The following is a 144,179-nucleotide window of genomic DNA, read 5'->3' as shown; positions in this document are numbered from 1 at the left end:
CTGAAAATGGTACCTAAAGAAATATGTACTGAACATAAAGATGTCTGGAATATAGCAATTTTGAAAACAAAAAAAATCAGATGTTTTTCCGGTTCTAAAATAGTTATGTTCAGGATGAGATTTTTCAGTGGTTTTTTTTTTTTTTTACCAAAATGTCTATAATCGGATTTGGATGTCATATCGAAAAATACCCTTCCATGTGTACTACTTTTGCTAAAGATAATACAAATTTGCTTTTAAAATGTGAGAATTTAGAAAATTCTGTTAGACGTGGAAATTTGCATCTGATTTAACTTTCCAAAGAAACCTGGAGTATCACCTCAGGAAATATTTAAGAGTTGGATGCCTGAACACCTACATTTCCTCCTCAATCGGTTCTGCCTTCAATAATTTCTTAAGATAGTTTAGACATAACAGCCTTCCTGGAATCATCTAATGAAGAGCTTATTATTCCCTCCACAGTATTAGTTATGTTGACATTGGATCCTCCAACCTCTCAGTAGTTCAGGTAGGCCCCCCCTGGGCCTACCTTGATCCCTGGTGGCAGGAGTGCAGCCCCCTCGTGGCGCCTTCCCAAAATGGTTGCTGCAACCTCTTGTGGCAGCTCATGGTACTATCTGAAGCACCATGAGCTGCTGCAAGAGGTCGTGGCAGCCATTTTGCAAAGGTGCCGCAAAGGGGAATAAGTGAAGGGGCTCTGTTCTTGCCCTCTACGACCACCACTGGACCATCAGGGATCAAGGTAGGCCTGGAGGGGGGCCTACCTGAACTGCTGAGGGGTTGAGAGTAGGGGGTATTTCCGGGAGAGGGGGAGTGGCTTGTGGCTATGGGCTGGGGGGGGGGAGTGGGATGTGTCTGGGGCTCAGAGAGGGGCTCAAATTTTAATTAAAAAAAAAGCTTAAGCGGGTCCCAGCTCAATATTCAACTGGGGCCCACATAAGATAAGAGGGAATTTGTGGTGGTGGAGGGAGTAGCACCTTCCCCTCTCTTCAGCACTGCCTTCAAAATGGTGGCACCCAGCCCTGCCCAGTACATCCTGGGATGCACGAGGTGGGGTTTCCCAACCATAAAAGGGAGAAACTCCTGAGGTCTGCGCTGAGCATGCGTGAAGAGTGTAGACCTTGGCAGCTGGAAAGGAGGCCTCTGACTTCTTCCTGCTTGGATAGTTTGGGCAGTGGATCTCATCCGCTGGCAGGGATTGGGTAAAGGTAAGATTAATGTCATAGTGGTGGGGTGGGGAGGAGGAAATGCATTTACCCCCCCCCCCCCCCCCCCGAGTCCACTTCTCAAAATGCAGTGCTGGCTACACCCCTGACAAATGCTGTGGTATTGCACACACTTCCTTTAGAAGTGTCTGTGTTCCCTTTCAAAAATCGCCAGTCCTTTAGGTCAGGGATTTCCATGGTACACTGATGTCAAGTCTCAGTCTCTCCTCTAGGATCTTTCCCCTTATTTACCCAGCTAACCCTTTTCCCCCTAATTTATCTCTCCTACAGACTTGTCTTAACAAAGTAGATAACTGCTTAAAAGAACATAGATTAATCCTTAATAAAGAAAAAAACATTGCCTGCTGGTTCACTGGTACCATGCCACAACCCTCTATTGCAGTAAAACTTTTTGATACTGTAATAAATCCTGCTTCTTCCTTCCGTTATCTTGCAATCATTTAGGATTCCGCTTTATCATTTTCACCACTAATTTCCAATCTGATCAAACCTTGTTTTTGTGCCTTTCGATAATTGTTTAGCATTCAGCACCTCTTTAATCATGATGACTTCCGTTCTTTAACACTCATTCAGAATCGATTATTGTAATAATAATGTATGCTGGTTTACCCTGATATTACATGAAAAGGCTTCAAACAATTCAGAACACTGCAATTAGGCTGCTTTGTCATGCCCGTCGTTCAGATCATGTAACACACACCTACTTTTAAATCATCATAGGCATACAACAGAAGATTAGTTGTACTACTCAGCTTCAAAGCCTTCCGTATAGGGATTTCCCAACTATTTGTCTAATCTCACAATACCTTTCTGTCCTAATAGAATTCTACGATACCCTTAATGATCATCGGCTTGTATTGCCGAATCCTAAAGCTGCCCACTACGAATCCACCCGACATATGGCGATATATATTTTCTGGATCCATTTCTTTGTAACAACCTACCACTTTGTCTCCGTGCAAAACACATCTATTAGAAGTTTTTTTTTTAAACAAATAATGCTTTATTAAATGTTCAAAATACAATGCATAAATAAGCAGTAAATGAAAAACACAACCATTATAACAAAACAAATACATAATACACAGCAAACAAAAACAAACCCTTTTACTAAGCTGTGTAGACAGGTACGCGTGTCCCATGTGCGTCAATTTTGGGCTACCGCATGGCCCGAGCGGTAATTTCATTTTTGACGTGTATCCACTATGTGACACCTTACCACTAACTCAGTGGGTGGCGGTAAGGTCTCAGGCCCAAATGGATGCATGCCAATTTTCATTTTGCCACACGTCCATTTTCGCCCCCCCCCCCCCCCAAAAAAAGGCCTTTTTTTGCAGGCGTGCTGAAAAATGGACCTGCACGCTTCCAATACACGCATCTACACCAGTACAGGCCATTTTTCAGTGCACCTCAGTGAAAGGACTCCTCAGTTATCTAAAGAAGCATTTGGTATTTCTGACTGAGTTTTAGGACTGTCTGTTACCGACTCTTTTAATCCTTTTATTCCTTTTCTCTTCCCTCCTTTGTTCTTTTCTTTGTTTTTAATCCATGTACTTTCCTTTTGATGGTGTCTGTATTACTTTCCTATAATTTTGTGGAGTTCCTTTCCTGCTGTATATTAGATTTACTCTGTTTTTCCGTTTCAGCAGTACAGCAAATTTTAATAAGATTTTTTCCTTAGGAGTTTTTTTTTCTTCTAAATGGCAAGAGAGTCGTCGTTTTTGGGCATGTAGTTACATTAGTCATTAATCCCTATTCATGCCCTTTTCCAAATTTATAACTGGAGGAACTTTCCCTCTTTGTTTCAGGAATGTTAAGTGTTATAGTAGTCACAGGATGAAAGATTTAAGATCATAAAATGTGATCCCTGCTGCTACAACCCAGAGTTATGAGGAGCAGTCATTCTCCCCTCCCCTCCCCCCCCCCCACCATCCCCCTGGTGTCCTGCCAATGTCTGGTGGAAGAGTCCAGTTGAAATTCTTCCAGTCAGGGATGTTCAGTGTCTCCCATCTGTCAGGTTTTATTTAAATATTGCTATTTCAAGAATTGTATGCAGCAATATAGAAATGATTTATAGTAGTAATAAAAGTCTAAATTTAGGGGTCCTTTTACTAAGGTGTGCTGAAAAATGGCCCGCGGTAGTGTAGACGCCTGTTTTGGGCGCACGCAGAATTATTTTTTAGCGCACCTACAAAAAAATGCCTTTTTTTGCCGAAAATGGATGTGCGGCAAAATGAAAATTGCCGTGCGTCCATTTTGGGTCTGAGACCTTACCGTAACATTGACCTAGCGGTAAGGCCTCACCCGGGCGGTAATGATCTACGCGTGTCAAATTCCACTTGATGCATGTAGCTGTCGCACGGCAGAAAATAAAAAATATTTTGCGGACGCGCACCAAAATTGAACATTACCAAAAAGGCCATGTGGTAACCGGGTAACTCCAATTTGGCGTGCGTTGGATGCACATAGCGCCTACGCGGCTTAGTTAAAGGGCCCCCTAGTGTCTTCCCTTATTGGTTAAACCCCCCTCCCCTCAAAAAGTGCAGAACTAGCTGCTACTCATCTCTAAATGATCTTATTAGTTCAAAAGGTTGAATTAAAGTGCTGGGCAGGATAAGGTCACCCTACAGTACAAAAATAAGTTAAGGTAAAAACAGTGCATCATCAACGGACAATGGAAGATCAAGATGGGGCAGGGCAGGGGGCAAGACAGCAGAGATTTGGTTTTGTTAAGGGGGTATATGATTTTGACAATTATTGTGCATTGTGATTCCAAATGTGAACAATCTGGCTGTTAGCTTGTTATGTAATTTTGATTACTGTAGCAAACTTGTCTTGTAATTAAAGCATTAAGGTATAAGAGGGTGCCAGTCAAGCAAGGTACCTACACCTCTCCTCAAGGCAATCATTGTGAAACGTTGTCTTGTGATGTTCCCTGGGTCCAAGAACAGCACGGCATCTATAATGATTCTGCATATTTTATTTGTATTTATTAGGATTTATTTACCGCCTTTTTAAAGGAATTCATTCAAGGCAGTGTACTGCAAGAATAAGTCAAACATAGACAATTACATATCTTGGGAGGGAGAGGGCAGGTGGGATATTCAAAAACTCAAAATATGATAGAGCAACCCCACTACTCATAAAGCTACACTGGGTTCCACTCAAGGCCAGACTATTTTTCAAAACCAGCACAATCACCTTCAAAATACCAGTGGTTACCTACTACTTCACCTGCCCAACTGCAAAAACGTACTATACAAGTCCACCTACATGGCAGGATTTAGCTACCTGGGCTCAAAATGGTGGAATTCAATTCCCATAGTCATAAGAAGCACCAAAAACTACCTCCAGTTCAGAAAAGACCTAACTTCTTCCAAAAATTCTATGAATAAAATATGTACTAATCTTTCTGGAACAACAATACACAACACAACCTCTAACTGTAACTCATCCTTTCATTTAAGAAATGAACTAAGACATCTCAAGAAACCAAATGACTATTCCATACACAGTAAAGTTATCTTGCCAACCACTGTAAAACACAGCATTGTACAACCTTGCAAATGATGATGATGATGACGGCGGCAGAAAAAGACCTGCACGGTCCATCCAGTCTGTCCAACAAGATAACTCATATTTGCTGCTTTTTGTGTATACCCTACTTTGATTTGTACCTGTGCTCTTCAGGGCACAGACCGTATAAGTCTGCCCAGCACTATCCTCACCTCCCAACCACCAGCCCTGCCTCCCAACCACCGGCTCTGGCACAGACCGTATAAGTCTACCCAGCACTATCCCCGCCTCCCAACCACCAGTCCCGCCTCCCGATCTTGACTAAGCTCCTGAGGATCCATTCCTTCAGCACAGGATTCCTTTATGCTTGTCCCACGCATGTTTGAATTCCGTTACCGTTTTCATTTCCACCACCTCCCGCGGGAGGGCATTCCAAGCATCCACTACTCTCTCCGTGAAAAAATACTTCCTGACATTTTTCTTGAGTCTGCCCCCCTTCAATCTCATTTCATGTACTCTCGTTCTACCATCTTCCCATCTCCGGAAAAGGTTCATTTGCGGATTAATACCTTTCAAATATTTGAACGTCTGTATCATATCACCCCTGTTTCTCCTTTCCTCCAGAGTATACATTGTTAATATATGGCCTGGCTTTAAGGCTACCACTGGAATAGTGATGGCCAAAGCTATGCAGCCTAAAACAACTGAAAAAGTACTGACTAGGCCAAACAACAAGTAAATGATTTAATATTTGAGAATCTGCAAAAAGCAGGTCTGAACAATGAGTCCTGCCACAAACTGGTACAACTTTTAATTCAAATACAGCACCTGTAATGAAAGAATGATGGATCAGATGAATAAAATGGGGCTTAATATTTTTGTATAAAATAATACAGAGGTCATACAGAGATCATAAGATGGTATGAAAACTATTGCAACAGGGAGATGTGAAACTGGTATCTCAACCGCAAGATGAGAAAAACAATTTGTTCCAAAAACATGTTGATATTACAGGAAAATGTGCCAATCTGTAGAAATAGATAGAGCGGAAGGAGTTGGGTACATCAGACCGCAGACCGCATGGGAAAGTATGATCTCAGAAATTGAGAAATATTAGGAGCAAGGTATCTCACCATTCACTTCTATGGAGAGGTTTGTGTATAAAAGAGGGGAGATTTTGCCTTAGAGTCGGAGTCTTCCCCAACGCTTCTCTCAGACGGCAGGGCGCTGTGCAGATGAACCCAGAATCTGTCTGATGTCTGTATTTGTATCAACTTGAAGACTTGTCTTTGGGTAAGGAATAAAATGTACCTATCTCTTTAAACCTATCTCTGTCTTTATTTTTATTGATTCTATCTTCTCTTTACCTTACATTTAGCCTACAAGGTAGATCCCATACAAGTGACACTCAGTTTTGGACAGAAAGCAGTAGTTATGGGAATTAGTTTTCAATTACGGCTCCTAATGCCACCCCAGAACAGACCCCCTTGTGATTGGGTGACAATGGAGGTCAGGGAAACTATACAGAACCTGTTATATGAAATAAGTACCTTTAGTCCCCCGGTGTGAAAGAAAAACAACATGTTTAGTCAATGTAATCTCTAACAACTGTTAAATGTAAGCCACATTGAACCGAAACTCTTTTTTGGATAACTGTGAGATACAAGTACGAATAAGCAACCTTTATAAAATAGCATTTAGAGCGGATTCCCATGCCCAACTTTGGACGCAACGGGCTTACGTCTACTGAAACCAACTGATGGCAGAGTTTCCCCAAGTCCAGTCCTGGAGTACCCCCTTGCCAGTCAGGTTTTCAGGATATCCACAATGAATATAATCCTACGAGGAACCAAAACGCATGCGGATTGTGAAAAATTGCAGGAAGACCTTAGGAAACTGGAAGACTGGGCATCCAAATGGCAGATGAGATTTAATGTGATAAACAATGGGAAGAATAATCCGAATCATAGTTACCTGATATTAAGGTCCACCTTGGGGGTCAGCACGCAAGAAAAAGATCTAGGTGTCCTTGTAGATAATACGCTGAAATCTTCTGCCCAGTGTGTGGTGGTGGCCAAAAAAACAAACAGGATGCTAGGAGTTATTAGGGATGGTAAATAAGACCAAGAATATTATAATGCTTCCGTATCTCCCCATGGTGCAACCTTAAGTATTGCATTCAATTCTGGTTGCTGTATCTCAAAAAAGATATAGCAGAATTAGAAAATGTTCCAAGCGACCAAAATGATAGAGATGGAAATGCTCCCATATGAGGAAAGGCTAAAGAGGTTAGGGCTCTTCAGCTAGGAGAAGAGATGGCTAAGGGAGGATATGACTGAGGTCTATAAAATCCTGAGTGGTGTGGAGCAGGTGAAGGTGAATTGATTTTTCACTCATTCAAAAAGTACAAAGACCAGGGGACACTCAATGAAATTGCATGGTAATACTTTTAAAACAAATAGGAAGAGAGATTTTTTCACTCAAAGAATAGTTAAGCTCTGGAACTCGATGCCGGAGGATGTGGATGGTGGTTAGCGTATCTGGGTTTAAAAAAGGTTTGGACAAGTTCCTGGAGGAAAAGTCCATAGTCTGATACTGCCCAGGGGTTGGCAGCATGGAATGTTGCTACTAATTGGGTGTCTGCCAGGTACTTGCCACTGTTGGAAACAATACTGGGCTAGATGGACCATTGGTCTGACCCAGTATGGCTACTCTTTTCTCTGCAGAAGCTGACATGTTTGAAAATATAAGTGAGATCAAATAAAAATGCTACCAGCAATAAAGAATGACAACATGGATACAGCAGCTGATAGGTTTGTTTGCTTTGTTTTGGGTGTGTTAGCATGGCGGTTGCGTGGGGGCGATGGGGGGAAGGGGAAGACGGCTTCAGCTTTTTGACATCATGCCGTGTCCTGTTCTCAATCTAACCTCCTTGGCAGGATCCAACCAGTGGGAGGGCTGCTCAAGTCACAGGTCCACAATACAAATTACAACATGAGCAAACATCTTATCTGATGCAGGACCGAACTGGGTCACAATGCCAGACAAATTAAAGCTACGTAAGCATGACAAGACACAGACATGGTAACAGTGGGCCAGAGGGAAGTCAAGTTTCTGGCAGTGAGATGGAGCCTTTCCTCTGCGTGTCCCACTTCTCTGATGCAACTTCCTGTGGGTGGGATGCGCAGAGGAAAGGTTCCACTGGCCAGAGAGAGGCAGCTTTTATCACTGCCTCTGCTGGTGACATGCTGCAGCGTTTGGAGGATCGACGGGGGAAGGGTGAGGCTGGACAGATGCTGGACCTGGGCATGGGAGGAATGAAGATGGAGGGCGGGTGCAACTTCAGGTGGCCCCTACCATTGGGCTGCTCTGGGCATTTTGCCAGGCTCACTCGGTGGTAGCTACGCCCCTAGCGGGGGCAGTGTCATGTAAATAGAGTCTCCCTTTGCAAGTTTGGGCTGGAGAGAAGAAGTCCAATACTATAAATGTAACTGTGCCCATATTAGGGCAGATTCAGTAAATGGCATTCAAAAATCGGTGCCAGAAAAAAAAAATTAGCACTCAGCGCCATGCTATAAAGGACGCTCCAGGCTGAAAGCATCCCTGGTTTTAAAGCTGCATGTGATAGCTTTTCATCTGACCAACCTTTTTGTGACTAGCTGTCAGACTTTTATTTCCATAGATTAGAAATAAACTTATTTATTTATTTATAACATTTATACCCCACATTTTCCCACACACTAGCAGGCTCAATGTGGCTAACATCAAACAGTAAAGGCAATCGCCAATCCGGCAAATAAACAAACGCATTATAGTATGGTAAACAGGAAGGATAGTAATTACAAGGGATGAGGGAAAAGAGGGGGAGGGTAATAAAGTCCACGACAGTCCATTAATTAGTTGTATTCCAGGAATTATGGATTTAAGGCGGGTCCATTAGGGTAAGCCTTTCCAAATAAGCTGGTTTTAAGAGATTTTCTGAAGTTCAGATGATCATGTATAATTTTCACAGATTTAGGTAATGCATTCCATAGTTGAGTGCTAATAAAGGAAAAGATGGAAGCATAAGTGGATTTATATTTGAGACCATTACAGGTAGGATGACGGAGGTTTAAATATGAACTGGATGATCTGGAAGAATTCTTAGATGGCAGATTAATAAGGGTATCCATGTAACCTGGGGCTTCACCATAAAGAATTTTATGGACCAGGTTGCAAATTTTAAAGGTAATTTGTTCCTTTACTGGAAGCCAGTGTAGTTTCTCTTGCAGGGGTCTAGAACTGTCAAATTTTGATTTTCCATAGATTAATCTGCCTGCTGTATTCTGGGCGGTTTGGGATTTCTTTAGAAGTTGTTCTTTGCATCCTGCGTATATTCCATTATAGTAGTCTAGGTGGCTTAATACCAATGATTGAACTGGGTTACGAAATATTTCTCTCGGGAAATAAGGTTTTATCCGTTTGAGTTTCCATAGAGAGAAGAATATTTTCTTGGTGTTGGAGTTTGTTTGATTCACGAATGATAAGTTATGATCAACAATTACACCAAGTATTTTTAGGCTCTCAGAGACCGGGAGGGTAAGATCAGAAGTGATTAAGGTTGAGGGTTTGAACTTATTATAAGGAGAAGATAGGATAAGGCAATGAGTTTTCTTAGAATTCAGTTTCAATTTAAAAGAATTTGCCCATGTTTTCAAGATGTGCAATCCAAGCTTAATTTCATTGGAGATTTCAGATAAGTCATTTCTGAAGGGAATATAGATAGTGACGTTATCAGCATAGATGAACAGGTTAAGGCCAAGCTTGGATAGGGACTTTGCCAAAGGAATCAGCATTATGTTGAAGAGTGAAGGGGAAAGAGGCGAGCCTTGAGGGACACCACAGTCAGCTTTCCACGGCAATGATAAAATTGAGTTGGATTTTACTTGGTAAATTCTGGAGGTTAAGAAGCCCTTCAACCATCTTGAAGGCAGAAGTGCATTGTTTTAATGTCTGTGTCTTGCCATGCTTAAGTAACTTTCATTTAATTTGTCTGGCACTGTGACCCAGTCCTGCCCTGCATCAGATAAGACATTTGCTCATGTTGTAATTTGCATTTTGAACCCTAGTGCTAACCTCATAAGTGGTTAGCGCTAAGATGCAAAAACTTCAAGGTAATTCAATCCAGAATATCTATAGGTATTTTAAATAAAAATGTTAATATCTTACTCCCACTACAAATATTTTGGATTGATTTTGACTTGAGAAGTTTTTTTATATTTTTTAAACCTCAAAGGAATCGTAAAGTAATTTTAAGGCTCACTTTTTGCCTTATCTGTTTTATCTATTTGACCTGCTATAATTTATAACATTGCAAGAAGTGGCTCAGGGACTGAAGTTCAGGATTTACAGCTGTAAGTTCTGCCTGACCTTATCTGCAGACAACCTGCTGCTACTCTCCTTCCACTAGTAGATCACACCTTCATTTCATGGACATTGAGCCCTAGGCAAACGTATGTTTGTGGGTCCCTACCATGGACCCCAATTTACCATGCCCAAGTTGTTAGAACACTCCTGACCTACCCTTGCCCTCTTCTGGGTTATGCACTATGGGATTTAAGCACCCAATGTTATAGAATAGTGTGCAGGCAGATGTGTGTAGCAAAGAGAGGGAGCAAAGTACAAAGTCCAAAAAGCAAAACAAAAAAGTACCAGGGGCCTTCAAGAAGAGGGGAAAAATAAAACCTTTAATCACGTGTTTAGCTAAGACAATCCTTGAATGGCCCCGACACGGTCCGTGTTTCGGCACCCAGCGCCTGCATCAGGGGTCACGAAGTCTAGCGGAGTAAGTACAGCTGTATTTTATAATATAGAGCACTGATTACATGACCAAAGGTAGTTCACTCATGAGAGTATCTCTTGGCTTGATCTTCCGCGAAGGGACAGTGAGGTGGTGAAGTATATTGCTTCCAGCACATGCTCTGTATTATAAAATACAGCTGTACTTACTCTGCTAGACTTCGTGACCCCTGACGCAGGTGCTGGGCGCCGCAACACGGACCGTGTCGGGTCCATTCAAGGATTGTCTTATCTAAACACATGATTAAAGATTTTATTTTTCCCCTCTTCTTGATTGCCCCTGGTATTTTTTTGTTTTCCACATCTTAATTAGTGTCAGTTAACCAGTACATTTTCTCTAGCGAAAAAGGTGCTGGTACTCAAATGCCAGGCCACCCTTCAGGGGTGGGGTGATCACTGAGGGACCCACCCCACAATAGCCGGGCACCCTGCAACCAGTCAAAGAATCTATGACAAGGCAGAATGTGTGTGTAGAGCCTGAGATCTTTCATTAAAACTTGGGGACCATGGGTCAGTTTTAGCAGACAATGGAAAAGGTGGCGGTACTCAGTACCCCCAAGTACCCCCTCAAAAAAAGCCCTGCAGTTAACATTAATTATTGATTGTTCAGGGCTAGTTAACTAATTAATTTGCACACGCATCTCAAGATCACACCCAAATTTGAGCGACCTTTATAGAATCTAGAGGTATAAGTGAAGGGAGGTTTTCAGCCTGGGGAATTTATCCAACTAATGGTTCCTTTGAAAACTGTATGATCAATATTAAGCCCACGGCGATCAGTGTTTTTTTAAATACTGACTGCGAAGGGCAGAATTAGCCTCAGATTCTGGCCCACCTTCTGATCCCTCTTCTCCCCCACCCCACCCCACGGATCTCCCTTCCTCCCCCTCGGAACATTGAGATCCCCACCACCACCAGGATCCCCTGTAATACTGCAAGGCTGCTGCTAGAGATCATGGCAGCCATTTTGAAGAGGCAGCCATGATGGGCAGGAGCAGATGGGCTTTGCTCCTCCCCATTTCCTGGTAGACCACCAAGGAGGGGGAGGTAGGTTTGCAGTGAGCCTGGATGGAGGGTGGTCTGGATGTTCTGGGGGGGAGTAGGAGGAAAGAAGGGAGATCTTGGGGTGGGGGTCTGGAAGTTCTTCCAGGTGGTGGAAAGAAGGGGGACTGGAAGGAAGGTTTTGTGTTCTTCTGGGGTGGGGGAAGGAAGATCCTAGGGGGGTTGTTGCTGCAGGCTCCAGAAGATGAGTGGGAAGGAGGGGGACTGGCACACTTAAGGCTCATACTCAGAAATTATGCGGGTGTCGGCTGATAGTGCTGGCCAGTGCATTTTTTCTAGCAAAAAAGGTGCTGGTACTCAAATGCTAGGCCACCCTTCAGGGGTGGGGTGATCACTGAGGGGCTCATCCCACAATAGCCAGGCCCTTGCAACCAGTCACAGAATCTATGACAAGGCAGAATTGGTGTGTAGTAGAGCCTGAGCACTTTCATTAAAACTTGGGGTCCATGGGTCAATTCTAGCAGACAATGGAAAAGGTGCCGGTACTCAGTACCCCCTCAAAAAAGCCCTGGTGCTGGCATCCATATAGTTATATGACCAAAGTTAGGACAACTATTTATGTGGTCCTATTTGGTCACTTAGCTATATGGGCACTACTACTACTACTAACTAGCATTTCTAAAGCGCTACTAGGGTTACGCAGCGCTGTACAATTTAAACATAGAAGGACGCTGGCACTGAATATTGCTGGCACTGCATAGCTGCCAGTTCCTTCTGGCTCCACCCTCAGAATGCCTCTACTACTACTACTTATTATAGCACTACACTCTCTAGCCTTTCAAAAATGGCTGGTCTGAGCCGATATTCAGGAGCTCTCCTGCCCTCTTAAATCATTTTGAGTATTGACTGGTGTCCTCAGGGCTGGCTTAACCATTGGACTAGGTGAGGCTGTGGGCCAGGATGCCGGCAACTAAGGGCATCAAAATACCCTGTCTCTGACCTCCTGTAGTCTGCAAGTTAAGCTTTTCTTCCCCCCCCCCCCCCCCCCCCCCCCCCGCCAAGGCCAATCTCTCCCCTTCTCTCTTCCCACTTCCTTCCTGCGGGTCTGGCACTGCTCCCTCATCTCTCTCACTCCCCCAAAGTCCTGTAAAGTTTACATTGGTTGCTGGCAGCAGCATGACAGACTGCCTTTGGCCAGCCCCTGAGTCTTCCCTCGGCCGTGTCCTTCCTGCTCCAATTCAATTTCCTGTGGGCAAGATGCAACAGATAGTAGACCAAGGGGCTGCCACTGGCGGCTGACAAGCTTTACAGGACTGTGGGGCAGTGGCGTAGCCAGACCTGACATTTTGGGTGGGCCCAGAGCTAATATGGGTGGGCACTAGCTGTGAGTAATGTTTCTTGGGATACTCCTTAATAATGCCTTAGAGTGCACTTGATGATGGATTTCTAAGTAAACAGTCTGTGCAACAGCTCTCCTGCATTAACACAAACCACATACCTGGTTCATGGAACACCGACCTTTTTAAGTATAGTGATTTTATCCCATATCTTAAACTTGACCAAATATGACTGCTATAAGGCAAACATGTCAATGGCACATATCCTTCAAACTTTGCTTTGTAACAAATGCAAATGCCTGATTAAGCTGTATTCATAAAACAGGTAAATTCTGAAACTGACATTCCCATTTAAAAAGCCAGAGAAGTCAGACTCATATAGATCCCCCACGAACTACATGCACACAGAATCTTTTACATCGGTCACATGCAGAACACAGACCACCCCCTACCAACTGCAGAATAAAATACAAAAAATTAGAAATCACAGAGATGCCAAGAACACAGACCACCCCTTACAAATTGCAGAATAAAACACAAAAAATCAGAAATCATAGAGATGGCAAAGTACCCAGTTCCAGGCTTGAGATTTTGTGCAGACCTGATTTAAACTTTATAACCCAAATCAGTGTGGGATTTGCAGTGCCTGATTCTGCCCATGGAAATCAGTGCTGCAAGTCCCATAACAATGGGGTTGCCAGAAATGCAGGACTGTCCCAAAATCTCTAGCCTGGAGCTGTAGCACGGCATCAACCCTGCCCTCCCCCCTCCCCCATAGTTTGGCATCAGCCACGGGAGAAAAGGCAGCGACAGCGATCAAAGCAGTGGTGTACCTAGGTAGTTGACACCCGGGGCTGGTCATTTTTTAACACCCCCCTCCAAAATCCAGTACTAGGCATGCCGAGAATACAAAACACTCAGGACCTATAGAGCAATTCTACCATACCATAAGCAGTCATTTCTATGAGTCACACAAGGAAAAGGAAAGCATCTTAAACACTACAGTGAGCACTAGAACATCAATTCACCTATTGTAAAATGAAACCAGACAAAATAGTACAGATCGTCGATCCTGCACAGTCAATGCCAACTGAAAGCCATGTCTTTTTCACAAACACATATACACCCTAATCCACTATAGAATAAGTAGTAATATTTAAACTTTCTATTTAGACAAAAATTAAACTGAACCCCCAAGATGCCAGACTCTGCATACAATGCAACACCACAGAGACCAAAAATGACAGCAGATGTAAATTTGAAAAAAAATTGAAAAAAAACAGGTTCGCACCCCTGTGGGCCAGCACTTTACAAGACCAGAACACTGCACCAGTGATTTCATAGTAAGAATCCTGAAAGGTAACTTTAAAACAATACAGGAACGTAAGACCTTTGAAGTCAGAATGATTGAATATTTTGACACCCAACAGACAGGACTTAACAAGGATCTGGGTTTTCTAGCTCATTATAAACCATAAAATTGTATTTCTCTGTTGATCATCCTTCTCTCACCTACCCACACCCATCCTGTTAGAATATCAATGAAATGCTTTGATGTCCCCATGCATACCTCCTACCCACCCCCACCCTCCCAGACTGTCAAAGTAATGCTTGGATATTTCACTTATATATACTATCTGCTACCACATTTGCTTATTTCCGATCTGACGAAGAAGGGCAACCTTCGAAAGCTAATCAAGAAATGTATTAAGTTATGTCCAATAAAAAAGGTATCATCCTATTTTCTTTTCCATGTTTTCTTTTGTTTGATTTCTATTGATAACCTTAAGAGTGGACTAACACGGCTACCACACCTCTCTACTAAAAAAAACTAACAAATACCAATCACCACTTTACAAATTAACAAATAGAAATAAAACAAATATAGAAAATAAAATAATACCATTTTATTGGACTAATACATTTAACTTTCAGAGGCCAAAACCTCCGTCCTCAGGTCAATACAGTATAGTTCTGTTACAGTATCCTATCCTGACCTGAGGAAGGGGGTTTTGTTCTCCGAAAGTTAGTCAAAATGTATTAAAATTAGTCCAATAAAAATATTACCTTACTTACAAGTTCTATTTATAAACATTTATTAACACATCTACAATACTACTTTATCCTAAAGCAAAAATCTATATTTTATTTACAGTTTGTTGTCTCTGGTTTCTGCTTTCCTCATCTTCTTTTCACCGTCTTCCTTCCATTCAGCATCTGTCTTTGCTCTCTCTCTGCCATTTTATTTATTTATTTATTGCACTTGTATCCCACATTTTCCCACCTATTTGCAGGCTCAATGTGGCTTACAAAGACCTGTTATGGCAACACCACTCCAGGGAAGAAGATACAGTTGGTATTACAATGAGATTGAGGATGACAAAGAAGAACTAAGTAAACAGTAATAGAAAGGCGTCATTCAGAGTAAGGTGGAGTGGTGTGGGGTTATAGTTAAGCTATGGATTCTCGTGGTAGGCCTTGTTGAAGAGATGGGTTTTCAGAGATTTGCGAAAGTTAGTGATTTCTTTAATTGTTTTCAAGTTTGTTGGTAGAGCATTCCACAACTGTGTGCTTATGTAGGAAAAGCTGGTAGCATGTGTTGGTCTATATTTTAATCCTTTGCAGCTAGGGAAGTGTAAATTAAGAAATGTGCGGGCAGATCTTTTAGCATTTCTGGGAGGTAGGTCAACGAGGTTTAGCATGTAAGTCGGAACATCTCCATAGATGATTTTATGGACTATTGTGCAGATCTTGAATGTGGTCCATTCTTTGAGTGGAAGCCAGTGTAGTTTCTCCCTTAAGGGTTTTGCACTTTCATATTTTGATTTTCCAAATATGAGTCTAGCTGCGGTATTTTGGGCTGTTTGAAGTTTCTTGATGGTTTGTTCTTTACAGCCGGTGTAGAGTGCATTGCAATAGTCCAGGTGACTTAGTACCAATGACTGTACCAGGTTGCGAAAGATGGATCTTGGGAAGAAGGGTTTTACTCTTTTAAGTTTCCACATGGAGTGGAACATCTTCTTAGTTGTATTCTTTACATAGTTATCGAGTGTGAGATTTCGATCAATGGTGACTCCAAGAATTTTCAGTGTATTTGAGACGGGAAGGGAAACGATAGGTTTGGTTATGGCAGTGAAATTGTTTGTATTGTGTTGTGAGGTGAGTATAAGACATTGTGTCTTTTCTACGTTAAGTTTTAACTGAATTGCATCCACCCAGGAGTGCATTTGGAAGCTTTGGTTGATCTCGTTGGAGATTTCCTTTAGATCATGCTTAAACGGGATGTATATCGTGACATCATCTGCATATATGTATGGGTTAAGGTTTTGGTTGGCTAGTAGCTTGGCTAAGGGTATCATCAGCAGGTTGAAGAGGGCTGGCGAGAGGGGGGATCCTTGGGGAACTCCGCATTCAGGTGTCCATGGGGCTGATGTAGCCTGCTTAGTTGTTACTTGGTATGATCTTGAGGTCAAGAATCCTCTAAACCAGTTAAGAATGTTACCTCCAATTCCAAAGTATTCTAGGATATGTAGTAGTATTCCATGGTCGATCATATCGAAGGCACTTGACATGTCAAATTGTAAGAGAAGTATGTTGTTGCCAGTTGCAATTGCTTGTTTGAATTTGTTCATTAAGGTCACTAGTACTGTTTCAGTGCTGTGGTTCGACCGAAATGCCCATCCAGTGTCTGCCCACTCTGCTATCCCTTCCATCCACTGTCTGCCCTTTCTCTCTGCCCCTTCAATCCACCATTTGCCCTCCCTCTCTCATCCATCCAGGGTCTGCCCCCCCCTCTCGCTGCCCCTTCTTTTCGGCCCCCAGTTCCAGCCCCATTAATCCACCTGCCCTAGTTCCAGACCCAGCCCATATCTCCCACCTGCCCCTCCTTTTCAGCCCCACTATCCCACCAGTCTCCAGTTTCAGCCCCAGCCCTTTCTCCCACCAGTCCGGAGCTTCAGCCCCCAGCCACTTCTCCCTGTCCTCTTTTCAGCCCCCGGTTTCAACCCCAGCACTTTTCTCCCACCAGTCCCCTTTTCAGCCCCCAGTTCACACAGTTTCAGCCCCTGCCCCCTTTCAGCCCCCAGTTCCAGTACTAGCCCCCTTATCCCACCTATCCTCCTTTTCAGCCCCCAGTTCCCTTCATCCACATGCCTTGCATTAGGGCCCTCCTTTTCAGACCCATTCTCCCACCTGCCCCAGGCATGGCCCCATTCTCCCTCTTGGCCCCTTCTCAGACCCCAGACTCAGTCCCCTTCTCCCATCTGAGCCCCTTCCCCCCCACCCACACCCCGTCCCCTTCTCCCATCTGAGCCCCTCCCCTCCCCACCCAGACCCCCATCTGAGCTCCTCCTCTCCCCACTCCACCCTACCCAGACCCCTTCTCTCATCTGAGCCCCCCTCCCCGACCCAGTCCCCACCTGCCTACCAGCTCCATCAACGGACAGACGACCCTCTTCTCCTGCCACCTGGCACCCAGCCTTAAAAAAAAAAAAAAAAAAAAAAAAATGGTGAAGCGCCTCGCATCTGCTCTGCTCTAAAGCAAGGAAATCGCCTCATCACGTCGGCCCTTCAATCACTGTGTCCCTCCCTCTGATGTAACTTCCTATTTCCATGAGGGTGGGACACAGTAATTGAAGGGCCGACGCAACGAGGTGATTTCCTTGCTTTACAGCAGAGCAGACGCGAGGCGCTTCACCGGTTTGTTTTTTTAGGCTGGGTGCCGGGTGAAAGGAGAAGAGGGTCGTCTGTCCGTCGACGGAGCTGTAGGTAGGTGGATACTGCGGCACCAGCGAGCACCCCCCCCTGCACCTGCTGACACTCGGGGCAGGGCGGACGTTGGTTGGACGGGCCTGGAGGGAAAGTGGCTGGGCCTGGCCCATCCAGGCCCACCCGTGGCTAAACCCCTGCTGTGGGGGAGTGAGATATGTGAGGGAGTAGTGCCAGACCCATGGGGAGAGGGGCAAAGGAGGGGGAAGAGGGACTGGACTGGGAGGGAGAGATGCCAAAGTGGGGGGGAGGGGGCACCGGAAGCGATGCAATAGTGAAGGTGGGCACTCAGGGCACCACTATCCCTTGAACCAGCCCTGGGTGTCCTAATACTGCATTTGCTCCTTTTAGAAGAACCAAAGTATGTAAAATATTTTCTTCGGCTTCTGCCATTTGTGTCTGAAGTATAAAGCTCACTTTTGGAGGCCGTCCTCTACTGGAATCTCCAATTTGTACCAGAGCCAATGAAAAGTCAATGCATGCACTTACACAATCCCTGAGCTCCCTCACGATATTATATTGGGGCATCATCCAGAGCTAGGTCTTGCAGTTCTCCCCACAGTACTTGTGGAGAAGTGGTGTGTGTTTGGAAGGGGGGGGGGGGTTGTGGCCACCTATATCCTTTATTACTCTACTATACTCAACTTATATTTTCCCTATCAAGTTTCACTATCAATAATCTGTAATCCCTATTACTATGTAAGCCGCATTGAACCTGCTTTGAGTGGGAAAGTGCGGGGTACAAATGTAATAATAAATAAATAAACAAAGACCTTGGTGGGCTGGATGGGGTGAGAGTGGGAGGACCAGGAAATAATGAATGTGACTTGGGATGGGGGAGGGTTTCATAAAAGGGTAAATGGGGGTCCATGGTAAGGACCCAAGAACATAGGTTTGCCTAGGGCTCAATGTAGTATCAATGTGTCCATGAAAATGAATGTGTGACCTACTAATCTCCTTGCCAGTGGAAGGAGAGTAGCAGCAGGTTGTCTGCAGATAAGGTCAGGCAGAACTTACAGCTGTAAATCCTGAACTTCAGTCCCTGAGCCACTTCTTGCAATGTTATAAATTATAGCAGGTCAAATAGATAAAACAGATAAGGCAAAAAGTGAGCCTTAAAATTACTTTACAATTCCTTTGAGGTTTAGAAAATTTTTTTTTTAACTTCTCAAGTAATGGCAGTAAGATATTAACATTTTTATTTAAAATACCTACAGATATTTTGAATTGAATTAACAAAGTTTTTGAATATTAGTGCAAACCACTTATGAGGTTAGCACTAGGGTTCAAAATGCAAATTACAACATGAGCAAATGTCTTATCTGATGCAGGGCAGGACTGGGTCACAGTGCCAGACAAATTAAATGAAAGTTAAGTAAGCCTGGCAAGACACAGACATTACAACAATGCACTTCTGCCTTATTTATTTCTAATCTATGGAAATAGAAGTCTGACAGCTAGTCAGAAAAAGGTTGGTCAGATGAAAAGCTATCACATGCAGCTTGTGATTGCTGGATGCTGACCTTTGCTTCTATGTATTTAAATAGACCTGCACAGCAGTCACAGAGTTTCCTTATTGCTAAATTTGAGATGCTGGTTTGGATTCTTCACATTTCCCTCCTCTGGCTTCCTTAGCTGGTTCTTTTTATCTTATTCAACACTTTTTTTAAGGACAAAACTAGAGGTCATAATTGGCAAGAGCAGAGTTTCTGCTCATGCCATGCAGCAGTTACTTCTTAATAATCTCACAGATTGGCATATAAAGTGTTCACCGACGTCAGCAAAGGGCAGTAAGGACTGGATGTACTGTGAACCATGCCAGGAGGGCACAGCCCCTTCAGGAACGGTAGCTGATAGGAGGAAGCAGACACGGCCCCCGTGGTTCAGACCAATCCACGCTCCAGCCTTGTACTTTTTTAATTAATGGATCTTTGCCAGTAGTTTCTCCTGCAAATTTAGGCTGCCTGAGCAATTATGAAATATATGCCATTATTAAAAAAAAGAAAAGCTTCAGCTGTTGCAATTAACAGAGGTTTGTGGAACAGCTGCACATTTCTCCAGTTCTGAAATCTCGTTTCCCTGTTTGTCCATCCCCCCACCCCTCTTTCCTTTAACTGAGCTGATCGCTCAGTTTCATTCCAAATGTACTGCTCACATAATACAGCACAAGTGATCTGGAAATCAGAACCACAAGCAAGTAATTAAATTTGCAGATGACACAAATCTGTTCAACGTTGTCAAAACACACGCGGACTGTGAGAAATTGCAGGAAGACCTTAGGAAACTGGAAGACTGGGCGTCCAAATGGCAGATGAAATTTTTAATGCAGACAAATGCAAAGTCATGCACACTGGGAAGAATATCCCAAATCATAGTTATCCGATGCTTGGGTCCACTTTAGGAGTCAGCACCCAAGAAAAAATCTAGGTGGCATTGTAGACAATATGCTGAATCTTTTGCTCAGTGTGCAGTGGCAGCTCAAAAAAAGCAAACAGGATGCTAGAAATTATTAGGAAAGCAATGGTAAATAAGATCAAGAATATTATAATGCCTCTGATCGCTCCGCGGTGTGACCTCACCTTGAGTATTCATTCAATTCTGGTTTCTATAGCTCAAAAAAGATATAGCGGAATTGGAAAAGGTTCAAAGAAGAGCTACCAAATGATAAAGGGGATGGAATACCTCTCCTATGTGGAAAGGAGAGGTTAGGGCTTTTCAGCTGGGGTGGGGGGGGGGGATAAGACTGAGGTCTACAAAATCCTGAGTTGTGTAGAATGGGTAAAAGTGAATTGACTTTTCACTCTTTCAAAAGCACAAAGACCAGAGAACACTCAGTGAAATTATATAGAATACTTTAAAGCAAATAGGAGGAAATATTTTTTCAGTCAAAGAATAGTTAAGCTCTGGAACTCGTTGCCGGAGGACGTGGTAACAGCGGTTAGTGTATCTGGGTTGAATAAAGGTTTTGGACAAGTTCCTGGAGGAAAGGTCCATAGTCTGTTGAGACAGACACGGGGAAGCCACTGCTTGCCCGGGGGTTGGTAGCATGGAATGTTGCTACTAATTGGGTTTCTGCCAGATACTTGTGCTTGTGACCTGCATTGGCCACTGTTGAAAGCAAGATACTGGGCTAGATTCCGACCAGTATAGTTATTCTTATGGTCTTACCTAATGCTGGCACTATAGGCAATTAGCGCCAGACTAGCGCTGGAGTTAGTGAGTGCTGAATGCTCAGAGGGTTATAATGCAGGAGACAATGTGAACTCCAAAGATTAGCGCAAATAGCATGCAAATGCAGTCAAACGGATATTAATGAGTTCATTTCCTATTTCCTCCCAATGCTAAGAGAACAGTGCACAAAACAAAGCCACCCTTACCGCTGAAACCTAACACCAGCTCAGAGCACGTGTTGGGTGGTTGACGAGAGGATTTCCCACATTTTTTTCTTTAAAAGCTGCCAGTTCTTATGTGACTTGAAAGCAGAAAGAAGCTCATGCAAGCCTCCGGAGGAGGCAGTGAAAGACAAATGGATGCAAGTCAGAGCAAAGCCGAAAGTGAAAGCACACACTGGCACCTGCTTTCTAAGCTGAAATATAAGCTTTTCAGGTGAAAAAAAAAATAAAAGCTTACACTTAAAGACGCAGAAGAAAGGTGCTTGTGTGCAGACCTGCCAAGTTTCCCGCTTTTGCGAGTCATCTCCCGCTGAACAGCTCTGTTTCCACTTTGCAGGGACAGCAGGAAATGCCTTCATTAAAAGTCATCTCCTGCTGCCGCTGGTCTCACAGCAGCAGGAAATGATGTTTTACAAGGTGTCTCCTGCTGTCGCTGGAAAGCAAGGCCGTGCCGGGGCAGAACTGTGGTGGTTGTGGGCGGAGCTGTGGGCAGAGCTATGGCTGGGGTGGGGCGGAGCTATCAGCGGGCCCTAAATCTTCCACTTGGGAGGCTGACCCCCCTTGGCAGCTCTGTGTGTGTGCTTTGCTTCCAGGTTTGCTTGGCGTATGCGTGCAAGAGCTGTGCTTATTTCAAAACTCTTGTGTGAATGTGCCAGGCATGTTCCTCCCACTTGCTATCACTCAACCAGGGAGATACAGAGGCACAGACAGAAGGCGAGAGAAAGAGAAGTAGTAACATAGCTGCCGAGGGGGGGAGGGGTAAAATTCCCCAGGCCCAGGCCTCCAGGGGGGCCCAGCGCAGGGGTCTCTCTCTCTCTCTCTCTCCTGCTCCTGATGGGACCTGGGTGATCACGCCCCGACAGGAGCATGAAAGAGAAAACTCTGGTGCCGGGCCCCCCTTGCATTGCCTGCCTAGCAGCTGCTGGGCCTTCAGGCCGCACATGTTCAGTTTTGAGAATGAGCATGTGCGACCTAAGGAAAGCGGCCGCAGGGGCAAGCAATGCTGGGCAGAGGAAGGAGCCGCACTGCTTGCCAAGGTACTTTGGGCAGGCGAGAAGGGGTGCGGTGGCGGTGGTGACTATTTGGGGGGGGGGGGGGAAGACGGTGGCGGCGATGACGATTCCACCCCAGGCCCCGCGGCAGCAGCCCTACCCCGGGCTTGGCTCAGTCTCTCGGTGGCCCTGGGTAATAGAGAAAACAGGAGGAGAAAGATGAGACCTTGGTACTGAATGCAACAGAGAGAGTAGTGGTCATGTCACAATAGACAGAGACATTACTACCTAGCCAGCTACTACTCCTGTCTATGCTCAGCACATTCATTCCTGGAAATTCACTAGAAACAACACAAAGAAAATACTTGCATGAAGGGACCATGGTAAAAGCCCAAATTACAATGAGCTTGAAGCTGCGAGCTCTACTTTTAGAGTGACCTGGTCAGCCTTGGAGACTTTGGAGTTAGTGATTTAAGGCAATGAGACAGAAGAGGGAGTTTTGGCCTTGGCTGATGTACTTACTGGCTTTATAAACAGATAACTGAAGATGGCATATCCTGAAATGGCAAGTTAACAGAAGTGGTGGTGGCAGTTTTTGGTCCTAATTTGAGCGATAAGGAGAGTGCTGGGGGTGGGGGAGTTTTAAAAGACAAAAAGGTCACGGGGCTAGTGAAAGTTATTGCTAAATTATACGCGCACTACATCAAAATAAAGAGATTGCAATTTAGCAGACTGGATGCATTATTTTGGAGTCGATTAGCCATCATTTCCTACGTTATTACCAGCATTTTGACCAGGGCCCAGATGCACAAACCTAAAGAGTCAGCAACGAGGTTTTTACACTGGTTCTAGCTGGTTTAGCAAGCAAGGAGTAAAGTGAGACATGCACAAAAGGTTTCTCCAAGCTCTTTTTCTGTCATGGTAGGAGCTAACGAAAATTGTATGCAAAGCTATTATAATGTGCATGCAAAGCGATGAACAGCCGTTTTCCCAGCAATGCACAGAAGCAGCTCCTACCTTTACCAGGGAAAATTTAATGGGTGGTACTCAAGAATCCTGCCCATCAGAGCTCCGAAGATCTGGACCCTCGCTGAACAGCCTGCCCACAGTGCTTCCAGCCTAGCACAAAGCCTCACCTGGTCCTTCCTTTCTCTGCTGGTTTTTCTGGAGGGGGGTGGCCTGATGATCCAAACGCAGAAAGAAAAAAAGATCGGGCTCGAAAGTGGAAGAGCCAGCTCCTAATTGAAAAGGATTTCTGCAGTGTTGGAGCAGCAGGTGCAGAGAGAAGAGGTAAGGAAGAGTTCCTAATCTACCAGGCCCGAGGGGTGGGCTCAGGTCCCCGGCAGGGAGCAGCATGTGGGACCTGTGCAGGACATAGAAACGGCGATGCAAGGGGAACCTGTGGAGGTTGTAGTGAGAGCTGGCCTGGCAGAAGCGCACCTACGATCTGGGGCGCTGGGAGGTTCATTGTCCAGAGGAGAACATGGTGAAGTCGGTTAGCTTAGCAGAGTTTAAAAAGGGGTTAGACGGTTTCCTAAAGGACAAGTCCATAAATCACTACTAAATGGACTTGGGAAAATCCACAATTCCAGGAATAACATGTATAGAATGTTGTACGTTTGGGAAGCTCACCAGGTGCCCTTGGCCTGGATTGGCCGCTGTTGTGGACAGGATGCTGGGCTCGATGGACCCTTGGTCTTTCCCAGTGTGGCATTACTTATGTACTTATGATCCCAGGAGAGATCAGACCAGCACTGGGAAAAAAGAGTGGAAAACAAAAAGGCTTTCATACACACAGCTTGTCTGCATACATAAAAGCCGCCTGCGGCATGCACAGAGCAGCCACGCTTAGCAATTGGCTGCTATGTGCACGTTCACCTGACCAACTAGCTTCCCCTATGGAGGAAATTGCATGCAAATGAGCTAACAGCGAGCAGCTCATTTGCATGCGATTTCCTTCGTGCATGCCTGGCTTTTTAAAAATCAGTGAGCGGCAACGGGGATTGGTAAGGTAAGAGGTAATTACGAGGAGTTTAGTGCATCTGGGTCTAGGTCCCTATGGAGCAACCACAGGAATGAAATTATAATTAAAGGCTACATGAATCATCTACAAGAAGAGAGAATTACCAGGAGGAGCAGTGAAACATAGAAGGTTGCAGGGAGAGGATGCCAGAAAGTGAGAGACCTTGGAAGCTATCGTCTAAAAACTGCAAAGTGTGCTCTACTTTTCCTGTGTATTTTTTGTCTTTGCTCTGAAGCTGTGATTCCTGGGCTTGGGGGCAGGGCTGCTTGAAGTAGTTCTCTGGGGCAGGGTTTAGAGTAACGTACCTAATCAGATAGATTCCGGCAGGGACTAAGCACCACGTTTAGTCACCCAAAATATGGGAATCTTGGAATTAATTAATAAATATGTGTTTCACCTTTAACCAATGCAATTCATATAGAAGCGGAGAAGCTTCCTAAAAGTTCATCTTTTTTTCTACATTTTTCTTCTCTGCTTCTCCATTCATGTTTTATCCTTCATTTTCCCCTTCTCTCATCTCTCAGTCCTGTCTTCCTATTTTCATCTACCAGCTTTCCATCTCCCATTCTCACCCCATTCACCTGGTCGCTCAATCATCCATCATCCTCCATTTCCATCTCTATACTCACCATCTCCTAAGCCTTTAATCTGTCTTTCTTTGATTCATTCCCACACCAGCCCCAATTCCTCCCCCCCCCCCCCCCCCCGTCACTCAGCTCTTCTGACATCCAGACCTTTTCTTATTTCTTTTACCTCCTACCCAGCTTCCTACTGCTCCTCTTTCAACTTCTTCCCAGTCCCATTTCACATTCTGTCTGCCATCCCATCTCTTTACACTGCCATTCATCCTCTTCCCAGGCCCTCTTTCCTCCACCCCCCCCCCCCCCCCCCCCCAGGGCTGGCCAAATGGTATGTTATGTCCAGGACCTTTTTTGAGTACTGGCACCTTTTCCATTGACTGCTAAAACTGACCCATGGACCCCAAGTTTTAATCCAGTTCCTCAGGCTGTACACACCAATTCTGCCTTGCCATAGGTTCTGTGAATGGTTGCAGGGGGCCTGGCTATTGTGGGGTGGGTCACTCAGTGATCATCTCACCCTTGAAGGGTGTCCTAGCATTTGAGTACCGGCACCTTTTTTTTGCTAGAAAAAAATGCATTGCTTATGTCTAAGGCAGGGCTTTGATTTTGGGGGGCAGGACTTGATGAACTCCTCAAAAGCAAGCCAACAGGCGAACGGTGGGGGAGCAGTGTGGCCAGCTGTGACAGCTTGTACATGGGTCAGTACTGCACGCTAGCTGTCACGACTGCAGATGGCACAGCTGAAATCACCACCACCTCAAGAGAAGTCAGTAAATGCAGCTGCTGAAAGATGAAGTGCCATGATGGTGCAGCCCCCGCACCTCTGATCCCCTCCCCAACAGCAAAGCTCCCTCCCAATCCCCTCGCCGACTTCAATTAGCCTCCAGTCCCCAGCACTTGACTCTTCTGCTTCAGCACCATGAGCACAAACAATTTCAGCAGTACTTGAGATTGAGACAGGAATGTCCAGTTCTGCCCCTGATACTGCTGAAGGTGTTGAAGTTTAAACAAACAGGCCAAGAGCTGGAAAGTGGAAGGACTGACTGGTAAGCAGGGCAGCAACAACACACCATCAAATTGGAGGAGGATTTGGTAGTGTGCAGGGCACAGTGCGAGAGGTTGCGGAGTTGGGTCCCCTGGGAAATAGTGATCATAACATGATCAAGTTTGAGCTACTATCTGGGATGAACCCGCAAAAGAAATCTACTGTAGCTACATACACTTTTTCAAAGGGTGACTATAATAAAATGAGGAAAATGACTTAAAAAAAAAAAGCTAAAAGGATCAGCTGCTACAGGTTAGGACACAAAATCAGGTGTGGACGTTATTCAAAAATACCATCTTGGAAGCCCAGACCAGATGCATTTCACGTATTTGCAAAGCTGGAAAGAAGAGAAAATCACCGCTAGCATGGTTAAAGGTGAAGTAAAAGAGGCTACTACAGCCAAAAGACTGTCCTTCAAAGAATGGAACAAGGAGGCCAAATGACAAAAATAAGAAGCAACATAAGCACTGGCAAAGTCCGATGCAAGTATTAATAAGAAGGCTAAAAGAGAATATGAAGAGAAACTTGCTGCAGAGACTAAAACTCACAGTAACAACTTTTTCAGGTACATCAGAAACAGCAAGCCTGCGAGGGAATCCGTGGGACTGTAAGATCACAAAGGAGCAAAAGGGGCACTCAGGGAGGACAAGGCCATAGAAGAAATTGAATGAATTCTTTGCTTCTATCTTTACAGAAAAAGATGTAAGAGATCTGACTGTACCGGAAATGGTTTTCAAGGGCGAAGATACAGAGAAACTGAAAGAAATCTCGGTGAACCTGGAAGATGTACTAAGCCAAAGTGACAAATTAAAGAGTAGTAAAATCACCTGGTCCGGATGCAATACTTCCAAGGGTACTCAAAGAACTCAAGCATGAAACAGTATTAGTGACTCTAATGAATAAATTCAAACAAACAATCGCAACTGGCAATAACATACCTCTCCTACAATTTGACATGTCCAGTGCCTTTGACATGGTCAACTATGGAATACTTCTACATATTCTAGAATACTTTGGAGTAGGAGGTAATGTTCTTAATTGGTTTAAAGGATTCCTGACCACAAGATCATACCAAGTAACTGCTAATGCGACAATTTCAGCCCCATGGACACCTGAACGTGGAGTTCCCCAAGGATCCCCCTCTCGCCGACCCTCTTCAACTTAATGATGATACCCCTCGCCAAGTTACTAGCCAACCAAAATCTCAATCCATACATATATGCAGACGATGTCACGATCTACATCCCGTTCAAGAATGATCTAAAGGAAATCACCAACGAGATCAACCAAAGCTTCCAAATTATGCACTCCTGGGCGGACGCATTTCAACTAAAACTTAAGTCAGAAAAAACACAATGCCTCATACTCACCTCCCAACATAATACAAGTGAATTCACTATCATTACTACACCAAACTTTTCCCTCCCCGTTTCAAATACTCTGAAAATTCATGGAGTCACCATTGATCAAATCTCACACTCAAAAACCACGTGAAAAACACAACTAAGAAAATGTTCCATTCCATGTGGAAACTAAAAAGAGTTAAACCATTCTTCCCAAGGGCCATTTTTCGCCACCTAATACAATCAATGGTATTAAGCCACCTGGACTATTGCAACGCACTTTATACAGGCTGTAAAGAACAGACCATCAAGAAACTCCAAACAGCCTGAATACCGCAGCTAGGCTCATTTTTGGAAAAACAAAATATGAAAGTGCAAGGCCACCAAGAAAGAAACTACATTGGCTCCCACTTAAAGAACGTACCACATTCAAGATCTGCACGATTGTTCATAAAATCATACACGGAGAGGCCCCATCGTACATGATGGACCTCGTTGACCTGCCACCCAGAAATGCTAAAAGATCTGCCCAAACATTCTTAATCTACACTCCCCAGCTGTAAAGGAGTAAAATACAAACTAACACACGCGACCAGCTTTTCCTACATAAGTACGCAGTTGTGGAATGACTCCCAACTCACTTGAAATCGATCAACAAACTAAATACCTTCCGCAAATCTCTGAAAACCTACCTCTTTAACAAGGCTTACCAGGAGAACCCATAACTAACTATTACACAACTCCTATCTACCTTCATTCAGAAATATCTTCCTATAACTACTTGACCAGATCCTCTTGTTTTCCTTGACCTCTGTATAACATCAATTGTATTCTGTACCCTGGTATGGTGATGCCATAACAGGTCTCTGTAAGCCACATTGAGCCTGCAAATAGGTGGGAAAATGTGGGATACAAGTGCAATAAATAAATAAAATAAAAAATAATATGTAATCTGTCTTTAAAATAGTCCATAGTACCTGAAGCCTGGACGGTGGCCAATGTGACGCCGATTTTTAAAAGGGTTCCAGGGGTGATCAGGAAATTACAGACCGGTAAGCCTGATGTCAGTGCCGTGCAAAATAGTGGAAACTATTATAAAGAACAAGCAAAAAAGCCCATTTCACGAAAAATGAAATGGGCCCTAGCAAGGCTATCATCTAATTACCATTATGTTTTAAATTCTGTTCCTTTCCAAATCAGCGTTTCTTTTTCTATTGTTTCCTCTTTGTTCCCCTGCCCTCCCCTCCATCCATCCACCCGTGTCCGGCAACTCTTCTCTCTTCCTGCCTTCTCCTCTCTCCCCCTTCCCTCCCATCCATGCCCAGCGATTCTCCCATCCCCTCCCCTCCCATCGCATCCATGTCCAGAAATTCCCCTCTGCCCTTCCCTCCCATCCAATGTCCAGTGACTAACTCCAGCCCCCACCTGCCCCCCTTGGAAGCACCCGAGTTCCAGTTCAACCCAAGCCCTCACCTGCCCGCCCTCTTCTCCCACAACAGCCCTCCTTTCTTACCTGCCACCCTGCCTTCCAAACTTTTATTTTACCTCATCGCAGCGGCAGCAGGCTCAGCTCAGCTCTAATCCAGCCTTCCCTTTCCTTTCCTCTCAGTGACCCGGCCTCCTCTGATGTAATTTCCTCTTTCCGCGAGGGCGGGACACTGAGGTAAGGCTGGAAGTGAGCCGATTATGTAGTCGATGACGTAGTAGCTCATTTGCATATGGTTACAAACCCAGTCAGCCAGCCACCAGGGACGCAGATTGACCAATTATTATATATGGAGATAAATTACGGAACACACAGACAACGTGGTTTAATAGGGCAGAGTCAGCATGGGTTCAACAAGGGAAGTCTCGCCTCACCATTTTCTCATTTCTTTGAAGGCGAGAATAAACATGCAGATAAAGGTGGAGCCAGTTGATGTAGCGTATCTAGATTTCAGAAAGCTCTTGATAAAGTTCCTCATGAGAGTCTCTTGAGAAAATTAAAGAGTCATGGGATAGGAGGCAAGGTTCTGGTGTGGATTAGGAATTGGTTATTGCACAGGAAACAGAGGGTAGGGTTAATGGTAATTTCTTTCAATGGAGGAGGGTGAACAGAGGAGTGCCACAGGGTATCGTTACTGGAACCGGTGCTATTTAACATATTTATAAATGATATGGAAATCGGAACAACGAGCGAGGTATATTAAATCTGCAGATGACACAAAACTATTCAAGCTTGTTAAAATACATGCGGATTGTAAAATACTGCAGGAAAACCTTAGGAAATTGGAAGACTGGGCATCCAAATGGCAGGTGAAATTTAATATGGTCAAATGCAAGGTGATGCGCATTGGAAAGAATAATCCGAATCATAGTTACCTGAATCCACCTTGGGGATCAGCAACAAGAAAAAGATCTAGGTGTTGTTGTAGATAATACGCTGAAATCTTTGCTCAGTGTGTGGCGGCGGCCAAAAAAGCAAACAGGATGCTAGGAATTATTAGGAAAGGAATGGTGAACAAGACCGAAAACACTGTAATGCCTTTGTATTGCTCCATGGTGCATTTGCACCTTGAGTATTGCTTCAGTTCTGGTTGCCGTATCTCAAAAAAGATATAGCAGAATTAAAAAAAGATTCAAAGATGAGCGACCAAAATGATAAAGGGGATGGAACTCCTCTCGTATGAGGATAAGGCTCTTCAGCTTGGAAAAAGAGATGGATGAGGAAAGAACATAGTAAATGACAGCAGTTAAAGACCTGAACGGTCCATCCCGTCTGTCCAAGCTAAACTCATTTCACATGGTATGTAATACTTTATATGTTTACCCGAGTTTGATTGAGGTCTACAAAATCCTGAGTGGAGCAGAATGAGTAGAAGTAAATCGATTTTTTACTTGTTCCAAAAGTACAAAGACTAGGGGACACTCAAGGAAGTTACATAGAAATACTTTAAAAACAAATAGGAGGGGGAGGAAGTGACGTCACGCGGCTGAATGGCCGCTTAATCCCTGAGCTCCGTGCCTCCTTACCCTCTCTAAGGTGCCATCCGAACCAGAAAAACCTCTTCAATACGCGGACGGAGAATAAGTGATCGGCGAACGTCCTGGGCAAACCGCCATGAGCAGGAAAAGCGGAGCGCAGCAGCGCGAACACGACAGACCAGCCACGAGGCAAGCGGAGCGGGGCCTTGCGCGACCTCCATCCCCCAAAGCACGCTGCCCGTCGGAGTCCGGATCAGCTTCCTCGAGGGAAGACGGTGCTGGATGTATGGAACCGTCCCCTAAGCAAGCACTCCCCGCAGATCTGACCGCGATGCTTAGAGACCATTCGAGCCGAAATTAGAACATCCAAAGAAGAGATCCTAGAGCACGTGGATGCTCTGAGTGTGGATTTGCGAGAGTTAGGAGGCCGAGTGGAAGTTTTGGAGGAGAAGGCAGACGAACAGGGGGAAAAAAAACGAGGAGGTCGATAAACAACTTGCCAAGTAAGGAACAGGCGGAGGAATTCCAATATAAACTAGATGATTTGGAGAATCGAGGGCGCAGACACAACCTAAGATTAGAGGAGTCCCTGAAAAATGGCGACCGAGAAGCAGTCCCGGAGGTGGTGCGTAATATATGTGCCCAGTTGATGGGAGAAGATTTTGACTCCGCTGCAATGGGCATTGACAGGGCCCATAGAGCGCTGGGGAAAGCGCGAGATAATAAACCCCGGGACATAGTAGTGCGTTTCTCCTCATACAACTGCAAGGACCAGATTTGGCAGAAAGCCAGAAAGAATCCCGATGTGGAATTCAACGGGGAGAGAATTGCAATATACCAGGATCTCTCTTATTCACTTTGAACTCGCGCAGAGCTATGAGACCGGTAATAGAGATTTTGAAGAGAGAAAAGATTCTCTACAGGTGGACCTCTCCCGTTTGCACTTTGTTTTGAGATTAAGGGTGCACAGCACAGATGCCGCGGAGTGGGAGAGGCCTGGGAAAGTGTTGCACGAGGCTGGATGGCTTCTACAGCTACACTACCAGTGGAAGTGGCATCCTCACAAAAGCAAGACTTCAGAGGTGGAAGAGGGTAGAGAAAGCACCCAGGAAGCCCAAGACGTGAGCAACAGAGGTGAGATCCAGGAACCTGTGTGTGGAACCAGAAGCTGAGGGACCTCGAGAGGAGGTGATGAGAAGAGAGACATTGGGGGGAGAGGTGAAAATAAAGGATGGTACAAGTTAAATATTGATATGTTTGAGAATGTATGAGGGAGGGGGAGGGGGGGCGGGAGGGGGGATCGTAGGGAGTGTTTAGTTGTGTTGTGTTAAGCTCCTGTTTAGAAGTGGGTATGTTTGGCCGGGTGGGGTCACTTCCTTGTAACACCCAATTGGTGCCATTTAGGACCATGTTGGTGATATTGGATTGTGGGTCAGGGAGGGTATGGGAGGGGGGGGGGGAGGGAGTTGTGGGGGAAAGATAAGGAACTGAGAAGAACCAGAAAGTTCAGGAGGCCAGTGGTCTGGAAGAGGGGGGGTGTAAGGCAGGACAAGCGTTATCCATCTGCAGTGGGGTGCACTTACAGAATATTCAATGGCGGGATTTAAATTGGTTACTTATAACATTAAGGGGCTGAACTCCCCTTACAAGAGGCATGCGCTGTTTCGTGAACTGCAGTTGCTGAAACCTCAAATGTCTTTTTGCAAGAAACACACCTAATGCAAAAACATGAAGGCCTGTTGTCCTCCAAACAGTACCCGCTGGTGGTGTGTGCCTCTGATGTAAGGGGGCTAAAAACGGGGGTCGCGGTGCTATTTCATAAAGATGTGCAGGTGCAGATTGTACGTTCTAGAAAGGACAGGGAAGGAAGATTTCTTTTACTGCAGTTGTGCTAGAGCAGGAGGAGTATACCTTGGCAAGTGTATATGCACCAATGAGAGGCAGGGGGAATTTTTCCTCCATCTCCGAAAAGAGATGCAGGGCTTGCCAAGGGTAAATAATAATGGCGGGAGACTTTAACGCCACCATGCAGCCTGGATTGGACCGTTCTGCTCCCCCTGCCCCGCTGGATTGTAAAATTTCACAGGCCTTAAAAGATAGTGTGGAGGAGATGGGCTTGTATGATGCTTGGAGATTGGCACACCCCAGGGGGAGAGATTACACATTTTATTCCCAGGTCCATCTGTCCTACTCTAGGCTTGACTATATCTTTTTGGACAAGGCGCTGTCTGGGGGGGGGAGAGTCCTCTATAGGTCACATTAGCATATCTGACCATGCCCCGACCTGTCTACTCTCCCGTCCCTGAGAGATGAACCGAGAGAAAAAGATGGACGCTTAATAACATTTTGCTACAGGACCCGGACTTAGTAGCTGGGTTTCGTCCAGTTCTGAAAGAATACTTTGATATGAACTTAGACTCGGGACCCTCCCTGGGAACGGTGTGGGACGCCTTTAAGGCGGTCTCGAGAGGCTATTTTATACAGGGAGCAGGTCGGAGGGCGAGGGCACACAAAGCTCGATTGGCCCAATGTATGGATAAGCTTGGGGCAGTGGAGACTAAGTATAAGGCCACGGGCTCTCTGTCGGACCGCGGAGACTGCAGGCGGTTAGACTGGAGCTTAGCTCGTTGCAATGAAGACAGCCTGCAGTTTGCGCATGCAAGGATAAAGCAGGTTTACTATGAACACACTAACAAACCTGGTAGGCTACTAGCAGTCAAGTTAAGACAATTGAGATCCTCTCGTCACATTTTGAGAACCCGAGATGGCAAGGGGCAGGTGGTGCACAGCTCAGCACAGATCAGACAGTGTTTTTGCCAATACTATGAGAACTTATACAGGGAGGACGCCACTGTGCAGACTGAAAAAATGGACGCCTATCTGGGAGCTAGGGGGCTGGCGGTTTTGACCGAATCACAGAGGGCGGAGCTTGAATGTCCGGTGCAGGTGGATGAGGTCATTGGGGCTATCAAAGCTTTACCCACAGGGAAGGTGCCTGGCCTGGATGGATTCACCAACTAATTTTTTAAGGTATATGCGGGAGAGCTGGCCCTTATCTGACAATGATTGTTAACTCAGTGAGAGAGGGGGTGCCCCTTCCTAGACCATGATGGAGGCGTGGGTGGCTGTAATTCCTAAGCCAGGTAAAGATGTTCGCTGTGTGCCCTCATATCGGCCCATCTCCATATTAAATGCTGATGTGAAAATTTTAGCTAAGGTCCTGGCGAACCGATTGGGGGATGTGCTTCCTAGTCTGATCCACCCGGACCAAGTTGGGTTTGTAGCCAAAAGACAGGCAGCGGACAATATAAGGAGAACAGTGGATCTTCTTTATGCAGCCCAGATGAAGAATAGACCAATAGTACTGCTTGGATTAGATGCAGAAAAGGCATTCGATAGGGTCCACTGGGGGTATTTGGACAGGTCTACACAGAGTAGGATAGGACAGTTTTATAGAACGTGGATTAGGGCCTTGTATTCAGAACCACAAGCATGTGTGCGCGTCAATGGAGGGAACTCCGAATCATTTCGGCTGGGTCGGGGAACCAGACAGGGTTGCCCACTATCCCCCCTCTGTTTGCTCTGGCAATGGAACCATTGGCGGATGCCGTTCGAGCTAGTGAAAACATTGCTGGAGTACAGGTGGGTGGGAGGGAATATAAAATTGCCTTATTTGCAGATGATGTGCTCTTGACCTTAACCAAGCCATTAATTTCATTGCCTAATTTAATGAAGGTGATAGAGGAGTATGCGACAATATCTGGTACAAGCTAAACGCTAACAAGTCACAGGACTGACTGTGGGAGTGCCTTCTAGAGTGATGGACACCTTGAAGGCGTCTTTTGTCTTTAAATGGGAGACTAGAGCGCTAGGATACTTAGGAGTGCAGCTGCCTGGTAACCTGTCTGAGTTGTTCGCCAGTAATTATCCGCCACTTAAGCGAGCTGTACAGAGGGACCTGGACAGATGGATGTCTATGGGACTGTCCTGGTTTGGGCGGATTGCTGCAGTAAAAATGAACATTTTGCCTCGACTTCTTTATCTGTTCCAGGTCCTACCCATGCAATTGTCCAGATCATTTTTATCAGGCCTACAGGAGGCGATTAATCGCTTCATCTGGAATCAGAAGAGGCCACGCTTGCCCAGGGCCCTGCTATATAAGTGTAAGCGGTTGGGAGGGTTGGGGGTACCCAACTTGTTCTGGTACTACGGTGCAGCTCAGGCCAGGGCGGCAGTAGCCTGGTTTAAAGGGGAGGATCACCACGTATGGGTCGACATTGAGCAAGCGTTGGTGGGTTCCCGGAGACTGGGACAGTTAATATGGGTTGGGGTAGGTACAGGGGGCAAGTAGATAGATTTCCGCCCACAGTGCAGGCTACGTTCCACTATTGGGACCTTATGTTCCCAGACAGGCGACCACTGGTTTCGGGTTGGCTCCGATAGTGGACAACCCTTTGTTTGAACCAGGGATAGGGAGTGCCACTTTTCGCAGATGGGCAGAGTCAGGCTTGGACTCAATGGGGCAGCTGCACGTGGGAGAGACTATTGTATCCTTTGAGACACTGATGGAGGATTATGGGCTTGGGCAGGGGGATCGATATGCCTACTTGCAGCTGATGCACTTTTGAAGAGCCCTGCATACGTAGAATGTTTGAGGCGAGAAGTCCACCAGCTGGAGGAGATGTGTGTAGAGGACAAGGGCACGCAGGGTATGATAACTAGATTATATGCCTATCAAGGGACCAGAGCTAAACCGTCCCTCCTACATAGGCAGAGATGGGAGCAAGAGCTGCAGTTTACATTGCCGGAGTCCGGTTGGGTGGCCCTGGAAAAGCAGATTTTGAGATCATCATTGGCAGTAGCCACGCAGGAAAACGCCATAAAGGTTTTTTACCGGTGGTACCTGACACCGGTCCGCTTAAATCATATGTTTGCTCAGGTATCAAAATTTTGTTGCAGGAAATTCAGGGGCTTGGGAACCGCAGGTCATATATGGTGGCTATGTCCCAAGGCACAGGCTTACTGGAGGGGGGTGCGTTCACGACTCCAGGCGTGGCTGGGTCGGTCTGTGCAGTGGCATCCTTTAGTTTTCCTCCTTGGATCTAGGCCGGCAGGGCTAACGTCTGACCAGTGGATGCTGACAAGGTGTGCTCTGCACGCGGCCCGAATAAATTTAGCGCAAAGTTGGAAATCCCCGTTGGTGCCCTCAATGCGAAGATGGATTACTAAAGTAAGATATAGTGTGAGATGGAAAGACTGACTGCCGTGAAACGGAAAAACGTGTATAAATGGAATGGAATTTGGGACCCCTTCCTACAAAGGTGCTCTGGTTGAGACATGTGTTGGTTGTTAGATGGGGGTAGTAGGGAATAGATGGGGGGGAGGGGGGGAGGGATGGGGGAGGGGGGGTTCAAAAGCACAAAAACTGGATAAAAATTGAAGTATAATAAGTTTCTTGTTCTAGCATTGATATTCTGTTGGTATTTTTCGGGTGCTACAGCTATGTACATTGATTGTTCCAGATTATACGGTTCTGTATTGTGGTACATATGCACTGTATTATTTATCGATGCCTAATAAAGACTTCTTTAAATTAAAAAAAAAAACAAATAGGAGGAAATATTTTTTCACTCAACGAACAGTTAAGCTCTGGAACTCTTTGCTGGAGGATGTGGTAACAGTGGTTAGTGTAACTGGGTTTAAAAAAGGTTTGGACAATTTCCTGAAGGAAAAGTCCATAGTCTGCTATTGAAATAGACATGGGGAAGCAACTGCTTGCCCTGGGATTTGTAGCATGGATTGTTGCCATGATTTGGGTTTCCGCCAGGTACTTGTGACCTGGCATGGCCGCTGTTGGAAACAGGATACTGGACAGATGCACCATTGGTCTGACCCAGTATGGCTACTCTTATGTATCTTGGACCTGATCCGATGGCTGAAATTGAGATGGCAAGCCATGCTGCTGTATCCCTAGTATTTCCTCTCCCTCTTACTGCAGGGTACTAAAAGAATTAATTCTTCCTACTTTCTTACTCATCTATATGTTACAACTTTGCCTTACCCTTCACTACCAATTATAATGTTCTATTACGTATTGTATTGTCATTGCAAGTAGTAGACCATGCCACATTTTGTATTGTTACTTGAATATTTTTACTGCTGTAATTGCCTATTGCTCATGTTTGATCTATTCTTACTATACACCGCCTTGAGTGAATTCCTTCAAAAAGGCAGTAAATAAATCCTAATAAATAAATACCGATTAAAAAAAACCCCAAAAAACCCACCAGAGGGCGCCTGTTGTAGCACTGCCTGGCACACTACAAGAGTGCCCTCTGCTGAGCACATAAGTATCCTGTGGCCATGTGAAAAAGTCGTCTTCCATTCTGGAATCCCTGTGATGACACAGGGAAAAACTGCAGCTCAGTTCACCTACCTTTCTCTAGCAAAACTATTTCTGTTACTCAGTGCTTGAGTGGTGTTTTTATCACTGCATAACAAAAGGCTTAGGAGTGAGGTTCATTACTGTCATGATGTGTGCAAACAAACTAATCTATTTTCAGATATAAAATTCTCACACATGAGTGGTTTGCTGCTCTACTTCACTTCACTGTTTATCTTAAACACTCCAGTATGCTCTCTCAGATCCTCTTAAGGAGACATTCCCTGCCCTGGAGGGTAAGGCTTTAAAATACTAGGTGCAATGCCTTGTGTCACTTGGGGCATCCATTTTCTGCGGATGACACGAAGATAGCCAATAGAGTGGATACCCTAGAGGGAGTAGAAACGATGAGAAGGGATCTACAAAAGTTAGAAGAATGGTCAAGGGTCTGGTAGTTAGAATTCAATACCACGAAGTGCAGAGTGGTGCATTTGGGGTGCAGAAACCCAAAAGAGAGGTACCGAATAGGAGGGGAGAGATTAGTAAGCTCGACTCAGGAGAGAGACCTTGGAGTGTTGGTGTCCGAGGATCTGAAGGTGAAGAACCAATATAACAAGGCGACGGCTGTGGCCAGAAGGAAGCATAGAGAAGGGTATAACCAGCAGAAGAAAGGAGGTGTTGATACCACTCTACAAGTCATTGGTGAGGCCCCACTTGGAGTACTGTGTTCAGTTTTGGAAGCCATATCTTGCTAAAGATGTAAAAAGACTGGAAGCGGTGCAAAGAAAAGCCACAAAAATGGTATGGGAAACCATACGAGAGACTTGCTGACCTGAACATGTATACCTTGGAGGAAAGGAGAAACAGGGGTGACATGATACAGACATTCAAATATTTGAAAGGTATTAATCAGCAAACAAACCTTTTCTGGAGACGGGAAGGTGGTAGAACTAGAAGACATTAATTGAGGTTGAAAGGGGGCAGACTCAGGAGTAATGTCAGGAAGTATTTTTTCACAGAAAGGATGGTAGATACATAGAATGCCCTCCCGAAGAGGTGATGGAGATGAAAACGGTAATGGAATTCAAACATGCATGGGATAAACACAAAAGAATCCTGTTTAGAAGGAATGGATCTATGGAATCTTAGAGGAGATTGGGTGGCAACGCAGGTAACTGGAGAGTAAAACCAGTGCTGGGCGGACTTCTACAGTCTACACCTTGATCGTGGCTGAATATATAGGGATGGGCTGGAGTGTAAACTTTAAGGGGCTTCAATGTTAGCTTCAGAACTTTTAGTACAGGAACAGTGCTGGGCAGACTTTTACGATCTGTGTCCTGAGAAAGGAAGGGACAAATCAAACTTGGGTATTTATTTATTTTATTGCATTTGTATCCCACATTTTCTCACCTATTTGCGGGTTCAGTGTGGCTTACAATAATACATTGTAAATGATGGAAGTACAATTTGTTACAACTCAGTTATGGATTACATTGACAGTTATGTGAAGACAGAGTCAAGTATCGTTAGGGAATAGGACAAAGGAAGAGAACAATGGAACTGTGGAAAGAGACAACGGGAAACTGATAGGGTAATAGAACATTAGCAAGAGAACATTCGGTATAACATTTTTCTGTGAGTAAAGGTATAAATGTGATAAAATTACGGGGGATAAGAATTCAGAAGAGAATGTATTGGTGTATATCTGAACAGTGAGTGTGGACTTCATGTGTTTTGATCCTTACTGTAAATTTTATCAAAGAGATAAGTCTTCAATAGTTTGCGGAAGTTGGTTAGTTCGTGGATCGTTTTCAAGTTGCGTGGTAGTGTAAAGTATAAAGTATCACATATCATGTAAAATGAGTTTATCTTGTTGGGCAGACTGGATGGACCGTTCAGGTCTTTATGTACCATCATTTACTATGTTACTGTGGAACGCCCCCTTGTGCTAAGGGCGGAATCTTCGTAGCTCACATTTGCCTTTTGCTTAGCATTTGGTGAGAGGTCCTGGCTGAGTTGCTAGTCCTGTATCTATTATGTGGCCCCCTTCTTTTAAATGATGGTATCTATCCTCTTCCTTTCTTCTGTATGGATAAAAGTCCATAAGCTATTATTATGTATGCATTCGTGTATGACACACACAACACACACACACAACACACACACACACACACACAACACACACACACACACCACACACAACACACACACCTCCCAAGTAACTGGGGAGTGCTCCTGCCCCTACTACACCCTTAGACCACCAGAGATTTTAAGCTAGGCCCAGGAAGCCTACGGATGGAGAAGGGAGACAGGAGAAAAGCACAAATTTTTGACTCCCACCAATGACATATGCTCATTTCAGCTGAAACTTAAAACATGGACAAAAATTAAGGGGGTCTTTTACTAAAGATTAGCTCGAGTTATCTGTAGCAAGGCCCATATGAATAAAATGGGCCCTGCTGCAGATAACGAAGCTAATCTTTAGTAAAAGAACCCCTAAAACATCCTTTCAGCCGCAACGGGGCAGAGAAAAGAATTTTGGGTCAGTTTCCAGCAACCATAACCATATGCCAACCTTTTTATGGCTGAGCTGGAAGACACATTTCTGACTACACACCAGACCAAACCTCTAAAATACTACCGGTACATCGATGACATTTTAATGATTTGGACGGAGGGTGAAGAAACTCTGAAACAATTTTATTCTTCCTTCAATACATACCATCCTACAATCAGATTCAAAATTGACTACTCCCCAGAAAAAGTCAATTTTTTGGACACCACGGTCTCAATCAGTGATGGCTGTATACAAACATCTATATACAAGAAACCCACAGACAGATGCAGCTACTCCACAACTCCAGCTTCCATCCTTCACATACAAAAAGATCCATCATTTACAGCCAAGGCACAAGATACCACCGTATCTGCTCTGACCCAGGGGACAGAGACAGACACCTTAAAAGCCTGACTGCATCCTTCAAACAAAAGGCTACAACCCCAAATAATCTCCAAGAATATTGCCTCCTCCCTCAAAACACCCAGGGAGAATCTGCTACAGTACAAGGAGAAAAAAAGCCACAGACAGAATCCCCCTTGTAGTGACATACAATCCAGAGCTGGAAAAACTGAGGAAAATCATAAGAGATCTACAACCTATACTCCAGGAGGATGAATTACTGAAAGAGATATTCCCATCCCCACCAGTACTGGCCTTCCGACAGCCACCCAACTTAAAACACAAGCTAATCAGAAGTAAACTTCCATCACAGACTGAAAAGGGACAGAAGGGCACACTTCCCTGTAATTTATCCAGTTGCAAACTATGCCAAACATTTCACAGGACCCCACAGTCATCCACAAAGGAAAGATATTCAACATAAAGGAATCTTTCACTTGCTCATCTTCCAATGTGGTATATATCATTCAGTGTAAAAAATGTAACGAAGGATGCTATATTGGAGAAACAGGCCAGATGCTTAAGACAAGATTCAATTTACATAGACATCACATGAACAATACTGGTGCCAGTAGGGCTCCCACCCCTGTTGGTCAGCATTTTACAGGACCAGGACACTGTACCAGTGACTTCACAGTAAGAATCCTGAAAGGTAACTTTAAAACCATACAAGAACGTAAGACCTTTGAAGTCAGAATAACAAGGATCTGGGGTTCCTAGCCCATTATAAACCATAAAGCTGTATTTCTCTGTTGATCACCCTCCCCTCACCTATCCACACCTATCCTGTTAGAATATCAATGATATGCTTTGATGTCCCCATGCATACCTCCTACCCACCCCCATCCTCCCACCCTGTCAGACTGTCATAGTAATGCTTGAATGTTTTCACTTATATACACTGTCAGCTAGCACATTTGCTTATTTCCGATCTGACGAAGAAGGGCAACCTTCGAAAGCTAATCAAGAAATGTATTATGTCCAATAAAAAAGGTATCATCTTATTTTCTTTTCCATGTTTTATTTTGTTTGATTTCTATTGATAACCTTAACAGTGGACTAACACGGCTACCACACTCCTCTACTTAAGCACCATAACCAAAACTAAAATTTGGTCAGTCTCTACTGGGAAATACAGTTTTATGTTTCAGGTTTAAAATGTTAATTATTTGGGAGTAGGTAGAAAAATATAAAGGTCCAACAGTCTGTTAACAGCATTCTTATGTGGCTCTGGTATCTTTGTTGGGCAGACTGAATGGACAGTGCGGATCTGCCGTCATCTACTATGTTTGTAGTGGGTTTGATTTGTGACCTATGCTCCTGCCACACGAGCCCCCTGATGGGGGCTGGTCAGATTGAGTGAATGCAGCTCATACGGTAACCAGACATGGTGTTAATTACAAATAATTGTTTATTCTTTTTCCAACAGTGGTCAGCCTAGAAATAGTGCCTAATACTTAATATTACTGGCAGCACGGCGCTACAGTATTTGACCTTGTACATGAGAGGAAGAAAACTGGAGGTGGGGGCAGAGCTGGCCTAGTAGCTCAGTAGTTCTGGGTTTGATTCCTGGTTCAGGTTTTCTGCTTCCAGATCAGCCAGGGCTAGGAATTTGAGTCTTGGTCATCGCATAGCAGCAATATCCAGTAGCCAGGCTTAGAGCCTCTAACTGCAGGTCTTCAGCAGCACCCTGGGTGCATGGTCCAATCACGACTGCTGGGCAAAATGAGCTGAAGAGTTATAAAACAGATGAAAAACCATAGGTAGTTGTAAATGAAGGCTCCCAGTGCGCCCAGCGGAGCCTCCATTTGACATACTTAGTGCTCCTCCGTGTCCCTGGTGACCTGGAGTTAAACAATCACGCTATTTTAAAAGTACATTTTAATCATTATCAAGTCATTTCACCCCAAGGCAGACTGAAGACAAAATCTGCCAAGAAAGCAGTAACAGCATATGAGAATCCAGGGTATGAGATTCAGGCTACAATGAAAAAGAATTGTGGACTTGTTCATCTGCAACACTCCGCTTCTGGAACAATTTAAAATGGTCAGGTGTTAGAGTTTACTCTGACTGATACGTTCCTGGAGAAGATCCCAAGCCTTCTCTACCTGTACAGACAGAAAATAGAACAAGATATTAATACACCTCAGTGTCACCTCCCTCAGGATTGCTAAAATATCAGGGGTGGGGGGACCCTGCTATAAAGAGATGGCTCCACCGTGACCTTGCATACCCCATTTACTTATTTATTCAATTAATTACATTCACATCCTGTCCATACACACAAGTGCTCTGAGTCCCAACTATAAACGTACATCAAATCACAAAAAACAATGACATACAAAATATAAAAACAAATAAAAGATAAAATGAAACAATCCAGCCAATTGCAAATGTAGATAAAACCCACCTCCAGCCCTCCCCAAACAGACTCCCAACTTTACATTTTTCAGTTCCACTGCTCAGAAAATACGTTTTTCTTTATGATCACCTTTTTGAAAACCAGACAGGTGAATTCAGTGTGAACTCAAAATTCATTAACATGGTTAACATTGTACATGACAGCACAATTGGTCCTTAGTCTACCCAGTTGCCTTCCTCTGTGGTTCTCTAGCACTTTAGAAATGGGTTTACCATCCCAAATGTACAGACTTAAATTCCTGCTATAATGGTGTATCAAAAGCATTTATTTGTAGCACTACTAGTATGCAAGATCATAACTGCATTACTGATCATCGATTCCCTAACGGATTATACCAAATGTATACCAAATGTTTGCCTGTTATTATATACTGCCCCTCTTGTTTCCCGCTGGGTCCCTCCAATGTATCGCCCCTTTTAGTTTCCCGTTCTTTCCTTCCAATGTCTCAATGAACTTTTCCATTGTTATATTCCTTGTTACAAGACTTGTCTCGCATAACGCTTCATAATGTAATCCATAACTGAGCTGTAACAAAATGTACTTCCAGTTTTCATAACGTATTGTAAGCCACACTGAACCCGCAAAAAGGTGGGAAAATGTGGGATACAAATGCAATAAATAAATAAATAAATAAATAAATTATAGAAATACCAAATTTAACACAGATTATAAACAGACCGTATAACGCTTGATAACATTATAGCCAACCAACAAGAATGTATTCACCCAATGTCTTATTTATAAAACTGTAACTGTTATTCCACTAATGTTGTAAACTGCACTGAACCCTAAACAGGGGATATTCTCCTCCTTCTCCTCTTTTCCTGATATCACCAAGGAGGAAACTACCCACCTTCTTTCATCCTCGAAATGCACCACCTGTTCTTCTGATCCCATCCCCACCAACTTACTTAACACCATCTCTCCTACTGTCACACCCCCCCCATCTGTCATATCCTCAACCTCTCTCTCTCCACTGCAACTGTCCCTGACACCTTCAAGCATGCTGTAGTCACACCAATCCTCAAAAAACCTTCACTAGACCCTACCTGTCCCTCCAACTACCGCCCCATTTCCCTCCTGCCCTTCCTCTCCAAGTTACTTGAACACGCCGTTCGCAGCCGTTGCCTTGATTTTCTCTCCTCTCATGCCATCCTCGATCTGCTTCAATCCAGCTTTCGCCTTCTACACTTGACAGAAACGGCACTATCTAAAGTCTGTAATGACCTGTTCCTTGCCAAATCCAAAGGTCATTACTCCATCCTCATCCTCCTCGACCTATCCGCCGCTTTTGACACTGTCAATCACAACTTACTTCTTGCCACACTGTCCTCATTTGGATTCCAGGGCTCTGTCCTCTCATCTCTCCCACCGCACCTTCAGAGTATATTCTCATGGATCTTCCTCCACCCCCATCCTGCTCTCTGTTGGAGTTCCTCAGGGATCTGTCCTTGGACCCCTTCTTTTTTCAATTTACACCTCTTCCCTGGGCTCGCTGATCTCATCCCATGGTTTCCAATATCATCTTTATGCTGACGCCACCCAGCTTTATCTCTCCACACCGGACATCACTGCGGAAACCCAGGCCAAAGTATCGGCCTGCCTATCTGACATTGCTGCCTGGATGTCCAACCGCCACCTGAAACTGAACATGGCTAAGACCAAGCTTATTGTCTTTCCACCCAAACCCACTTCTCCTCTCCCTCCACTCTCTAACTCAGTAGATAACACCCTCATCCTCCCCGTCTCATCTGCCCGCAACCTCGGAGTCATCTTCGACTCCTCCCTCTCCTTCTCTGCGCATATCCAGCAGATAGTCAAGACCTGTCGCTTCTTTCTCTATAACATCAGCAAAATTCACCCGTTCCTCTCTGAGCACACCACCCGAACACTCGTCCACTCTCTCATTACCTCTCGCCTTGACTACTGCAACCTACTCCTCACTGGCCTCCCACTTAGCCATCTATCCCCCCTTCAATCCGTTCAGAACTCTGCTGTACGTCTTATCTTCCGTCAGGACCGATATGCCCATATCACCCCTCTCCTCAAGTCACTTCACTGGCTTCCGATCAGGTACCGCATACAGTTCAAGCTTCTCCTACTTACCTACAAATGCACTCGATCTGCAGCCCCTCATTACCTCTCTACCCTCATCTCCCCTTACGTTCCTACCCGTAACCTCCGCTCACAGGTCAAATCCCTCCTCTCAGTACCCTTCTCCACCGCCGCCAACTCCAGGCTCCGCCCTTTCTGTCTCGCCTCACCCTATGCTTGGAATAAACTCCCTGAGCCCATACGCCAAGCCCCCTCCCTGCCCATCTTCAAATCCTTACTCAAAGCCCACACCTTCAATGTCGCCTTCGGCACATAACCATTATACCTCCATCCAGGATATCTAGACTGCCCCAACTTGATATTTCATCCTTTAGATTGTAAGCTCCTTTGAGCAGGGACTGTCCTTCGTTGTTAAATTGTACAGCGCTGCGTAACCCTAGTAGCGCTTTAGAAATGTTAAGTAGTAGTAGTAGTAGTATATTAGTGGTATATAAGAGCTAAAGGGGAATCAACAAGCCAACCCACCACCCCGGGCTGCAAGGGATAAGGCACCACAATACAAGGAATAATAACAGCCATACGATAGGCAATTGCCTACTGAACCCAATAAGATGTGTCATGCACATGGACGAAAGCTATCTACCTATACCAGGAGGTTATGCAAATGGTAGATCCGCACTAAACAAGACAGATATCTTAAGAGAATGGATAGAGGAAGAATCACTGGGGTTGGTCTTCCTAACAGAGACTTGGCTGTGAACCAATGACATCGCAGTCCTACAGGACCTTTGTCCATCAGGAAAAAGAATCACAAACATGGTTAGGGGTAAAAAGAAAGGAGGCGGGATAGCAATTCTACATAGATACTTCCTAAATATTGAACTTATATCCAAACTAAACGCCCCTAATTTAGAAATATTTGCATGTGAAATTCTGGACATTTCGCTATAAGACCACCTAAATGGCAATTGTATTCTACTGACCCGCTGGCAAATGGTCGGAAGCACAGCTAGATTTCACGGACTTTATTTCAAACTTGTGCGTTACATACCCGAATATAACACTACTAGGAGAAACTAACTTACATCTAGAGAACCTAGATATGGAGAACACAAAAGCCTACAATAAGCTCCTATAACAATGGGAATTTCTCTCTTAGATTGTAAGCTCTTTGAGCAGGGACCGTCCCTCTATGTTAAAGTGTACAGCGCTGCGTAACCCTAGTAGCGCTTTAGTAGTAGTAGTAGTAGTAATAGTAATTTCAACACCCATACACCCCAATCACTCATGCATGGGCAAAAAAATATTACTTTTTCAATTCGACATGTCATCAGCATTCGAAATAGTGGCCTATCACATTTTACTGAGTCTATTAGATGCAATTGCTATTGGAGGACCACTACTCAACTGGTTTAAAGGGTTTCTGACATCGCAGTGAAGTCTGGTGTGGAGAGATAAAGCTGGGTGTCGTCAGCATAAAGATCACGTCAGCATCACGAGAAACTCCCTGGCCAGAACCTACCCTTGACGCCACACAAATCCACAAAGAACACCTCTTAGTCAATACAATCAATAGGAATCTTGATGACCAAATACCAGATTTGTAAATCGAGTCATAAACCCACTACAACTCGAAACCTCTTTCTATCACATGTAACTGGAATTTTCACAGTTTCCTTTCTACTCTTAGACCAGCAACCCTATATGCAGACCTCATTGTACAATGGTATGGTTATCATTCTCACAAGCTAACAAGTTGAACGCTATGTAAGAAACTATGTTTTACCATCTATGTTATCAACCATGCTAGACACTATCAGGGGCATAATCGAAAGAGAAGAGCGCCCATCTTTCGACACAATTCGGGAGATGGGCGTCCTTCTCTCAGGTCACCCAAATCGGCATAATCGAAAGCTGATTTTGGGCGTCCTCAACTGCTTTCCAAAATTCATGGGGGCGTGTTGTCAGTGTAGCGAAGGCGGGATGGGGGCGTGGTTAAGCGATGAACTCTACACATATATCCAGAACTGTCTTATAATTTTGCTTGCTACATTACTATCATGCTTCATCACTATCATGCTACCCAATATCCTTATGTAATACTAAATGTATATTCTCTTATATACATTCCACTTTTCATGATGTATTGTAAGCCACATTGAGCCTGCAAAGAGGTGGGAAAATGTGGGATACAAATGCAATAAATAAATAATGGAAAAAAGAAGGGCGTCCATGACGAGCATTTGTCCGACTTTACTTGGTCCATTTTTTTTCACGACCAAGCCTCGAAAAGGTGCCCAAACTGACCAGATGACCACCGGAGGGAATTGGGGATGACCTCCCCTTACTCCCTCAGCAGTCACCAATCCCTTTCCACCCAAAAAAAATTTTTTTTAACATTTTTTTGCCAGCCTCAAATGTCATACCCAGCTCCATCACAGCAGTATGCAGGTCCCTGGAGCAGTTTTTAGTGGGTGCAGTGCACTTCAGGCAGGCGGACCCAGGCCCCTCCCCCCTCCCCCCACCTGTCACACTTGTGGTAGTAAATGTGAGCCCTCCAAAACTCACCCGAAACCCACTGTACCCACATGTAGGTGCCCCCCTTCATCCCTAAGGGCTATGGTAGTGGTGTACAGTTGTGGGGAGTGGGTTTTGGGGGGCTCAGCACCGAAGGTAAGGGAGCTATGCACCTGGGAGCAATTTGTGAAGTCCACTGCAGTGCCCCCTAGGGTGCCTGGCATGTGAGGGGGACCAGTGCACTACGAATGCTGGCTCCTCCGATGACCAAATACCTTGGATTTGGTCGTTTTTGAGATGGGCGTCCTCGGTTACCATTATTGGCAAAAACCGAGGTCACCCATCTCTAAGGTTGACCATCTCAACATTTAGGTTGACCATCTCTAAGTTCGACCTAAATGTTGAGATTTGGGCGTCCACGACCGTATTATCGAAACGAAAGATGGACGCCCATCTTGTTTCAATAATACAGGATGCCCTGCCCATTTGCGGGGACGTCCTCAGAGATGGGCGTCCTTGGAGATGGGCGACCCAGTTCGATTATGCCCCTCCATGTATCAGTGTTATCAATTATAACTCATGTAAGCCACTATGTAACACAGTCTCTGGCTCGAATCATGTAAGCCACTTTGATCCAATATGTTTGGGAAAAAATTGTGGCTACAAACACTGCTATCTACTATAATAAAAAGCACCCTCAAAGTTCTGAAGCTGACTCCGTGGCTTCATGGTTCGTAAGTTCGTAAGGGTGTCACCTCTCTATGCCCCGCCCTCGAGTCAAAACGTGATGATGTTGACGCGGGCCCCGCACCCACGTCAAAACATGATGACGTCGAGGGCGGGTAATCAGCAGTGTGTAAGGCAGCCTCGCAGGACTCAGGGAACGAACCTCCAACGTTCTTAAGCTGACTCCTTGCCGTAGCTTCAGTGAAGGGTTCAGACGGCCAGGCCTTACAATAACGCTGCCGCTTCGACGGAGCTAATCAGGGGACACAGGAGAATCGCTGGGTGGCTGGAGGGGGGGACAGGGGAGAGAGGACAACCGCTGGGTGGCTGCAGGGGGGCCAGGAGACACAGGAGAATAGTTGGGTGGCTGGGGGGGGGGGCAGGGGACGGAGGACAATCGCAGGGTCACCGGAGGGGGGGCAGGGGAGAGAGCATAATCGCTGGGTAGCTGAATGGGGGCAAGGGAGACAGGACAATAGCTCGGTGGCTGGAGGGGGGGGCAGGGGACACGACAATCGCTGGGTGGCTGAAGGGGGGGCAGGGGAGAAAGCATAACCGCTGGATGGCTGGAGGGGGGAGGGAGGGGAGAGAGGAGAATCGCTGGGTGGCTGGAGGGGGGCAGGGGAGAGAGGACAGACACACTCGCACCCAGTCTCACTCTCTCTCTGTCACACACACACACTCGCATGGTGCTGCGAACCACGCAGAGAGGGGAGAGGCAGGGGGTCCTGACACCACAAGGGAGGGGAGGGGAACGCAGAGGGGGGGAGGGGATCCTGACACCAGAGGGCAAGGGATCCTGAGACCAGAGGGGGGGAGGGGGTCCTCAGAGCACAGAGGGAGGGGGAGGTATCTCTGTCACACACACACTCTCTCACACACTCACTTTCACAGTCACTGTCTTTCTCTTTCTCACACAGTCTCTCACACTATACACCCTCAATCTCACACACTCTCTCAGTCTCACAGAAAGTCGGTCTCACACACACACACTCTCTCACACACAGTGTATCTGTGTGAAACACAATCTCTCTCTCACAGTCACTGTGTCTCACATAAGCACTCGCACACACTCTCATTCTCACACACGTACCCACACTCACTCTCTCTCTGTCACACACACACTCGCACATTCACTCTCTCTCTCTCTCATACAGTCACTCTCACACACACTCTCTCTCAAACATACACACTCCGAGGAAAACCTTGCTAGCGCCCGTTTCATTTGTGTCAGAAACGGGCCTTTTTTACTAGTAAATAAATAAAATATAAATATCATGACAACCCTTTGTTCTTGATGGTCCTTTTCTGTGGAAAATTTTCCCTTCCTGCAACCTGTCAAATATTTGATGGTTTCCATCCCATCTTTTCAGTCTCTTAAGGATGTAGGTCACAAGCCTTATACCTCTGAACTGATCCATCTTCTTAGTGTCCCTAAAAAGAGGTCCAACATCCAGAACCAAACACAGTACTCAGGGTGGCGTCTCACTAGTGACCTACACAAGGAAAATATATTTTTTCCCTGCTGCTGACACCTCCAGGTGGAGCTTACATCCATAATTGTCTGACAACACACAGAAAATAAAATAAGTAAAAATAAAATAGTCACAATTAATACCTTTTATTAAATTTAGATATTAGCTATGTATCATATGTCAAAGAATAAAGTGGTTGCTCAAAGCATATACTAACCACAATCGCTCTACTGTAAAACACTATGCACAAATTTGTGCAAAAACACTCAGAACCTTACTGTACCATAAATATTACACTGGGCAGAACCTAATACACCAATATACCACCCATTCGGAAAATGCAGACTGTCAACAATATGAAACAAGGGATCATAATATCACAATTCTCATGTAGAGCCACAAAACACCCTTTTAGGGTGGCTAGTGGTCACAATGAGCTCCTTTTATTAACGACCATATGTAGATCCTTCAAGAGGTAGTGTGTCATGATTTAGGCTCTACACCCTTTTTGATGTTTTGGTGCCACCTCAGTAAGGCCAACACACAATCAATCTCTCCACTACAAAACACTATACACAAACTTGTGCAAAAACACACTCATAACCTTACCAAACCATAACAGCACTAATTCCAAGGACAGAATGAGCTACAATCTTATGCGTGGAAAGGCAGCACTGAGTGGAGGAGTGGCCTAGTGGTTAGGGTGGTGGACTTTAGTCCTGGGGACCTGAGGAACTGAGTTCGATTCCCACTTCAGGCACAGGCAGCTCCTTGTGACTCTGGGCAAGTCACTTAACCCTCCGTTGCCCCATGTAAGCCGCACTGAGCGGGGTACAAATGTAACAAAAAAAATAAAAAATAATTACACCAGGCTCTAAAACACCAGTACACAACCTAGTGGAAAAAAACCCAAAAAGGGCTGCAAATACTACAAGCTAGCAGAATACTGCACCTTGATCTCACATGAAAAACACATGACACAACAGGTATGACACAAGGAACTAGAAATAAAAAAAATATGAAGGCAAAATACTGAACTGGAAAATTACCTCAAGAAGTCAGACTCAGCATGCAGCAATACCAGAATAATTGAAACTTACATGCAAAATATCACAGATGCACATTTCAAAAAGCTGACACATTCTGAATAAAATACTTTTTTCTACCTTTAAGGTATGATCATTTAGTTTTTCTATTTGCTTTGGTCCCAGTGTCTTCTGTTTTATGCAGTGTCTTCTTTCCATTTTATATTTTTTCTCTCACCATGCCCACCATCCTGTGTCCTTATGCGTCCTGTCTACCATCTGTAGCTCTGTCCCTATCCTTTCTCCAGTTTCAGCATCTGCCCTCAAAGTATTCTGATCCAGCCCTTAAATTCAGTAATTTCCCCTCCATCCTTATCCAGCATTTCTCCTCACTCCTCTCCCCTCCATTCATGTGCATCTACTTCCTCTGTCTTTCCTCCCCTGCATCCATGTCCAGTATTTCTCCTCTCTCCCTGCCCTCCACTCTATCCATGTCCAGCATTTCTCCTCTCTTCTCCATCCATGTGCATCTCCTTCCTGACTTCCCTCCCCTCCATCCATCCATGTCCAACAACTCTCCATTCTCCCCTGCCCTCTCCTCCATCCACCCATATCCAGCAAATTTCCTCTCCCCTGCCCCTCCAGTCATCCATCCACAATTCTCCTCTCTCCCCTGCCCTCCATCCATCCATGTCCAGCAACTCTCCATTCTCCCCTGCCCTCTCCTCCATCCACACATATCCAGCAAATTTCCTTTCTCCCCTGCCCCCTCCATCCATCGAGGTCCAGCAATTCTCTTCTCTCCCCTGCCCTCCCACTCCCATCCATGTCCAGCAACTCTCCATTCTCCCCTGCCCTCTCCTCCATCCACCCATATCCAGCAAATTTCCTCTCTCCCCTGCCCCCTCCATCCACCCATATCCAGCAAATTTCCTCTCTCCCTGCCCCCCATTCATCCATCCATGTCCAGCAATTCTCCTCTCTCCCCTGCCCTCCCCTCCATGTCCAGCGATCTCTCTCCCTGCCCTCCCCTCCTCGTCCAGCGATCTCTTCTCTCCCCCTGCCCTCCCCTCCTCATCCAGCGATCTCTTATCTCCCCCTGCTCTCCCCTCCTCGTCCAGTGATCTCTTCTCTTCCCCTGCCCTCCCCTCCTCGTCCAGCGATCTCTTCTCCTCCCCCGCCCTACCCTCCTCGTCCAGTGATCTCTTCTTTCCCCCTGCCCTCCCCTTATATCCATGTCCAGCGATTCTCCCTGCCCTCCCTCAGCTCCCTGACAGCCCTCCTCTCCATTCCTTCCTATTCCTTCCTGTCCTCCCCCCCCCCCCCCCCCGTTTAACCGTTTTACTTTCAGGCGCAGCAACGGCAGTGAAAAGGACAACACAGCGGGCTCGCCTCCAGCTTCTCCCTTCCCTCACACAGTGTCCCGCCTTCTGCGATGATGTATTTCCTGCTTCCGCGAGGGCGGGACACTGTGTGAGGGAAGGGAGAAGCTGGAGACGAGCCCGCTGTGTTGTCCTCTTCACTGCCATCACTGCGCCTGAAAGTAAAAGGGTTAAACGCGCGGCGGGGGGGGGGGGGGGACAGAGAGAAGGGCTGTTGGTCGGGGAGATGAGGGCAGGAAGGTGGGACTGTCCGACAGTCCAAGAGCTGCCTGCAGTGCTGCGCCAGCCCTGCGTTTGGGGAGACAGCAGCCAGGGGAAGGTCAGGGTTGAGTTGGGGAGGCTTATACGGGGTGCCTATGGCGACCAGTAACACTTCGTTCTTCTGGCTGCTTTATTCCATTGCCCGGCCACCATTAGGTCATTTGAGATGATCCTTCCTAGATCTCTGCCTTGTTTGACTCTTTACTGTCCTTATCCTGTTACCTTTTATGTGGCTAATGGATCTTTACACTTGAGTTCTGACACTCATTTTCCAATCCTTGACCGTTCTTTTATTTTTATTTTTTTCAAATCCCTGTAGGTCCTGCAATTATGTGGTTTTAATATTATCTTTAACTTCACTCAACGCTTTCTATAAATAAACTAGCAAGACTTTTAACCTCTTAGATACATTGGTGTGTGCTGCATTGGGAGCTGAATGTTCAAGTTAAGTCACATTTGAACTTTATTTATAATGTCACTTGCATTTGGATCCAGGAAAACTGATTTAATTTGAGTTTTAACAATTAAATTCTCAAGGGGTTTTTTATGCCGACGAAGTAACTGTACCCGAGAAATTCTTACCATACGCTCTTCTATAAAGAAGAAATGGAGGAAGGGGTTTTTTTTTGTTTGCTTGTTTCATTTGTACCCCGCGCTTTCCCACTCATGGTAGGCTCAATGCGGCTTACATTCTGAGGTTTTTTTCCCCTATGAGTTTTTTGTACTCCAATGTATCTAAGAGGTTTATAAGTCCTGCTAATTTATTTACAGAAAGAGTTGAGTGAAGTTATACGTATTTGATCTCTTTAATATTATACTTAACATATAACGCCACCCCCCCCTCCCTTTCTTCCTAACCTGTCTTTCCTGAACAGGATTACAGCTCGGTATAACTATATCCTAGTCATAGTTCTCTGTGAACCATGTCTCTGTGATTGCCACTAAATTCAAATCAGCCTCTTCCATTCCAGCCTCAACATCTAAAACCTAATTTCCCATACTTCAGGCATTAGTATATACTGCTTTCTAGACGCTGCCCCTTTTTCCAATTTGTGTAGAGGCATTAGGGGGTCTTTCACTAAAGATTAGCTCGAGTTATCTACAGTAGGGCCCATAGGAATAAAATGGGCCCTGCTATGGATAACGAGCTAATCTTTAGTAAAAGATCCCCTTAATGCTTCACTTACCTGAGGGCTAGTACTTACCTGGGAGCTTTGATCACCCTACCCCAACGATTCTAGTTTAAAGTCCGTTGTCCATAAGCTATTATTAATATAGACTTGGGAAAAATCTACTGTTTATAAGCAGCATAAAATCTGTTCTACTCTTTTGCTACTTGTGACCTGGATTGGCCACTGTTGGAAACAGGATACTGGGCTTGATGAACTTTCGGTCTGTCCCAGTATGGAAACACTTAGGTTCTCAGACTACAAACAGAGGGCATGGGTGGCTCTGTACAGTACATGGTGGAAATCATGCATAGATTGAATTCTGTATATGATTTCCTTCTCTGACCTAGATTTGCTCCTTTTCCTCGACAGGAGAAAGTATGCACATTGTGAATGCAGGTGTACTTCTGTCTGTATAAGTGGAAAGGAGAATAACTGTGGAACAATGTCTGATTGTTGTCCCTAAAATGATTAAGGAATAGCATACATTAGGGATGTGAATAAAAAGTATCTTCAGAACAAAACCAAGAAAATCAAAACAGGTGGTAACAAGGCCAAGAGAAAGGCAAGCCATAACCTGAAAGGACGCAGCAAGGTCTGCAGTTTTAAAGCCTCACCATAGACATATTATTAGCTGGGCTTCTTTTAATTCTCCCTTACCTGTTTCTGTGTAACTTCAGGGTCCCAGAGCGTGCACAGCACAACATTGGACCGTGCTACTCTCTCGCTGTTGCTCAGCTGGTTCAGAAGTCTCGCCTTGGCAGCGTCCTCACTCACACCATCTCTGTCCATTATACGAGTCACTGCCTAGAAGAAGCAGAGTCTCTGTCCATAATACAAGTTAGAGCCTAGAAGAAGCAGAGTCTCTGTCCAATATACAAGTTAGAGCCTAGAAGAAGCAGAGTCTCTGTCCAATATACAAGTTAGAGCCTAGAAGAAGCAGAGTCTCTGTCCAATATACAAGTTAGAGCCTAGAAGAAGCAGAGTCTCTGTCCAATATACAAGTTAGAGCCTAGAAGAAGCAGAATCTCTGTCCAATATACAAGTTAGAGCCTAGAAGAAGCAGAGTCTCTGTCCAATATACAAGTTAGAGCCTAGAAGAAGCAGTCTCTCTCCAATATACAAGTTAGAGCCTAGAAGAAGCAGAGTCTCTGTCCAATATACAAGTTAGAGCCTAGAAGAAGCAGAGTCTCTGTCCAATATACAAGTTAGAGCCTAGAAGAAGCACAGTCTCTGTCCAATATACAAGTTAGAGCCTAGAAGAAGCAGAGTCTCTGTCCAATATACAAGTTAGAGCCTAGAAGAAGCAGAGTCTCTGTCCAATATACAAGTTAGAGCCTAGAAGAAGCACAGTCTCTGTCCAATATACAAGTTAGAGCCTAGAAGAAGCAGAGTCTCTGTCTAATATACAAGTTAGAGCCTAGAAGAAGCACAGTCTCTGTCCAATATACAAGTTAGAGCCTAGAAGAAGCACAGTCTCTGTCCAATATACAAGTTAGAGCCTAGAAGAAGCAGAGTCTCTGTCCAATATACAAGTTAGAGCCTAGAAGAAGCAGAATCTCTGTCCAATATACAAGTTAGAGCCTAGAAGAAGCAGAATCTCTGTCCAATATACAAGTTAGAGCCTAGAAGAAGCAGTCTCTCTCCAATATACAAGTTAGAGCCTAGAAGAAGCAGAGTCTCTGTCCAATATACAAGTTAGAGCCTAGAAGAAGCAGAGTCTCTGTCCAATATACAAGTTAGAGCCTAGAAGAAGCACAGTCTCTGTCCAATATACAAGTTAGAGCCTAGAAAAAGCAGAGTCTCTGTCCAATATACAAGTTAGAGCCTAGAAGAAGCAGAGTCTCTGTCTAATATACAAGTTAGAGCCTAGAAGAAGCACAGTCTCTGTCCAATATACAAGTTAGAGCCTAGAAGAAGCACAGTCTCTGTCCAATATACAAGTTAGAGCCTAGAAGAAGCAGAGTCTCTGTCCAATATACAAGTTAGAGCCTAGAAGAAGCAGAGTCTCTGTCCAATATACAAGTTAGAGCCTAGAAGAAGCACAGTCTCTGTCCAATATACAAGTTAGAGCCTAGAAGAAGCACAGTCTCTGTCCAATATACAAGTTAGAGCCTAGAAGAAGCAGAGTATCTGTCCAATATACAAGTTAGAGCCTAGAAGAAGCAGAGTCTCTGTCCAATATACAAGTTAGAGCCTAGAAGAAGCAGAGTCTCTGTCCAATATACAAGTTAGAGCCTAGAAGAAGCAGAGTCTCTGTCTAATATACGTTAGAGCCTGGAACAAGCAGAGTCTCTTTCCATTATGCGAGTTAGATCCTAGAAGAAGCAGAGTCTCTGTCCATTATGCGAGGCTTGGAAGCTACGGAGAAATGCAGCTGGAGTGCCAGAATGAGGTTTGAAATGCCCAGAGCAGCAGCCAGAACACTAGATTGAGGCTTGGAACACTCATTGGTCGAACAGTGAAAACCATCCAAAAAACCAAGGGAGGCTGTTGGGGTTTGGAGAAGAGAGAGGGCTGTGACCAAGTAAATAATAGCGTTGAATCCTGCAAGTACAGTTGGGGATGGAGGAGATTAATTGTGGGGATGGAATGGTTCTTAGCGGGTATGAATGGGTATGGATTAGATTCCATTGGGGATGGGCGAAATTTCTGTCCCAGTGCAACTCTCTAAGTTACAGCCTAGAACAAGCAGAGTCTCTGTCCATTATGGTGTATTCGAAGCTTAATATACCACTTGTATAACAGAGTGGGGTACATTGTTAAATAATAAATTTATAAAAGAGATAGAACAGAACACCAGCATAAGACAGGACAGGAAAGAGTCTAAACCAAAAAAAAAAAAAAAAACTAACATATAGTTAATACTTAATACAACACAGAAAATTTTGCCATCTGCAGGTACCCTCCTGGAGAAAGCTTGTTTGAACAAATAAGCCTAAATTGTCATTTAAAAATTTAATAAACGGATTCAGCTTTTAAATCATGGAGTAAAGAATTCCAAAGGTGGGGACCAAAATAATAAAACGCAGAATAACAAGTGCATTCCAGACAGGTGTGCTTTGGACAGGGAAGAGCGAGGATTTCAATGGAGGAGAGTAGATGTTGTGTCGATTTATAAGGGCCGACCTGTGATAATAGATAAGCGAGGGCGGAGGCACAGAATACTTTATGAATAAGGATTTTAAACTGATAATGAAACTGAATGGGAAGCCAATGATGGCGCATCAGCAACAGGGACACATGATCACAGAGTATTCAAAATGGAGTATTTTGCACAGTCTGAAGACATTTAATAGTAGTCTGGGGTAAGCTGGCTAAGACAGTACTGTAATAATCAAGTCTAGAAAGTATAAGTGCAGAGAGAATAATGCAATGAGCTGAAATGTTCAAAAGATTGCAGACTGATAGCAGCTGACGGACAAAATAACAGCGTTTAACAGAAGCTGAAATGTGGGTATCAAAAAAGAGATGCGAGTCTAAAACAACCTCTAAGTACTTGAAAGAAGTGACAAGTTTAAACTGAGGAACCTGACAGCATAGACAGAGGCTAATGTTTGAGGCATCTGGCAATTTGAAAACCACATGGCCACTGTATTTGAATTATTTAAAACTAACCAGTGGTCTGAAAGCCAGGAAGAGACTACTGATAAGACAGTTAAGTGAGGCAATATTTGGAGTTTGTGAATCAAAATGTTGTCCAACTAATAGTATGTGGAAATCCCAGTATCCTGAATTAGTGTGGTTAGTGGGCTCAGAAAAATGTTAAATAGTAAAGTGGAGAGTAAGGAACCTTGAGGAACCCCACAGGGAAGGGCTTGAGGCAGGGAGTGGAGAATGACACGGGGACCTGCAGTAACCACGGGGACGGGCACAGAGCCCACGGGGACAGGGACAAACTTTGTCCCCATGTCATTTTCTGCTTTGAAGCGTGTTAATGAACTGGACTGTTATGTTTGAGTGATGACGACAACTATATTTTGATTTTTTTGGAAAAACAAGCAAACATGCTGGCCACTTTTAGCAAAATTTGCATGGGGGATCCTGTACATCCTGCTGCCAGCACATCTTCTAAGAAGACATCTTCTATTGCAGGAAGGACTGTGGAAGACAGGAGAGCTACACTGATTAAAAAATCATAACAGTGCTTCATAGAGCTTATTTCTCAACTGTAGGACATACAGAACAGGTTGCATTTTGTATCCCTGGACATCTTAACAGGGTGGATTAGGATTTCTTAGGGTAGTATAAATCAACTATTGTTGGAGCTGGAAGGGTAGAGGGTGGTGGTGAGGAGGGTTATTATAGCTGCTCTTTATTATTATTGTTTTATATTTGAAATGTATACACAATAGTTGCCCAGCATATTGTTCCTTTTTATACTTTAATAAAAAGATTTAAATCATAAGTGCCCGAGGCTTCTGCAAATAAGGACAGAACCTACGCAGACGGGGCGGGGACAGAACCTGCGGGGATGGGGTGGGGACGGAGACAGAACCCATAGAGACGAGGCGGGGATGAGGACAAACTTTGTCCCCATGTCATTCTCTAGCAGGGAGCCTAAAACAAGCAGAGTCTCTCCAAGAAGAAGCACAGTCTCTATCAATTAAATGAGTTAGACAAGCAATTTCTGTCCATTATAGAAACCAGAGCATAGAAGAACTGTCTCTCCCATTATACAAGTTAGAGCCTCGAACAAGCACAGTCTCTGTCCATTACAGGAATCAGCACCTTGAAGAAGCCCAGTCTCTGCCCATTATACAAGTTAAGAGCCTAGAATAAGCACAATCTCTATATAACTTGGCGTCTAGAATAAACACAGTCTGTCCATCATATGAGTTAGAGCATAGAACAAGTAATCTCTACACATTACACAAATCAGAGCCTAGAAGAAGCAGAGTTCTCTGTCCACTATACGAGTCAGAGCCTAGAAAAAGCAGAACTGTTAAAAGATGAGATATGGGAAGTAAAAGCATCAAAGACTTTCTTTGGGGGGAAGGGGTTGCATTCAGTTGTTTAAAGGCACAGGAAAGATACCTCTGGTTCGGGGATAATGGTAGTCCACACTTCATGGACTATATCCTCCCAGCCGGCTTCCAGGAGCACTGCAGCATCCATCACACAAATGGCTTTGCCTGGGAAAGATGTAATTTACATTCAGAAAGACAAGTCTCTCAGTGAGATTGTGATCATACCAAGTAACCCATGGAATAAGCTGACAGCTTGTTTATCATGAGTTCTCGCTAACTAAAGGAGGTTGGTTATATAAATTCCTCTCTCCCTCAATAAGCCAACATGTGTAAGAAATAACAGGACCTAAAAACAAAAGTTGGATAGGTCATTGTGATAACAAAAATATAAATACTTGTTTTTTTTTCTATTCAAAATTTAACATTTTAAAAATTTTAATGTGCACCCGTGTGTGTGTGGTGTGTGTGGGGGTGGAGGAACGACATCAGATTCATTATACAAAGGTCAACGAACCTCTTATAGGCAAATCTATTGCAAGTCCAGACCTTAATCAATTTTTTAATCACTGACACCTTCGCAAGTGGAGCCCACATACAATGTGAAATATATAAATATTCAGAAAAAAATGTTCAATTATGACTAACAAAAAGCGATTACTTATTTCTTATGTCCATCTCAGTCTGAGTCAATTATATCAGCCGACGTACACAAGCCACAGCTGTTATTGGTGACCAGGCAATGGAATTTCAGCAAGGACAAAGCTTGCTTCTGGGGTTATGACATAAGGAGGATCACGTCCATCAAATATTAGATGGTGACAGATGTCTCTCAACTCCTCAAAGGAAAACGCTCCCAGCGAAATACAGGGTACCATGACGTTCTCAAAAAGGACCACAGAACAGATTAGTTTTGGATTTGTACTAAACTGCATCTTAGCTTATCCAGAAGGTAGTGCTGTCTGTCTTGTGGTTGCTATCTTTTATTATGACTTGCACAAAGACGAAAGAATGAAAACAAATATTTGTTTCCAGTGCTGTCTTGTGAGAGTCTGAGTCTCAGAAGACCAAGTTAGACTGCCATAGCAAAGGAGGGGCCGGCAGGGCCTGAGCTCGGCAGGCTATGCTGGGATTACACCTTGGAATATGAGCCTCTCGTACACAGGGCATGGGGAATTGGGCTGCGGCACATTTCCAACTCCTAAACCTGAATTGAAAAGCATGGTCACACTAGCCAGAGAAAAGGCCACGGAGGTGACTGCATGGCTTTGCTTGCCCTGGGATTTGTAGTATGGAGCATTGGCATGATTTGGGTTTCTGCCAGGTACTTGTGACCCAACTTGACCACGGTTTGGAAATCAGGATACTGGGCTAGATGGACCATCGGTCTGACCCAGTATGGCTACTCTTATGTTTTTATGTATGTGCTGGAGATCATTAGACTGAAAGAGTGTCACAGAGTTTAACCTTCTGCTAATGCCCAATGCTGTCTAAAACTGATGACCTACAGGAAGGCAAAAAAATAGTATGGAGCAATTCTACAACTGGGCGCCTCAAGGCAGGTGCGCTGATGCTGATCACCCAGATGCAGTTAGAGAATTCTAGTATTAAGTTGGCATCGAGATGCCTAAAGGTATTTGAGAAAAGTTTTGCCAGGCATAAATGTCATGCCTACACGTCCCATGATGTGTACGTAACATAGAGGGATAGATATCAGACGGTGGCGGTCAGCATTTTCCTGACCACTGACGGCTTTATGCCTGGATATTCAATGCCAGGCCACGTCCGGGCTCTGAAATTGAGTATCTGGGCATACATGACTGGCTAACTCTTAGTCAATTATATGCTATGAATTGAGATCCTGTTTATGCGGTTAAGTGCTGAATATCGGCACTTAACCAGATAAGTACTGACCAGCGGCATACATAACTTGGTTCCCCCCTCCTCCAGACACGTTGCCCTCCCTCCCAGCAGTAAAGGGCTGCACTGAGCAGTCGCGGGGCTGTCGGCTCTGCCAGTCCCTGCTACAGAACAGGAAGTTGATGTCAGAGGGGGCAGGGACAGACTGCACCCATTGCCCCACCCTTGGTAAACCACTGCTGCTGACTCTGCCCCTGGAAAGACCACAAAATAGTGGTTAAATGCCACTGAATACGCCTGGTCAGCCCCGGACATGCGATTTCTGCAGCCAGGAGCTGTTTCTGGCTGTTTAACTTGCTTTGAATATTGACCTCTTAGTATTCTATAAGTTACGGGCATAACTTGGAGACGCACCCATGCCCCTCCCGCATGTCCCCGCCCTTGCAGTTACACTCTACTAGTGATGGCGAACCTAGGGCACGCAGAGCCCTCTTTGTTGGCACGCGCGCCGTCACCTCAGCCAGAGTCGCCTCCCAGTTCCAGGGTCCCCCCTCCCCCGCTCCGAGTTCCAGAGTCGTCGTCCCTCCCTTCCTTCGAGTTCCAGGCCCCCTCCCTCCCTCCGAATTTTAAGAGTCATCTCTTGACTTACCTCGTCGGAGACGGGTTATGGCGGCCGGCAGCAGCGCTAAAATGCGTGCAGGCTCAGCCCTTCTCTCTCTCTAAGCTCTGGTCCCACCCTTGCGGAAACAGGAAATGAGGGTGGGACCACCATTTTAATCTATAACAGTACAATAATGATAGCACCAATGTAACAACTGCTCTTATATATCCAATACTGTTAAATCCATTATCAAAGTTCAAGAAACATATTAATAATCTTATAAACAGCTGCTTACCAGAGGGATACCACCTCAGGCGAAGGTTGAGAACCGCACCACTGAACTTTACTGCTCAGGCTTATATTCCCTAACTTAAATACCCAGCGCTCGAGACTGAACCCTCTTGATTTAAAGCAACAAACCCTTACACCCATTCAACCTCCTGATTGAGGCCGTTGGGGGCCACCGTCCCCCACGTAAAAAAATAGCGTTGCTCAATAGTCAGGAGGCGAGCACTGTCACCCCCTCTTCTAAGGGGAGAAACCTGCACTAGTATCACACAGCGAAGCCGGTCTATGGTATGATTGTATTCCCTCCAACGGGCCACAAATGGTGTTTCCTGTTTATTGTGGCGTAAATTGCTTATGTGCTCAGCCAACCTATTTTTCAGTTGTCTTTTTGTGTGTTACATTGGTGCTATAATTATTGTACTGTTATAGATTAAAATGGTGGTTCCTGCTGAGGAAGTGTCACAAAATGCGGTCCAGCATTGAGGAACCGATTTGAGCAGGAGCAGCTAGACTGATTTGGAGGTGGATTCAGCAACCTTTCACCTTTGACCCACGGCGGAATATAATGGGTGTTATTCAGCAGTGCACATTTGGGATCTAACATTGTATTCAGACTGAGCTTTGACGGCATTTGACAAGATCAAGGCTTCACGGATATTTCAATTATTCGAGCAGCACGAGATAAGTGCGGCATCGTTTGATAAGCGATCCATGAATCAGCTGATTTGAACACTTTTTAGAGATCCAACACTGCATATTGGGAGATTTTTTTAGCGTAACCCTAGTGGTTATTAAGTATCATAGTTATATTGATAGTATTCTATGTATACGTGATAGTGAAACAAAGTTATGCTTATTACAGTCATTTATTCTTAAACTGTGGGTTCAAGCAGGTGATAGGCTTATGAATGGTGATTGAATGTATGTTTTAATAGACATTGGTGTCACGTGTAAGGTCATTTTGACACAATAAACAGTTGTTGTGCATTTCATAAACAAATGACTGGAGTTCTAGTGTGTTAATAGTTAAAATTTAATGCCAAGAATTGCAGACTGAAGCATTTGGGGTGTGGAAACCAAAAAGAGAGATACCGAATAGGAGGGGAGAGATTAGTAAGCTCAACTCAGGAAAGAGACCTTGGGGGGGGGGGGGGGGGGTGGTGTCAGAGGATACGAAGGTGAAGAAACAATGTGACAAGGCGGTGGCCATGGCCAGAAGGATGCTAGGCTGCATAGAAAGCGAAGATACTTACCTGTAGCAGATATTCTCTGAGGACAGCAGGCTGATTGTTCTCACAATTGGGTCGTCGTCCACGGCAGCCCAGGAACCGGTAAAGAAATTTTGCATGCAAAAATAAAGTCTTTTGGGAAAGTTCCGTCACGCGAACAGCACGCACTGCGCATGCACGAACGTCTTCCCGCCCACCGCACAAGCGTGTTTCCTTAGTTTAATCAAAAAGCATATAAACAAGAAACAACAACTCCAAAGGGGAGGAGGGCGGGTTTGTGAGATCAGCCTGCTGTCCTCTGAGAATACCTGCTACAGGTAAGTATCTTCGCTTTCTCCGAGGACAAGCAGGCTGCTTGTTCTCACAATTGGGGTATCCCTAGCACCCAGGCTCACTCAAAACAACAAACATGGTCAATTGGGCCTCGCAACGGCGAGGACATAACATAGATTGACCTAAAAACAAAAATCAACTGAGAGTGCAGCCTGGAACAGAATCAAAATGGGCCTGGGGGGGGGGGGGGGGGGGCGGTGGAGTTGGATTCTAAACCCCAAACAGATTCTGCAGCACCACCTGTCCAAACCGACTGTCGCATCGGGTATCCTGCTGGAGGCAGTAGTGAGATGTGAATGTGTGGACTGATGACCATGTTGCAGCCTTGCAAATCTCCTCAATGGAGGCTGACTTTAGGTGAGCCACTGACGCAGCCATGGCTCTAACATTATGAGCCGTGACATGGCCCTCCAGAGATAGCCCAGCTTGGGCATAAGTGAAGGAAATGCAATCTGCTAGCCAATTAGAAACTGTGCGTTTTCCGATGGCAACTCCCCTCCTGTTGGGGTCGAAAGAAACAAACAACTGTTCAAACTCTGTGGAATCCAGTTTCGGATGTCTGACATCGCAGCACGTTGTACGTCGTCCTGCACGTATAACGTGCTGCGACATCAGACAGACTCTGAAACTGGATTCCGCAGAGTTTGAACAGCAGCACGGAGGAGTGGGAGCGAGGAGGAACAACTTAAAAGACCTCAGCTCAAGGAATATTTTTAGAGGAAGCGGACCTCGGCTGGCATGGGTTGGGGTCCCCCGCCAGCAAAGGTAGGTGTTGGTGGCGGTAGGGGGGTCTAGGGCGAAATCTGCGGGGGCCCAGGCCCCTGTGGCCCCACGTAGATTGAGGGTATATCCTAACCGGACTATTTGAAGAACCCACCAGACGGAGGTTATGAGAGGCCACCTTTGGTGAAAAATTATCAACCTCCCCCCCTACCGGCACCGGACTATTTGAAGAACCCACCAGACGGAGGTTATGAGAGGCCACCTTTGGTGAAAAATTATCAACCTCCCCCCCTACCGGCAAGTCGTCCGGTACAGATACTTTTACAGGCTATGCTGAACTGGAGCCAGTCAAAAGCTCGTCCCTTGCTTTTGCTGGGGAGCAGAATGGGCCTTAGACGCACGCCGTTGACAAGAACGAGCGCGCTGGGGCTGAGCCTGGGCAGGCTGCCGAGAAGCAGGAGTGTACCTACGCCTAGAGTAGGAATAGGGAGCACATCTCTTCCCACCAAAAAAACCTCCTAGACGAGGAGGGTATAGCAGAAGGCGCCCGGTGGGAGAGAGAATCCATAGCATCATTATGCTTTTTAATCTGATTAACAAGATCCTCTACTTCTTCTCCAAAAAGATTGTCCCCCCGGCAAGGAACATCCGCCATCTGCTGCTGGACCGAATGATCCAGGTCAGAGACACGCAGCCATGAGAGTCTGCACATCACTATACCTTGAGCAGCGATCCTGGATGTCACGTCAAAAGTACCCCTGGCTGGGAACTTGTGACACGCCTTCTGCTGCCTGACCACCTGGCGAAAAGGCTTGGCCAACTCCGCAGCGAGTGCATCAACCAAGCTGGACAGTTGACTTATCGAGTCCCGCAAGTGTACGCAGTCGGAGACCTCACCACAGGTGAAGGGCCAGGCACTGCTACAGCAGATGGCACTGAGAGCACAAGCACCCCCGACATCGAAGCTGATTGGAGCAGTAAGCCTTCCAGAAGTTCTGGAAACAAGGCCCAGATGCACTCGTCGAGAGCTGCCATCAGAGAAGGCTGCGGGGTCGGTGGAACAGGTGGCGTCACAATCCGAGGAGGCTTGGGCGCAGGTACCGGACTGCTAGGAGAGCGATGCATTGGCACCTCCTGTATCGAGGTGGAGCGATCCTCTCGGCGCCGACGCTTCTCAGGTGCCGAATCTCTCGACGCCCCGGAGCTCCCGGTATCGTGCATCGATGCTTCTTAGCCTTCGCTCGACGCCCGTCATCGAAACTCCTCGGTACCGAAGAGGACTCACAGAAACAGATCAGCGAATGTGCCTGAGACTGGCGCTGAAGAAGACTTCGGCTGGCAGTGGTTGGGGACCTCCGCCAGCGAAGGTACCTGGCAGCGGTGACAGGAGAGGGGCGACGGGGGGATCGGCGGCCGGCTAAACTGTGCCCCCCACCTCAGGCTCTGGACCCTCTTTGTGTAAAGTGGGGTTTATATTCCTCATGGGAGAGACTGATGGAATTCTGGAATTGGGGATGGATTATAAATTTATGGTTTGGATTGTGGATGATTTTAATCTTCAGGTGAATGATGCAACCTACCAGAATGCTATTGTCTATATATAAAAGCACTTTTGTATTTTCATTTGTGTTTCCCTATAGTGAGTGTTTTTCTCCATTTTGATGTTGTCTTTTCTTGGAATGCTATTTTCTGTCAGATTTATCCTCAATGGGCCTTAACCAGTTAGTGGCCATACCCACACATACATGGTAACATAGTCAATGACGGCAGATAAAGATCTGAGTGGTCCATCCAGTCTGCCCAATAGTCACATTCATTATCAATTCAAGATTTAAATCAACAACGAACATGATATTATATACTTGATCATGGTCTTTTTTTGGTGTTTCTGGGACATAGACCATAGGAGTCCGCCCGGCTCTGTCCTTGTGTTCCAACTACTGGAGTTGCCATCAAAGCCCATTCCAGCAGGGAAAGACCGTAAAAGTCTGCCCAGCAGCACTGTCCTCACATTTCAAACCACTGGCGTTTCCGTCAAAGCTCTCTCCACTCCACCCTAAACTGGATCACCATATGTGGGACTCAAACTGTACAAGCCAGACCAGCACCAGCCTCAGTTGATGCAGCCAGAGTCGCCATCGAAGCACCACTTGACATGCAAACACATATACAACCCTTTAAGTTTTGTTTTTTTTAATATCATTTGTTTTCTAATTAGATATCATCTGTGTTCATCCTATGCCTTTTTGAATTCTGTCAGTCCCCCCCCCCCCCCCCCACTATCTCCCTCGGGAGGTCATTCCAGGCATCGACCACCCTCTCTGTGAAAAAGAGTTTTCTGACATTACTCCTAAGTCTACCACCCCGCTACCTCAGCTCATGTCCTCTAGTTTTACCGTTTCCCCTTCTCTGCAAAAGATTTGTTTCTATATTAATATCTTTGAAGTATTTAAACGTCTGTATCATATCTCCCCTGTCCCTTCTTTCCTCTAGCCGGTGTAGTCCTTGTGTGTGACTAGCCAGGTAGCTTTCTTCCATGTATACAAGTTTTAAATAAATAAATAAATAATCAAATCTATGTTTTCCTCACTAAACTGGTCCATTCTTTAACCTTTTCTTGTTACAGTAAAATGTTTCATCATTTCATTGTTCAGCATGAATAATTCATTTATCTGAAGGTGGCAGAATTGATTTCTCTCTCATCACAAGTCTGGCAGGGTACCTCCTCTCACAGTTTTGTTCCCATCGAGATCCCTGCAGGATGCCTGCTGACTACATGCTGAAAGGTCTGTACTGCTCTCTTTGCTCTGAGGTAGAGAATGACACGAGGACAAAATTTGTCCCCGTCCCGTCTCCATGGGTTCTGTCTCCGTCCCCACGGGCTCTGTTCTCATCTGCAGACGCCTCAAACACTTATGATTTTATATTTAAATCTTTTTATTAAAGTATAAAAAGGAATATGCTGTGCAACTGTTATGTATAAATTACAAAGCAATAACAACTGGCAGCTATAATAACCCTCCCACCACCACCACCACCCTCTACTCTTCCAACCCCAACAATAGCTGACTTCTACTACCCCAAGGAATCCTAATCCACCTTGTTAAATTGTCCAGGGGTTCAAAATACAACCCGTTGTGTATGCCCTAGAGAGGAGATTTTTTAATCTGTGGATGAATAAGAAATCATCAACAATCTCAGGATTCAGTCTAGCTTTCCTGTCTTCCACAGTCCCTCCTGCAATAGAAGATGTCTTCTCAGATGTGCTGGTAGCAAGATGTACAGGATCCCCCATGCAAATTTTGCTAGCTGTGGCCAGCATATTTGCTTGTTCTTCCAAAAAATAAAAATATTGTCATCTCCATCAATCAAATATAAATAACAGTCCAGTTCATTAACACGCTTCAAAGTAGAAAGTGACATGGAGATAAAGATTGTCCCCATCCCCATACAGTCCCCGTGGGATCTGTCCCCGTCCCCACGGTTACTGCGGGTCCCCGTCCCCGTGTCATTCACTACTCTGAGGTGAGTAAAGAGGGCCAGCTACAGGAAAGACACTCACATTTCTTTCTGACCGTAACTCTTCTGCTGCTGCCTCCCTCCTGCTTCAAAAATATAATACTACTGCTATTTTAAAAGCAGCTCAAAAACTGTTACCTTGAGCAGCGGCCTCTGCTATCTGCTGTTTAGCAAGCGTGGCTATTGCAGGCCAGACGATGTCTGTCAGGCGCTTTAACTGCTCCTAAGAAGACAAATAAAAATCATATCTCTGGAAAAAACAAGTTAAAATAAAAGAAGTCATTACTGATCTTTACGCTTTATGCTGTTTTATGATTTTATTATATGAGAGGCCCTTTTACTAAGCCGCGTAAGTGTCTACGTATGCCCAATGCACGCCAAAATGGAGTTACCGCCCAGCTACCGCGTGGCTCTTGTGGTAAGACGTACATATTGGATGCACGCCAAGTGGCATTTGCTGCGCGTAGGTCATTACCGCCCGAGACTTTACCGCTAGGTCAATGGCTGGCAGTAAGGTCTGAGACCCAAAATGAACACACGGCAATTTTCATTTTGCCACACGTCCATTTTTGGCAAAATTTTTAAAAAGGCATTTTTTACAGATGCGCTGAAAAATGATTCTGCGTGCGCCCAAAACACACGTCTAAACTACCGCAGGCCATTTTTCAGCAAGCCTTTGTATAAGGGGCCCCTGAGTTTAGTTAGTCCAGAAAGCAAGAACAGCATGATGTCAACCAGTGGCCATAATGTAATGTTTTAGATCCAACAATAGCACTGAAACTGCGACTGGCTCTTTGATAGCGCGTGGAAAAAGTCTATTAAGTAAAGGACAATTTGCTACTGTATTACAATTCAATCTTTCAAGCGCTTTTGACCTGGTAAGGAAGATCATGTTTAATATATTGCACCAATGTGGTATTCAAGAAAAGACATTGGATTGGTTTATGAATAGCAATTACGCAGTAAAAATGGATGGGATCCTTTCAGAAAAACTGGAAAGTGTTGTGTGGTGTGCCACAAAGTTCCCCTCTTTCACCAACACTTTTCAATTTACTTATGCAATCTTTGGGCATTTTATTAAATCAGGTTATTATTATTATTTTTTACTATTTGTATCCCACATTTTCCCACCTATTTGCAGGCTCAATGTGGCTTACATAGTGCCAGAGATGCGTTCGCAGACTCCGGTGTGAACAAATACAAAGTGGTGCTGTGGTAATAAAAGTTTTGTGTGGAGCAGTCAACAGAAGAGTTGTGTTATGTCCATTACGTACTTTACTTTTGTTGTGTTGCAGAGATCTGGCTATTAGGTTGGGTCGGTAGGGTATGCCTTTTCAAACAGGTTGGTTTTTAGTGATTTCCGGAAATTTAGGTGGTTGTATGTTGTTTTCAAGGCTTTCGGTAATGCGTTCCACAGTTGTGTACTTATGTAGGAAAAGCTGGATGCGTAAGTTGATTTGTATTTGAGGTTGGATTTATTCGTTATATTTACGCAGATGATATTGCAGGATTTTTACCTTGTCTGCAAACCTGGGCGGAAAATTTAGATCATGTTCACAAGTGTATGGAATTAAAGGAATATTGTATTTCGATTTGTTTAAAACCCAATAAGGAGAAAACAAAGTTCCTTTGGATAGGAGCAAATAGTGGAATAGCAACATTCCATGTAGAATCTCAAATAGTAGCAACATTCCATCTAGAATCTAGAAATAGTTTCAACATTTCATGTAGAATTTCAAATAGGGAAATGGGACTTGATATACCGCCTTTCTGAGGTTTTTGCAACTACATTCAAAGCGATTTACATATATTCAGGTACTTATTTTGTACCAGGGGCAATGGAGGGTTAAGTGAACCCAGTTCCCCAGGACCAAAGTCTGCTGCACTAACCACTAGGCTACTCCTCCAGTAGCAACAATCCATGTAGAATCTCAAATAGAGAAAGGGAAATGGGACTTGATATACCGCCTTTCTGTGGTTACAATCAAAGTGGTTACATATTATGCATAAGGTACTTATTTTGTACCTGGGGCAACGGAGGGTTAAGTGACTTGCCCATGGTCACAAGGAGCTGCAGTGGGAATCGAACCCATGATCTCAGCCCACTGCACTAACCATTAGGCTACTCCTCCACTCCACAGTGGGACAGAACTACTCAAATTCACTTAAATAAAATCCTCTATAAAGGGGATGTGATTTGATATACCACCTTTCTGTGGTTACAATCCAAGTGGTTTACATATTATATACAGGTACAGTTCGACACCGATTATCCGGACTATCCTCTGCAGGGAGATGGTCCGGATAAAGCGAATGCTACATACCTGTAGAAGGTATTCTCCGAGGACAGCAGGCTGATTGTTCTCACTGATGGGTTGACGTCCTCGGCAGCCCCCTCCATCGGAAAGTTTACTAGCAAAGGCCTTTGCTAGTCCTCGCGCGCCCATGCGCACCGCGCATGCGCGGCCGTCTTCCCGCCCGAAACCGGCTCGAGCCGGCCAGTCCAGTATGTAGCAAGACAATACACTTCAGGGAAGACACAACTCCAAAGGGGAGGCGGGCGGGTTTGTGAGAACAATCAGCCTGCTGTCCTCGGAGAATACCTTCTACAGGTATGTAGCATTCGCTTTCTCCGAGGACAAGCAGGCTGCTTGTTCTCACTGATGGGGTATCCCTAGCCCCCAGGCTCACTCAAAACAACAACCATGGTCAATTGGGCCTCGCAACAGCGAGGACATAACTGAGATTGACCTAAAAAATTTACCAACTAACTGAGAGTGCAGCCTGGAACAGAACAAACAGGGCCCTCGGGGGGTGGAGTTGGATCCTAAAGCCCAAACAGGTTCTGAAGAACTGACTGCCCGAACCGACTGTCGCGTCGGGTATCCTGCTGCAGGCAGTAATGAGATGTGAATGTGTGGACAGATGCCCACGTCGCAGCTTTGCATATTTCTTCAATGGAGGCTGACTTCAAGTGGGCTACCGACGCAGCCATGGCTCTAACATTATGAGCCGTGACATGACCCTCAAGAGCCAGCCCCGCCTGGGCGTAAGTGAAGGAAATGCAATCTGCTAGCCAATTGGATATGGTGCGTTTCCCTACAGCCACTCCCCTCCTATTGGGGTCAAAAGAAACAAACAATTGGGCGGACTGTCTGTGGGGCTGTGTCCGCTCCAGGTAGAAGGCCAATGCTCTCTTGCAGTCCAATGTGTGCAGCTGACGTTCAGCAGGGCAGGAATGAGGACGGGGGAAGAATGTTGGCAAGACAATTGACTGGTTCAGATGGAACTCCGACACAACCTTTGGTAGGAACTTAGGGTGAGTGCGGAGGACTACTCTGTTATGATGAAATTTGGTGTAAGGGGCCTGGGCTACCAGGGCCTGAAGCTCACTGACTCTACGAGCTGAAGTAACTGCCACCAAGAAAATGACCTTCCAGGTCAAGTACTTCAGATGGCAGGAATTCAGTGGCTCAAAAGGAGGTTTCATCAGCTGGGTGAGAACGACATTGAGATCCCATGACACTGTAGGAGGCTTGACAGGGGGCTTTGACAAAAGCAAACCTCTCATGAAGCGAACAACTAAAGGCTGTCCTGAGATCGGCTTACCTTCCACACGGTAATGGTATGCACTGATTGCACTAAGGTGAACCCTTACAGAGTTGGTCTTGAGACCAGACTCAGACAAGTGCAGAAGGTATTCAAGCAGGGTCTGTGTAGGACAAGAGCGAGGATCTAGGGCCTTGCTGTCACACCAGACGGCAAACCTCCTCCAATGGAAGAGGTAACTCCTCTTAGTGGAATCTTTCCTGGAAGCAAGCAAGATGCGGGAGACACCCTCTGACAGACCCAAAGAGGCAAAGTCTACGCCCTCAACATCCAGGCCGTGAGAGCCAGAGACTGGAGGTTGGGATGCAGAAGCGCCCCCTCGTCCTGTGTGATGAGGGTCGGAAAACACTCCAATCTCCACGGTTCTTCGGAGGATAACTCCAGAAGAAGGGGGAACCAGATCTGACGCGGCCAAAAAGGAGCAATCAGAATCATGGTGCCTCGGTCTTGCTTGAGTTTCAGCAAAGTCTTCCCCACCAGAGGGATGGGAGGATAAGCATACAGCAGGCCCTCCCCCCAATCCAGGAGGAAGGCATCCGATGCCAGTCTGCCGTGGGCCTGAAGCCTGGAACAGAACTGAGGGACTTTGTGGTTCACTCGAGATGCGAAGAGATCCACCAGGGGGGTGCCCCACGCCTGGAAGATCTGTCGTACCACACGGGAATTGAGCGACCACTCGTGAGGTTGCATAATCCTGCTCAACCTGTCGGCCAGACTGTTGTTTACGCCTGCCAGATATGTGGCTTGGAGCACCATGCCTTGACGGCGAGCCCAGAGCCACATGCTGACGGCTTCCTGACACAGGGGGCGAGATCCGGTGCCCCCCTGCTTGTTGACATAGTACATGGCAACCTGGTTGTCTGTCTGAATTTGGATAATTTGGTGGGACAGCCGATCTCTGAAAGCCTTCAGAGCGTTCCAGATCGCTCGCAACTCCAGAAGATTGATCTGTAGATCGCGTTCTTGGAGGGACCAACTTCCTTGGGTGTGAAGCCCATCGACATGAGCTCCCCATCCCAGGAGAGACGCATCCGTGGTCAGCACTTTTTGTGGCTGAGGAATTTGGAAGGGACGTCCCAGAGTCAAATTGGAGCAAATCGTCCACCAATACAGGGATTCGAGAAAACTCGTGGACAGGTGGATCACTTCCTCTAGACCCCCAGCGGCCTGATACCACTGGGAGGCTAGGGTCCATTGAGCAGATCTCATGTGAAGGCGGGCCATGGGAGTCACATGAACTGTGGAGGCCATGTGGCCCAGCAATCTCAACATCTGCCGAGCTGTGATCTGCTGGGACGCTCGCACCCGCGAGACGAGGGACAACAAGTTGTTGGCTCTCGCCTCTGGGAGATAGGCGCGAGCCGTCCGAGAATCCAGCAGGGCTCCTATGAATTCGAGTTTCTGCACTGGGAGAAGATGGGACTTTGGGTAATTTATCACAAACCCCAGTAGCTCCAGGAGGCGAATAGTCATCTGCATGGACTGCAGGGCTCCTGCCTCGGATGTGTTCTTTACCAGCCAATCGTCGAGATATGGGAACACGTGCACCCCCAGCCTGCGAAGTGCCGCTGCTACCACAGCTAGGCACTTTGTGAACACCCTGGGCGCAGAGGCGAGCCCAAAGGGCAGCACACAGTACTGGAAGTGGCGTGTGCCCAACTGAAATCGCAGGTACTGTCTGTGAGCTGGCAGTATCGGGATGTGTGTGTAGGCATCCTTCAAGTCCAGAGAGCATAGCCAATCGTTTTGCTGAATCATGGGGAGAAGGGTGCCCAGGGAAAGCATCCTGAACTTTTCTTTTACGAGATATTTGTTCAGGGCCCTTAGGTCTAGGATGGGACGCATCCCCCCTGTTTTCTTTTCCACAAGGAAGTACCTGGAATAGAATCCCAGCCCTTCTTGCCCGGATGGCACGGGCTCGACCGCATTGGAGCTGAGAAGGGCGGAGAGTTCCTCTGCAAGTACCTGCTTGTGCTGGAAGCTGTAAGACTGAGCCCCCGGTGGACAATTTGGAGGTTTTGATGCCAAATTGAGGGTGTATCCCTGCCGGACTATTTGCAGAACCCACTGATCGGAGGTTATGAGAGGCCACCTTTGGTGAAAAGCTTTCAACCTCCCCCCGACCGGCAGGTCGCCCGGCACTGACACTTGGATGTCGGCTATGCTCTGCTGGAGCCAGTCAAAAGCTCGCCCCTTGCTTTTGCTGGGGAGCCGCGGGGCCTTGCTGAGGCGCACGCTGCTGACGAGAGCGAGCGCGCTGGGGCTTAGCCTGGGCCGCAGGCTGTCGGGAAGGAGGATTGTACCTACGCTTACCAGAAGCATAGGGACCAGTCTTCCTTCCCCCGAAAAATCTTCTACCTGTAGAGGTAGAGGCTGAAGGCTGCCGGCGGGAGAACTTGTCGAATGCGGTGTCCCGCTGGTGGAGAGACTCTACCACCTGCTCGACTTTTTCTCCAAAAATGTTGTCCGCACGGCAAGGCGAGTCCGCAATCCGCTGCTGGAGTCTATTCTCCAGGTCGGCGGCACGCAGCCATGAGAGCCTGCGCATCACCACACCTTGAGCAGCGGCCCTGGACGCAACATCAAAAGTGTCATAAACTCCTCTGGCCAGGAATTTTCTGCACGCCTTCAGCTGCCTGACCACCTCCTGAAAAGGCTTGGCTTGCTCAGGGGGAAGAGCATCAACCAAGCCCGCCAACTGCCGCACATTGTTCCGCATGTGTATGCTCGTGTAGAGCTGGTAAGACTGGATCTTGGACACGAGCATAGAAGAATGGTAGGCCTTCCTCCCAAAGGAGTCTAAGGTTCTAGGGTCTTTGCCCGGGGGCGCCGAAGCATGCTCCCTAGAACTCTTAGCCTTCTTTAGGGCCAAATCCACAACTCCAGAGTCATGAGGCAACTGAGTGCGCATCAGCTCTGGGTCCCCATGGATCCGGTACTGGGACTCGATCTTCTTGGGAATGTGGGGATTACTTAGTGGCTTGGTCCAGTTCGCAAGCAATGTCTTTTTCAGGACATGGTGCAAGGGAACAGTGGACGCTTCCTTAGGTGGAGAAGGATAGTCCAGGAGCTCAAACATTTCAGCCCTGGGCTCGTCCTCCACAACCACCGGGAAGGGGATGGCCGTAGACATCTCCCGGACAAAGGAAGCAAAAGACAGACTCTCGGGAGGAGAAAGCTGTCTCTCAGGAGAGGGAGTGGGATCAGAAGGAAGACCCTCAGACTCCTCGTCAGAGAAATATCTGGGGTCCTCCTCTTCCTCCCACGAGGCCTCACCCTCAGTGTCAGACACAAGTTCACGAACCTGTGTCTGCAACCTCGCCCTGCTCGACTCGGTGGAACCCCGTCCACGGTGGGGGCGTCGAGAGGTAGACTCCCTCGCCCGCATCGGCGAAGCTCCCTCCGCCGACGTAGTCGGGGAGCCTTCCTGGGAGGTGGCCGCGGTCGGCACCGCACGCGGTACCGACGTCGGGGACCTCAACCTGGGCGATGGGCCAGCCGGCGCCACGCTCGACGGTACCGGAGGCGCAAGCACCGCCGGTACCGGAGGGGTAGGGCGCAACAGCTCTCCCAGAATCTCTGGGAGAACGGCCCGGAGGCTCTCGTTTAGAGCGGCTGCAGAGAAAGGCTGAGAGGACGATGCAGGCGTCGACGTCAGAACCTGTTCCGGGCGAGGAGGCTGTTCCGGGCTGTCCAGAGTGGAGCGCATCGACACCTCCTGAACAGAGGGTGAGCGGTCCTCTCGGTGCCGATGCCTGCTGGGTGCCGAATCCCTCGGCGACCCAGAGCTCTCGGTGCCGACATGGGGAGGAGACCGGTGTCGATGCTTCTTCGACTTCTTCCGAAGCATGTCACCGGAGCTCCCCGGCACCGACGAGGAGGACGTAGAATCCATCCGTCGCTTCCTCGGGGCCGAGACCGAAGAAGGTCGATCCCGGGGGGGCTGTACCGCAGGAGCCCTCAGGGTAGGAGGAGACCCACCCGAAGGCTCACCGCCACCAGCAGGGGAATGGACAGCCCTCACCTGCACTCCTGACGATGCACCTCCGTCCGACGACATCAGCAGACGAAGTCTCGGTACCACCGACGTCGATACAGTCGCCCGATGCCTCGGCGCCGATGCAGAGGTCCGATGCCTCGATGCAGTCGATGGAGCGGCAGCCAAGGAAGATGGTCCGGACGCTGACGACGTCGATGCACTCGATGCCTCCGGTGCCGATGCCGACGAAGAGCCCGAGAACAAAACGTTCCACTGGGCTAATCTCGCCACCTGAGTCCGCCTTTGTAACAGGGAACACAGACTGCAGTTCTGAGGGCGGTGCTGGGCCCCTAGACACTGAAGACACGCAGAGTGCCTATCAGTGAGCGAGATTACCCGGGCGCACTGGGTGCACTTCTTGAAGCCGCTGGAAGGCTTCGATGTCATGGGCGGAAAAATCACGCCGGCGAAATCAAAAGCCGAAATGGCGAAAATTGAAGCACCAAAATTTAGAGGGAGAAAATCTCGACCGAGGCCAAAAGAGGCCTACCCCGACAACGAAAGAAAACTTACGGGGCAAAAAACTGAGAAATACGGGAAGGGCAGAAAACCCGAAAGGGTCTTCCGGAACACTTCCGGAGCGCTTCCCGAACTTTTTCAAGGAAAAAATAGGAAAAACACGTCGAAAAGGACGCGCGAGGTCGACTCTCTGGGGCACGAACGGCGTAACACGACCGTACCGAGTGCGGACGAAAGAAGACTGGCCGGCTCGAGCCGGTTTCGGGCGGGAAGACGGCCGCGCATGCGCGGTGCGCATGGGCGCGCGAGGACTAGCAAAGGCCTTTGCTAGTAAACTTTCCGATGGAGGGGGCTGCCGAGGACGTCAACCCATCAGTGAGAACAAGCAGCCTGCTTGTCCTCGGAGAATCATAAATCCGGATGATTGGACATACTAGCTTTTTAAAAAGAGAACACAATCAGAGCATTGTATGTTGAACATTAGTTTTATTTTCAACAATAAGTTGGCGAAAACCATTACAAACTATAGTACAGAACTCTGGCCGTACTGGTCCGGATAATTGGACATCCAGATAATCGGTGTCATACTGAGGTTAAGTGACTTGTCCAGAGTCACAGGGAGCTGTACCGGGACTTGAACTCGAGAGACAGCCAACCATCAGTATTGGTGGGGGAAACGGGGGGGGGGGGGGGTTGAACATAGAGTTGGAGGGGCCAGCAGAGAAAGCTGCACAAAGGATTGTGTCTTCGTTTGCAAAAAAGTGCCTAATTTACAGGGTGAGTGACTAGAGGGGTCAAAGGATGGAGTAGAGGTATCAGAGGGGGGCGACAGATCTCAAAAGTTGAAAAAAAAGAGTCCGAGATTTGTTGGCTGAGTTAAGGATATGACGAGAGAAGCAGTCACTTTTGGATATGTGAAGCACAGCCTGATATTGTTGATAGCGAGAGTGGAAAAGAAGAGAGGCAGAAGGTGAGTGATTGTGCAAAACACACTCAGTAATGCAAAGCTGAATTTTGAGAAGCCTGAGCTCCTGCGAAAACCAAGGTGCATGAGTGGTACGAAAAGGGACAACTCTATCCAGAGCAGATAAGAGAGAAGAGTTAAGGTTCTGAATCTGGGGGACAAGGGGTTTGAGGAAAAAAACTGCGAAGGGGAGGGCCATTGGTCAATTAAATAGCACTAGTCCCAGTACAGATCCCTGTGGCACTCCACTATTCACCCTCCTCCACTGAAAGAAATGACCATTTAACCCTGTCCAATAACCAATTCCTAATCCACAACAGAACATTGCCTCCTATTACATGACAATTTTCTCAGGAGTCTCTCATGAAAGGCTTTGTCAAAATCTTTCTGAAAATCTAGATACACTCCCATCAACCAGCTCACCTTTATCCACATGTTTAATCATGCCTTCAAAGAAATAAAGCAAATTGGTGAGGCAAGGCTTCCCCCTTAGTGAACTGAGTTCGATTCCCACTGCAGCTCCTTGTGACTCTGGGCAAGTCACTTAACCCTCCATTGCCCCAGGTACAAAATAAGTTTCTATATATAATATATAAACTGCTTTGAATGTAACCCCTTTCCCTTACCTCCTTAGCTGAACCCATGCTGACTCTCTCCCATTAAACCACGTTTGTCTATGTGTGTTCCATAATTATATTCTTTATAATAGTTTCCACTATTTTGCCCGGCACTGAAGTCAGGCTTACTGGGCTATAATTTCCCAGATCACCCCTGGAACCCTTTTTTAAAAAATCTTTATTACCCCACAATGCTAAATAAACTTCCAGCCCTGGTGACTCTGCTGCTCTAGGGCTCCTTACAGGATAAGTCAACATGCTAAGGCAATTTTAAGCACAAAAATGGGAAAGGGGAGTATTTTTTAAGCTTATTTTTATGGATTTAGGTTATTTTATTTCACTCCCTTAAAGGGTGTACTGTGTTCTGAGCTTGAAAAAGGAACAAGAGGAATACGGCTCCTGTGACCCTAAACCAAAGCTGGAGCTACAAGGGATTAGGGGGGGCCCTGTGATCCTACATCAGACCTGAAGCTACAAGGACATCCCGTTGCAGTAAATTATCTGCTAGTTCAGAAAAAAAATATATATCTTTTGGCAAATGGGGACAATTATAAACAGAGAGCAGCTAAACATTTACAGTCTGATTTGATTTTTACCTTGTCTGCAAATACCTTGCTGCCCAGTACCTTTCGGTTTATCGTTCCATCTTCCTTTACAATATCTGCAGGATAAGAGTGAGCAAGACTTTCACTGCAGTATTTCTATGCAAAGAATCAGTATTTATTTGATTTACATATTTATTTATCACCTTTTTGAAGGAATTCACTTAAGGTGGTGTACAGCAAGAATAAGTCGAACATAGGCAATAGAAAATTACAGCAGTAAAAATACAAAGAATGGCATAATATGCTACATTACAATGCCAACACAATAAAACATTATACTAGACAGCATAAGGTGTCAGCAAAGATGGAAAATACAGATAGATAAGATAGATATTCCTCTGCCTTTTCTGAATCTTTCTCTTTACTATAAATTGAATAAAGCAATGTTTTAATTCTTTTGTTGTAGAGAAGTAAGTGTCCTTGAAACCACTGGCTTATGTGTATTTAATTTTGCTCTAGACCAGGGGTTCTCAACCCAGTCCTTGGTTCACACCCAGCAAGTCACTGAATATGCATGAGATAAATTAGATTTGCATACAATGCAATACAACCCTGAAAATCTGACTGGCAAGGTGTGAACCAAGAAGTGGGTTAAGACCCCTTTGCTCTAGACTGTCTATCTTTGTGTCATTGAAAACAACAGGGTAATCGATCTGCAAACTCCAAGATGGAAAACAGACGAAGCAGATACGTACGTGGAAAACAATATTTAATAAATATAGATCAATAAAAAATTAGCAAGCCCGACACAGGCCGTGTTTCGCCCAACTGGGCTGCATCAGGGGCTAATAAATATCTGTATGATCATATCATCTCCACTTGAATATCTAAATATCTAAAATTTTATGGTGGCATATGTCGACTCACAGCTTTTGAACGATTCTTTTTTGTGAAGTGCCATCTGTCAAGGTGTGCGTTTCAACTGCGAATTCAACAAATAGATATTCAAGTGGAGATGATATGATCATACAGATATTTATTAGCCCCTGATGCAGCCCAGTTGGGCGAAACACGGCCTGTGTCGGGCTTGCTAATTTTTTATTGATCTATATTTATTAAATATTGTTTTCCACGTACGTATCTGCTTCATCTGTTTTCCATTTTCTATCTTTGTGTCATCTACAGAAAGGCAAACTTGTCCTTCTAATCCTTCAGCAAAGTCTCTCACAAATATATTAAACAGAATCGACCCCAGAACCTTCTGCCACCTGTCGGCCAACCAGTTTCCTATCCAGTTCACCACTTTGGGTCCTAAGTTCAGCCCTCTCAGCTTACTAAGGAGTCTTTTGTGAGGAACTGTATCAAAGGCGTTGCTGAAATCCAAGTAAATTACATCTAGTGCATGTCCTTTATTCAGTTCTTTGGTCATCTAATCAAAGAAACCAATCAGATTCGATTGGCAGGATTTTCCTTTGGTAAAGCCATGTTGCCTCAGATCCTGCAACTCCTTGGCTTCTAGAAAGTTAACTATCTTGTCCTTCAGCAGCAACTCCATTATTTTTCCTTCTATTAATGTGAGACCTACCGGCCTGTAGCTTCCCACTCCTTCCCTGTCTCCACTTTTGTGAAGAGGGACCACATCAGCTCGTCTCATCACATATAATCACACCCAAGTCCCACTCCTCTTTCTTGCACAGAAATTCTTCACCCCCTAAACCGTACTGTTCCCTTGGGTTTTTGCAGCCCAACTGCACCCTGCATTTTTTAGCATTAAATCTTAGCTTCCAAATTCCGGACCATTCTTCAAGCTTCGTATGAGATGATCTTAAGGTGGCCAAACAAGTAGAAAAGGTGACAGCAAAAGCTAGAAGGGTGCTTGGGTGCATAGGAAGAGGAATGGCCAGTAGGAGAAAGGAGGTGATGAGAGGCCCTTATGTAAGTACATAATTACTGTCACACTGGGGCAGACCGAAGGTCCATCAAGCCCAGCATCCTGTTTCCAACAGTGGCCAATCCAGGTTACAAGTACCTGGGAAGATCCTAAAACAGTAGGATACATTTTATGCTGCTTATCCTAGAAATTAGCGGTGAATTTTCCCCAAGTCCATTTTAATAATGGCTTATGGACGTTTCTTTTAGGAAGCTATCCAAACCTTTATTAAACCCCACTAAGCTAACTGCTTTTACTACATTCTCTGGCAACGAATGCCATAGTTTAATTACGCATTGAGTGAAGAAATAATTTCTCCGATTCATTTTAAATTTACTACTTTGTAGCTTCATTGCATGACCCTAGTTCTAGTATTTTTGGAAAGAGTAAACAAGCTATTCATGTCTACCTGTTCCAATCCATTCATTATTTTCTACCTCTATCATATCTCCCCTCACCCATATTTTCTCCAAGCTGAAGAACCCTAGCTGCTTTAGCCTTTCCTCATACGGAAGCCGTCCCATTCCATTTATCATTTTTGTCATCCTTCTGTACCTTTTCTAATTCCACTATATCTTTTTTGGGATATAGTGACCAGAATCACACACAATAATCGAGGTGCCGTCACACCACGGAGCAATACAAAGGCATTATAACGCCCTTATTTTTTTCCTTTCTTAATACCTAACATTCTATTTGCTTTCGTAGACACCACTGCACACTGAGCAGAGGGTTTCAACGTATCATCAACGATAACACCTAGATCCCTTTCCTGGTCGGTGTCCTAATGTGGAACCTTGTATTATGTAACTATAGTTCGGGTTCCTCTTTCCCACATGCATCACTTTGCACTTACTCACATTAAACGTTATCTGCCATTTGGATGCCCAGTCTCGTAAGATCCTCTTGTAATTTTTCACAATCCTCTTGCGATTTAACAACTTTGAAATACTTGTGTCGTCAGCAAATTTAATTACCTCAATCGGGACTTTGGTCCTGGGGAACTGAGGAACTGAGTTTGATTCCCGGCACAGGCAGCTCCTTGTGACTCTGGGCAAGTCACTTAACCCTCCATTGCCTGCCGCATTGAGCCTGCCATGAGTGGGAAAGCGCGGGGTACAAACATAACATAAAAAAAAAAAAAAAATCTCTAGATCATTTATAAATATGTTAAGAAGCAGTGGTCCCAGCACAGACCCCTGGGGAACCCCACTTTCTACCCTTCTCCATGGAGAATACTGACCATTTAAGCCTACTCGCTGTTTTCCATCTTTTAACCAGTTTTTAATCCACAATAGGACACTACCTCCTGTCCCATGACCTCTCCAATTTCCTTTGGAGTCTTTCATGAGGTACTTTGTCAAATCCTTTTCAAAATCCAGATACACAATATCGACTGACTCACCTTTATCCTCATGTTTGTTCATGCCTTCAAAGAAATGTAATAGACTAGTGAGGCAAGATTTCCCTTCACTAAATCCATGTTGGCTTTATCTCATTAATCCATGCTTTTGAATATGCTCTGTAATTTGTTTTGTGAGACCTCATTTAGAATATTGTGTACAATTCTGCAGACCGCACCTTCAAAGAGATATAAACAGGATGGAGTCGGTCCAGAGGGCAGCTACTAAAATGGTCAGTGGTATTCTTCATAAAGCACATGGGGACAGACAAAGATCTCAGTATCTACACTTTGGAAGAAAAGTGAGAGAGGAGAGATATGACAGAAACATTTAAATACCTATGCGGCACAAATGGACAGAAGGGAAACCTCTGTCTCAATTGAAAGGAATCTCTGGAATGAGGGGGCATAGGATGAAGGTGAAAGGGGAAAGACTCAGAAGTAACCTGAGGAAACGCTTCTTCATGGAAAGGGTGGTGAATTCGTGGAACGGCCGCTGGGTGGAAATGATATAGATGAAAACAGTACCCAAGAGGGTGGTAGATACCTGGAATGCCCTCCCGTGGGAGGTGGCAGAGATGTAAACGGTAACATCTAGTGCGTTTGACATGGTAGACCATAACATACTATTGAACTCATTAGATTATTTTGGTTTAAGTAATAATGTTCTCCAGTGGTTCCAAGGTTTACTTAAGCACAGATCTTATTGAGTGAAGATGGCTGGTTCTCTCTCTCCTTCTTGGATTCCGGATTGTGGAGTACCCCAGGGCTCCCCCCTCTCCCTTATCTTATTCAAAATGATCAAGTCCCCTTAGGTAGTAGAACTCCGCTGCACGCCTTATATTCTGCTTGAACCGATATACTCATATCACCCCTCTCCTCAGGTCACTTCACTGGCTTCCAATCAGATACCGCATACAGTTCAAGCTTCTCCTACTTACCTACAAATGCACTCAGTCTGCAGCACCTCATTACCTCTCTACCCTCATCTCCCCTTATGTTCCCGCCCGAAACCTCCGCTCACAGGACAAATCCCTCCTCTCAAAACCCTTCCCCACCACCGCCAATTCCAGGCTCCGCCCATTCTGCCTCGCATCACCTTACGCATGGAATAAACTTCCTGAACCTCTACGCCAAGCCCCCTCCCTACCCATCTTCAAATCATTGCTCAAAGCCCACCTCTTCAATATTGCTTTCAGCACCTAACCTTTATACCTTTCATGTAATCGAGAATGCCCCAAATTGACTACCCCTACTTGACTGACTCTACATTTGTCCATTAGATTGTAAGCTCTTTGAGCAGGGATTGTCCTTCTGTGTTAAAATTGTACAGCGCTGCGTAACCCTGGTAGCGCTTTAGAAATGTTAAGTAGTAGTAGTAGTAATCTGCTGGTTTCAAACCTTTCATAAATGCAGATGATGTCAATATCTACTACTACTACTTAACATTTCTAGAGCACTACTAGGGTTACGCAGCGCTGTACAAATTAATAACTAAGGACGGTCCCTGCTCAGAAGAGCTTACAAAGCTACTTCCCTTTCATAAAACACGTTTCTGAAATCCTGCAACAAATTATCGTTTATCGTTTATTTATTTACTAGACCGTCACTTATTACAAAAGTAAATCAGAACGGTTTACAATATAAAATAACATTAAAATGACCTTAAGACAATAAAATAGACATACTCTGAAATCCATTTATGATAGAAAAGCACAGCAAACAAAATCAACACACATATAGATTTCACAAGCTATAATCATAAAAACATTAATAAAAATCAAAAAACTAAAAGTTTTTTTTTCTTCCTCTATTTCTATTTTAAGCTTTTTTTTCAAATGACTGCTGAAAAAAATGTGTTTTTAAAGCTTTCGGAAAATGAGTATAAGAATCTTCAAGCCTAAGTTCTTTAGGAAGACAATTCCAAAGTGAGGGAGCTAAGAAAAAAAATGCCGATGTTCGCGTTGATTCCCATCTAGCTTTAGATGGAGATGGAATTACAAGTCTATTATCTGTCAATGACCGAAGTGTCCGAGTTGGTGTATAGGGGATAGTAAGGTTAGACAGATATGATGGACTAGATGAATAAAAAGCTTAGACCTAGACCTTATGGAGTCCTGGGCATCAGAATTCAGAGTAAAACTCAATAGGGACAAGACCAAATTTCTTACAATCACTAATCCTTATGATCCCACTCTCTTTACTTCATTCATCAGTGATCATATTTCACATTCTCTAGAACCCATTCGGAATATTCTAGGTGTTTTCATAGATAAGCATCTCACATTTTAACACATTTCTAAAGTCATCTCCCTCTTGAAGTTCATCAGACTCTACTTTACTGCAGGAACCTTAAGACTATTAGTACAATCTCTAATCCTCCCGCAGCTGGATTACTGTAATGCCATCTATGCGGGGAGTAAGGACAGTCTCTTATTTATTTATTTAGATTTTGCTCACACCTTTTTTCAGTAGTAGCTCAAGGTGAGTTACATTCAGGTACTCTGGATATTTCTCTGTCCCAGGAGGGCTCACAATCTAGGTTTGTACCTGAGGCAACGGACGGTTAAGTGACTTGCCCAAGATCACAAGGAGCAGCAGTGGGATTTGAACTGGCCACCTCTGGATTGCAAGACCAGTGCTCTAACCACTAGGCCAGGTAAGTTATTCTTAAAAAGACTTCAACCAGTATAAAACACAGCTGCTCGTTTGAACGTGCCACTCCCTTATTAATTAAACTTCATTGGCTTCCCATCAAGGCCAGAATATCATTCAAACTGTGCACCTTTATTTACCAAATCCTTCATGGGCTGTCTCCAGATTACATGAATCGTTTAGTAGAGATATATCTTCATATAAAGCCTTTCTTGAGACTCTCTTTTACTCCGTCCACCGAATTTTAAAAATATAACACACAAATCTGTTCTTTATACTGACTTCACTTACATTGGAACCAAATGTTGGAACTCAAATAGATCTCATTCAGATTACCCTACAATTCCATCAATTATTGAAATCCCATTTCTTTTCAAATTCATTTCAAAATCCATCTCACTAGACTCTAATAACAGTAAAAATTCCAGTTTCTTAGTCTATTGTGACTCAGTAGTTACAAATTTAGTGGTTCACAATTATATCAATTCCTACAAATTATCCATATTTCTCTACCACTGTAGTACATATTTTCAATATTGTTGTAATCATTACTCTTATCTTTAACTATAATATGTAAGCCACTGGAACCTACTTTCGGGATAATGTGGGATATGTAATAAATAATAATAACAGAATTCAAAAATGCATGGGACAAACACAAAGGAATCCTGTTTAGATCCAAAGAAGCTTAGCGGAGATTTGGTAGGAAAACCAGTGCTGGGCACACTTCTACTGTCTGTTCCCTGATCAAGGCTAAATAGATTTGGATGGGCTGGAGTGGAGCTTTTTTGGGGCTTTGACAACTTCTTCAGAAATTTTAGAACAAGGCCTGTGCCAGGCAGACTTCTACAGTCTATGCCCTAAAAATGGCAAGGACAAATCAAGGGTGGGCAAAATGGATAGGTCATGTGGTGAACTGCTTACATTTTTCTGTTTCTCTTATCCTTCCTGTGTTATCCACACCATCGGGGGTGTCTACCCTATTGTAGATTTTGATATCATCTGCAAAGAGGCAAAACCTACCAGACAGCCCTTCAGCAACATCGCTTACAAAAATGTTAAAAAGAACCAGCCCAAGATCCAAACCTTGCAGCACACCACTAGGTAACATCCCTTTCCTCAGAGTGAGCTCTATTTACCACTACCCTCTGTCGCCTACTACTCAGTTCCTAACCCAATCTGTCACTTTAGGGCCCAATAACATCGCCGTACTCGGGGGGGGGGGGGGGGGGGGGGGGTGAGGAAAAGATATGGTAAAATACTTTTTGCAACGTAAGGCAGCTTTTGAAACTTGTTTTTCTATTATTCATTTTGGATTCCTGTAAGCCAGAGGTTCTCAACCCAGTCCTTGGGACACACCCAGCCAGCCGAGTTTTCAGGATCTCCACAATGAGTAGGCATAAGATTAATTTGAACACAATGAAGGCAGTGCATGCAGATCTCTCATGTATTTTCATTGTGGGTATCCTGAAAACCCAACTGGCTGGGTGCGTCCCAAGGACTGAGTTGAGAACCCCTATTATAAGCTTTGCCTTTTTTCATTACCTCATGATAGATCACATTCCATAAATGTAGATTCCTTATATTTTATCAATACCTGGTCCAAATTGCTCAATGACCTGTTGGTATGCTGGACCCCTGGGACTATAGGCCTCATGGCCAAGTTTGTCACTGTCGATCAGTGTGGCGCCCATCTTCTCCAATCGCTTTGCAATGGACGTCTTGCCGCTTCCACTTCCTCCCGTTAATCCGATCACGTAAGGGTGTGAAGGTATGTGCACATTTTTCTAAAAAAAAAAATAGAACCAAAGGTGATATAAGTAAGCCGAAAGCTGACTGCACGCCAGTTCCAAAAAAAAAAAAAAAATTGTGAAAGTCCTTCTCTCCCCACTTCATCTACGTATCTTTCAACCAAGATCTGGAACACCCTGCTTAATGTCAGAAATATCACAGACTACCCAATCTTTTGGAAAATGCTAAAAGTATATCTGTTCAGACCAGTGGCGTAGATACGGGGGAGGGGAGGGGGCATTTGCTCTGGGGCTCCCGGTTTGGCTGGCGCATGCTCAGTTTCATTAAAACGAGCGTTCACAGCGACTGAAAACAGAACAGGGGGCCAGGCAATGTGAGACCAGCACGGGACAAATGCTTTAACTGACAGGGATTGGGGACCCCCGCAAACCAAGGTACCTTCGCTTTGGCGGTGGGGGGCAGAAACGGCAGCAGGAGGGCGGTGGTGGGGAAGAAGTGGCAGCTGCGGGGGCAGAAATGGCGTCGGGAGAACAGCAGCCTAAAATGTGCCCCCCGAACTTGGGCTCTGGCCCCCCCTCCCATCAAGGTCTGGCTATGCCAGTGGTTCAGACAAATTCTTCAGTGACTCAGGATAAAAATACTGAAATTCACAATGTCCTCCCCACCCTACCAGAAACAGATTCCCATACCGCTTCTTTAAGTCGGGTCACTCCCTGCCACTCACCTACTGGATCACACATGTTAAACGTCAACCTAGTGGCCCAGAAGGTCTTACTCCCCTCCATTTCTACCCCCTCTAAAGTTTTTAACTGCTACCCATATCCCTGTCTGTTGAATGTTCAATAATGTTACATGTATGTACAAACTTATAAGGTTAAGTCTTCATGTTTTCTAGATGGTAATTTGCTAAATGTCAGCCTAATTTTGTAATGTATATTTACACACGCTGTTCTGTTTTCTTGGTTATAAGTAAGCCACTATTTACTCCTGTCCTGTGTAAGCCCCATTGAACTAAATATGCTTTGGGATAATGTGGGATATAAAAACAAATAAATGAAAAATGAAATGAAGTAAAATAAAAAATCCATCAGCTACGCCACTTTGACTTCTAGGTAATGGCGATATATAAAATACCTAATAAACAATAACAGCCTTTCTAAACTTACTTTTGGGGGCCACAGTAGAGATCCCAGCATTCGGATCCTGATACTGGAAGAACTTATCTTTTCCTCCTCAATTTCTGTGCGCTGGGAGTCTTTCACTAACTGAATTTCATGCACAGCAAGCTCAGGCAGGTGCTAGAACAGAACAATGGAGTAATGATCCACAAGGAGAAAACTTCCACTACGGTTCAACAACTCACACTACGTCAGCACTCCAGCTTCCTACACAGGGACTATTTTCTCCACATTGATTTTGGACATATTTTCCCTGCAAGACTTCACAGCTCACCCTTGGCCAGAGGGTCAGAGTCTCCTGGGGTTTTATATAAATCGCTGCGCTCCTACAGACAGCTGGAAGTCCTGAAGCTCAGCAGAATTAGACATACTGACTTCAGAACCCCAGTGCATCACTGGGTAATCCACCTGCAGTTCTGCGTTGTTGGGTTATAAAATCTGAGGTTGTAGTTAACATATAGTTTTAGAAACAGATGAGTAGCGTAATCAAACAGGACGCTTCCAAAAAACCACGGAGACAAAGAATAAGTAGTAAAAATGTCCTTTCATAGCACCGTGTTTTGGCGAAAAATGCCTGCCTCAGGATTCTGTATATGGTAAATGCCAGTGGGTGGAGCTAAACCAAATCAAGCCTTTAAAAAGACTAATGATTGGTAGATATGCAGGATACGTTGGTGGAAAGCACAAGCGATATTTTTGTGGACACAATTCTCCTTTTAGTTTTGCTTGTGCCTTCCACCAACGTATCCTGCATATCTACCAATCATTAGTCTTTTTAAAGGCTTGATTTGGTTTAGCTCCACCCACTGGGATTTACCATATCCAGACTTCTGAGGCAGGCGTTTTTCTACTATCAAAGGACATTTTTACTACTTATTCTTCGTCTCCTTGGTTTTTTAGAAGCGTCCTGTTTGATCACGCTACTCCTGTTTCTATGCTCCCCTCATAGCGGATCCAGGTTCTCCACTTTTGTGGTTGTTTTTCACATATAATTTTAACCACATGACACTAGACCTGAACTACATCAAAGTGGGAAGCACAGAATCCTGAATCAACAAGCAGAATTTAAAGGGTAAAAGGGATTTCATCAATGGGTGGTATGAAATAATGAGGCAAACTGTACGGCACAACAACCTTAGCTCTCTAACTGGATGGTCAAGGTTCCCCGGCATGTAACAGAGAGTATATATATATTTATATTAGACATGCTCATTCTTGCAACACTAGATGCATTACATTTTCCAGCCTTTTCTTGTTCACAGAGTTTCCTCCTTTTCGAGTTTCTTCACTGACCACAATGCACTTCAGTACTGGATCTGTGATGGCCGGTCCGTAGGGATCAAGCAGAGGCACAATCTCATACTGTAAAGAAGGCTTGATATCCACTAGGAACTGAGACAGCTTGTCCACACGGTGCTGGTAAGGCTGGATTAACTCCTTCAGAACCTTACCTGAAACATCAGAAAAGGAGAGTGCTGATGAAGTAATGTAGAAGCACGCTGCCACCCTGAAATGAAACTCTGTTTAGAAGGTCAGAGGTCACATACGTTAGCTGACTACAGTGTAATCATTCCCACAAAGTAGTGGTTCCAAGTACAGGCCTCAAGTACCACTCAGCTGGTCTGGTTTATAGATCCATAAAGAATATGGATGAGATATTTTCATATGTGAGATCTCTAACCAGGGCAGTGTTTGGAGGGAGAGGGGTGATCATCCCAGGCCCCATACCTTGATCCTGCCCCCCCCCCCCCCCCACCTCACCTGTGATTATTTTCACCTGCGTCTGTCTCCTCCTCAGCCCAGTTTCAATCTCAAGTCGTAGCTGCATAGAAATGGTAGGACCTGAAAGAGTACAAGACTCTGCATGGTTCAGACTTTAGAGTGAATCTGGCAGAGGAAGTGGGACATGCAGCTCAAAAATGTAGACCACTCTCTCCTTCCCTTCCCCCGACTGTCCCTTCCAATGCACTCTTCCCTAACTCATCGCCACTCTGTCATGCAGTCTACCCTCTCAAGTCAGCATTTATTTATTTGTTGCATTTGTATCCCACATTTTCCCACCTATTTGCAAGCTCAATGTGGCTTACATAGTACCGTTAAGGCGTTTGCCCAGTTGGTTGTTAACAAATACAAGGTTATATAGTGATCGAATGAGCTATGTGTGGAGGGTCGGAAGGGATGAAGATTGTGTGTTGTCCACTACGATCATTAGGCATGCTGTGTTTTGGGTGAAGCGGTTGGGGTAGGCCTTTTTGAAGAGGTTGGTTTTTAGTGATTTCCTGAAGTTCAGGTGGTCATGGATTGTTTTCACAGCTTTTGGGAGGCCATTCCATAGTTGTGCACTTATGTAGGAGAAGCCGGATGCGTAGGTTGTTTTGTATTTCAATCCTTTGCAATTTGGGTAGTGTAGGTTTAGGTATGATCTTGCAGACCCGACTCTGTTTCTTATTGGTAGGTCTATGAGGTCTATCATGTATCATGGGACTATGCCATATATGATTTTGTGGACTATAGTGCAGATTTTGAAGCTGATCCGTTCTTTGATTGGGAGCCAATGCAATTTTTCTCGGAGGGGTTTGGCACTTTCGAAGCGTGTTTTGCTGAATATCAACCTGGCTGCTGTATTTTGGGCGGTCTGGAGTTTTATTGTTAGTTGTTCTTTGCATTCTGCGTAGATTCCATTACAGTAATCTGCATGACTTAGGACCATTGATTGTATTAGGTTTCGAAAGGTGTCCCTTGGGCAGAAAGGTTTTAGTCGTTTGAGCTTCTTTATTACAGAGTCTACTTGGCTCTCAAGAGTAAGGTTGCGGTCTAGTGTGACGCTGAGTATTTTCAAGCTGTCTGAGGTAGGGAGGGTGTGTCCTGGGGTAGTTATAGTTGTGGGTTTGTACTTGTTATGTTGAGAAGAGAGGATGAGGCAGTGTGTTTTTTCCTTGTTCAGTTCCAGTTGGAATGAGTTTGCCCAGGAGTCCATGATGTTCAGGCTATCGTTGATTTTATTATTTCTTTCAGGTCATGTCTGAAGGGGATGTAGATTGTGACATCTTCCTTGCACATCCCCAGCATTTTCCCCTCACCCCTATCCCATCTGTCTCTCTCTCTCTCTGCTGATCGCAGAATAGCTGTCTGATTCATGCAATGAGTGCCTTTCAAGCTGTGAACGTATGGTGCCTGAACTCCTGTGCTGTTACCATGAGAGCATTGTGGGACTCTGGGCACTGCTGACCACCACATGGTGCAGGAAGACAACAGCTGAAAAACAAGGAAGGATACCCTACGGAGTAAAGTCCATCCAACGAAGTAGGGAAGGCACATAGGTCAACCAAACGAGTAGGACTCCAGAGGTGGATCAGTGTAAGATTTTTATTGTCAAACTACAGATACAATGGACTAGACTCGGTCCAGTGTTTTGGCAACAATGTGCCTGCTTCAGGAGGCTTGGTATCTGTTTGGCTTCTCGGAGATTGTTACTCAAAGAGATAGCATTTGCAGCAGTACCTTTATGGGGTTTTTTCTGTTTCATTGTCCAAGTTTACAGCAGTACTTTTATGTTCTTGTCAATACACGTATTGTAGCAACGGTTTTGTGATATTTCTTTGAATAATGATCTCTGAGAAGCCAAACAGATACCAAGACTCCTGAAGCAGGCACGTTGTTGCCAAAACACGGGACCATGTCAAGTCCATTGTATCTGTATTTTGACAATAAACATCTTATACTGATCCACCTCTGGAGTCCTACTCGTTTGGTTGAACTATGTCCCTTCCCTACTTCGTTGGCAGGAAGACAACAGTACAGGCCGGAATGGCTTTTCCTGCTCCTCCAGCCTGCAGATCTGGCTCATCATAGACAGGGGCTGATTTACTAACAGCTTTCTCATATGTTGTGTCTATGGGCAACTGCTTAGTGAACAGGCCCCTATGAAAGCTGCACCAGTATTTCTGCATCTCACATTGCGCAGGATTTCTCCAGGAGTAAGTCTCTGGGTGGAGAATAAGAACATTTAAAAACAAATAAAAGGGAAATTATCAGTTTCCGCTCCAATATCATTTAAGGTGCTAAGAATCTGCATTTTTTGTATAATAAAAACATAACAAGAAACGTTTTAAGCCCACCCTGACAACATTTTATTGCTTAAAATTAGTACTGGACCCATTTGGTGTCTCAATGGCAGCCCTGGGTCAACTTTCATGCCAGCCTTCTGATCCCTAGGCCAGCTAGGAATGCTGTGTAGGCAGAGTTCACAGCTCCTGGCAGGATGAAGGGCGGGATTCTCAGCCACACTTCAACAGTGATACCAACAGGTCAATCTGAAGAAGGGGAAATTGCATACAAGGTTCAGGCAGGAGCCACAGTTTGTGATCATTGCTGAACTACATAGGGTGAAGGAGGGGGTGTCAACATGGGGAAACCCCCAGATAGTGGCAAAAGAAGCTTCATGGTGCTACAGCCCAATAGAGGTCAGCTTTGGCAGAACCAGATGCCGAAAGGAGCAGCAGAAACTGCCAAGCCAATACAATAATGCAAAAAATATTCAACACACTTCCTGACACTAGATTTGTTTATGGTGAGAGCTGTGATTTTCCCATTAGTTGAAAGTGAGCCCTAACCTACAAGGCTTAACCTACAGCAGAACTGGTTACCCCACTGGATAATCCACTGAGCAAATACTCACTTTCCAGCAGGTCTTTATCCGAAACACCAATGAGGAGGCGGCTTTCTGTCAGCAGACAACATGCACTCAGAAGGATCTTGTGGGCACTGTGAAGTCCATCAAAGGTGCCACCTGCTACCACATCACTACAGCTTTGCAGGGCTTCATTTGCAGAAGACTCTTCTGAAACCTCGCACTTGTCAGGCACATCATAGTCTGGATTCAGTAGCACAGATACCAGGTTGGGATGGCAGCTGTAACAGCTGGTTGTATAGCGTTCCAAGCGCTGCTTCACTGGGTTGTATTGCCCTCCATCACTGCCATGGAAGTCTGTGAGAACCACCTCTGGAGGGTGAGACAAGTTTTGAACTGAGCAGAGAGGCTGTTGATGTGCACTCTGATTCCTAATGTTAGTTAAAAGAACTCGAACATCCAGGTGGCTGCAGTTACTACTGGTGCTGGAATATACTTTTGTTACCAAGTTGTAAACCTCTTTTGTAGCTGGAATATAGGTTGATTTGGGCTGGGCCGGGCCGGATAAACAAAGCCCTGGCTGTAAATGAATATAAAGCGTGTCCTCCACTATCTTGGATGCAGAGGTCAGAATGGAAACAATTCGCAAAGACAGGGCAGACAGAGGTGACGTCAGAACCAGAACACCAGAGCGGAACATGGCCATGCTGAATCCTTCAGCCTTTGCTTCTGAAAACTGAAACACAGAATTTGCACAGTAAGCTTAGATTTTAAACTAGTAATTTATATTAAACGTACAAGTTTAATATGGCCTATCCAGTCTGTCCATCTAGGCCATCTCTTCCTCTCCCTTAGAGAGCCTATATACTTATCCCATATATATATATATATATATATATATAAAATTTCAGATAGTCATTGTTTCCATCACCTCCACTAGGAGGCCAGTCCATAAATTTCCCACCCTTTCTGTGACAAAAGTATTTCCTTAGATTACTTCTGACTGACCCTTTCACTTTCATTCTCTGCCCCCTCATTCCAGAGCTTCCTTTCAATTGAAATAGTCTTGCACCCTGTGCATTTATGTTACGGAGGCATTTAGACTTTGAAACTGGCATTCAAGTCAGGGTTACCAGTCAAACATTCACTGTATTGTTTATTCCATGACTTCTCTCCCATAGGCCCTGTCTCCCACTAATGAGGAATCAGCAAAGAGGAATGCTACAAGTTGTCTGGCACTCTCATACTTTGCTATTGGTTCGTCCAACTGCGCCAAAAGACCCTCCCTGAGACGTAGTGTGTCACAAATAAGGACAAGGGGCAGGTGAGATGAGCTGGAGTGCCAGGCTGAGAAGTGTATGCCACACAGCCACCACTGTCCCACAATTAGCCTTCAGTCTAAGTGGACACCAGACACCAATCCACTTGGCCTCTCAGGATATCTCTAATGAATTTCCATGAGATTGATTATACACAACTGAAGTGGTGTATATGCAAATTTTTCACAGACATTCATTAGGGATATCCTAAAAATCCAGGTGGAATTGATGGACTGCAAGGTGCTTACTTGTGCCCCTCTAGCACTGGAATTAGCTGCAAAGTATTTATTTATTTATTTTATTGCATTTGTATCCCACATTTTCCCACCTTTTTGCGGGCTCAGTGTGGCTCTGAATAGTGGAATGGCTGCATCATCAGAGAGGGTGTCCTCTCTGTGGCCAGTTCCATCACTGGAGGTACACTCCCACTCCTCCAGACTTCAGGGGCATTGCTGCCTCCAGAGACTGGATTAGTGCCCTTCCTTCTCACTCTGATTGTATACTGCTTTGATTTAACTTGCAAAAAAGGCAGTATATCAAACTCAAAACAAGCATAAGCATTAGCTGGACAGACCACTAACCCCAGTTGCCTAAAAATACATGTAAGTATTCAATGCTTTGTAACCAGATCTGAAAACTGGGATTTAACGTTAGGTGCAGTCTGGTTAAGGGGGAAAAAAGGTAAAATTATGTATCATACCTGATAATTTTCTTTCCATTAATCATAGCTGATCAAACCATAGACTGGTAGGTTGTGTCCATCTACCAGCAGGTGGAGATAGAGAGCAATCCTTTTGCCTCCCTATATGTGGTCATGTGCTGCCGGAAACTCCTCAGTATGTCGATATCCAAGCTCCATCCGCAGGACTCAGCACTTAGAGAATTACACCCACAAAGGGACACTCTGCCCAGCTCACCACCGCCGAAACGGGGGAGGGGAATTAACTCAGCTCATCCCCACACAAGTGGGGGAGGGGAATCCGTCCAGCTCATCCCCGCGGAGCGGGGGAGGGACACCACCCCGCCGATGCGGGGGGATCTGGCTTATCCTGCAACCGCAACCGCGGGAGGAGCTGACTGACCCTAACACCGCCGAAGCGGGAGGGGTACAAAGCTGCCCTACAGCCGCACGAAGCGGGAGGGAGCGCCGGCAGAATTTATGTCTCAATCCGGCCCCGTAAAACGGAGGGGAGAGGAATGCAGCAGCTCACTGTAACACAAACTCGTCTCAACTCTTGAAGAATCCAATTGAAAAAACTTGAACACGAAGTCCTCCTGAACAGGAACTGAAGACTAAACTTGAATCTGAAATGCAACCAGAATATAAACAGTACAGATATCTGGGAGGGGCTATGGATTGATCAGCTATGATTAATGGAAAGAAAATTATCAGGTATGATACATAATTTTACCTTCCATATGATCATGCTGATCAATCCATAGACTGGTGGGATGTACCGAAGCAGTACTCACCCAGGGCGGGACATTGAAATCCCTGACCGCAGCACTGAAGCTCCAAACCGGGCCTCCGCCCGAGCAGCCACAGTCAAGCGGTAATGCCTGGAGAAGGTATGGGCCGATGCCCAAGTTGCCGCCTTGCAAATCTCTTCCAAGGAGACAGACCCGGCCTCTGCCATCGAGGCCGCCTGAGCTCTAGTGGAGTGAGCCTTCAGCTGGATAGGCGGCACCTTCCCCGCGGCCACATAAGCCGCTGCAATGGCTTCCTTGACCCATCTTGCCACTGTAGGCTTAGCAGCCTGCAGACCCTTACGAGGACCTGCAAACAGGACAAACAGATGATCCGATTTCCGGAAATCATTGGTCACTTCCAAATATCTGATGATGACTCGTCTCACATCCAGACATTTGAGAGCAGAGTATTCCTCTGGGTAGTCCTCCCTACGAAAGGAAGGGAGACAGAGCTGCTGATTCACACGGAAGCGAGAAACAATCTTGGGCAGGAAGAAAGGCACTGTGCGAATAGTCACTCCTGCCTCAGTGAACTGCAGAAAAGGCTCTCGACATGAGAGTGCCTGGAGCTCGGAAACTCTTCTGGCTGAAGTGATAGCCACCAAAAAGACTGCTTTTAACGTCAGGTCTTTCAGAGATGCCCTCGACAAGGGTTCAAAAGGCGGCTTCTGCAAGGCTCTTAGCACCAGGTTGAGATTCCACGCAGGCACCACTGAGTGCAGAGGAGGGCGCAGGTGATTAACTCCCTTGAGAAAACGTACCACATCTGGCTGCGAAGCCAGGGAAGCACCCTTCAGGCGGCCCCTGAAGCAAGCCAGAGCCGCTACCTGGACTTTAAGGGAACTGAGCGACAGGCCTTTCTCCAGACCTTCTTGCAGGAACGCCAGCACTGAAGAAATTGGAGCAGTGAAGGGAGAAAGTGAGCCTGCTTCACACCACGCTGCAAAGGTACGCCAAACCCTGGCTTAAGCAGTAGAAGTAGAGCGCTTCCTCGCTCTCAGCATAGTGGCGATGACCTTGTCTGAGAAGCCCTTCTTCCTCAGACGCTGCCGCTCAATAGCCAGGCCGTAAGACCAAAGGGGGAGGGATCCTCCATCACCACGGGACCCTGATGCAACAGGCCCTGCTCCACTGGCAGCCGCAGAGGGTCGTCCACTGAGAGCCTGATCAAGTCCGCATACCAGGGACGTCTGGGCCAGTCCGGACCCACCAGGATTATCCGGCCCGGATGCTTTGCCACCCGGTCTAGTACCCTGCCCAACATGGGCCAGGGCGGGAACACATAGAGAAGCTCTTGTGTCGGCCACTGTTGGAGAAGAGCATCTACTCCCAGAGATCGAGGGTCCCGTCCTCTGCTGAAAAAGCGCGGCACTTGGCAATTGGCCGATGACGCCATCAGATCTAGGCTCGGCTGGCCCCAGCGCTTCGTGATGTCCAAGAACGCCTGAGCCGATAACTGCCACTCTCCGGGATCCAAGGTATGGCGACTGAGAAAGTCCGCCTTGACATTCATGACTCCGGCAATGTGGGCAGCTGACAGCTGTTCCAGGTTCGCTTCCGCCCACTGGCATAGATTCATGGCTTCCTTGGCTAGAGGGGCGCTCTTGGTACCTCCCTGGCGGTTGACATAGGCCACAGCCGTGGCATTGTCCGACAGGACCCGTACTGGCTTCAACGCCAGTACCGGGAGGAACTCCAAAAGCGCCAACCGAATGGCTCTGAGTTCCAGGAGGTTGATAGACCACTTTGCCTCTGCAGGAGACCAGATCCCCTGCGCTGTCCTTCCCAAGCAGTGGGCTCCCCAGCCCGTCAAAGAGGCGTCCGTCGTGACGACAATCCACTCCGGGGTCACAAGAGGCATCCCTGCAGACAACTTGTCTGTCTTCAGCCACCAGCTCAGCGCCTTGCGCACTGCTGGGTCCAAGGGAAGGCGCACAGCATAATCCTCCGGTGTCGGAGTCCAGCGCTGCAGCAGAGAGTGTTGTAGTGGTCTCATATGAGCCCTGGCCCAGGGCACTACTTCCATCGTGGCCGTCATAGAGCCCAACAGCTGCACATAGTCGCAAGCCCGAAGCGGAGAGGCTACTAGGAACTGATCCACCTGAGCCTGAAGTTTGACAATCCGATTGTCCGGCAGGAACACTCTGCCCACTTGGGTGTCGAATCGAACTCCCAGATACTCCAGGGACTGAGTCTGGCGCAGCTGGCTTTTCTCCCAGTTGATGATCCACCCCAGGGAGCTCAAAAGAGCAATCACCCGGTACACAGCTTTGCCGCACTCTGCATAAGAGGGGGCTCGGATCAACCAGTCGTCCAGATAAGGATGGACTTGTACTCCTTCCTTTCGCAGGAAGGCCGCGATGACCACCATTACTTTGGAGAAGGTCCGCGGAGCAGTAGCCAACCCGAACGGGAGGGCTCTGAACTGGAAGTGTCGGCCCAGGACTGCAAAACGCAGAAAGCGTTGATGAGGAGGCCAGATGGGAATATGCAAGTACGCTTCCTTGATGTCCAAGGATGCCAGGAACTCCCCTGCCTTCACTGCCGCTATAACAGAGCAGAGAGTCTCCATGCGAAAGTGCCGAACTTTCAAGGCCCGATTGACCCCTTTGAGGTCGAGGATAGGCCGTACCGAACCTCCTTTCTTTGGTACCACAAAGTAAATGGAGTAACGTCCCTTGCCAAGCTGATTTTCTGGCACCAGAATGACCGCACCCAGGCGGATCAGATTGTCCAAGGTCTGCTGCACTGCCACAGCTTTGACCGGAGACTTGCAGGGAGAGAGTACAAACCCGTCTCTTAAGGGTCGGCAGAACTCTAGCTTGTAGCCATCTCTGATGACTTCCAGCACCCAAGCGTCTGAAGTTACCCTGGTCCACTCGCCCAGAAACGAGGACAGGCGTCCTCCAATCTGCACTGGGCCATGGACCAGGACCCCGTCATTGGGTACGAGACCCTGGGGGAGGACCGGAGGGCACACCTCCGGGACGGCGGTCTCTGCGAAAGGAATGCTGCTTGGGGGAGAAATTCCTCTTGAAGGAAGAGGGGGCAGAGGAGCCCGACTTGCCCGGGCGGTACCGACGGGCTTCCTGAAACCGTCCTCTGGAGATACCGAGGCGAGCACTGGCCCGAGCCCTGACCTCTGGTAACCTCTTGCCCTTAGACGTCACAATTTTGTCCAGCTCGACCCCAAAGAGCAGCTTGCCTTTAAAAGGCAACTTAGCCAGGCGGGACTTAGAGGAGTGGTCAGCAGACCAATGTTTCAGCCAAAGCCACCGCCGCGCAGAGACTGTCTGAGCCATACCTTTAGCCGAGGCTCTCAAGACATCATACAGTAAGTCTGCCAAATAAGCCAAGCCCGATTCCAGGGCCGGCCAATCAGCCCTCAAGGAAGGATCCGAGGGGGAAGCCCGCTGCACAATCGTCAGGCACGCCCTGGCCACATAGGAGCCGCAAACTGAGGCCTGCAAACTTAAGGCAGCCGCCTCGAAGGACGACCTTAAGGCCGCCTCCAATCTTCTATCTTGGGCGTCCTTTAGGGCCGTGCCACCTTCCACCGGCCACGCCGTTTTCTTAGTCACCGCAGTGATTAAAGAATCCACGGTAGGCCAAAGAAAGGCCTCCTGTTCACTTTCAGGCAAAGGATAGAGGCGGGACATAGCCCTAGCCACTTTGAGGCTCGCTTCCGGGACATCCCATTGAGCCGAAATTAAGGTGTGCATGGCATCATGCACGTGGAAGGTTCTAGGCGGGCGCTTCGTCCCCAGCATAATGGCGGAGCCAACAGGGGCTGAGGGAGAGACGTCCTCTGGAGAGGAAATCTTCAAAATGCTCATGGCCTGCACTAACAGGTTGGGCAAATCCTCTGAGCGAAAGATCCGCGCTGCAGAGGGGTCATCAACTCCATCCGAGCGGAAATCCGTCTCCTCCAAGGAATCCCCAAAGGACCGTTGGGAGAACTCAGATACGCTGCCCTCATCTACATCAGAGGAAACAGAGTCCTCTAAGGCCTGGGAATCCACCCGACGGCGTTTACTTCCGGGGGCCTCAACCCCTTTATCGGACAAGGGAGAAGGGGCAGCGTTTTGCATAAGGAAGGCCTGATGCAGCAGCAAAATAAACTCGGGGGAGAAACCCCCCAGACTGTGCACTTCAGCAGCCTGGGCCACAGCCCTAGATGCACCCTCAACCGGCGCTCGCAAGAGCGGGGGAGAAACATGCTGCGCATCCAAGATGGCGTCCGGCGCGACACTCCGCGAAGGAGCCGCGCGGGAAGAACGGCGCTTAACTTTAGCTGCTTTTTTGCCGTCGCCCAAATCAAGGGCGGCCATGGCATTAACGTCTCCCAGCTCAAGGGCGGCCCAAGAAGCCGTCCGAGCAGAGTGCCCAGCCAAGATGGCGGAGGCGAGCAGCGGGGGATGGGCGTTTATGGCGGGAAAAACCGTCGCACCGGAGGAAGACCCGGGACACTGACCGGCCTCCGAACTGACACCCAACAAGGGCGAATCAGACTTTAAGACCCCCGCATCCCCGCTAGAAGCGCACACGCGGTCCGGGAAGCGATTCTTCACGCCCTCGCCCTCCGACGCCATAGGCCACGTGGAGATCGATCGGGGAACCCCCTGCCCGCTATAAAAAGGTAAAAATTACCTGCTTCTTGCTCCGAGCTGTAACGACCTGGTGTCCCAGTGAGTAGCTGCAATAAACGTTTAAATAAACGTCGAAATAAACGCCTTTAAGGACGTCCAAATTTTTTTTTTTTTTTTTTTTTTAATGGAGCCAGCGGGAGGGGGGAGAAAAGGAGGGACCTGGCACCACCAGGTTTGCAATTGCTGAAGAAGAGCCCTCAACCCCAGGTACTCAACAAAACCTAAAAATTAGGCTTGGAGGCCTAGCCAGAGCTGCTGCTGTGTGTGACCACCACCTGCTGAGATAGAGAACATACTGGGGAGTTTCCAGGCCAGCAGCACATGACCACATATAGGGAGGCAAAAGGATTGCTCTCTATCTCCACCTGCTGGTAGATGGACACAACCCACCAGTCTATGGATTGATCAGCATAATGATATGGAAAGCACCTTACACAGCCTCACTCACTACCTCAGAAGCATCAAGCTCCCACCACTACCCTGCTGTACTGGAAGGAAGCAGCAGCAGAGTCCAGAAGAGCTCAGCTAATTGGTTGCAGTGCAGACAAATACAGGAAGCAAATGGAAGAGCAGACAGGCCAATCACAGCCTTCCCCACAGAAGGAAGGACTCGGCGCATTGGCTATTTGGCTGCAGAAGAGGGAAAGGGAAGGAACGCGAACAAAGTAGTTCCGCCTCTAGGTCCCCTTCAACTGTTCCGCGTCGTCACGATTCAACATGAAGATCACTTTTATTGGCATGGACAACTTTGCACGTGTTGCTAAAAGCACTACGTAATGTAGTTAAAATGAAAGACGGAAAACTACAAAACGATGATAAATAACAGTAACATAAAATTATGTGATATAATTCCAATCCCCGGTAAAACCTCCCACGAGAGCAGCAGGAAGCGCGTCACTCACAGACTCACTGTGGCTCAGCTGATTGGCTGCGGGAGGCGGATCAGGCGGCATGGGCCTCACTCTCGCTTAGCTGATTGGCTGTCGCAATCACAAATTAGATTTTTTTTTAATAGGCTATTTTTTAAGTTTTTAATTTTTGCTGTGGAATAATTAAAAAAAAAAAGGTTTCCGTAGGTTCTCACAATTTTGGGATTTACTGGTCCGGTTCACAGTACGGCTAGAAGCAGAAAGGATGGTCTCGTGTTATTTTTTGCCCTTCCCCATCGAACAGACCGGAGCCACTGATCTCATGGAGGACGTGGTGCGTCGTTCTCCCAATTTTTCGGCCATGGTAGATTCGCCTTTGCCCCGCCCCGTCAACCCAAAGAAGAGATGAAGTCAATTTTATTGACGTAATAATAATCAAGAAGGTTGGATTAAAATAAATAAAACAGGAGGCGGGATGACGTCAAAAAGCTGAAGCAATTATGTTAATGTTTCCCCTCCCCGTGCAGCCGTCATCCCCTTACACTCAAAACAAAGCAACAAATATGAGCTGCTGTATCCACAATTCCACATTGTTGTTCTTTGTTGTTGGTAACATTTTTATTTAATCTCACTTATAATTTCAAACATGCCATCTTGTGGAGCATACGGATATACACAGAGGAAGTATAATAACGGAATACATTTTCATACAAAGCTGCCAAGTTACCCATTCCAGGAGGGAGACGTTTTGGCCAGTCCTGGCTTTAAAGTTACATCCCAAAGCAGTGCAGTATTTGTAGGCCATGATTCTATCCATTTAGGGAATCCCAGTAGAGAGGTTTCAACAATGCTGAAAGTAAGCCAGATGTGCTTAATGAGAGAGCAGGTAAAGAATACACATCGTCCCCTTCAACTTCTAAGCAGCTTATAGATCAAAGGAAAAAGCACAATTTGAAGTGCCTGTATACAAATGCTAGAAGCCTAAAAAATAAGAAGGGAGAGTTAGAATATACAGCACTAAATGATTATGTAGATGTGGTAGGCATCTCAGAGACTTGGTTGAAAGAGGACAATCAATGGGACACTGTGTTAACAGGGTACAAATTGTATCACAATGATAGAGAGGATCAAATTGGAGGGGCGGGGATTGCGCTATATGTTAAAGAGGGAATTGAGTCAAATAAAATAAAAATTCCATATGAAAGAGATAGCGTGGAATTATTATGGCCAGAAATTCCATGTGTGAAGGGAAGGCGTATTCTTGTAGGGCTGTACAACTGTCCACTGGGACAAAATGAACAGATGGATGAACAAATGTTTACAGAGATTAGGAAAGCTGGCAAATTGGGCAATGCTATAATAATGGGTGATTTCAATTACCCCAATATTTACTGGATAAATGTTACATCAGGGAGATAAAATTATAAACCGGTAAGCCTGACGTCGGTGCCGAGCAAAATAGAGGAAACTATTATAAAGAGTAAAATTACAGAACATGTAGACAAACATAGTTTAATGGGACAGAGTCAACATGGGTTCAGCCGATTTGCCAATTTGCTTCATTTCTTTGAAGGCATGAATAAACATGTGGATAAAGATGAGCCAGTTGATGTAGTGTATGTAGATTTTCAGAAAGCTTTTGATAAAGGTCCTCATGAGAGACTCCTGAGAAAATTAAAGAGTCATGGGATAGGAGATAAGGTTCTGGTGTGGATTATGAATTGGTTATTGGACAGAAAACAGAGGGTAGGTTTAAATGGTCAGTTCTCTCAATGGAGGAGGGTGAACAGTGGAGTGCCGCAGGGATCTATAAATGATATGGAAATTGGAACAACCAGTGAGGTGATCACATTTTCAGAAGATACAAAACTATTCAAGGTTGTTAAAACACATGCGGACTGTGAAATATTGTAGGAAGACCTTAGGAAATTGGAAGACTGGGCATCCAAATGGCAGATGAAATTTAATGTGGACAAATGCAAGGTGATGCATATTGGAAAGAATAATCCAAATCATAGTTATCTGATGCTAGGGTCCACCTTGTGGTCAGCACTCAAGAAAAAGATCTGGGTGTCGTAGATAATACACTGAGATCTTCTGCTCAGTGTGTGGCAGCGGCCAAAAAAGCAAGCAGGATGCTAGGAATTATTAGGAAAGGGATGGTGAATAAGACCAAAAATTCTATAATGCCTTTGTATCGCTCCATGGTGCGTCCACACCTTGAGTACGCGTTCAGTTCTGGTCGTCGTATCTCAAAAAAAGAAGAAAATTGAAGCAAACAGGCACAAAATATAATCAAATAAATAAACTTACCATGTAAAATGGAGGTTTTTAGCCAATGATTGGTCCTAGTCAGAAGGAGCCTTGGCGTTTGACAAAATTAAGTGGGTTATGCCCAGCCAACGTTGGTTATCTTTGACTGCTGAGGCTTTTTTTTTTCCCTCTTTTTGTTTTTTAATTAAGATTAAAATGAAAAACTTTTGAAAGAGAGCATTTTCTGTTTAATGAGCAGTGTGTGGTCGCTATCATTGGGATGTGTAAGGTTTCCACCATTTTTTACTTTTAGTTTTACTAAACCTTGTAGAACAGTTCAATTTTATTTTGGCATTAAAAATTATACCAATATTCATCCGGATTTTAAAGGAAGCAAGGTCTCTATATTTCCAGATATTGCACGATGGACACAACAGAGGCGAAAAAAATTTCTGGATATGAAACAGGAATCTCTTACAATTGGGGCGATATTCCAGTTACGATTTCCGACAGAGGAGATGCTGGAAAAAAGTTGTGTGTGTGTGTGAGAGAGACAGATGCTGAATAAGGAAGGGAAGGATGGAAAGGCAATATCCTTGCTTGGGGGGGGGGGGGAGGAAGAAGGGGAGATAATGTACATGGGGGAGATGACTGAAGGGAGATGATGGATCAGGATGAGGAGAGAGAGTAGAGAAACTGAAACAGGGTGGGAGGAAGATGTTGGCATAGAAAAGGGGGAGGAGAAGGGAGATGCTAGATTGGGTAGGAAGGAAAAAGGGACATGGGGGTATAGGGACAGAGGGGGATGCTGGACATGTGTAGGGTGATGGAAAATACTGGGCATGGCGCAAGTAAGAAGACAAAGGGGAGATGCTGGATTTGGGGGAGGGATAAGAAGAAAAAGGGAAGGTGCTACACATGGACAGAGATGGAGAAAGAGAGGGGAATGTAGGACAAGGAAATAGGGGAGATGCTGACATAGAAGGGGTAGAGGGAAACAGAGGTGGATGCTGGATTTGGGGGGGGGGGGTTAAGAGTGATGGAGAGATGCTGTACAGCAGTAGCATAGCCAGAAACCTTTTACAGGGGGGTGCATCTCCCCCTGCGCCACTGCTGCTTCCCCATTCCATCACCCTCACACCATTCCCCTCTACATCACTGCTCCCTCTGTCACTCCTCCTCACTGCTGCCACCCCCTTAAAATCCTCTTGGTGTTTCCACCCGGCAGTGGCAGCGACACTCATAGGCTGCCTGATGCCTGCTCCGGGACTTCCTCTGGAGCAGGACGTTTCAGGTATGAAGTCCCAGAGCAAGCCACGGCAGCCTATGAGTGCCACTGCTGGGTTAAGACACAGAGAGGATTTTAAGGGGGGGCCGAGTCTGACAGGGGGTGTATGCGCCACAATGCACCTACCCTAAATATACCAATGCTGGACAGAGATGGAGAGAGTTGAGATGTTGGAGGGAAGGGGAAGAGAGAAGATTCTGGGCAAAAGATGGAAGAGAGGAGGGGGTGTTGTACAGAAGGGAAGAGAGGAGGTGCTGGAAGAAGCAGGGAGAGAGAGCAAAAAATTGGCAAATAATAGGATAAGGTATGGGAAGGCTGGGGCGAGGGAGATGGAAAGCAGTGAAAAGAGGAAGATTGAAAACTGGATAATAGGGAAGAATGAAATCTGAGCAGATAGAGAGCCATGGTTAAAAAGTGAGGTGAAGAAGACTATTAGAGCTAAAAGAACATTCTTCAGAAAATGGAAGAAGGATCCAACTAAAGATAATAGGAAATAGCATAAGGAATGGCAAGTCAAATGCAAAGCAATGATAAGGAAGGCAAAGAGAGACTTTAAAAAGAAGATTGTGTTGGAGGCAAAAACACATTAAAAAAAACTTTTTTTTTAGGTATATTAGAAGCTAGAAGCCGGTAAAAGAATTAGTCGGACTGCTAGATTACCGAGGGGTAAAAAGGGCAGTCAAGGAAGACAAGGCCATAATGGAGAGACTAAATGAATTATTTGTTTCAATCTTCACTGAGAAAGTTGTGGAGGAGATACCAGTGCCAGAAATGGTATTCAGTGATGGTGAGTCAGAGGAACTGAAACAAATTTCTGCAAAATAGAAAATGTACTGGGGCAATTTGACAAATTAAAGAGTAGCAAATCACATGGACCAGATGGTATACATCCCAGAGTACTGATAGAATTGAAAAATGAACATGCAGAACTATTGTTAATAACGTGTAATTCATCTTTAAAATCAAGTATACACATGGTACTGGAAGACTGGAAGATGGCCAATATAACACCAATTTTTTTAAGGGTTCGAGAAGTGACCTATGAAAGTAGCCGGGGGGGGGGGGCAGCTACTTTAACAACTAGCATGGCTGGTGTTAGGGGGGGGCAAACAGGGCAGTTACCCTGGGCCCCACAGCTCCAGAGGGCCCCATGGTCCAGGCATCTCTTCCCCTTCTCCCCATCACAATCTGTCTCTTCCTCCCTTCTCGATCTTCTTTAAAAATGTATTTCCCTTCTCAAAGGGGCCCCGGCACGACAGCCATTCTCACAAGGTGCCTGCAGCTGCCCCAAAACTTTCCCTCTTTGCTGCGATCTGCCCCCCTGTGATGCAATTTCCTGTTTCCACCTGGGCAGATTGTGGCTGAGAGGGAAAGCTTTGGGGCAGCCGCAGGCAGCTTGTGAGGATGGCTGCTGCATCGGGGGCCCTCTGAGAAGGGAAATAAACATATTAAAGAAAACCGCAAGGTGAGGGGAAGGGTAAAAGATGCCCTGACTGCGTAGTAGTAATGTAGATGGGGAAATGGGGGGGGGGGGGGGGGGGGGGGGGTCAGGGGCCTCCTCCTTAATTTCTGCCCTGGGCCTCACCATGTCTAAAACCGGTCCTGACAACTAGCTGCCAAAATTCTTAAAAATGTAACAAATGGCTCTCGTGAGTTTGTGAGAGCCTGCTCCAGCACATCTCTGATAAGAAGCAGTATCCTATTGTGGATTAAGAACTGGTTAAAAGATAGAAAATAGAGAGTAGGGTTAAATGGTCAATGTTCTCAGTGGTGAAGGGTTGCTGCTAAGTGAGTTTCTGCCAGGTATTTGGACCTGGATTGACCACTGCTGGAAGCAGGATATTGGGCTTGATGGACCATTGGTCTGACCCAGTATGGCTATTCTTTTTAACGTATTTATAAATGATCTAGAGATGGGAATAACTAGTGAGGTAATTACATTTGCTGACCACACAAAGTTATTCAAAATAAAAAATTCAAAGTTATTAAAATAAAAAATGTAATCTCAGCCATTAGCTGAGGTTACATTTTTAATTTTAAATTATTAATGTGTATGCAATTGTTCGTCTTGTAGCCCCTGATGCAGCCCAGTTGGGCGAAACTGCCTGTGTCGGGCTTTCTAATTTTATTTCCACCTATTTTTAATAAATATTATTTTTTTCATCCACGTATCTGCTTGGGGAGGGAATAGGGACACAGAGGAGCAAATGCTGAAAAGGGATGGGAGAGGGGTGATACTAGAAACAGGGTGAGGATAGGGACACAAAGGGCAGATTCTGGACATGGGAGGCAGGATAGGGACAGGTATACAGAGGGGAGATGCTGGACAGATGGACAGGGATGCAGAGGGAAGATGGACAGTGGACTTAGGGAGAAAAGAAATGCCATAAATGTCAGGAGACAGTGCAAAGGCAGGGGAAAGAAACAGAGAAAAGCATAAAAGAGACACTGGGACCAAAGCAAATGGAAAAATAAAATACTCTGACAACAAAGGTAGAAAATATTTTATTTTGAATTTATTGACTGGAATATGTTTTAGAAAAGCACATCTCTGATATCTTGTACTTCAGCTTCTATTTCACTAGTATTGCTATATATGCAGAGTCTATGTATTGATTGCAAACCAGGGAACTTTGCAACATAGAATCTAATAAGGATGGCAAGCTAAGGGCACATACATCATGGACGTCTGGCTCCGATGTTCTCCTGATGCTCAAGCTTTGTCATCTCTTTTCTGGTTGGAAGAGAACACAAACTGATGCATGGCCTTGACGTAGTCGGACCCGTTAGTAGATGTCAGCTTCAGCTTCGTCAGGGGCATGAAGAACTGCGTGGTGAAATATCTCAGTGCAGGCGAGGGGGCATTGATGGCTTCCATGAAGACCTGTCAGTACATGTGCACATACCGAAGAAAAGATGAAACAGGGAACAGAAGAGATGTACAGCTAAACAGCAGCCCGTTTTACATACAGGCAGTGTTCCCTCTAAGCTGTGAGGGAGTCCTCCACCTATGTTCCTGCCAGTGGGTGGTGCTGTTTCAGGATCACATTTTCAACAGCAAGGCACAGGCAAGCTCTGCGGAACTCCAGGGAACCTGCTTGTCTCTTGCTATTGAAAATGTGATCCTGAAACAGCACCACCCACTGGCAGGAACATAGGTGGAGGACTCTCACACAGCTGAGAGGGAACACTGCACACAGGGTGTAATTCTCTACAGCTCACCTAAAGCTAGATGCTGGAACGATGCACACTAAACACAAATCCTATATTGGCAATTATGCGCATAAGTCTGCATTTACATACTTACCTCTCGGCGTGACCACTTATGCCATGTCAAAGGCTAGTTTAAATGCTCGTGTCTAAATGCATGTAACTGACAGTCTTCCATAACCTTAGGGGGGAAGTTCTATACATGGCGCTCAAAAATGGCCACCGAAAAAAAATCGGCACTAAGGGCCAGATTCTATATAAGGCACCTAAAAAATCTGAACAGTAAACATTTCTGCTTAAGCGTATTCTATAAGTGGCGCATAGAGTTAGGCATGGAATATACAATATGCTTAGTTCATATCCCAGCGCCTAAAAATATTATTTTACACATTATATTATGTTAATAATATTCTTCATAATATTCTATACATTGTACATGGTTTTTATGGTTTTAGTTTAAAACATAAATTATACACCACTAAAATTATATATGTTTGTCTAGTTATGTCACGTTAAGTATAATGTATGCCGGGATATTGGTGTTATATAATCACATATATATTCTACACAGATATTTGTGTATGAGGTGTTTACATACCTATTTATATATGTTTAATACCATTTGAAATCAGCTGTACATATGTAGTACAAACAATATATATGTTATTTTTTAATTCATTATATTATTATTGTTTTATAGCCCTTGAAGCAGCCCTGTTGGGTGAAACACGGCCTGTGTCAGGCTGTTTGTGTGTATACATATTGTGCAATTTGTTTTCCATTAATAAATCATTTTTTGCCTGTTAAACGATCTGCTCTGTTCGTTTTCCATTACAAACAAACAATAAAGAAGCCCTTTTACAGAGGCACACTAAAAAGTGGCCTGCGGTAGTGCAGACACATGTTTCGGGTGCACGCAGAATCATTTTTCAGCACACCTGTAAAAAATGCCTTTTTAAAATTTTTGCTGAAGAGAGTCACGTGATGCTAGGCTAGCAGAAGGAAGCTGCAGGGAAGAGCTCCGCAGCCCCCATTCAAAATCTTACCTCAAGCGCCTCATAAACTTTTGCAATTACCCGTTTTTGGTGACAGGGCAGTAGGGGAAGCATTGCTGAGGAGGAAATTACTTGCGGTACGTTCCTGCCAGTGTATCCATGTCAACAAAGGCCCACCGAAAGGACGGAGCACGGAGCTGCATCGGAGAAGCCAAGATGGTGGAGGGCAGTTCCGCAGAAGCGCCAACAGTAAGCTCAGCGTGGGCAGCGGAGATCGCGGCAGTAGTGTCAGCGTTTTTAGAATCTTCGGTTGACCAGAAGTTGCAGCGCATTGCAGACAAGTTGGAAAAAATAGATGGCACGTTGAGGGGTTTGAGGACAGACCTTACAGAGTACCAACAATGACTTTCTGACGTAGAAGACAAAAGCCTACAACATTAGGCCGCATATCAAGCTTTACAAAAAAATTTGGAGCGCCTTGAGTCTAAAGTAGAAGACCTAAAAAATTGTGCCAGACGCAATAACCTAAGATTAGTGGGGCTTCCAGAATCAATCCAGGAAAAAGACTTACGAAGTTTTTGGGAGTCCTGGTTGGCTAAGGCTTTGGATCTACAGTCAGCGAAGGGCCCCATCAAAATTGAGAGAGCCCATCGTTTGGGACCGCTCCACTCTGGGGAGTCAAGGCTAAGAATTGTGATTTTCAGGCTACTCAACTATACACAAAAGATGGAGATCCTGCGGGCCATAAGGTTGGTGGGTGGAGGAGGAGTGGCCTAGTGGTTAGGGTGGTGGACCTTGGTCCTGGGGAACTGAGGAACTGAGTTCAATTCCCAGCACAGGCAGCTCCTTGTGACTCTGGGCAAGTCACTTAACCCTCCATTGCCCCATGTAAGCCACATTCAGCCTGCCATGAGTGGGAAAACACGGGGTACAAATGTAACAAAAAAAAACAACTTATAAGAATGAACATATTTTATGTTTCCAGCACTTTTCCGCAGCAGTGGCTGCACAGCAGAGGTCATTTTCAACAGTCTGCAAGCTGTTATATTCAAATAAAATCCCCTTTGCGTTGTTATATCCAGCACGACTTCGCATTACATATAGTAACAAAACTCAGCTTTTCACATCACCGAAGGCGGCCGCAAAATTCGTAGCGCAGATAACTCCAGACAATACAAGAAACGTGGACTCTGGTGGGGTATGAACTGTACTACTGCAGACAAAGATGTGTTAATAATAATTTTAGTACACAGCAGTACCATCTAAATACTTCGTAAGAGTGGTTAGCTGAAGGCCTATAAATGGACAGCATTGGCGAATATACAGATGATAGCACATAGTGTTTTTTTTTTGTTTGTTGTTGATACTTTGTTTTCATATGGAGGTTTCTGCAGCCCAGGTGGTTATGGAATTTGTTGACGTCAAAGAAGATAGTGGCTTGGACATTACAAAAGATGGAAATTGGGATACCGTGGGAGAAACAGAACCCAGAGTATTCTGGAGTCTACCATAAGGATAGATCAGCAGGTGGCTGTGGAGCGCCAAGGAGCATTGGGAGTACAATAATGTTGCACGGAAATATCGTCTACAGGCCACGCTGTTAGCATTCTGTTGTCCTATGGAAGTTTATGCAGCCAAGAGGATTATGAGAATTGTTATTGTTATAGGAAGAAGTGGCTTGGACATTACAAAATATTGAAATTTGAATGCACTGTGAGATATAAAGCCTAGACCATTCTGGTATCTACCATGAGGATAAATCCAGAAGTGGCTGTGGAGCATCAAGGAGCATTTGGATTACAATAATGTTTTATGGAAGTATTGATTACAACCCCCATATAGGAAGCTTACTATATATTCTCCACAATGAGATACAATACAATCTCCTGTGCTAAACTAATTACAGTGGATTTGTACATATATTTTTTCTTCTTCTTCTTTCATGTGAACGGACCTTTTCTTATAAAAGCTGAAGCAGCTAATATGGTTATAGAGACTGTATTAGATGTAATGTGAAATAGAGAACCCAAATGTTTCTGATGCATATCAGGCAACTACATCTGGAGGTGAGGTACACTGTAATGCCATACCACACGGAGACTCTGAAATCTCACCCTATAACATAGATATATGTATTTGTAACACTTATACCCCGCGCTTTCCCACTTACTAGCAGGTTCAATGCGCTTACATAATATAGCAGAAAACAAGATAACAAGATAACATAGAATGGATAACAGCTGTAATATAGTGTATAAAGAGGTGGACACTTGGATGAGGGTAAGTAAGATGGGTAAGGGAGGAGGGTGGAGAGGTAGGGAGTGGGAGAGGGTGAATATTGGGATAGTGTGTTGTTAATTAAGGAAGAATGCATAATGAGGGTTGGAAGAGGGATGGATTCAGAAAGGATTATATTACTTACATGATTCTCTTTGAAGGGGAGGCAGGTGCTCTCTATGATAAAACTTAGTTCTAATAAATATGCAGGGCTAGTCACAGCTAGTTGATGGAAAATGTTTTTTTGTTTTTGTTTTTTTTAATATAAATTGTATTGCTTATAGAAGTTGAGACAGCCAATGCGGATATATGGACTGCGGTGGTTACAGAAATTAAGGATGCTACCACTCAATGATAGGAGTTCGGAGAGGCTAATAATTTACAACAATATGCCCCCTGCTTATATTTGCATTATAAGCGGGGGCTTGAGGAGGGGGGGTGGCTCTAGTTGGGGCTATCAGTGACGAGATTCTATGGTAGAATGGTTCAGATTGTCACACGTCCTTCCAGATCTGATCTCCCATTCTCAGGTTGGTTTTGTAAAAGGCAGATCGGTGGCCAAGAACATTAGATTAATTTTGGCATCATTGCAGGTGGTCGAACGGTCAAAGGTACAGTCCCTATTGATTAGTTTTGATGCGGAGAAAGCCTTTGATCAGGTTACCTGGCAATTTATGTTTGAAGTGCTGAAGAGGGTAGGTATAGAGGGATTCTTTAGCGAGGCAATACAGGTGCTATACTCTGACCCAAGAGCATTTGTTTGGGTGAATGGAGAGAGATCTGCTACGTTCCCAATCCGTCGAGGTACAAGGCAGGGGTGCCCGCTGTCACCATTACTTTTTGTACTTTCATTAGATCCCCTTATAAGGGAAATTGTCTTTCATCCGCAAATTTTTATTTTTATTTTTTATTACATTTGTACCCCGCGCTTTCCCACTCATGGCAGGCTCAATGCGGCTTACATATTGTATACAGGTACTTATTTGTACCTGGGGCAATGGAAGGTTAAGTGACTTGCCCAGAGTCACAAGGAGCTGCCTGTGCCGGGAATCGAACTCAGTTCCCCAGGACCAAAGTCCACCACCCCAACCACTAGGCCACTCCTCCACTCTGGAGTGGCTGTTGGATGTTCCCGTTTTTAAATCTCAGCATTTGCAGATGAGTTGTTGATCCATATTACTAACCCTCGCGAGTCTTTGGCGGCTGTTCTAGTACTTTTTCACGAATGTGGAGATTTTGCGGGCTTTAAATTAAATTTTTCCACATCGCTGGATTTAGCCTCTACAGAGCAGATAAGACAGAAATGGGGAAAGGAATTTCTACTAAAATGGGCAGATGAGTCTTTTCAATATCTAGGCATTAAACTTGCAATGAAAGGCTCATCCTTGTATCAGTTGAGCACCTCACCAGTTGGAGGTCTCTCCCACTATCCTTACATGGCAAAATACACCTGTTTCGAATGATTGAATTTCCGAGACGGCTGTATGTTCTTCAAATGTTACTGTTGCGCATTAAAAAAGATTTATCTTTGCTATACAAACACCTTCGCAAATTCATCTGGGGTGGCTGCAAATCTAGAATGCCATTTCGCTTTTTGTTTGAGTCATGGAAAGAGGGAGGACTGGGGGTTCCTAATTTACTACGTTATAATCAGGCTTGTTTGCTTCGACATTTAGGAGACTGGATTTTAGACAGACAAGATTATACCCCGAGGGAGATAGAAAAGGTTTTTTTTCAGCCATGTCATTTATATTACTTGTTGCAAGCCCCCATGAGGGAGATCCCATCCTCCATGGGCATGAGCTTGTTGCTATGACCTTTGAGGGAAGCCTGGAAAGATTTGACTAAGTACTGGGGAATTCCATCGGAAGCTTCTGACTTGTTGCCCATCCAGGGCAACTCGAACTTCCCTCCGGGTTCAGACAATCCGGTGTTTCGAAGATGGGAGGCTCTGGGTATTACGAGATTGGAACACGTCTTGGACTCAAAGGGCTCACTGCTATCTCTGGGAGCTTTGGGAACTGGTATTAACTCCAGCAATACGTATGCCTACATTCAAATAGCACAATATGTTCGTACAATTGGCGGAGAGGCTCTGGGAGCTACACATAGTAGGCGTCTTAGAGCCTTTTTTCATTCTATACCGGGAGAACATCTGTCGGTTTCTGGATTATATAAAGCACTTACTCTTAGCTCCCCATAAGAATAACGATACTATTAGGAACCGATGGGCCTTGGACTTGGATTGTACAGAATTGACCTTAGATTTTGATCAGCTATCCGCTGCCATTCCGTCACTAACTGTCAATGCGGACCTACGTACATGCCAATATCGTATTCTGCACAGAGCATACATCACGAAGGCCCAAATTTTCAAAATGGGGGGAGCAGAGGAGCCTTTGTGCTCCAAATGCAGAAGACAAGTAGGTTCATTTTTTCACTGTCTCTGGGAATGCCCGATGGTCCATAAATTCTGGCTGGCCATATTTCACTTTTTGGGAAAACTTTTGGGGGTGCCAATCCCGTGTCTCCCTCTTGGAGTGCAATCACCTGGGTTCCAGCACACAGGGGCAGGAAACAGACAGATCTCGGCACCAGGCCCCCCAGGGAGGCCGGGTCCGGGGAATCTTGCCCCTCTGCTCCCCCTCTCAGCGGCCCTGCCCTGGAGAAGGCAGGAAGTGCCGTTGCCACCTGAGCATGCTTTCCGGGGAGGGGGGGGGGGGGGGCAGCATGGGAAAAGAATAAACACCAACATTTAAAATGAAAATTCATGTGATGACCTGTAGTATGTCTTCTGTGTCCTGGGCTGCATCTCGAAAGATCATCTGGCAGTGATGCAAGTACTGGTGATACAGTGCCCTGGTCTCCAGGTCTGTCTCCTGCAGTCTGCTGTTATCCAGGTCAGTGCGCTGCATGTTGTGCAGGAAACTGGTATTCACTGGCCCGCATTCAATTAAACTGACGCTGGAGATGAATGCAGAAAAGGAAACGGTCATTTGTTTGCAGTAACAAAGGAACCTGCTGGAGTCTGCCCTCCTTACACCTCCCCCCACCCCCCAATTATTTTTACCTGTCGGAATAATGTCCAGTTTTGTTCTGAAAGCTATTTTTCAATCTGATCTATCAAATGCTGCATTGCAGCCACTTAAGGACACTTTTACTAAAGCATAGCATGTAGCGCTATGTGCTAACTGAATTAGCGCATGCTAAACGTTAGTAAAAGGGCCTCTTAACAAGGAGGAAGTAAGTTCCTAACGAGACAGCCAGCTTATCGCTCCTGTGATTTTCACAGCAGATTTGGGTGTTGCATTCCGAGCTGAACTTAACCCCTTGTTCTACTTTATTTAGGAGATATTTCTAGCAAAGGGTTCTCAATAGGCAGCACCCACCAACAAAAAATCAACTTTATGCTGGTATTGGATAACGTTTTTGCGCTTTCAGTACACACCTCAGAGGTCCTTTGACTAAGCAGTGGTCAGCGCTAGCGCACGCTTACAACAACATAAAATGGATTACCGGGATGCGCCCAGGAATCCTGTGGTAATTTTGTGATCTGCATGCAAACCACGTGCTAAAAAATCTTTTAGACTTTATCGCAGAGGTGCATGTCCAGTGCTTTTTTTGTAGGGAAAAAAGGTGCCGGTACTCATTATGGGCGGGGTCACAACCTATGGCTCCACCCCTAAGATAGCCACATCCATGTTTGTCACACCCCTTATACCGGCCCTCGCGGAAAGGAAATTACATCAGATGAAGGCGGGACGCTGAGAGGGAAGGGAAGTGACGAGGAGGCGAGCCTGCCTGCTTGCTGCTTTCACTGCCGGTTCGCCGCTGCGACTTCCGGTAAATAGAAGATTTCAACGTAGGGGGCACAAATGGAAAGTCGTGGAGCTGAGGGCGGGTAGGTGAGCCGGCCATCATTGAAAAGGTGCCGGTACGCTGTACCGGCGCGTACCGGCACAAAAAAAAGCACTGTGTGTATCTGAGGGGCAGAGACTGGGCGTTCCAGCGCTAATCAGTTAGCACATCCGCATTGCCGTGCGCTGATTAACGCAGGATTAGTGCGTTACCATCAAAAGTGCTCACAGGCTAATTTTAAAAAATGGCCATGCACTAAAGGTGCACAAGGTCTGTGCAAATGGTGCAACCATACAGGACACAAAAAATGTCTCTACATTTCTTAAGTAAGCTCACAGTGATTAATCATGGCCGCTTGCGTTCTTTTGGTAAAATGTGAGCACGCTTTGTTCAATGGCTTGACCAGGGTCTGTTGGATACTTAGTTTAGCTGATGGGCTTTGATTTGTGGGATGGGGCATTATCCCCTGGATTCTATATTGCGCGCCTAGAGATCCCCGCTGAAATCCAGGCGGATTCTATAATAATGTGCATAATCTAAGTGGCTTAACAAGCTAATTAGCATTGATAACAGCACTTAACAAGCACCAATGAGCACTAATTGGCAATAATTAGAATTTACACACAGAGCTCGCTAAGCGTATTCTGTAATGCACTGCAGCTAACTTCTAATGCGCACAGACAAAAAGGGGCATTTCATGGGCATTCCGAAATTAACATGCATAGTTATAGAATATAGACCTCTGCACCTAAATCTATGTGCAGGGATTTACGCCATCCTTTCGTTGGTGTAAATGGACGCGCTTAGTTTTAGGCACTGGGATATCAACTAAAGGTATTCTATATACCACGCCTAAATCTAAGAACCGCTTGCAGAATACATTTAGGCAAAATTGTTTTCCGTGCTGATTTTCTTTAGGCGCCATATATAGAATCCCCCCCCCCCACCCCATATGTACTTATTATTATCATGTCTGAGGGTTTATGCTGGACTTTTGATGGATCGCTTCTGTCAGCTCTTTGGATTTCATCGGAGAGGGGTAGGTGGGGGAAGGGAGTTATTTTATTCATTGTAATTTTGTAAAAATAAGTAAAAAAAAAAAAAAGAATTCCTAGTCCACTGTCTCCTCTCATTGGTGGTGGTGAAGCAGGCAGGAGCCAGTGCACGAGTTGCACAAGGCACAACCACAGCTTAGTATGATTCTATGTAAGGCTCCTTATGACCCTGAGGCTGGTCAGTAGACCTTGCCATTGTGTGATGACAGATTCCTTTCTCCCAGGGCTGTGAGTGCTGCCTCCAAATGCAGCAGGCTTTGATCCTGGGGAACTGGGTTCAAGTCCCACTGCAGCTCGTTGTGACTCCATTGCCCCAGGTACAAAATAAGTACCTGTATATAATATGTAAACCACTATGATTGTAACCACAGAAAGGCAGTATATCAAGTCCCATTTCCCTTTCCCTATTTGAGATTGTACATGGAATGTGACTATTTGAGATTCTACGTGGCAATTCTATGTGGAATGTTGCCACTATCTGAGATTCCACATGGAATGTTGCTACTATTTGAGATTCTACATGGAATGTTGCCACTATTTGAGATTCTACGTGGAATGTTGCTAGTGGAGTAGCCTAGTGCTTGGTGCAGTGGGGGAGATCCTGGGGTTTGATTCCCACTGCAGCTTCTTGTGAAAGTCACTTAACCCTTAATTGCCCCAGGTACAAATGAGTAGTGTATATACTATGTAAACCACTTTGAATGTAGTTGCAAAAACCATTGAAAAGCATTATATCAAATCCCATTTCCCTTTCCCTATTTGAGATTCTACGTGGAATGTTGCTAGTGGAGGAGTAGCCTAGTGGTTAGTGAAGCAGACTTTGATCCTGGGGAACTGCTGCCCCAGGTACAAATTAGTACCTGTATACCATGTAAACAGCTTTGATTGCACCCACAGAAGGGCTGTATATCAAGTCCCATCCCCTTCCCTTCCCTATAGAAAACTCGGAACCGCTGCAGTTAAGCAGAACAAACTAACATATCCGAGTCCTAGGCTTACTCACTGGATATTAAAGTGCTGCAGGATAATAGCCAAACTCTCACAGAGTCCCTCGACTGCAAACTTGCTTGCGCAGTACACGGCATTGAAGGGCACACCTGAAGGAGAACAGAGAGTGAAACAGCAACTGTTCATACAGCTGCAACCACTGGGGAGGAGTACATGAGCACACAGCTATGGAATGCACTACCAACTGACCTGAAAACGATTAACGAAATAACTAACTTTCGCAAATCTCTGAAAACCTCTCTCTTCAACAAGGCCTACAATGGGAATCCATAACCTAATCATAACACTGCACCACTTCACCCTATTCTGATAGTCATCTTTCTGTAACTGTCTGTACAGATCTTTTTTCTCATCCCTGATCTTGTTGTAACACCTATTGTAGCTGCTACCCTGGAATGGCGATACCATAACAGGTTGTTGTAAGCCACATTGAGCCTGCAAATAGGTGGGAAAATGTGGGATACAAATGCAATAAATAAATAAATAAAGAGGGGTGAATAAATTGGGGGGGGGGGGGGCAGAGGGAGAGGATGGTCTTCAGAGCTAGTTAGCTGGGTGAACTGGCCTATTTGAAAATTAGACGGCTGAAAAGGGGTCTACCCTGGGGGTGCTTTAATAGGGGGGAAGTGAAGCAGCATGCAAACATGATATTTTTAAACACAGGTGCATTACTTGATCCCCTTCTCTCACACCCACACAAATAAGAGATTTCTGGTGCACTTGGCTTGCTTATTTCTGCTAGCTAACTTCTCTTATTACTGTATAACTCTCTCTACCAAGGCATGACGTGCTGACATGTCCCCTCACTTGGCACTTACGTGTGATCCAGAATACTGTGGTGAAGCTCCTTTCTGATGCCAAGAAGTTTGATCATGTCATTTATTAAAGGAGTGACATCGTTTTCCCATCATTCCTTGGATCCGTTTTAAGACTCGGATAATTGCCCATCAAGCACTCTACTGCGGTGACTGTGTTTAGAGCTAACTGCTTATCCCCTACCCCCCTCCATGCTCACTTAGATCTTCTAGTGATCCCAGCTTTCAAAAAAATTAGGTTTGAACCCATTTGTCATGTCTCCTTATGCATCCTGGCTGTCACATACCCAGAATCTGACACGGGGCATCCAGCGTGGGTGGCCACAGCGTTCCTGACTCTGATGCGCTGGGCGCCATGCACATAGTTCTGCCCGCTCTAGGCACGTCAATTCGGCGTGCCCTCAGGCTCTTGTGCATCATTCCAACTCCTTCAGGTTTTGGTGCGCACAGGAGTGACCCGGTCCTCCTTTGACGTCAGCCACCTTCAGCTCTTAAGGAAGGACTCCTTCAGTATGTCTTTGCCTCAGCTACTACTTTGTTGGTTACACTGGTACGTTTTCTCCTGATTGCTGCCTGCCTAGACCTCTGCTTGGATCTGACCTTGCCTGCTGTGGCTGTCCGTCTCACTCCCTGGCTGTCTATACTGGTACCCTTCCTGGTAGTCCTTCCTGCCCAGATCCTCCGGAAGAACTGCCGGCCTTCAACACCCAGGGGCTCAACCTCTGGGGAACGGCAGCTATTGCAGGTGAAGCACTGGGCTTTCCGACTGCCGATTCTAGAATTGATCCCACACCTTCGTGCTCAGTACCTCTGCTCTAGGACTGGCACAAGGGTTCACAACTGATGGCTGTTCCCTGGCGACAGCCTGGGACAGGCCGTGACACTGGCTCCCACTCTTTGGAATTTAGTGGCCCTTCAACTGAGATTAGAGATCAGAGAGAAAGCCCAGGCAGCGTTTACGAAGTCAGGCTCCAAGGACTGGGGGGAGAGAGATGCTGGACTCATGAGGAGAGGGGGCTGAGGGAAGGAGAGGAAGAGGTGCCGTGGGGAGGGAGGGCAGGATAAATTCCAGATGACAAGGGAGAGATGTTGGACCTACGGCTGGAGAGAAGGGAAGGGAAGAGAAAGATGCTGCAAGCTTTAGAAAAAAAAAAAAGGAAAATAATTAACAATGTCACGGCAGGGCAGGAGGTTCCCTGAATCCCTTGACAGCCCTGACTACACACCACTGGTTGCAGAGTAAATAGGATAATTTTCCAAGATTACCTAAATGCAAAGGCACATGGCTTTCTCCTTTTGTGCTTATGGGAAAAAGGCTCAATACATTGGCCACTCATGTTGCCTGTTACTCAGAGGAGGTTGTATGCACACCAGAACCTGGCATTCAGAATCATGAATCAAAGCAGGCATGCCGAATCCCACCGTGCCAGTTCCAGGTGCTCAGACCAGATCAGGCATTCTGAGGTCTGGGACAAAAAGTCTGATATACAACTGCCCGGGTCAGAACCCATAGTCTGATATAAGTGCTGTCCTGGCATTCTGGTTTCCACTAAGATTCTGCTTTTGGGGATTTTTAACCTGTGTTGAACAGACACATCTTGCTGGAAGCAGCGTCATGGGCCCAATAGATAGACTGTCAATATGATGGGCCTCTGCACTTGAAACTGAAGCCTGTGCCATGAGATTCTTATAGAAACTCTTTATGAGTCAAAAAAATGTAAGGTCTGATTTTTGAGGGAACTATCTATGTCTTGCTGTTTCCCATGATGAGGACTGAACATGGAAAGTGGGGACGAGGGAGTCAGAGAAAACTGAGAAGATACTGAAATGCTAGCTCCTGAATAGAGAGGGAGATAAAGAGGGGCATAATCGAATGGTGCGCCAAAGTTTTCCTGAGGGCGTCCTCGCAGGACGTCCCCGCAAAGGGGCGGGGAAACCCGTATTGTCGAAACAAGATGGGCGGCCATCTTTCATTTCGATAATACGGTTGGGGACGCCCAAATCTTAACATTTGGTCGACCTTAGAGATGGTCGTCCCTAGAGATGGTCGTTCCCGATTTTCGACGATAATGGAAACCGAGGACGCCCATCTCAGAAATGACCAAATCCAAGCCATTTGGTCGTGGTAGGAGCCAGCATTCATAGTGCACTGGTCCCCCTGACATGCCAGGACACCAACCGGGCACCCTAGGGGGCACTGCAGTGGACTTCAGCAAAAGCTCCCAGGTGCATAGCTCCCTTACCTTGTGTGCTGAGCCCCCCCAAACCCACTGTACACCACTACTATAGCCCTTAGGGATGAAGGGGGGCACCTACATGTGGGTACAGTGGGTTTGTGGTGGGTTTTGGAGGGCTCACATTTACCACCACACATTTAACAGGTAGCGGAGGGATGGGCCTGGGTCTGCCTGCCTGAAGTGCACTGCAGTACCCACTAAAACTGCTCCAGGGATCTGCATACTGCTGTCATGGAGCTGGGTATGATATTTAAGGCTGGCATAGAGGCTGGAAAAAATATTGTAAGAAAAATTTTTTTAGGGTGGGAGAGGGTTATTGACCGCTGGGGGAATAGCGGGAGGTCATCCCCGATTCCCTCCGGTGGTCATCTGGTCATTTAGGGCACATTTTTGTGGCTTGGTCGTAAAAAAAAAAAAAGACCAAGTAAAGTCGGCCACGTGTTCATCAGGGACACCCTTCTTTTTTCCATTATTGGCCGAGGACGCCCATGTGTTAAGCACACCCCAGTCCCGCCTTCACTATGCTTCCGACACCCCCCCCCCCCCCCCCCCCGTGAACTTTGGTCGTCCCTGCGATGGAAAGCAGTTAAGGATGCCCAAAATCGGCTTTCAATTATGCCAATTTGGGCGACCCTGGGAGAAGGACGCCCATCTCCAGATTTGTGTCGAAAGATGGACGCCCTTCTCTTTCGAAAATAAGCCTGATTGCCTTGTTGCAGGGAAGGAATCTTTTTATTTTTCTGTTTTAAAGTGAATGGTTCAACTTGGGCACCTTATCGATGTGAGTGCATTCCATCTTTTTGAACACAGAGTTGTAATTGTCTCAGCGAGTAATCTACTCGGACCCTCATGTTTTTTTGCTTTTAGAGAGTGTGAAGAACTTGCATCATTGTATGGGGTAAACGGGGGGGGGGGGGGGGAGAGAGGGAGGGTAGTGTGGGCTTTGTTGGGACGTGGGTAGGGGATTGTAAGGGACTGGGGGTGAGGTATAGAGGTATGGGGGGTACCATTCTTTAAAAACTTCTTGATATTGTCACCTTGTTTGGATGTTATCATGCTAAGTTTGAATCACGCTTTTGATACCTGTGAGTTTTTTCATTTGGTGATTTAATAAAGATACTTAAACATAAAGTGAGTGGTTCTCATTTTTACCTTGAAGTCCTCCTACACTACCAGAAACAATGATCTTGCCAGACTTCCTGTGTTTCATCCCTGGCAGGAAAGCTTGAATGGTGCTGATTGTCCCAAAAAAGTTGACATCAAAGATGGTCTTCATGTTTTGATAAGAATGGCATTCCAGAGGGCCCATCAACCCTACACCGGCATTGCACACTGGAGTGAAAAGAGAAAAACAGGAAAAAATCTCCCTGGTGTTATTTGAAGTAAATGAAGTTGAAACCTTTCGAGAGAGCCTATAATGATCATTTGGTTTGGCCTGCACTGAGATGTCCAGTTCATCTGTTACTGTTTCCTAACTCTTTCGCTACCAGATATATGCAGCTCTGTACATAGCCACATAAGAGAAAATTCCTGCTCCATGCAGCTTACAGTATAGTCAAATTATAGACAAGAGAAATCCCCAGTCAGGTTTCTGGTTACATTTTGGTTTGCTTGTTAAGGAGAAATTATATCTTACCTGATAATTTTCTTTCCTTTAGTTGGCTACCTGTTCTGCACAAGTGGGTGTTATCCCCTCCTACCATCAGATGGAAGTAGAGAAAACTGAGTTTTACTAGTGACCTCACTGGTATTAGCTGGTGGTGCTTCCTTGGAAAGATCCATTATGCATCTGCCAAAGTAACAGAAGGTACCTTTTTGTAATACACCCATGCCCCATCAACCACTGCAACTGCAATGAAGAGCAGGTGAGCATAACACCACAGAGTGGCACTCGCTACCCTGATACTCCAGGATATAGCAATATCATAGGAAACCCGTATTGCTGGAAATTGTACCACTTGTAATTTGGCTCTTCACATTTTTTTGTATACACTGAAAGGGAAATTGCAGAGCACACCAGAGTTCTGAGCCCAAGTCTTCGGAGGGCGGGCTGACTAAAGGAAAGAAAATGATCAGGTAAGACATAATTGCTCCTTCTTTAGCATCAGCTCCACTGTTTTGCACAAGTGGGATGTACCGAAGCAGATCTACTAGGCCCGCCCCCCCCCCCCCCAAATGACAGCCCTGCCAAAGTCCAAACAGACCCCGGCTGTCACGTCAAATTTGTAGTTCTTGACAAATGAATGGACCGACATCCATGTTGCCATCCTACAAATGTCTTGGAGCCACCACCCAGGCCTCTGCCCAGGATGTGGCCTGAGCCCATGTGGAGTGGGTCTTCAGACCCTGAGGCACTGGATGATTCATACAAATGTAGGCAGTCTCAATAGCTACCTTGATCCACCTTGCAACGAAGGCCTTAGATGTCACCTTTCCCTTCCCTGGAAAAGAACAAAGAGATGATCTGAGAGGCAAAAATCATTTGTCTCCTTCCAGTACCATAGCAGCGTTCTTCGGACATCCAGCCTGTGGAACTTCTGGTCCGAAGGAGCAGAGCCCTCCTTCACAAAGGAGGGCAAACAAACTTCCTGGTTCACATAGAACAGAGAAACCACCTTAGAGAGAAAGGAAGGGACTGTGTGAAGAGAAACTGAGTCCTCTGCAATGAAGAGATATGGGTTCTGACAAGATAGCTCCTGCAGCTCAGAAACTCTTTGAGCCAAGGTGATGGCGACCATAAAGACCAGTGTGAGAGAGAGGTCTATAATAGAGGCTAAGTGCAGAGGCTCAAATGGAGCCTCAGCCAATACTCGGAAAATCAGATTGAGGTCCCATGAGGAAAAGGAGGGATGTATTGGGAGGCGCAAATGTGCCATGCCTTTCAGGAAATGGGACAGCTCCCTGTGCAAAGCCTTGCACCTTACCCTGAAAACTGGACAGAGCAGCCACCTGGACCTTCAGGGAGCCCAGTGCCAGACTCTGGTCCAGTCCCTGCTGCAAGAATCACAGAATATTGGGGCCCTGAGCCCTCCAAAGGGACAGAGACCATCCTGTACACCAGGCTTCAAAAACTTTCCACATTCTGATGTAAGCCAGAGACATGGAGGACTTCCGAGAGTGGAGCAGTGAAGAAACCACTGCAGGAGAAAAACTGCATTTCTCTAAGTACCTCCTCTTAATGGCCATACCATAAGCTAGAAGGGATCCAGATCTTCTATTTCCAGTGGCCCTTGCCTAAGAAGTCTCCAATCTCTGGGCAATAGGAGATGGTCACGCTCCAGGAGGCACATGAGGTCTGTGTATCATGGCTGGTGAGGCCAATCCGGAGCCACTAGCAAGACTAGATGAGGATGACAGCCTATCAGAGACCAAGGAGGGAAGACATAGAGGGGTTCCTTCATCAGTCATATTTGAACTAGGGTATCTACCCATTGAGAAACTGGTTCCCTCCAACAACTGAAGAAATGCTCCACTTTTACATTGGCAGCGGAAGCCTTCATATCAAACCACGGAGGGCCCCAGTGATCCAGGATGAGCTGAAAGGCCTATCGCCCTAGCTCCCATTCCCCTGGATCCAGGACAGAGCGACTGAGAAAGTCCACTTGTACATTATTCATGCCCGCAATATGGACGGCTGTGAGGGCCGGCCTGTAGGCGTTTCTCCACCCACTGACGAAGGCACTCTGCTTCTAAGGCTATCACCTGACTACTGGTACCGCCCTGTTTGTTGATGTAAGCCACTATTGTGGCATTGTCTGACATCACCTTGACCGTCTTCCCCCGAAGGAGTGGCAGGAGTTCAAACAGAACTAGGCGAACTGCCCAGGTCTCCAGATGATTGAAGGACCAAGCCACCTCCTGCAGGGACTAGGTTCCCTGAGCCACACGGTCCAGGCAATGAGCTCCCCAACTGAGAAGACTAACATCTGTGGTTACAAGCACCCTCTGGGGGGGGGGGGGGATCTAGCAACACTCCCCTAAGGAGACGAACTGTGTTGTCCCACCAAGACACTGATTCTCGCCTTGGGCAAAAGAGGCAAAGGACGGTGGAAGTCTTGAGAGACTGAAGCCCACTGAAACAACAGGACCCACTCCAGGGGCTATGTAAGCCTTCGCCCAAGGCACCACCTCCAACATTGCTGCCATGGGGCTCAGGAGCTGGAAGTAGTCCCATACTGGAAGCTCACACAATTTGCGCTTCTGCATTCAAACTCCAGGCCTGGGAGGGAATCAGGTGGCTCTTGCTCTGATTTATGACCCAGCCCAGAGTCTCCATACTGGAGATGACTTGAGAAATGATCAGGCTGGCTTCCACTGTTGAGTCCACTCGAATCAGCCTCTCAATCAGGTAAGGATACGCCCTGATTCCCTGGTAGCACAGATAGGTAGCGACTACCAAAATAACCTTGGAAAAGGTGCAGGGGGTATAGCCAGACCAAAAGACAGGGCCCAAAATTGGTAATGGCGCCCAAGAATGCAGAAGTGAAGATAGCGCTTGTGATGGGCTGCGCAGGTAGGCTTCTGCGAGAACTAGAGATGTCAGGAAGTCCCAAGGCAATCACTGACCTGAGGTTTTCCATGCATTAATGCTGAACCTGCAGGCAGGCATTGACCTCCTTCAAGTCCAAGATGGGATGGAAGGAGCGGCCCTTCTTGGGGACCACAAAGTAAATGGAATAACAGCCTAGACTGCACTCTTTGCGAGGCACTGGCTCCAACGCACCGAGCTCCAACAGGTGCTGGAGAGTAAGTGTGAAAGTCTGGCACTTATGGCTCCTAAGCCACATGGGGAAGACATGAAGGTGTTGGGAACAGAGCAGGTGAGCTCCATAACCCACTGTTCTAAATGATGTGCACCCACTCGCGGTGCTCCCCACTCAAATCACCGAGGGACCCGGTACATCCTCATTGGGCAGGACAGGCCACTGGAGCTCCACTTGCAGGACCAGCTTTCCTAGGGCCCTGTAAAGAGCCCAATCAAAAGGGCCTCCTTGAAGTGGAGACTGGGTCGAAACACGTCTGGCTGGATGGAAATGGCTCACCTCCATTGAGTGACCTCTGGAAGTGGAGGACCGCTGGGAACCTTTGGCGTCAGCTCAGGGAGACAAAGGGGTCTAGCCTTCCCCATATCCTTCACAAGCTTCTCTAGGTCCTCCCCAAATAGCAAGTGCCCTCAAAAGAGCGGCTCACTAAGAAGCTTCTTGGAGGCACCCTCAGAGAGGAAATATCTGGACTTACAGAGGGGATTCTTAAACTCTTACCCCCTGATATTCAGCCAGCGGCAGTAAGAGTTTTTTTAAATGCTGACCGTGGTCGGTTAAATTAACCCTGGATATTTAGTGCTGGGCTACATGTGGGCCCCGGCACTAAATGTCCACTGCTAATTTGCCCAGTGCTGGCCACCAGAGCTTATGTGGATCCCGGTTGATCTTTAATTGGAGCCCCCATAAGACAGTTATGCGGATCCCAAGTGAATATTGTCCAGGACCTACATAACTATTGCTAGGCTCTATGGAGTCCTGAAGGTACCCTCCCTCCCCCTCCAAAGCACCCCTCCTTCTCTTCCCCTGCCGCCATGCAGAACAAACCAACCTCCCTCCTCCCAGGAACAGCCCCCCAACCTTCCCTTGGTCTGGGTAGGCCCCCCTGGGCCTACCTCTTTATCCCTGGTGGTCCAGCAGAGTCGTTGGGGGCAGACGTGAAGTCCACTCAGTCCTGTTTCGTAGAGCTCCATGAGGAAAATGGCTTCTGCGCAGCAGCTCACAGTAATGAAATCATTGCATTGCCTACTAGTGGAAGCCTGGGTTGAGTTTAAAATTCAGTCTCTGTCTTTAAGTTGATCTATGGGGCAGTGATATAATCAGACCTGCCATTTTGGGTGGGCCCAGAGTAAACATGGCAAGACCCTTCCAAAACTTCCTCACCACTTTTTGTCCTGCCTCTCCCTCCCTCTCCCCCATCTGCCCCTTACGTGCCCGCAGCCCAGCAACTCTCCTTTTCTCTGACCCCCCTCCCCTCCATGCTCTATTGCCACCGGCAGCAGCAGCGGTTCACATCTATTGCCTGTACTGGCCACACAGGCTTCCCTTTGCCACATCCTGCCCTTTTGACGTCACCTGCTGTTTCCTCTCTGGTGGGACACAGCAGAGGGAAGTCTGTGGGAGCCGGTACAGGCACTGAATGTGAATTGCTACTGCTGTCGGCGGTTCTCAGGTAGAGTCAAGAGGGGAGAGGGGGGAATTGCTGGGCCAGATCTGGGGGCAGAGGAGAGGTGTGAGGCGGCCACTGCTGAGGTGCTCTGGGGGCCTCATTGGCCAACATAGTGTGTGAGCCTGAGCCAAGACTGGGTGGGCTTGTGCCCATCCAGGCCCACTTATACCTACACCTCTGGTATGGGGAGTACTTATCAACTATCTAATTGCTCAACTCATTGGAATAAGTCTGAATTACCATCAGTTTCAGTGATTTGTTTGATTTCATCTTGTAAAAAATGTTAATATTGCTACCCCAAATTTAATGGAACTCTCGACCTAATAATATCACAATTCAACCCAACTATTTGGCGTTTCCAAAAAACTTTTCAAGTCTTGGCTATCTGCCAAACATTTTTAACAATAGTACAAATTCTCTTTACCCATTAGAATCATGTTGTGTGTTATGCTATGGTTGTGGTTGGCCACAGGATTTCTTATTATCAAGCACCCAGAGCTAACCCAGGGCAGGATTAATCCTTGGTTGGCCCTAGGCAGCCAAGCAACATCTGTCCCCATCACACAATAAATACATTTTTGAGACCTGGGATCGGTCTGCCAAATAAGAGAATTTTATCCTTATTATTTAGTCTGGCCAGAGACTATCAAATAGGGGAAAAAGACTGACCCTGTCTAATGCATTTCAGGATGCACCGTGTGGGGTGGGGCTCCACAGTTTTTCAAGATCGTGGTGCTGGAGCCTGGAACAAGTGGGCATCATTCCTGCCTTTGTTAAGGTACATCTTGAGGGTGGTCTTGGTGGGGGAGTCACAACAGAGTGGGAGGGTAACCTAGACATTAAGGAATAATTTTTTTAAGTCGAGGGAAGAAGAGTTTTGGAGAGCAGAGAGGGAGATGGGTAATTAGAAGCCAGAGAATTATTTTTAAATGGCAGGAAACAGAGGTGGAGTGGGGTTGGGTTGGGTGGGGGAGGGGGATGACTTGACTACCATAGGTTTTTATTTAAGTTTGGGGGAAGGGACAGAAAGGGGCCACGACTACCAGGGCTTTTGGGGGCTCATATCAGGCGGGCTGATGCAGAAAGCCACTGTCGGGGAGGAGGGGTCAGATGGAGTCAGGGGGCCACTAGACTACCAGGAATTTTGCTGGCAGATTTTTAAAAACATCCCTGTTCTTGTCAGTGCATGACGCAGTCACCGTTCATGCACTGACAAGAATGGGGACGTTTTGCTATAAACTGTGGATTACTGCCGCAGTTTTAATGCAAGTAATTTACAGAGTCATTGCTTACCGTATACCCAGTATGCCACGGTATTTTTTGATTGGTAATTTCAAAGTCAAAGCCACATGTGACCTGGCTCTACTGCGTGGCTTTTTGTATCAGTCTCTGGGTCAGTACGGGCTGGGAATACTGTGAAGGCAGCAATCACAGTCCTGAGGAGGGGGAGGTCCCAGTCATCATACAACAGTGACACCTACTAGTCAGATTTAGGGCCTATGATTGTAAAGCTCTGTAAAGAACCCTGATCTGTGCCCTCCTCCAGCTGAGGAAGTTAGGAAGGATATAAAGAGTGGGGTGTGGAGGGGGGGGGGAGTGGACAGAGAGAGAGAGGGAGAGAACGATAGCATGTGGGTGGGTGTGTACTGGGGATGGTACTGGTAAGGGGCTGGCTCTGACTGTGCTGGAAGTGGCCGGAATGATAAATAAAAAGTCATGCTATAGATACTGGAGATAATCGAGCTCACCCAAGACATCCACCCTCTGTTCTTTGATTTTCTGTGCTGCTGACACAACCGACTGTTGATCTGTGACGTCCATCTGGAGGATCTCCAAGGTGTCCATGTGGCCATCTCTTACGCTCTCCAGGAGTCGCTCCTTCTTACCCAGGTTCCGCATGGTAGCATAAACTGCAGAAGAAAAACAGAATGCTGAACGGTTTACCTTTTCTCTGTAGAAAATGAAGGTCAACAAAGCTGTCGGCGATGCCTTTTTACTGGACTGACTCTGCCAAGACAGCATATGTATGTATGTGTGGTGAGGTGTGTAAGGACAAGGCTTAAAGGAAGTGAGAAATAATTAGAGCAGGGTTTCAAAACATTATGTTGAAGCAGTTTTGTGATAAATAGAATGAGTTGCTAAGAACTGTGGTAATTTTTGTGAATAGAGTGAAACCAAATGTTTAGAGCAGCGGTTCCCAAACCAGGTCCTCGAGGCACCCCAGCCAGTCAGGTTTTCAGGATATCCACAATGAATATTCATGAGATGTGTGCATGCACTACCTCCACTGCATGCAAATCTCTCTCATGAATATTCATTGTGGGTATCCTGAAAACCTGACTGGCTGGGGTGCCTCGAGGACCTGGTTTGGGAACCACCGGTTGATAGGCAAAGTGCCGAGTGGTGTGGGCATGCGAGAGGGAGACCATGAGGGATGCAGATGGGGAAACGCTCCACCTGAGAGTGGATGCTGCAGGGTTAAGCATCCACTTGTGAGGATAAGGGATTGGATTTAACTCGCACCTTTTTCAGTAGTAGCTCAAGGTGAGTTACATTCAGGTATGGTAGGTTTTTCCCTCTCCCTGGTGGCTTTACTATCTAACTTTGTACCTGAGGTAAATTTACTGAAGAATACAAGAAACTGCAATTGGATTTTAACTGGGCTTCCCTGGTTCTCAGCTTGCTGCTCTAACCATTTGGTTAGTCCTCCACTCCTGAAGAGATGCTGCAAGGGGAAAGCCCTGGGCCTGAGAGGATACTCTGGAGGGGAGGGGGAAGCCCCCTGTTCTGGTGGAATACCTCAGGGGGAAAGCTCCCTGCTCATGAGAAGAAATAGGCTTAGGAGGAATCTAAGAAACTCTTTCACGGAAAGGGTGGTGGAAGTTTAGAATGGCCTCCCGCCCCGGTGGAGGTCGTGGAGACGAGGACTGTGTCAGAATTTAAGAAAAGCGTGGGATAGGCATGTGGGATCCGTTAGGAAAGTGGTTGCTGAGGAAGGGCAGACTGGATGGGCCTTTTGGCCCTTATCTGCCGTCATGTTTCTATGGCAGCATATTGCAGGAAGAAACAGAACGATTGTGAGGGGATTCTAGTGAGCGAGTGTCCATCCCTGAGAAGCTACACAAGGTAGAATTTCCCCCTTGAATTAAAGAACATTAACCTGTTACTGCTTAATATTCAGGAAGAATGCTACATTATTCATTAACAGTGACCATCTAATTTTAACAAAGGTTGACCTGATCTTTTTGTACCTTTAAATCCTCGAGAGGCATCAGAAGCAAGTCGGACAGCAAGGCCCAGTCCTATCCCCGAGGAGCACCCGGTTATCACCACCACCGTCTTCTCCATTGTAGTAAAAAGAAAATCCTCACCCAGAATGACTGGAGCAAAGCTTTTCCTCTGGGCAATCCAATGAAATCCTACAAAATGACACTGAAAAGAGGGAGGTGGAGGCAGAGCATTGTATGTGTTTTGTCTCAAAGCCTATCTCAAGGTCTGTGATAGGGTGGGATTTCTGTTCCATTACATTTCTGAAGGGTTTCCGTGCCAGCTTTCAGATGTTTGCAGAAATGTTTGAGAAGATAAGAATGATGCCCTCTCATGAGAAGCTGTTTTTATTCTTGTGGATTCCTGACCTCTTCCCAAAGGGGCTCAATGATCACCCATTTAGATTGTAAGGCTGTTTCAGACAGCAAAAGAACTCATCTACCCAACTGTAGCTCACCTTGAGCTTGGATTTGGAAAAAAAAAACCAAGTAATTAAAGCAGGGCTTTTTTGAGGGGGTGCTTGGGGGTACTGAGTACCGCAGGGGCAGACTGACCATTCGGGCAACCGAGCAGTGCCCGAGGGCCCAAAGGCTCTGCCTGGTTGCCTGCCACCACCGTCGCACACTACAGTACCCCTGGTCCTAACTGGAAGGGCTCTGTTAGTCTAATGCCCTCTGCAGGGGGCAGGAAAGAACAACACTCTTTCCTGCCTGCTGTCGCTATTCTACCTGGTGCCACTGCGTTTTAACAATGACTACCGAGACTTCCTGCAGCAGGCTCATGAGACTGTCGAGACCTGCGAGACTACTGCGGGAAGTCTCGGTTGCCATTTTGAAAACATGGAGGCGCCAGGCAGAATAGCAGTAATGAGCAGGAAAAAGTGGGGTTCTTTCCTGCCCCCAAAGAAGCTACTAGACCACCAGGTGCCCTTCAAGGTAGGACCGGAAGGGCCCACTGAGGCTCGGGGGACTGTGGTGTGTGGGAGGGGGTGGCAGCTGTGGCGGTAGGGGGGGGCAGCATACTGGTGGGGGGCGATGGGCAGTGGCCAGGGGGGTGGCCCAGATCACTGTCAGCCCGCCCCTGGAGTATCAGCACCTTTTCCATTGTCTGCTAAAATTGACCAACAGTCCCCAAGTTTTAATGCAAGATCTCAGGCTCTACACACCAATTCAGCTTTGTCATAGATTCTGTGACTGCTTGCAGGGGGCCTGGCTATTGTGGGGTGGGTCCCTCAGTGATCATCCCACCCCTGGAGAGTGGCTGGGCATTTGAGTACAGGCACCTTTTTTGCTAGAAAAAAAAAAGCACTGAATTAAAGCTCAAATCTAAGTCTACATCCACAATAAAATGACTTTGTTAAACAGGGGGGAGGGGTTTGTTGTTCCATATGTGACTGCTAGGTGTAAGAGTCAAACATCTGCAGTCTTTATTGTATGCCATGTTTCTTATTCAGTACAAAAAAATGTTAAAGATTACTTTTAACATAGGCAACCGTGACACCCTAACCCAGCCCCTCACTCCACTTAACCCATGTAATAAATAACTACACATACACTTTGTAGATTAAATGGCCACAGCTTTATTATAATGACAAGGCTGCATTCAAGCAAAAGAACAGCTAAACAGGATACCCGAGAGCTACTGTAAGCTCCTAGAAGCTACAAGTAATGTACCCAGTCCGCCGCCATTAGCAAGACTGATCAATGCGCTAAATTCTGTACCCAGAAAGCTCCCGCCATACACAACTCCACTCACCCAGGCTTGGGTATTCCTGCCCGCCAAGCTGTGACTCAACGTGTAATTAAACTCTGGAATGCGTTGCCAGAGAATGTAGTAAAAGCAGTTAGCTTAGCGGGGTTTAAAAAAAGGTTTGCATAGCTTCCTAAAAGAAAAGTCCATAAGTCATTATTAAACTGGACTTGGGGAAAACCCACTGCTTTTTTCTAGAATAAGAAGCATAAAATGTATCCTACTGTTTTGGGATCTTGCCAGATATTTGTGACCTGGATTGGCCACTGTTGGAAACAGGATGCTGGGCTTGATAGACCTTCAGTCTGTCCCAGTATGGCAACACTTACAGTGGGGGAAATAAGTATTTGATCCCTTGCTGATTTTGTAAGTTTGCCCACTGACAAAGACATGAGCAGCCCATAATTGAAGGGTAGGTTATTGGTAACAGTGAGAGATAGCACATCACAAATTAAATCCGGAAAATCACATTGTGGAAAGTATATGAATTTATTTGCATTCTGCAGAGGGAAATAAGTATTTGATCCCCCACCAACCAGTAAGAGATCTGGCCCCTACAGACCAGGTAGATGCTCCAAATCAACTCGTTACTTGCATGACAGACAGCTGTCGGCAATGGTCACCTGTATGAAAGACACCTGTCCACAGACTCAGTGAATCAGTCAGACTCTAACCTCTACAAAATGGCCAAGAGCAAGGAGCTGTCTAAGGATGTCAGGGACAAGATCATACACCTGCACAAGGCTGGAATGGGCTACAAAACCATCAGTAAGACGCTGGGCGAGAAGGAGACAACTGTTGGTGCCATAGTAAGAAAATGGAAGAAGTACAAAATGACTGTCAATCGACAAAGATCTGGGGCTCCACGCAAAATCTCACCTCGTGGGGTATCCTTGATCATGAGGAAGGTTAGAAATCAGCCTACAACTACAAGGGGGGAACTTGTCAATGATCTCAAGGCAGCTGGGACCACTGTCACCACGAAAACCATTGGTAACACATTACGACATAACGGATTGCAATCCTGCAGTGCCCGCAAGGTCCCCCTGCTCCGGAAGGCACATGTGACGGCCCGTCTGAAGTTTGCCAGTGAACACCTGGATGATGCCGAGAGTGATTGGGAGAAGGTGCTGTGGTCAGATGAGACAAAAATTGAGTTCTTTGGCATGAACTCAACTCGCCGTGTTTGGAGGAAGAGAAATGCTGCCTATGACCCAAAGAACACCGTCCCCACTGTCAAGCATGGAGGTGGAAATGTTATGTTTTGGGGGTGTTTCTCTGCTAAGGGCACAGGACTACTTCACCGCAGCAATGGGAGAATGGATGGGGCCATGTACCGTACAATTCTGAGTGACAACCTCCTTCCCTCCGCCAGGGCCTTAAAAATGGGTCGTGGCTGGGTCTTCCAGCACGACAATGACCCAAAACATACAGCCAAGGCAACAAAGGAGTGGCTCAGGAAGAAGCACATTAGAGTCATGGAGTGGCCTAGCCAGTCACCAGACCTTAATCCCATTGAAAACTTATGGAGGGAGCTGAAGCTGCGAGTTGCCAAGCGACAGCCCAGAACTCTTAATGATTTAGAGATGATCTGCAAAGAGGAGTGGACCAAAATTCCTCCTGACATGTGTGCAAACCTCATCATCAACTACAGAAGACGTCTGACCGCTGTGCTTGCCAACAAGGGTTTTGCCACCAAGTATTAGGTCTTGTTTGCCAGAGGGATTAAATACTTATTTCCCTCTGCAGAATGCAAATAAATTCATATACTTTCCACAATGTGATTTTCCGGATTTAATTTGTGATGTGCTATCTCTCACTGTTACCAATAACCTACCCTTCAATTATGGGCTGCTCATGTCTTTGTCAGTGGGCAAACTTACAAAATCAGCAAGGGATCAAATACTTATTTCCCCCACTGTATGTACTTATAGCACTATGTATGTGATGATGTACTCCAAATTGGCAGACAGTGTGGAATATAAATGTTGAAATAAATAAAAATAAAGAATCGCATGTAGGCAGCTGCACACACAAAACCTCATTGGTGCCAGTTAACAACAATAACGGCTTGTTAGTGTCTGATTGTTGAGTGCTAATGACTTGTTAACCAATTAAGTTGCACATGCATTTCTGGATCACGACCAAATTTGGGTAACCTTTTAGAATCCGGGGGTTAACGTGTAACTACTACTACTATTACCTAACATTTCTAGAGCGCTACTAGGGTTACGCAGCGCTGCGCAGTTTAACAAAGAAGGACAGTCCCTGCTTAAAGGAGTTTACAATCTAAAGGACGAAATGTCAAGTTGGGGCAGTCTAGATTTCCTGAATAGAGGTAAAGTGGTTAGGTGCCAAAGGCGACATTGAAGAGGTGGGGTTTGAGTAACTACAAAGAGAGCATACATGTGGGTGGAGCATGGGCATGGTGCCAAGTGGCAAGCGCAACTTATAGAATCCTATCCATGGCATGTTGGAGAAAAGGCGGCTAAGGGGAGATATGATAGAGGTCTATAAATAAATGAGTGGATTTGAACGGGTAGATGTGAAGCGTCTGTTTACGTTCTTCAAAAATACTAGGACTAGGGGGCATGCGATGAAGCTACAATGTAGTAAATTTAAAACGAATCGGAGAAAATTTTTCTTCACTCAACGTGTAGTTGGACTCTGTAATTCGTTGCCAAAGAATGTGGTAAAGGTGGTTAGCTTAGCAGAGTTTAAGAAAGGTTTGGACGGCTTCCTAAAGGAAAAGTCCATAGTCCGTTATTGAATGGACTTGGGGAAAATCCACTATTTCTGGGATAAGCAGTATAAAATGTTTTGTACTTTTTGGGGATCTTGCCAGGTATATCGTGACCTGAATTGGCCACTGTTGAAAACAGGATGCTGGGCTTGATGGACCTTTGGTCTTTCCCAATATGGCAATACTTATGTACGCCAGCCATTGACATACATTGGAGGGGCTCTTGGTGTGCTAAAGCAACTTTGCTCTAGTTTTCTATAATAACTTACTCCCATTTACTAAGCTGCGCTAGCGGCTGCAGTGCGCTAATGCCGACACAGTCCATTCACTTTGAACGGGTTATGTTGGCATTGCCGCGCAGCTTACTACTACTACTACAAATCATTTCTATAGTGCTACCAGTCGTACGCAGCGCTTCACAATTGAACATGAAGAAAAGACAGTCCCTGCTCAAAAGAGCTTACAATAGTAAATGGGGGGGAGGGGGGCGTATCAATTCTATAACAACTGCTGGGCATGCCTAACAGGCCAATGCTCAGAACCAAACGTGAGTGCTAGAGGCGATTAGCGCCAAACTAACGCCCACATTAGGGAGCCCAGAATGCTCAGAGGCTCTAGTGCAAGAGGCAACGAACACTAGTGATGGCCTTACCATTAGGCAGCCCCCACACCAGCTGTGGTCGCACAGGGCACGCCTGTCCTCCTGTCTCGGAACTCCTCCCTGCTCCATCTACATTTCAGTAGAGAGCATCAGGCAGTGGTAGCGATTTTCATATCCTGTCAGCTGCCGAGCCCAGAGTCTCCATGCTGCTGCGTCCCACCCTCTTTCGATGTCACTTCCTGCTTCCACAGGGGCGGGATGCAGCAGCGAGGAGGCTTTGGGCTCGGCAGCTGACAGGATATGAAAATTGCTGCTGCTGCTGTCTGCCGCTCTCTACTGAAACGTGGTGGATGCATATCAAGGTCTGGGGTGAAGTGGGGTTCAGACAGCTCTAAACCTCCTTTTAACTACTACTACTACTACTACTTATCATTTCTATAACGCTACTAGACGTACGCAGCGCTGTACACCTGAACATGAAGAGACAGTCCTTGCTCGACTGAGCTTACAATCTAATTAGGACAGACAAAGAGGACAAACAAGAGATATGGGAATATTAAAGTGAGGATGATAAAATAAGGGTTCTGAACAAGTGAATAAGGGTTAGGAGTTAAAAGCAGCATCAAAAAGGTAAGCCATAATTTATTTTAAACTAATAAATTATGGCTTACGGTGGCAGGCATGGGTTGGGGGACAGGAGCAGGCAGGGGGTGCAGGCACAGGTGGGGGGGGGGGGGGTTCCCACTGAACTGGTCTGCACAGGGCCCTGCAATTTTTTTTTTTTTTTTTGGTTACATTTGTACCCTGCACTTTCCCACTCATGGCAGACTCAATGTGGCTTACATGGGGCAATGGAGGGTTAAGTGACTTGCCCAGAGTCACAAGGAGCTGCCTGTGCTGGGAATTGAACTCAGTTCCTCAGTTCCCCAGGACCAAAGTCCACCACTCTAACCACTAGGCCACTCCTCCACTCCAATTGCTAAAACCCGCCCTGTTCCTGAGTCTGCCTTCTATTTTTGTCTTTTAAAAGTCTTTGTCTGTGACAGCAATTCCTACACACTGCCCTGCTGCCGGCACTGGCTTCTTCTCTGCTTACTCAGAGACAGGCCACAGTACAGAGAAGAAGTAGGTGCTGGTGACTCGGCAACAAATGGGAATCGTTAGGGTGTTTGAAGAGAGGATTTCTCATGATTCTTTCTTTAAAATCTGCCAATTTTTATATAATTTGGAAGTAGAAGGAAGCCCGTGCAAGCCCCTAAACACTGGTAATGAGAAATAAATGTGTGCTAGTCAGAGCAAACCCAAAAGTGAAAGCACACATCCTGCATTTAAGTATAACCATGTAAAAAAATTGAAACGCTTATATTTAAAGATGCAGAAAACAGATGCCAACATTGGAGCTGACTCTGTGGGTTCTTGAGCACCCCCAATATTGCAAAAATTTCTTGTATGTATCCAGGGAGGGGTAATTTCCATTGGGCTTAGCACCCCCAATAATTTTGAAAAGTTGGCTCCTATGGATGCCAATGTGTGCTTCACGTTCGATTTTGCCAGGTGCATGTGGACAGGAGCTGAGCTTAATGCGACCACATGCCCCAAGCACGTTCCCCCCTTGCTTTCGCTCTTACAGCGCGCATATAATTTGAATACCATTTCCTAGCATTGGCAAGCTAGGTTTCTGCACTGTTGGCTTCAGGAGTGTAGCCAGACCTCACAGTGGGAGTGGGCCAGAGCCCAAAGCTGGGGGTACATTTTGAGTGCCGCCCCCCCACCCCACCGCCACGCCTCGCCTCCTCCCCTCACAAACAAATACCTTTGCTGGTGGGGGTCCCTAACCCCCGCCAGCCGAAGCCTTCTTCAGCACCGGTCTCCAGTGCAGGGGGCAGGCAGCAAACGTGGCTGCACTGAGCGTTAGCGTGCACAGGAGGAGCAAGAAGAAAGAAGAGCAGGGGGCAGGCAGCAAACGCGGCTGCGCCAGAGACCGACACTGAATAAGGCTTGAGCTAGCGGGGGTTGGGGACCCCCGCCAGCCAAACCAGGGGCCCGGATTAAATTTGTGGGGGCCCAGGCCCCCGTGGCCCCCGTAGCCACACCACTGGTTGGCTTACCGCGGGAGTTCTGAGCTTAGGCCTGTAAGCATGCTCCATTGTGGTGCTTTTATCTTGGTGTCAGGTTATAGAATTGCCCCACCCCCTTGTGTCCATCATGTTGGTCATGAGTATATGTTCACTTTATTGTTAAAGTCTGTAAATTGGTTTTACTATTATTTTGATGTTAATAATGTTATTGTAAACTGTTTGATACCCATGGGAAATAGTAGTATACCAAATGAAAAACAGAAATGGATATATTTATTTGCAATACAATGGTTTGCAGCTGCCCTAGTCCTGCACTTAAATTTTTTTTAGGTATGTTTCACTCAAGCAATAGCTGCTGTTGGGGAGGGTTCATCTGTCTGTCCATCAGTCTGCATGAGTTTGCACTTCCTACAGCTGAGGAAAACCATCTCCTACTTGATTTCCAAAGGAACCACAGTAGAGTAGACTAATGGTTTATGCAGTAGCCTGGAGATCCTGGGGAACTGGGGAGGGTCCTTCTGTCTGTCCATAAGTCTGCATGCATGTGTTTATTTGCATTTTCTAAAGGAGTAAATTTAAAACGAATCAGAGATCAGCATATGGCCCCAACACATCTGCCAAACGTTTCTATGCGCAGCTACTAACACATTGCCACACACATGCAGGCCTCCCTGTGGTGGTTGCCGGGGACATGAACCAAGTGCTAGACCCCCTTCTAGACAGGACGAGGAAACCGAGTGCTGGAGCCACACTAGACACTTCCCTTTTAGATTCGTTCTGTCAGAAAACAGGCTTGCTAGATCCATGGAGGATATTACACGGTGAGGAGAAAGACTACACTCATACCTCCCGGGCACACCGCACCCAGTCTCGCCTGGATTATATACTAACATCCCCCGACATATTTCAGAAAGTAACAGAGGCGGTCATAGGCCCCGAAGAAATCTCTGACCATGCCTTGATATGGGTTGACTTGGAAGGAGAGGCATATTTTCGGCAGTCCCCGGGGTGGAGATTCCCGGCATACTTATACGCATCGAAAGAATTTGCAGAACATTTACATCAGCAATGGGAAGAATTTCACACACATAATCAGGCACATGTAGAAGATCCCATTTTGTATTGGTCTGCAGCCAAGGCGGTTTTGCGGGGACAGGTCATAGCGTATGTGAGCAAACGAAATAAGCGAATGGCCCAAGGCATAGTAGCTCTGGAGAGGCAGCTAAGGGAAACAAGAAAGCAGTATGCCAGACACCCCTCGCAAAACACCTATGAGCTCCTTACATCTACGAGGGTGGCATTAAACAGCTTACTCCAGGAACGAACGGCACGCTCAATGCTGTTCAGAAAATATAGATTGTTTAAATATGGAGATAAGGCAGGGGGGATGCTTGCGAGACTAGTTAAGGGCACACGAAAGACCCACTACATCGCAGCGGTACGTGGACAAAGGGGAGAGATCATCACTAAACCAGATGAGATAGCCCAAATTTTCCAACAGCATTTTGCTACTTTATATAAGGGGGAGAAAGAGACGGGAGGCATTCAAGAAGCCATCAGAACATACCTCGATAACGCTAACATGGGGAAAATATCTCCAGAACACCTCGATCAACTTAACAAACCGATTGGAGCAAAAGAGCTCCAGAAGGCTATAGGAGCATTAAAAACGCACTCAGCACCAGGGCCCGATGGACTATCTAGTGAATTCTATAAGATGCTTAAACAAAAAATACTGGGGCCCCTGACGGAATATCTTAACGAAGTAGTGGATAATGGGCGATTCCCCTTGCATGCTAATACGGCCCTGATAAGCTTAATTCCAAAAAAAGGGAGAGACTCATTACAACCTAGCTCATATAGACCAATCTCCCTGATCAATGTGGAAGCCAAACTATTGTCAAGGATATTAGCAGACCGGCTGGCACCTCTTCTTCCACAATTGGTTAAAGAAGATCAGGCTGGATTCGTTAGGGGGCGCCAATCAGTTCTGAATGTGCGAAAATTCATATTAGCCACACTAGTAGCTCCTAACACACATTCTCAAAACTTGGCGGTGAGCCTTGATGCAGAGCGGGCATTCGACCGGGTGTTATGGCCCTTTCTGTTTGAGACATTAAAATGGATAGGCATCACGGGATGGCTACTACAGGCCGTAACAACACTATACACTGACCCCCGGGCCATGCTACTAGTTAATGGAATCCGAACAGAGGGATTTGACATTGAGAAAGGAACACGTCAAGGTTGCCCGCTATCCCCGTTACTTTTCCTGTTGACCCTAGAACCTTTGCTGAACAAGATCCGACTACATGAGGGTATACAGGGGGTCAAAATAGGACAGTATGAGATAAAGGTGTTGGCATACGCGGATGACCTGCTGTTGCTGTTGAGCACTCCCCGAACATCATTAAAACACCTCCTAGACACTGTACACAGTTATGGCAGGCTCTCGGGCTTCCGGCTGAATCTGACAAAATCTTTGGCACTGCCCCTAGGGCAGAAACTGAGGCATGAATGGGGAGAAACGTTTCCTCTGCAATGGGCAGAGGATCAGATTAAGTATCTGGGGGTAATAGTACCTGCTGATATGGGGCTCCTATACGATAAGAATGTGCTTCCAGTCCTACAAGAGACCAGACGCATGTTAAACCTGTGGAATACATGCCCACTTTCCTTATCAGGACGCATAGGATTAGTTAACATGATGATAGCCCCTAAATGGTTATACCTCTTTCAGATGCTCCCATTATATTTAAGACAGAGAGAGGAAAAGGCCCTTAATAAATCGATTCAGACATTTTTATGGAGAGGGCGGAAGCCTCGGCTCCCGTTGAGTGTCATTCAGAAGCCGAGACTGCATGGGGGGATGGGCCTACTCAACATAAGATACTTGACCATAGCATGCTCGATGAGACACATTAGAGATTGGCTAACAGGACATGGAGAGTTTTCAAGCACACAAATAGAACAGGCCCTCTCACCCACAATACATTTAGGGTGGTGGCTACATGCAACGGGCAGCAGCAGAGTCAAACCCAACTTAAGAAACAATCCATTCGTCCAATCAGCAAGGGCGGCATGGAGATGGCTGTGCAGGAGACACTGGTTCGAGTGGTCTGCGACCCCCTTTTTGCCTCTGCTTCATAATCCAGATTTTACAGAGGGCACAACCTCAGCGATGTTTGCCAGATGGAGGAAAAAGGGAATTCAGTATCTGTACCAGCTGTTGACAGAGGAGGGCAGAGCGCGACCATTTCGGGAACTGCAAACAGAATTCAACTTACCAGAGACTGATCAGTTTGCGCATTTGCAGATACAACACTATTTATCTGAACTGGGCTGGACCAACTTAAGCGAGGATGTACAGGACACTTTAAACACAGCATTGACACTGGGGGCCCAAAACAAAGTGCCCCTGCGATTCCATCACAGATATCTACAGGACTCCACGGAGGACATTGACTACAGAGGCAGAGCACAGAAATGGGCAATAGATCTGAACGCGGACGTGTCGGAAGAGGTATTGCAGAACTTTTTACAATTGGCATTACGCACCTCAATATATGCCAGATATTGGGAAATACAATATAAATTTGCATTACGACTTTATATCCCACCAGCTAGGGCATTTAAGGCCGGATATGGTGGCACAGGTGCATGCCCTCATTGTGCCCAGGCATTGGTGGGACTAGGACATATGTTCTGGTCTTGCCCTCGGGTGGTGCGTTTTTGGTCCCAGCTGTTAGCGGCCGTCAAACAATACTGGAGATGCAACACAATACAGAGGCAGCCTTTATTACTCTTTGGAAAATACTGCTACACGGGACAGGCCCCACCAGGACTTACCTCCTTTCTGCACAGGGCAGTGCTAATCGGCAAGAAGATAATCCTGCTCAATTGGAGAGCGAAGGAGGGGCCCACGCTGGGAGCTTGGAGGACAAATATGATTGAACTGCTAAAACTAGAACGATGTGGAATTACAGACATTTCCTCGGTGGAGGGCAAAAAGCTGGAAACCACCTGGGCGGAATTTTGGAATACCCTACAACCAAGTGCAAAGAGCAAAATTCTAAATTGAGAGACTGTGTAGATGCAAAAATGAGAGACCCTGAATACCTGTAGACTGATAGTAGATCATTGAGGAACTGGGGGGGGGGGGGGGGGAGGGAGGGGAAGGTGGGGGGGAGTTTTGAAGGGGGGGAAGCTGGGAAGAGATAGAAGAACTGTTAGATAGATACATTGGAGTGCATCGTTGTAATAGTGTTGATTTAGCTGTTAATCCTGCAAAGATCATTGCACACCTGTACACTGTTTATTGAAATTTGCAATAAAAACGATTGAAACATAAAACGAATCAGAGAACATTTTTCTTCACTCAACGTGCAATTAAACTATGGGATTCGTTGCCGGAGAATGTGGTAAACGTGGTTAGCTTAGCAGGGTTTAAAAAAAAAGGTTTGGACGGCTTCCTAAAGGAAAAGTCCATAGACCATTATTAAAATGGACTTGGGGAAAATTCACTGCTTATTTCTGGGATAAGCAGCATAAAATTTTTTGTACTTTTTGGGGATCTTGCCAGGTATTTGTGACCTGGATTGGCCACTGTTGGAAACAGAATGCTGGGCTTGATAAACCTTTGGTCTGTCCCAGTGTGGCAATACTTATGTACTTAAGCGGAGGAAAACCATCTCCTACTTGATCTCCAAGGGACCCACAGTGGCCTAATGGTAGGCCTAATGGTTAGTGCAGTGACCTGGAGACCCTGGGGAACTGGGTTCACAGACCCTCTACAGCTCCTGGGCAAGTCACTTAACTCCCCATTGAACCAGGTACAAAAAAAACCCTTAGATTGTGAGCCCACCAGGGACAGAAAAGCCACATAGTTTCTTAGTTCAGCAGAAGGAACTGGTGATTGAACAGCTGCAGTTCATAGCTTTTGAGGTTCCAAAATTATTTTCAGAAATTCCTTGCACTGATACATTTTTGCAATGTGTTTCTAATGGTTGTATTCCACTGGTTTATATTTTATCCCTCAGTAAAGGGGTCATTTGTGTTTTAGTGGAGTTTAAAGTGAAGGAAACAACAGAACAGTGAAATTTTGTTGTTTAAGATGCTCAGCTTCTAATTTTTCTCACACCCATCTGGTGACAATTTGTATTAAACTACTACAACAATCACATTTCATTGGTTTAGGATCTTTTCTTAATCTCTGCCAACAGAAAAATGTTTCCTCTTAGATCAAATCCCAGGAATGCAGCCATGTTATGGCTATGCAAGATCACATGTCTGTGTTTAGGTATTAACCCAGCTCGGCCATTCCTTACAAGTGGTAAACAAAACTGGTACAAACTTAAGCAGAGTCCAAACGCTATTTTCATTTTCACCCCCTCTGCCTGCTACTCTCCCTTGGGTTTTCTGCATCCGAGTGCAAACAATGGCTTGTAACTCTTGCCAAAGGAGCCAACTTTTCAAAACAATGAGGGGAGTTAAACTCATCCCAACATCAGCTCCTGGGACACAGGGAAGGAATTTGTGTAATGTCAGGGTGCTCAAGCACTCATAGGGCTGGCAATCATGCCTGCTGCTACTTCATTAATCAAATTCAGACCTTTCCAGCCACCATAAAGATCTTGACCTAAAGGTGAAGCGGCGGGGGAGGGGTTGGGTGATGCGGCGAGAAGGGAAGGGGGTAGGGGCTTTCTGATGCCCTGTTGCACGGGTTGTTGTGGCGATGCGGCGGGAGGGGGTACTTAGAGGTGCACCGTTGAGGCTGTTTGTGTGTGTGTGTTTGTGTGTGTGTGTTTGTGTGTGTGTGTTTGTGTATTTGCGTTTGTGTGTGTGCTTGTGTGTGTGTGTGTTTGTGTGTGTGTGTTTGTATGTATGTATGTGTTTGTTTATATGTATGTGTTTGTTTGTGTGTTTGCGTGTGTGTTTGTGTGTGTTTGCATTTGTGTGTGTGTGTTTCTGTGTGTTTGTATGTGTTTGTGTGCTTGTGTGTGTGTGTATGTTTGTGTGTTTGCATTTGTGTGTTTGTGTGTGTGTTTATGTGTATGTATGTGTGTGTGTTTATATGTGTGTGTGTTTGTATGTGTATGTTTGTGTGTTTGCATTTGTGTGTTTGCGTTTCTGTGTGCTTGTGTGTGTATGTGTGTTTGTGTGTGTGTTTGCGTGTGTGTGTGTTTGCATGTGTTTGTGTGTTTATGTTTGTGTGTGTGGGGGGGGGGGGGGTTTGCGGGTGGCTTTTGTGGTTGTGTGGTTGGGGAGTTTGCCAGCAGTCTGTAGCAATTCCTAGGCAGGGGGAGGAGTACGGAAACACTCCCCCTGCCTGGGTCGTTGTTTGTTGGAGGGGGTTGCCAGTTGGTAGGGGTGCCTTTATGGATCCCTTTACTCTCTGTGTTCCGCCCTTGAGGGCGGGGCAGAGAGACATGATGAGTTGGATGGCTTCACCACCATGAACTTACGAACTGTTTAGGGATTTTGCAGATGGCTTCAGCAGGTTGTCTTCAGAATGTTGAGGTAGCGTTTTATGTACAGACTAGTAAAAAAGGCCCGTTTCTGTTAGAAATGAAACGGGCGCTAGCAAGGTTTTCCTTGGAGTGTATGTTTCAGAAAGAGCGTGTGTGAGAGATGGAGCGTGTGTGTCAGAGAGAGAGAGAGAGAGAGAGAGAGAGAGAGAGAGAGAGAGTGTATGTGTTTGTGTGAGAGAGAGAGTGTGTGAGAGACAGTGTTTGTGTTTCTGTGTGACACTGCGTGAAAGAGAGGGACAAAGACAGTGAGTGTGTGAGAGTGTATGTGGCAGACAGAGAATGAGTGACTGCGTGTGTGGTGTGAGGAACCCCCTCACCCCCTCCCTCTCCCCTGCCCCCTTGCAGCCAGGCATGTGCAGCGACCCTCCTCTCCCCGTGTTCCCCCTGCAGCCACCCATGCCCATCAACCCTCCTCTCCCCCTGCTGCGTCCTTCCTGTCTCCCCTGCTGCCCCTGCAGCCACCCATGTGGTCTCAGGCCCCCCCTCAGCATCCCTCCTGTCCCCCTGCAGGCACGCATGTGCAGCGTCCCTCCTCTCTCCCCTGTCCCCCCTGCAGCCAGCCATGTCCAGCGACCCTTCTGTCCCCCTGCCCCCCCTGCAGCTACCCATGTCCAGCGACCCTCCTCTCCTGTGCAGCCACCCATGTCTGAGGAAACTCCTCTCCTTTTTCCCTGTTCCTCCCCTGTGGCCAGCCATGTCCAGCGACCCACCTGTCCCTCCTGATGACCACCAACCCTTCTGTCCCCCTGCCCGCCCTGCAGTGTCTGTCCTGTATCCCGTCCCCCTTGCAGGCACCCATGCGGTGTGTGGAGCCCCATCCCTATCATCCTGTTCCCTGCCCCCCTGCAGCCACCCATGTGCAGCGACCCTCCCCTCCCCCTGCTTCCTTCCAGCCACCCATGTCCAGCGAGACCCCCCCTTCCCCCCCAGCCGGCGCAGCACCCAAAGAAAGCCCCTTGTCCCCCCCTTCGCGCATCACCCGACCCCCCCACCATGGCACATCACCAAGCCCCTCCCCCCTCATCAACCCCCTCGCCACCCGCAACCGCTAATACAAACTGTGTCCGGCGGCTGCTGCTTCTGCTATTTAGCAGCAGCAGCCCGTACATAAAGAAAACAAAAAAAAAATCCTCCTAAAATGCACCTCCATGGAGAAGCATCTCACATTGGCTGAAGTCTCAGCATGCGCTCCTCCTCTCCCCTCTGACGTCTCGGCGTTTCTCCGGGGTCTTCCGGCAGGGGCACTGACATTGAGGGGAGAGGAGGAGCGGCTGCAGAGACGTCAGCCAATGTGAGATGGTTCTCCACGGAGGTGCGTTTTAGGAGGTTGTTTTTTGTTTGTTTGTTTTCTTTATGTACGGGCTGCTGCTGCTGAATAGAAGCAGCAGCAGCCGCCGGACAGAGTTTGTATTAGCGGTCGCGGGTGGCGAGGTGGTCAATGTGGGGGGGGGAGGAGCTTGGTGAAGCGGCGGGGGAGGGGTTGGGTGATGCGGCAAGGGGGGTAGGGGCTTTCTGATGCCCCGTTGCACGGGTTGTTGTGGCGATGCGGCGGGGGGGGGGCACTTAGAGGTGCACCGTCGAGGGTGTTTGTATGTGTGTGTGTGTTTGTTTGTGTGTGTTTGTGTGTGTGTTTGTGTGTGTGTGTTTGTTTGCATTTGTGTGTGTGTTTATGTGTGTTTATGTGTGTGTGTTTGCGTGTGTGTGTGTTTGCGTTTGTGTGTGTGTGTGTGTTTGTGTGTGTGTGTGTTTATGTATGTGTTTGCGTGTGTGTGTTTGTGTGTGTTTATGCGTGTGTGTGTTTGTGTGTGTTTGCGTGTGTTTATGCGTGTGTGTGTTTGTGTGTGTTTGTTTGCGTGTGTGTATTTGCGTGTGTGTGTTTGCGTGTGTGTGTTTGCGTGTGTTTGTGTGTTTGTGTGTGTTTGTGTGTGTGTGTGTGTTTGCGTTTGTGTGTGTTTATGTGTGTGTATGTGTTTGTGTGTGTGTTTGTTTTTGTGTGTGTTTGAGTGTGTGTTTGCATTTGTGTGTGTGTATGTGTTTGTGTATGTGGGGGGGGGGTTACGGGTGGCTTTTGTGGTCGTGTGGTTGGGGAGTTTGCCAGCAGTCTGTAGCGATTCCTAGGCAGGGGGAGGAGTACGGAAACACTCCCCCTGCCTGGGTCGTTGTTTGTTGGAGGGGGTTGCCAGTTGTTAGGGGTGCCTTTATGGATCCCTTTACTCTCTGTGTTCCGCCCTCGAGGGCGGGGCAGAGAGACATGGTGAGTTGGATGGCTTCACCACCATGAACTTACGAACTGTTTAGGGATTTTGCAGATGGCTTCAGCAGGTTGTCTTCAGAATGTTAAGGTAGCGTTTTATGTACAGATGGGGCGTGGCTGAGGGCGGGTCTATGAGTGAGGGTGACTGGTCCTAGCCTATGAAGACTACAGGATTTTTGTGCTTCTCTGCCTTGGAGTGAGCTTCAGAATGTTCAAGGTGGGATTTATTAATATAGATGGGGCGTGGCTGAGGGCGGGTCTATGAGTGAGGGTGTCTGGTCCTAGCCTATGAAGACTACAGGATTTTTGTGCTTCTCTGCCTTGGAGTGAGCTTCTCTGCCTTGGAGTGAGCTTCAGAACGTTCAAGGTGGGATTTATTAATATAGATATTTAGCAGCTGAATATCACTTGCTTAGACGTGTAACTCGGACATCTAAATCGCATCGCATCTGGAGTGCTCCAAATCTAACCCCCTTTTTCAGACAGATGACCTGTTCAACCCCCATGAACCCGCCACTGCAGAACTGCTTTTGAATATTGCCCTCGGGTATATTCTCACAGTCAAGAGGGATCAATTTTTGTTAACGTATTTCAGACGTCGCTGAGCTGCTGTGGGCAACCTCTGGCCAACCAACTAGCTGCCACTGGCATCAAGCATGTACCATTTTTTCTACAGTCTTAGGTTAAAACGTCTGTTCTCCTTGATTGTAAACATCATGGGATGTCAATGCAACAAACAGACTACAGATCTGGCCCATTGGCTCAGTGCCAGTGTGCAGGGACCTGGGTTCAACTGCCAGCTCATATCTGGGATGATGTGGAGGTAGTGTTCACAATTGCTCAGGAGAGATAGGGAGGGATCAGTCATTGTGCAGTAGTGACACCTCGTGAGTGGCCAGATTAAAAGGCTATGATTTGCAGGGTTCTGGAAAGAACCCAGCCAAAGGAAGCTGCAAGGAGAGATCAGATAGAGGGAAAATCCTTGGGTGCTCACAAACGGAAGCCGATCATGTCAGATCTGGTGTAAATGAACTGGAGACCCAAAGGAACAGGAGAAAGCTGCCAGATCAGAAAGAAAAGAAAGAAGCATACCTCCCAAGAGTCGACATCTTAAAGGTTAAAAACTAGGCTGCTGCCCTATAAGCGTATGGATTATTCTCTCACTGTTGTCAACAGTTTTATTCAAGGTAAACAGCTCCATATGTGACGAAGTTAACAATGAAGATTTAACAGCAGAAAACTACTATTCATTCCTAGAACAATACTTATAACAAGCTATGCCTTGTCTTTCTATAAAGTCACAATATCAAATACATTGGAAAAAAATACATTAAAAATGGTTACAGGGGCCCTTTTACTAAGCTGCGTAAGCGACTACGTGCGCCCAACGTGCGCCAAAATGGAGTTACCACCCGGCTACCACGTGGCTCTTGCGGTAATTTCATTTCTGGTACACGTCCAATGGGCGTGTCTGAAAAATAATTTTTATTTTTGGATGCGCATAGGTCGTTATCGCGCGAGTCTTTACCGCTAGGTCAATGGCTGGCGGTAAGGTCTGAGCCCCAAAGTGGATGCGCACCAATATTGATTCTGCTGCACGGCCATTTTCAGCAAAAATTTTAAAAAGGCATTTTTTTGAAGTCATGCTGAAAAATGGATCTTTGCGTGCCCAAAACACGCGCCTACAGTACCGCAGGTCCTTTTTCAGCGCACCTTAGTAAAAAGACCCCACAATAATTTACCTG

The 144,179-nt window shown here is 46.1% G+C and overlaps 2 protein-coding genes and 1 long non-coding RNA gene across 8 annotated transcripts; 1 reads left to right on the top strand and 2 right to left on the bottom strand.

Moving 5' to 3' along the window:
- Positions 1-40,755: 40,755 nt before the first annotated feature.
- On the bottom strand, positions 40,756-98,386 carry COASY (Coenzyme A synthase). Of its 6 annotated transcripts, none has more exons than XM_030221073.1 (10): positions 98,222-98,386; positions 89,748-90,435; positions 86,306-86,520; positions 85,058-85,189; positions 83,737-83,926; positions 76,204-76,268; positions 66,058-66,142; positions 57,437-57,534; positions 53,060-53,206; positions 40,756-41,475 (listed from the first exon to the last, which is right to left on the bottom strand). In XM_030221073.1, the coding sequence occupies exons 2-10, from the start codon at positions 90,403-90,405 to the stop codon at positions 41,422-41,424; spliced, it is 1,644 nt and encodes a 547-aa protein (XP_030076933.1). In that variant the 5' UTR covers positions 90,406-90,435; positions 98,222-98,386; the 3' UTR covers positions 40,756-41,421. The 6 variants fall into 6 exon arrangements, with proteins under 6 accessions (XP_030076933.1, XP_030076932.1, XP_030076936.1 ...); XM_030221072.1 differs by lacking the exon at positions 98,222-98,386 and adding an exon at positions 98,040-98,160; XM_030221076.1 differs by lacking the exon at positions 98,222-98,386 and adding an exon at positions 98,048-98,134.
- Positions 79,665-92,992, top strand: LOC115481730. The gene is made up of 3 exons (XR_003943994.1): positions 79,665-79,764; positions 86,900-86,904; positions 92,980-92,992. It is a non-coding gene; the product is annotated as an uncharacterized LOC115481730 (long non-coding RNA).
- Positions 98,387-104,036: 5,650 nt separating the features above from the next.
- HSD17B1 (hydroxysteroid 17-beta dehydrogenase 1) lies at positions 104,037-126,857 on the bottom strand. Its single transcript, XM_030221357.1, has 6 exons — positions 126,464-126,857; positions 124,961-125,122; positions 118,155-118,334; positions 113,946-114,039; positions 110,810-110,993; positions 104,037-104,431 (listed from the first exon to the last, which is right to left on the bottom strand). Exons 1-6 carry the CDS (start codon positions 126,558-126,560, stop codon positions 104,261-104,263), a joined length of 888 nt encoding a protein of 295 aa, XP_030077217.1. The 5' UTR covers positions 126,561-126,857; the 3' UTR covers positions 104,037-104,260.
- Between the last annotated feature and the right edge of the window lie 17,322 nt (positions 126,858-144,179).

The sequence above is a fragment of the Microcaecilia unicolor genome, chromosome 12, assembly GCF_901765095.1.
Source record: "Microcaecilia unicolor chromosome 12, aMicUni1.1, whole genome shotgun sequence".
In the NCBI taxonomy this organism is placed as follows: Eukaryota; Metazoa; Chordata; class Amphibia; order Gymnophiona; family Siphonopidae; genus Microcaecilia; species Microcaecilia unicolor.
This window is presented reverse-complemented; position numbering and strand designations above follow the sequence as displayed.

Excerpts from the sequence above, each read along its gene's own strand:
- HSD17B1 (XM_030221357.1), bottom strand. The coding sequence starts at position 126,560 with ATGGAGAAGACGGTGGTGGTGATAACCGGGTGCTCCTCGGGGATAGGA. Across the intron at positions 118,335-124,960 it reads ACAGAGGGTGGATGTCTTGG|TGTGCAATGCCGGTGTAGGG; the intron begins GTGAGCTCGATT and ends TTTTCACTCCAG. Across the intron at positions 104,432-110,809 it reads ACACAGAAGACATACTACAG|GTCTTCATGGAAGCCATCAA; the intron begins GTCATCACATGA and ends ATGTACTGACAG.
- COASY (XM_030221072.1), bottom strand. The coding sequence starts at position 98,090 with ATGCCGCCTGATCCGCCTCCCGCAGCCAATCAGCTGAGCCACAGTGAG. Across the intron at positions 76,269-83,736 it reads CATTGAGCAATTTGGACCAG|ATATTGTAAAGGAAGATGGA; the intron begins GTATTGATAAAA and ends CTTATCCTGCAG. Across the intron at positions 53,207-57,436 it reads CCATTATCCCCGAACCAGAG|GCAGTGACTCGTATAATGGA; the intron begins GTATCTTTCCTG and ends TGCTTCTTCTAG.